The sequence below is a fragment of the Staurois parvus genome, unplaced genomic scaffold (genome assembly GCF_062004578.1).
Source record: "Staurois parvus isolate SC_StPar_1 unplaced genomic scaffold, SC_StPar_1.0 ptg000966l, whole genome shotgun sequence".
Lineage (NCBI taxonomy): Eukaryota > Metazoa > Chordata > Amphibia > Anura > Ranidae > Staurois > Staurois parvus.
In genome coordinates, this window is record NW_028318762.1 from 230036 (window position 1) to 374214 (window position 144179).

The 144179-nt window shown below is 45.9% G+C and overlaps 1 protein-coding gene across 1 annotated transcript; it reads right to left on the reverse strand.

Annotated features, from left to right (window-relative positions):
* Positions 1–17772: 17772 nt before the first annotated feature.
* On the reverse strand, positions 17773–107315 carry LOC149441601 (uncharacterized). The gene is made up of 7 exons (XM_089657137.1): positions 105661–107315; positions 104096–104379; positions 100952–102683; positions 50182–50352; positions 22616–22810; positions 18358–18440; positions 17773–18251 (listed from the first exon to the last, which is right to left on the reverse strand). Exons 1-6 carry the CDS (start codon positions 107313–107315, stop codon positions 18404–18406), a joined length of 4074 nt encoding a protein of 1357 aa, XP_089513263.1. The 3' UTR covers positions 17773–18251; positions 18358–18403.
* Positions 107316–144179: the final 36864 nt, after the last annotated feature.

Sequence of the window (144179 nt, forward strand, 5' to 3'; positions counted from 1 at the left end):
TATGTGTCCCTGAGTAACAATTCTGTGTCCCTGAGTAACAGTTCTGTGTCCCTCAGTAACAATTCTGTGTCTGTCCCTCAGTAACAATTCTGTGTCCCTCAGTAACAATTCTGTGTCTGTCCCTCAGTAACATTTCTGTGTCTGTCCCTGAGTAACAGTTCTGTGTCCCTGAGTAACAGTTCTGTGTCCCTGAGTAACAGTTCTGTGTCCCTCAGTAACAATTCTGTGTCCCTCAGTAACAATTCTGTGTCTGTCCCTGAGTAACAATTCTGTGTCCCTCAGTAACAATTCTGTGTCCCTCAGTAACATTTCTGTGTCTGTCCCTGAGTAACAATTCTGTGTCTGTCCCTGAGTAACAATTCTGTGTCTGTCCCTCAGTAACAATTCTGTGTCCCTCAGTAACAATTCTGTGTCCCTCAGTAACAATTCTGTGTCCCTCAGTAACAATTCTATGTCTGTCCCTGAGTAACAGTTCTGTGTCCCTGAGTAACAGTTCTGTGTCCCTGAGTAACAATTCTGTGTCTGTCCCTGAGTAACAGTTCTGTGTCCCTGAGTAACAATTCTGTGTCTGTCCCTCAGTAACAATTCTGTGTCCCTCAGTAACAATTCTGTGTCTGTCCCTGAGTAACAATTCTGTGTCCCTGAGTAACAATTCTGTGTCCCTCAGTAACAATTATGTGTCCCTGAGTAACAATTCTGTGTCCCTGAGTAACAATTCTGTGTCCCTGAGTAACAATTTTGTGTCCCTCAGTAACAATTCTGTGTCTGTCCCTGAGTAACAATTCTGTGTCCCTGAGTAAGAATTATGTGTCCCTCAGTAACAATTCTGTGTCTGTCCCTGAGTAACAATGCTGTGTCCCTGAGTAACAATGCTGTGTCCCTGAGTAACAATGCTGTGTCCCTCAGTAACAATTATGTGTCCCTCAGTAACAATTCTGTGTCTGTCCCTGAGTAACAGTTCTGTGTCCCTGAGTAACAGTTCTGTGTCCCTGAGTAACAATTCTGTGTCCCTGAGTAACAGTTCTGTGTCCCTCAGTAACAATTCTGTGTCTGTCCCTCAGTAACAATTCTGTGTCCCTCAGTAACAATTCTGTGTCCCTCAGTAACAGTTCTGTGTCCCTGAGTAACAGTTCTGTGTCCCTGAGTAACAATTCTGTGTCCCTCAGTAACAATTCTGTGTCTGTCCCTGAGTAACAGTTCTGTGTCCCTGAGTAACAGTTCTGTATCCCTGAGTAACAGTTCTGTGTCCCTCAGTAACAATTCTGTGTCTGTCCCTGAGTAACAATTCTGTGTCTGTCCCTCAGTAACAATTCTGTGTCCCTCAGTAACAATTCTGTGTCCCTCAGTAACAATTCTGTGTCTGTCCCTGAGTAACAGTTCTGTGTCCCTGAGTAACAGTTCTGTGTCCCTGAGTAACAATTCTGTGTCTGTCCCTCAGTAACAATTCTGTGTCCCTCAGTAACAATTCTGTGTCCCTCAGTAACAATTCTGTGTCTGTCCCTGAGTAACAATTCTGTGTCCCTGAGTAACAATTCTGTGTCCCTGAGTAACAATTATGTGTCCCTCAGTAACAATTCTGTGTCCCTGAGTAACAATTCTGTGTCCCTCAGTAACAATTATGTGTCTGTCCCCGAGTAACAATTATGTGTCTGTCCCCGAGTAACAATTCTGTGTCCCTGAGTAACAATTATGTGTCCCTGAGTAACAATTATGTGTCCCTCAGTAATTCTGTGTCCCCGAGTAACAATTCTGTGTCCCTGAGTAACAATTATGTGTCCCTGAGTAACAATTCTGTGTCCCTGAGTAACAGTTCTGTGTCCCTCAGTAACAATTCGGTGTCTGTCCCTCAGTAACAATTCTGTGTCCCTCAGTAACAATTCTGTGTCTGTCCCTCAGTAACAATTCTGTGTCTGTCCCTGAGTAACAGTTCTGTGTCCCTGAGTAACAGTTCTGTGTCCCTGAGTAACAGTTCTGTGTCCCTCAGTAACAATTCTGTGTCCCTCAGTAACAATTCTGTGTCTGTCCCTGAGTAACAATTCTGTGTCCCTCAGTAACAATTCTGTGTCCCTCAGTAACAATTCTGTGTCTGTCCCTGAGTAACAATTCTGTGTCTGTCCCTGAGTAACAATTCTGTGTCTGTCCCTGAGTAACAGTTCTGTGTCCCTCAGTAACAATTCTGTGTCCCTGAGTAACAATTCTGTGTCCCTCAGTAACAATTATGTGTCCCTCAGTAACAATTATGTGTCTGTCCCTGAGTAACAATTCTGTGTCCCTGAGTAACAATGCTGTGTCCCTGAGTAACAATGCTGTGTCCCTCAGTAACAATTATGTGTCCCTCAGTAACAATTATGTGTCTGTCCCTGAGTAACAGTTCTGTGTCCCTGAGTAACAGTTCTGTGTCTCTGAGTAACAGTTCTGTGTCCCTGAGTAACAATTCTGTGTCCCTCAGTAGCAATTCTGTGTCTGTCCCTGAGTAACAATTCTGTGTCTGTCCCTCAGTAACAATTCTGTGTCCCTCAGTAACAATTCTGTGTCCCTCAGTAACAATTCTGTGTCCCTCAGTAACAATTCTGTGTCTGTCCCTGAGTAACAGTTCTGTGTCCCTGAGTAACAGTTCTGTGTCCCTGAGTAACAATTCTGTGTCTGTCCCTGAGTAACAATTCTGTGTCTGTCCCTCAGTAACAATTCTGTGTCCCTCAGTAACAATTCTGTGTCTGTCCCTGAGTAACAATTATGTGTCGCTGAGTAACAATTATGTGTCCCTCAGTAACAATTCTGTGTCGCTGAGTAACAATTCTGTGTCCCTCAGTAACAATTCTGTGTCCCTCAGTAACAATTCTGTGTCTGTCCCCGAGTAACAATTCTGTGTCCCTGAGTAACAATTCTGTGTCCCTGACTAACAATTCTGTGTCCCTCAGTAATTCTGTGTCCCTGAGTAACAATTCTGTGTCCCTGAGTAACAATTATGTGTCCCTCAGTAACAATTCTGTGTCCCTCAGTAACAATTCTGTGTCCCTCAGTAACAATTCTGTGTCTGTCCCTGAGTAACAATTATGTGTCCCTGAGTAACAATTCTGTGTCCCTCAGTAACAATTCTGTGTCCCTGAGTAACAATTCTGTGTCCCTGAGTAACAGTTATGTGTCCCTCAGTAACAATGCTGTGTCTGTCCCTCAGTAACAATTCTGTGTCCCTGAGTAACAGTTCTGTGTCCCTGAGTAACAGTTCTGTGTCCCTCAGTAACAATTCTGTGTCCCTCAGTAACAATTCTGTGTCTGTCCCTGAGTAACAGTTCTGTGTCCTTGAGTAACAGTTCTGTGTCCCTGAGTAACAGTTCTGTGTCTCTCAGTAACAATTTTGTGTCCCTCAGTAACAATTCTGTGTCTGTCCCTGAGTAACAGTTCTGTGTCCCTGAGTAACAGTTCTGTGTCCCTGAGTAACAGTTCTGTGTCCCTCAGTAACAATTCTGTGTCTGTCCCTGAGTAACAATTCTGTGTCCCTCAGTAACAATCCTGTGTCTGTCCCTGAGTAACAGTTCTGTGTCCCTGAGTAACAGTTCTGTGTCCCTGAGTAACAGTTCTGTGTCCCTCAGTAACAATTCTGTGTCCCTCAGTAACAATTCTGTGTCCCTCAGTAACAATTCTGTCTGTCGCTGAGTAAGAATTCTGTGTCTGTCCCTGAGTAAGAATTCTGTGTCCCTCAGTAACAATTCTGTGTCCCTCAGTAACAATTCTGTGTCTGTCCCTGAGTAACAATTATGTGTCTGTCCCTGAGTAACGTTTCTGTGGCCCTAAGTAACGTTTCTGTGGCCCTAAGTAACGTTTCTGTGGCCCTAAGTAACGTTTCTTTGGCCCTAAGTAACGATTCTGTGGCCCTAAGTAACATTTCTGTGGCCCTAAGTAACGTTTCTGTGGCCCTAAGTAACGATTATGTGGCCCTAAGTAACGTTTCTGTGGCCCTAAGTAACGATTCTGTGGCCCTAAGTAACATTTCTGTGGCCCTAAGTAACGTTTCTGTGGCCCTAAGTAACGTTTCTGTGGCCCTAAGTAATGTTTCTCTGTCCCTAAGTAACGTTTCTCTGTCCCTTAGTAACGTTTCTGTGGCCCTAAGTAACGTTTCTCTGTCCCTAAGTAACGTTTCTCTGTCCCTAAGTAACGTTTCTGTGGCCCTAAGTAACGTTTCTGTGGCCCTAAGTAACATTTCTGTGTTCCTAAGTAACGTTTCTGTGGCCCTGAGTAACGTTTCTGTGGCCCTGAGTAACGTTTCTGTGGCCCTAAGTAACGTTTCTGTGTCCCTAAGTAACGTTTCTGTGGCCCTAACTCTGTCCCTAATACAGAGAGGTCTGCCACTCTTGAATGACTGGAGGCAAATGGAGAATTCTAAAATGGCCGCCATTTATAGCTCGACCATTACACAGTGCTGGCTGGCTGGCTGCTGATTGGCTAATGCGATCACATGTCATTAATGAATGCATTATGGGTCAGCGCGCCTTGTCTGCGCGCCTTCCCAGACATCCCCGCTCCGTCGCCGCACATGTCGCCGCCATTTTAGGAAAAAATTTTCCAATATTCGAAACAAATTCCACTTCGCCTACTTCGATTCGCTCATCTCTAGTTCCAACGCTCTTGAGGATCATCGCTTCAATCAAGCCCGTTTGCGTCGAGTCTGCGTCGGGTCTTGTTGTTTCAGGTACCCCGTGGAGCTTTATTCTCAGGGACAACTTCAGGAACTCTGGTCTAAGACCAACTCTTTGAGGTTTTGAGACTACACCCATCAAGCTGAAGAAGATCAAGAAGGGACACGAGGAGAATATGATAAAACAGGAGGGAATGTCATGGAAATTTTGTATTGTTGGTTGTCCTATAAATGTGTCATATATTCGTGTTATTCATATGTCTCTGGTGTGTATAATTAAAGCTCTGAAGGCTGCAATTGGGCCATGCCATGTACAATGTATGTATTACAGTACTCAGCTCGGTAATGGATGAGATGGCAGATCTGCGCTTATAGACCGGCGTGTATACCACCACGGCATTTGATGCGAATGCCACCAGCGGTAGGCCGCGGGCCTGTATCCACATATCAGCAGCATAGTACCATATGGACTCTGTACCGCAAGGCGCCAAGCAGTGTGAACTCCGCGTGTAGGCTCATGTATATCTTACAAACCATTACCAACCTGAACTGTATCTGGATGGATGTGTTTTAATAAAGATCGTATCGGGCCCATCCAGGTACAGACTGGCACTGTTTAATCTAGGGGATGCCTGTACAGAGAATTTACATATCACTAGGAGCTAGGACAGGAAGTATGCTCTCCATAGAGGGCTCATGGGGGAGGACCAGTGATAGATAAAAGGAGAGACTATGCTCCAATCGGAATGTACATCCTGTGTATAGGCACTCCCCATTGCATTGTTCTGTGGGAGGGGATTGACCTTATTCATGTGGGGGGCGTATGTGTTTGTAATAAAACCAAAGGCTGAGAATGAAAACTTGCTCTATGTGAATTCCAACAGCAACCTGTGAGTGTCGTGTGATCATTTCCAGGTATAGGGAGCTCCATTCCCCACATCTCAACAGAGCTAAAGCAGTTGGATGGGCAGGAATCGTGTAGTTTAGCTGCAGTCGTGGTAAGCGAGATTCGCACAGCTTTATGGGGGATTTCTGCGCATCCAACTGCGAGTACTCACGGTAAGGAGAAATTCGTTTAAAGGCGAATTTCCAAGACAACCCTTAGTGTGCACCAGATTGTATATAAGATTTGTGTCTGCCTGTGTGTGTGGAGTCTCCCTCTAGTGGTGGCCAGAGGTAGTGCAGGCTGTGAAAGTATATCCCGGCCATACTTATATATATTCAGATTAAGTCCCCTTTATTCCCTCTTACCCCAAGTCACGGCCACACATGCGTGCTTCGGTTAGCTAGTCGCTGTGGGTGTGTGCATGTGGGGTTGGATCCGTGACACCTCCTCAGGAGATTTTTTTTCCGACTATTAGTACAGTGGTCAACATCTTCTGCCCCACTTCCAGAATGAATGGACACCCAGCCTCAACCTAGATGTCTGTGTACAGGTGGTCATGGCTCCTCCCCTGTGTAGGAAGATTAGTTATTGGCCAGTCTGCCATCACTGCTGTCACATGTGTATGCTGCTCTAATGCCTGCAGAAAATGTCACCGGGCAGAAAACTGGCCCCGTGGGCACTGATTGGAAGACCATTTATAGACAAGAAGAGCATTATGGGCAGAAATGGGATAGCAGATTGGGTTTTAACCACTAGGGAACCACCCACAGTACATATACTGCAACAAGGTGGCCCCTGTGTGCAGGATATAAATGTGATTCACGCTCCCGCTGTTTTCGCGGGCCGGTGGTTCCCACGCACTTGCATTTAGCCCCTACGCTTACCCCCCCCCCTTCTCCCCCAGCAAGTGCAGCATCATTAGGTCCCTGTCACTTGATACATTGCACACATAACCACAGTATTGGCAGAATCAGGCCTGATCTCTGTTAGCACTTGTTAGCAAATTTTTTTGTAGCAGTTCAAGCAGTCCCTGACAGCCAGGAGCTCTTTTTCCCGTGAGTCGCACTAGGGACCTATACATTTAGTGGACAAAATGTCCAACCAAAGGTACTCTAGTGAAGAGGCCTACAAGATTCTGAGTATGTCAGGTGAGAGTGAAGGGGAAGACTCACTGACAGAATCGGGCTCAGAATGCGTACCTGTAGACAGCAGCGGCACCCTGACAGTTACAGTTGCAAGAAAAAGTATGTGAACCCCTTGGGATTAGGTGGAGTTTTGCATGAATTGGGCATAAAATGTGCTCTGAACGTCATCTAAGTCACAACAATAGAAGAACACAGTCTGCTGAACATAATACTACACAAACATTAAATGTTGCCATGGTTTCATTGCACATAACATGTAAACATTCACAGTGCAGGGAGGAAAAAGTATGTGAGGTCCTAGCTTAATGACTTCTCCCAGAGCTAATTGGAGCCAGGAGTGAGCCAACCTTGACTCCGATCAGTGTGATGATATTGGATGTGTTGCTGACACCTGTTTTGGGTTTACTGGTTTCAAGATGCACTGTCTGATGTGAACCATGCCTCGCAGAAAAGAGCTCTCAGAAGACCTACCATCAAGAATTGTTGACTTGCATGAAGCTGGAAAGGGTTACAAAAGTATCTCCTTGAGCCTTGATGTTCATGTGTCCACGGTAAGACAGACACCACGGAGGAAGCCATTGCTGTCCAAAAAGAAGATTGCAGCACGTTTGAAGTTTGCAAAAGAGCACCTGGATGTTCCACAGCACTACTGGCAGAATATACTGTGGACAGATGACACCAAGATTGAGTTGTTTGGGAAGAATACACAACACTCATCTTTCTCTTGGCAATGCCCCATAGATTCTCTATGGGGTTCAGGTCAGGAGAGTTTGCTGGCCAATCAAGCACAGTAATTCCACGGTCATTGAACCAGGTTTTGGTGCTTTTGGCAGTGTGGGCGGAGCCAAGTCCTGCTGGAAAATGAAGTCAGCATCCCCATAAAGCTCGTCTGCGGAAGGAAGCATGAAGTGCTCCAAAATCTCCTGGTAGACGGCTGCGTTGACCCTGGACTTAATGAAGCACAGTGGACCAACACCAGCAGATGACATGGCTCCCCAAATCAACACCGACTGTGGAAACTTCACACTGGACTTCAAGCATCTTGCAGTGTGTGCCTCTCCATTCTTCCTCCATACTCGGGGTCCTTGGGCCTCTCCATTCTTCCTCTATACTCGGGGTCCTTGGGCCTCTCCATTCTTCCTCCATATTCGGGGTCCTTGTGCCTCTCCATTCTTCCTCCATACTCGGGGTCCTTGTGCCTCTCCATTCTTCCTCCATACTCGGGGTCCTTGTGCCTCTCCATTCTTCCTCCATACTCGGGTTCCTTGGGCCTCTCCATTCTTCCTCCATACTCGGGGTCCTTGGGCCTCTCCATTCTTCCTCCATATTCGGGGTCCTTGGGCCTCTCCATTCTTCCTCCATACTCGGGGTCCTTGGGCCTCTCCATTCTTCCTCCATACTCGGGGTCCTTGGGCCTCTCCATTCTTCCTCCATACTCGGCTCCTTGTGCCTCTCCATTCTTCCTCCATACTCGGGGTCCTTGGGCCTCTCCATTCTACTGCAAAAGTTGCTCTCATCAGAAAAGAGGATTTTGGACCACCGAGCAACAGACCAGGTCTGTTTTTCTTTAGCCCAGGTAAGACGCTTCTGACGTTGTTTGTTGTTCAGGAGTGGCTTGACAAGAGGAATATGACATTTAAAGCCCATGTCCAGGATCCGTCTGTGTGTGGTGGCTCTTGATGCACTGACTCCAGCCTCAGTCCACTCCTTGTGAAAGTCCCCAACACTTTTGAATGGCCTTTTCCTGACCATCCTCTCCAGGCTGCGGTCATCCCTGCTGCTTGTGCACCTTTTTCTTCCACACTTTTCCCTTCCACATAACTTTCTATTAATGTGCTTTGATACAGCACTTTGGGAACATCCAACTTCTTCTGCAATGACCTTTTGAGGCTTTCCCTCCTTCTGGAGGGTGTCAGTGATGGTGTCAGGTCAGCAGTCTTTCCCATGATTGTGATTCCTACTGAACCAGACTGAGAGACCATTGAAAGGCTCAGGAACCCTTTGCAGGTGTTATGGCTGAATTATCTGATTAGAGTGGGACACTTTGAGCCGAGATTATTCCACCTTTTCACAATATTCTCATTTTCTGAGATTGTGGATTTGGGGTTTTCATGAGCTGTAAGCCATAATCATCACAATGATGACAAATCACGGCTTGAACTATCTTGCTTTGCATGGAATGAGTCTCATATATTAGTTTCACCTTTTAAGTTGCTGCACTGAAATAAATGAACTTTTGCACCATATTCTAATTTTTCAAGTTTCACCTGTAGATGGTTGTTTGGTGGTGTCTATTTTGTGGAGGAGGGATAAGAGTCTCCTGGTTGCGTCTGGAGCTTGGTGACCTGGGATGAATCCTACTTGGTCTGGGTTGATTAATTTAGGCAAGAGGGGAAGTAGTCTTTGAGCTATTATTTTGGCGTAAACTTTGATGTCTGTATTTAATAGCGAAATTGGTCTGTAGTTTTGGACTAGTTGGGGGTCTTTGCCTGGTTTTGGGATGGTTGTTATTATGGATTGTAGCATTTCTTCCGGAAATGCACCTGCTGAGGCAACATGGTTAAAAAGAGTAGTGAGATATGGAGCCAATGTTGGGGCAAAGGTTTTATAAAATTCATTGGTGAAGCTGTCATTGGCTGGGGATTTACTGAGAGGTAATGATTTAATATTGTCCTCTATTTCCTTCATGGAAATCGGATATTGACTTAAGCTGCATCAATGTGATATGAGGAAGGTTTGTTTTGTCTAAAAACATTTGTATGGAAGTAAGTGTTGGTTGAATCGTATTCGGATCATCCTTAATGTTGTATAATGTGTAGTAAGTTGTGAATGCATTAGCTATATCTTGCAGGTTTGTAAGAGCTGAGTGTGTTGTAGGGTGATGGATTATGGGAATTTTAGATTTAATACGCTTTTGTTTAATCGTTTTGGATAGGAGTGAGTTCGCCTTGTTAGCTAAGGAATAGAAACGTCCTTTTATTTTTTGTAGGTTAACCATTAGCCGCCCGGCCAATGGCCGCTTGGCGGCTTCAGAAGTGCTGCGGCATTCCGGGTGCACGCCATTTGGCGTCCTCCCGCACATGCGCAGTTTGCGGTAATGCAGAGCCTCGCAGCGGCGCGATCTGTCACCAGCCGTGTACCTCGGACACGGCCGATGACAGATCTGAGTACCGGCCCCTGTTGCTGGTACCATGTGACCTGCTGTGACCAATCACAGCAGGTCACATGACAGTTGTATACAATGGATGGCTTCATTCATGCCATCCATTGTATACTACTGCCTAGCTGTGAATGGTCACAGCTAATCACATGCACATGTCATGTGATTAGCTGTGACCAAATCACAGCTAAGCAGAAAAAAAAAAAAAGCTGAATGAATCGATGTCATTCAGGTAGATGCTTGCTTATAACAAAGTAATTCTTTGCTATAAGCAAATTGTGTAAAAAAAAAAAAAAATACTGATCACTTCCCCAAAGTAGTACAATGTTACTATGGTAACATTGTACTACTTTGGTCATAGTACAATATGAAAAAAAAATCTGAAAAAAAATTAAAAAAATGTAATAAAAAATTAAAAAAAAAAAAAATATATATATATTTTTTTTTTCATACTGTCACCAGTCAGTGTCCCTGATCACCGCCATGCCAGTTATATGATGACGCTGTACTGCACTGGTGACAGTATGTAAAAAAAAAATAGTGAAAATAATTTTTTACATTTTTTTATTTTCCGAAAAATTATGACCAAAAAAATACAACTTCAAAAAAACTCGCCATTCCTCTTATGAAGTATTTTGGACTGTCTACTCTGCAAAAAGGGGTCATTTGGGGGATATCTGTACTGTCCTGACATTTGGGGGATATCTGTACTGTCCTGACATTTGGGGGATATCTGTACTGTTCTGACATTTGGGGGATATCTGTACTGTTCTGACATTTGGGGGATATCTGTACCGTCCTGACATTTGGGGGATATCTGTACCGTCCTGACATTTGGGGGATATCTGTACCGTCCTGACATTTGGGGGATATCTGTACTGTTCTGACATTTGGGGGATATCTGTACCGTTCTGACATTTGGGGGATATCTGTACTGTTCTGACATTTGGGGGGATATCTGTACTGTTCTGACATTTGGGGGATATCTGTACTGTCCTGACATTTGGGGGATATCTGTCCTGTTCTGACATTCTTGGACCTCTAGAAATTAGATTGGCTGTCAGTACTTCAGGATTGATCAATATTCAGATCTATACCATAGTTTGTGAACTCTATAACTTTCCTACAAACTAAATAATACATCCTAATTTGGGTTATTTTCACCAAAGACATGTAGCAGAATACATCTCGGCCTAAATTTACGAAGAACAATTATTTATTTGTAAACTTTTATAACAGAAACAAAGAAAAATGTGTTTTTTTTCCAAATTTTTGGTCTTTTTTTGTTAATTTAGCAAAAAATAAAAACCCCAGCGGTGATTAAATACCACCAAAAGAAAGCTCTAGTTGTGTGAAGAAAATGATAAAATTTTAGTTTGGGTACAATGTTGTATGACCGCGCAATTGTCATTCAAAGTGTGAGAGCGCTGAAACGTGATAAATGGCCGGGGGGCAGGAAGGGGTAAAATTGCCCGGTATTGAAATGGTTAAGATCATAATCATGCAGTAGAAGTACGCAGAGTTTGTTTCTATCTGAGGCGAGGGATGTTGGTGTAGAGGGAGTGGGATTCTTTTTATTGGATTGTTCCTTCCGTTTTATGGATGTTAGGAGTTTGTCAGTTTGCTGTGATCTGGTCCTATTTATGTGTGAGATAAGTTGGATAAGAATACCTCTCATATGTGCTTTGTAAGTGGGCCATAGCGTAGTGATAGATATATCAGGAGTATCGTTACAGTCAAAAAAAACTTTGTGGGTTTCTGCTGGGCATTTTTGGTTGTCTGGATTCTTCAGCATCGTTGAGTTCAGTCTCCAAATGCGAGGGAATGGTGAGCGTTGATGGTCGTCTAGGGTTATGTTGATTGGAGCGTGGTCTGACCAGGTTATACTGCCGATCTTGGATGAGGTTGTATGTTGTAGAGTCCATTTATCTGGGAGAAAGAAATCAATTCTGGAGTAGGAGAGATGGGCAGGGGAGTAGTATGTGTAGTTTCTTTCTGTGCCGTGTGGACATCACCAAATATCATAGAGATCGTGGGTATGTAAGAAGCTGTTAAAGCCCTGTTTAGGGGGTCGTTTGCTCGAGGAAGAGTCCAGGATCGGGTTTCCGACGATGTTAAAATCTCCTCCGATAATGAGTCTACCTTGTTTTCGAGAGGAGATGGCAGAGTAAAGTTTCTTGTAGAATTTCATCTGTTTATTATTAGGGCCATATACATTGACTAGGGTATATGGGATCTCGTTAATTTTACATACTAGGATATGGAAACGACCATGAGGGTCCGCTGTGTCGGAGATGGTCTGGAGTTGTGTAGAATCTCTGATAGCTGTGAGGACGCCATTCTTTTTTTTGGAATTATTAGCCATAAATATGTGGGAGAATTGATATAAGATCAGCTTTGGAGTCTTGACAGACGAGAAATGTGTCTCCTGTAGGAAGAGAGAATCAGCCTGGGAAGAGCGAGACTCTCTCTGAAGCATTGATCTCTTAAACGGAGAGTTTAATCCACGAACGTTAGGAGATGTGAAATGAATCATCTTGGGGATCTTTCAGTTGGTTGGTGAGGTAGGTTAATTGTTTCTGGAGATGTTGATAGGCATTAGGGATGAGCGGTCTTGAGCACAAAATTCCCATAGGGATGATTGGGTGATGGTGGTTTGGTGGAGGTTTCGGAGAGTATGTTCCAATATGTCTTGCATGTTGCTGTATAAGAGATGTTCCAGGTTGAAGACTGGTGGTGGAGGAAGGTAAGGGGGAAAAGAGGGGAAAAAAAAACTTGCAAAAAATGCAAGCAAAATGGATAGCAGTGTATGCTATTTCAGAACGTGGGGGTGCAACTTGGCTGTGACCATAGTGAAGGTCTTGCCGAACGTGATCTTGGATCATGAGTGTAATTGAGGAAGGCCGTATGCCAGAACTAGGTAGGTTCAGGTACAGTGCCGGAGGCAATTCAGTTAAAAGGCTTGAGGGTGTACTGGGTGGGTCATTCCGCCTCCATTTGCTGGTTAGCATTAAAGGTGGAGCGTGCGGTTCCACAGGTATTATCTTCCAGGATTTTAACAAATCAATGCCCGCTTCTAGGGTTTTGATGGTGTAAATTCTGCCATGTTGTTTGATGGTTAGTTTTGTAGGGAAACCCCATTGGGAACTTATGCCGTGATTGCGGAGGGCCTTAGTTACGGTGACCAGCTTTTTGCGATTCATAAGCGTCGCTTTTGATAGATCAGCGTATAATCTGATGTTAGTATGGGATGGTGGAAGAGGTGGAGGGTTTCTGGCTGCAGACATAATTTTTTCCTTTACATGGAACAAATGGATGCGGGTCAGAACATCTCTCGGGATAGAAGCAGAGAGAAAGGATGGTTTGGGAATTCAATGTGCTCAATCCACAGCGAGTTCTAGGTCTGAGATAGACGGGAGTAGGTGTTTCACATACTGCTGGATATATGGGAGCAATGCCGCATTTGAGATATTTTCAGGTATGCCCCTTAGTTTAATATTGTTGCATCTGGAGCGATCCTCTAAATCTGCAAGTTTCAGATTTATTTGTTCGATATCAGCGGAGTGATCTGCATGTGCGTCAATCAGGTCATTATGGGCCGAGACTAATTCTCCCATTTTCGCTTCAATATGGCATATTCTATGATCTTGATGTTGAACCAGATTGGAGAGCTGGGATATGGATGCTGTCCTATCACTGTGTAACGTTTGGTGTAATGAAAGCAGCATGTTTTTCATGCATATTTCTGTTATGGGCTGATCAGATGCTGGGAATGACTCAATTACTGAGGGTTCCGCATTGATTTGAGGAGCTATTGGGGTAGATGGTGTAATATCAAAGGGGGAATCGCCCTCTAAACATGGTCTTGACTTTGCAGGACTGTGTGTGGTAGGAGATAGTGGGGGGGGATGACTCACCTGGATCCCCAGGGTATAAAGCTGCTCTCAGCCAAGAGTCTGGATGCTGGGCTGTGCTTTCTCCCTCACGGCCACTGTGTCTGCTTGTGATGGGACTGGCGCCATCTTGGGAGTCTGCTGAGCCGGCCGGGAAGAAACTAGTTAATTTCCCTGGTGATCCAGGGGTTTTGCGATGACGTGGCATAGCTCTTGAGGGTTGTACACCCTTCATCTACGTGGCTGTGCTGCTTTGGAGCCTCAGGGTCAGTGTGTGCCGCAGAGATGCTGGTGCTGGGACGGAGCGAGACTCAAGCCGCATCCATCTAGGAGCCGGCCGCGCATGCGCCCCCCAAAATTTATTTTATAGCACCAAAAATAAAACGCGCACAGGTGATCAAATACCACCAAAAGAAAGCTCTATTTGTGCGAAAAAAAAGGATGTAAATTTCATTTATGTATCGTATTGCATGACCGTGCAATTGTCCGTTAAACTTGCGCAGCGCTGCATAGCAAAAAATGGTGTAAATTCCATGATCTATACCATAGTTTGTAGACGCTATAACTTCACACAAACCAATCAATATATAGTTAAGATTTTTTTTTACCAAAAACATGGAGCAGAATACATTTTGGCCTAAATTTATAACTAACTTTGAGATTACTATATATGTTTTATAGCCGAAAGTAAAAAATATAGTTTTTCTTCAAAATTTTTGTTCGTTTTTTGTTTATAGCACAAAAAATAAAAAGCACACAGGTGATCAATTACCACCGAAATAAAGCTCTATTTGTGTGAAAAAAGAACGTACATTTTGTTTGGGTGCAGCATTGCATGACCGCGCAATTATCAGTTGAATTATTGCAGCGCCGAGTACCAAAAAAAGGCGTGGTCATTAAGGGGGGTAAATCCTCTGGAGGGGGAGGGGTTAATATTTTTTTATATTTCTGTAAATACATTTTTGGGTCTACGCGCTCCTATGATTTTTATGTGGAATAACCAGTTGCTCATACATAGAACCACTAGAGGACGCTGTCTCTCCTTGAGGTCTGTTCCTTCAGTAACTGGCCAATTCATCTTACAAATAATGGAGGATACAATCTTTTTTGTATATATATTTCTGTTTTTCATACTTAAACTTTTTTTGTATACATTTTTTATATGTACATTTAATTTTGATATATTTTGAGCAGAGAGTCACTAGATATACTGCTTTGTGTGATCATTGATCTCCTTCCTGGGGTCACATTAATGCACCGAGCTCTTCCGATGTCACTTCGCTTTACATGAGGAGTAATGACGTATCACACTATCCTCCAATCCCAGAGGAGGCCAATTATGGAGAACCACATTGGGCGGAGCTAGGGTGTGACGTCATCACGTGCAGGCATGTCAGCTGGTCCCGCGGCAGTACTTTTGGTATTGTACATCACATGTTCCTATTCACCCAAATATAAATGTAATATTTAATACAAAAGATTTGATCTCACTGCACTATGAGGCTCCTCCCTGTTTGCACTTTATACATCTGATTGGTGGTCGGCGCTGTTTGGCGTGGCCAAGGCGTGATTTCCTTGTGTGGGGACCATATCACCATATCCCATTGATGGGATCACGGAGCCACCTGGGGGTCTGATGGTGAGAGTGTTGGCCATCCTTGGATAGAGAAGACGCATCTGATCTCTGTAATCCCAGATCATTCCTGGTTGGTAAGAGGCCCTTTGGCTTGAGAAGCACTGTTTGCACCCGAACACTTTTACTCCAGAACTTTTGAGCACGAAGCACTTTCATTTCACATCAATATGAGGATAGGAGTTGCCTGTCTATAAAGTTTCAGTATTAATGTCCAGAACACTTATAGCTTCTAATACTCCAAGTAAAATAGTGACCATCTGCCAAGATATGGGATGAAGGCAATAACCCCCCACATGTACTGATCTCTGAAGACCTGGACTGAAAACACAAGAGGGAATTGGTTGCTTAAGGCCGTCTACAAGTCTGTATTTTCAGTCCATTTCCTGCACTGCACTCGGCTTTGTACATATGTTTGATATTGCCATTGATGTCCGGCATTTGTTGTACATGTAGCCAGAATGGAGAGAGAGAAGAACAGCGGCTGAAGCTACTCTCTGTAGTCGCTGCCCTGCGTTGCCCAACTGCCTAACAGCGGTCTCTGTGAGAGGAGGGAGCTGCTGAGCAGGAAGATTTCTATAGACGGAGTCACACAGATATACTGGAGATATTCAGCAGATCAGCACAGCAGGGCAGCAGTGACAGAGAGCAGCTGCAGCAGATTGGGAGTGCTCCAGTGTTAGTAAATCCCCCCCATTGGCTGGAGGTATGCAGCAGTACAGGTCACTGTTCTCGCCTTGATTTCAGTGCCCCCCCCCCAATAAATGGTGATGGATAATTGCTTCTTTGCACGTTTCTCAGGATCTACTAGCATCTGCTTCTGTCTTTTAGTTCACTAAAGATTTCCAGCTTGGTTCTAGGATTCCAGCTTTCCACAGTGGGATGCCTCCTTACTAGCTTTATCACACAGGATTGTTTTACCACCCCCCAAAACCTTCTACCTATCAGCAGCCACAGCAGGAGTTGCAGGACTCAGCAGAACGGTCAGAGTCACATGATGTTTCCAGAATATTTTGTACCATATTATCAGGCAGCACAGTGGCTAAGTGGTGAGCACTTCCAATCGGCAGCACTAGGGTCATCGGTTCAAACCCCAACCACAGCACCACCGGCCTGGAGTTTGCATGTTCTCCCTGTGCAGGTTTCCTCCCACACTCCAAAGACATGCTGGTAGGTAGATTGGCCCTAGTATGTGTATGGATGTGATTAGGGACCTTAGATTGTCCGCTGGTTGAGGACTGATGTGAATGTACAATATATACTGTATGGAAAGTGCTGTGTACATTGATGGCGCTATATAAGCACCTGTAATAATGAAATAAAATGTGTCATTGGTGTCTATCACTGGATTCTCTGCAAGAGCTGTCGGGTTGCTGCACTTTACAGTCAGTGCTGTTGTAGCCAAACAAATGGGGGAATAATGTTCCCAGTTCCCAATATCTTCTTAGCTGTTTCTGTCCTGATGAGAAATCTTCCTGTAGAAACATTCCTAACAATGAAATGTCATGTACAGGATGTACAGCACTGCGTACATTGGAGGCGCTGACTATATATGCCTGCCACAAAGAAGTCATGTTCATGTAGGACCACGCCCATAATCAATGAATGCCACACCCCTAAAGTACAGGCTCCACCTACATTGGCATTTTGGAAATGTTGGCAACTATGGGCCAGTATTCGACCCGACACCCAGACCGCTGCGGCTCATACATGAACATTGACTGTCACATCTTGCGGCTTGCTCTGCTCGCTCTCACAATTGCTCCGCCATGACAGTGCCAATTGGTCATTGCAATCTAACGTGTGTCACCATTCATGGGGCATAAGATCTCATGTGGACTGGAACTGCTGGAACTCTATGGCTTGTCCTGCTCTATCTTCTGATAGTTCTGCTATGACTGTGCTTGCTGGACATTGTAGTGCACCCTGCTGAGCGATCACTAGAGCTACAATTGGAACTTTAGGGGCATTGCGTGACCTAAGAGTCGCTACACCAATTGTCAGCTTCCATTTCTACAGCCGATTCCATGCTGAGCGATCGATGGAAATGCTGAAAAGGGGGACACTGCACCGGCTGGACTTTCATATGGACTCTGCTCCCTGTCGGCTTTAGTCTCCTTATCTGCAGATGGAACAATATCAGAGACAATTCTTATTGTAATCCTGGAAGATGACACTAGATGTGTTCCTTTATACATGGATTGCTTTGTTTTGTCTGTTACTTGTTGCAGCTCATAAACACGCTCTATAGCATAGCCTCAGCTGGCCTTATATAGCAGTTGTTGTTTTCCTGAGAGGTCATTTATTATATGGGGGGAGGGGAAGCCGGTACAGTAGGGGGTCACCCCACTGTCTAGGTGACCCACCCATTGGATGTGGCCACATCTGGATGTCTGAAGTAATGTGGGAAGACAACACTGTCTTGGGTTAATGGGGATACATGTGTTTTTTATTTCTGTGGTTTTATATTTGAAAATATATTTTTTTACACAAAAAATATATAAATTTTATTTTTATAACAAAAATATTCAGTATTTTTGCCACTTAGTCTCTGAAGGTAACCTCTGTCCTTGTGGTACGGACTCTCCTGTCCACCCATTGTTCCTTTATATGTTATGGAGAGCGCCCCCCACTGTCCTCCCCGCACTGTCACCGTGTGTTCAGTGTCTTCTACTTGTGTAGGAGGAATCTTCATGCCATGAACAGGAATTTCCCAGCATGCTGGTCTCACCAGTGGTGGCAGTTTTGGTGTGAAGATCCAAAAGTCACATTTTTATTTTGTAGTAATGAATACATTGAGGAGTAACAATACAATATACAATGGAGGAATGGGAGGAAGGACAGATCCCCGCTCAGATCATTCCGGAATAACGGTCAGCAGATATCAGACGATGGAACAACCTGTAAGTGAATGTGAAGGAAAATGATGAATAATCAGAGCCATGAACAGGAGAATCTGATATAATTCCATTCAGACATTCTCATCATATCAGGATCTGTGTATTACCTGCAGGGGGAGGGGGGGGGACTTCCCACAGACCATTCTCTAATCTTCATCTGTGTATAGATACAAACCATCCTCTATCCCATCTATGAAGAATAACATGAGAGTGTTAGAGGAGGAAATGTTGCTGTGATGATGGAAAAGGGGGAGCTGGTGCTGAGCTCTGGAAGAAATGATGGACATTTTATACACACTAATGGGAAGTATTCTTCTGTCTTCCTGGAAATGTGTGCGATGTGTAATGTACAAATCTGCAGCCGTACAATGTACATCAGTGGTCAAAACAATCGTCCTCCCCTTTGGAGATCTTGGGAATCACCGGGCCCCAATGAGTAATTACCGGCTGGGACCCGGTGATTGACAGCCGCGGCCACAAATGGTGGTGCTTGTAGGGCGCACACAGCTCATGCACGCCGCCTACCCAGAACTGCAAAATCATGTGTATATATATGTAATTTTTTGCACCCGTGTCGCCCTAAACCACTATTTCTGCTATGGGGAGGACGGGAAGCAGTTAAACAAAAATCTTTCCAATGACTTTAAGACACTTCTTAGCTGTAAAGTCATTTTCCTTTTCTGTGGTTTTCTTCCCTAGACAAATATGACATTTCCCGGCTCCTGTAGCCTCCTGGGATGTAACCCGTCACATATTCCAGGAGACTGCGGCAGCAGGGACATACAGCGGTGTATCATCAGGTGTCGGCTGCAAGAAAGAGAAGAGAAGGCGGCAACCCCAGACCTGGCAAGTGGCAGTGGGGCAGCCAATCAGAACAATGCTGGGCATGTATGGTCATTGTGGATACACCAGCACAGTAAGAGGGGGGGTTACACAAACATTTCCACGCGGTGGAAGAGGAGAATGGCAAAGTGTTTCTTTAACCACCTAAGCCCCCAGGCCTGTTCTCCATGAATCCCCTTGAATTTTGTATTCTTGGCAATGTGTTGGTTTGAAATATTCTATGTTTAGCATTTGCAGTCTTCCCAGCAATAGTACAGCATATGATGTGTTGTGTAAATAGATACCAAACTTGCCAAGATGAAATATTGTGCACATCTGGTAAATGGTGACAAAGTACCGTACCTAACATTGTCCATAGGGGGCGCTTTAATAGCCTTTACAGGTTACCAGTTTACAGTTAGGCAGGAGGTCTGGTGCCAGAATTATTGCTTTTTTATGGGAATTTTTTGTTCAATTTTATTGCTATGACAGGTGATGAATAACATCCCTTGTGATAGATGGGGCAGTGACAGGTCTTCTTTATGGAGATATATGGGGTCTATTAGACCCCTGACCCCTCCCCTGCCCTCTAAGGCACCTGATCATACACAGATTGATTTGATTGGCTGCCTTCCTGGCCGGTACCAGCCAGGTAAACACAGAATTAAACCCAGAAGTGACATAATCCTTGTAGCTTCTGGCTTCATTCATCACTGGGGGGGGGCAGGGGACACGGATGTCCCCCTCCCCCCACTCTGTATGCTGCCAACTCCTCCACGTACAGCAGGACAGCCTGGGAAAACAGGAGCGGGCTGAGGGCCAACAGAACAGCGGTGATAATAAATCATCAGGGCCATGGTGTATACTATTCCCCCTCCACTGCTTTGCAGTATATGTGGGAGCATTTGGGGGCGGTAAGAATTCACAGCTGAGCTGCACATTTGTACCATACCCCTAAACACATGAGTCCTAGGGCCCCTTTCACACGATCGGTCAGATTGGATCTGCTTGTCCGTTTTTCAGGTGGACCCTCCATTCACCTCTATGGAGTGGCAGATGTAGAGGGACTTGTGTCTGCTTACACCCGCTTACCTCCAATCTGGTCCGGTCAGCGAAAAAAGGAAAGGGGATCCGTCCTCCTCCATCAAATTGGAGGGCAGTCGGGTGTAATGACCAGCGGAGTCCATTTACACCCAACCGCCCATAGAGCAGAGCATGCTCTGTCTGTGTCTACCTGCTTGCCGAGCGACTGTATAACTGACGATGGTAAACATCTCGGGGGGGACCATCCCTGCCTGGACAACACAATGATTACTGCTGGTGGCCATACTAGCTGCTAGTAATAATCACATGTAAAATCCCACAGGCTGGAGTACACAAGCCATTCAACCATTGACTTGGGTACTGTCAAGGTCCCCCCTCTCAGTCCTGCGCTTCCCCCCTTCCTTCCCCATTACATGTCCCTGCGCCCGCACATAGCGCACACAAAGTGGTGTTCCAGGCGCCAGGGATCTGCCCCCTGCAGTGAGGTTTTGCACCTCTCCTCGGCCGGACACCGTGGAGTCTGCCACCCTGCTGTGCCTGCATGTGGATTCCCCATGTGCAGGCCACCTGGTTGTCTCTGCGTGCCCCCTCCCCTTGTCTCGGCACACACAGCAAGGCCCCGAGGTTCCCGCTGTCTGTGCCCACCAGAGACAAAGGCCATGCACAGGGAGTGAGGGGGCAGGGCTTGTTGCCCCGGAAACTCGACGCAGGGCTGGCCATTGCCGGGGTAACAAAGAAGCGTCCTGCTCCGGCTATAAAAGACCAGTGCAGGACCCAAGCAGTTAGTTCATCCCCTGCTCTGTACAGAGTGCTGTGAGAGGTCTGAGTTGTGGCCAGACCCCACAGCCATGACCCTGCCGTGAGTGTCCCTGCAAGCCGCCTGCCGTGAGTGTCCCTGCAAGCCGCCTGCCGTGAGTGTCCCTGCAAGCCGCCTGCCGTGAGTGTCCCTGCAAGCCGCCTGCCGTGAGTGTCCCTGCAAGCCGCCTGCCGTGAGTGTCCCTGCAAGCCGCCTGCCGTGAGTGTCCCTGCAAGCCATCTGCCGTGAGTGTCCCTGCAAGCCGCCTGCCATGAGTGTCCCTGGAAGATGCCTGCCATGACTGTCCCTGCAAACCGCCTGCCATGAGTGTCCCTGCAAGCCACCTGCTGCAGAGTATCCCTGGAAGATGCCTGCCATGAGTGTCCCTGCAAACCGCCTGCCATGAGTGTCCCTGCAAGCCGCCTGCCATGAGTGTCCCTGGAAGATGCCTGCCATGAGTGTCCCTGCAAGCCGCCTGCTGCAGAGTATCCCTGGAAGATGCCTGCCATGAGTGTCCTTGCAAGCCGCCTGCCATGAGTGTCTCTGGAAGATGCCTGCCATGAGTGTCCCTGCAAGCCGCCTGCTGCTGAGTATCCCTGGAAGATGCCTGCCACTGAGTGTCCCTGCAAGCCGCCTGCCATGAGTGTCCCTGCAAGCCGCCTGCTGCTGAGTATCCCTGGAAGATGCCTGCCACTGAGTGTCCCTGCAAGCCCCTCTGCTGTGTGCCCGGATTGCCCCTTGTCTGCCTGAACTGCCCTCTGCTATGCTCAGACTCTCTTTCCCACCACTGCTCCCTGCTGTGTGCCTGGATTATCTTTGCCTGAATTGCCCCCCCTGGTGTGTGACTGGATCACCCATTACCTGCCCGAACTGTCCCTCTGTTGTGTGCCCCGGTTTTAACCCTTGTCGCCCCAGTCAAGTGTCCCAAATCCCTCAATAAAAACCTTGTGTGCCCACTGGTCTCTGTGTGCATTCTGTCCCACCTACACCTCCGTCATAGGTACAATCAGCCTGCCCATACATGGTTCAAATCTTGGCTGGTCCCCGCTGAACTGGCTGAGATCTGAACCATCTGTGGCCAGCTTACATTTCACTGTCCTTCCTTCAATGATCATCATTATCACCATGATGATCATACAGTACAGTTGCTGGGGGCCCTGTACTTGTCCTTTGTGACTGCCATCAGGATGATCCTACAGTACAGTTGCTGGGGCTCCTGTGTGAGTGTGACTGCCATCATGATGATCATACAGTACAGTTGCTGGGGCTCCTGTACCTGTCCTGTGTGAGTGTGACCGCCATCATGATGATCATACAGTACAGTTGCTGGGGCTTCTGTACCTGTCCTGTGTGACTACCATCATGATGATCATACAGTACAGTTGCTGGGGGTCCTGTACCTGTCCTGTGTGACTGCCATCATGATGATCATACAGTACAGTTGCTGGGGCTCATGGACCCATCCTGTGTGACTGCCATCATCAGGCTTAGTGGGGTGTATTTACTAAAGCTGGATCCCTCAGAATCTCGTGCACGTCTGTGAGGGAACCAATCAGCTTACCACTTTTACTGCCAAAGCTTCATTGGACAAGCTGAGGGGAGAAGCTGATTGGCTGCCATGCACAGCTGCACCAGATTCTGAGGGAACCAGCTTTAGTAAATCCCCCCAGTATGTGTGTTCCCCCCAATAGAACAGATCTTACCGTCCATCCATAGTGAAGCCGGCATTCCGGAGGACCTGACAACGACAATCCACTTCTGAGTCCGAGATCTTCTCACCATCATCCTCATCCTCCTCATCCTCCAATGTCACCTCCAGTCTGGTCAGAGTTCGGTTTGTGGAGATCACGGAGCAGAGATCATCACAGCACGAGAATGTCACGCCACACCATAATATTCTGGTGGGAGAAGCAGGAAAGAGAGGTGAGATGTTCTCCAGTGACGGGCAGAAGTAGACACATTCCAATGGATAATCAGTGGGCGGGGCCTTAGAAGATGAAATGTTGGCCCATTTGAATAGATGATCTCATGGAATATTGGTTGGACCTCCCCTGTGAGATGGAGGGGAGTTGTCACCCACCTGAGAAGTCTTAGTGTGGATGGACACATTGCAGCGTACGTGGTGATGCACACATTGGAGGGGGAATGGCTCCATATAGATTCCCTGCGGCACATAGATGGGAACCGGCCACATAGGAAATAATGGGACTTCTACTTGACCTGCGTCTCCATGCAGCAAAATCCATGAGGATTGCTAGATGCCCTGACAAGCAATGATCATATTCCGCCATATCGAGGAATCAATTGGGCAATCCACCCTCGGGCGGAGCCAAGTGATGTCATTTCCTGCCTGGAACTTACACAGGAAGTGGTCCTGGTGAGCGATATTATCTCCTGTCCAATCGGGTGCTGGATAGGCGGACATATTATTGCTTGTCAGAGCATTTATTGTAAATAAAGAGACAATTGTTTTGAAGGACGTACTTCAGTATTGGTGACTGTCACGGTATAGGGGCCTGGCCAATTATTAATTCTTACTTAATCCTTTCATTAATGTCCCCAATTATTAATTCCTTCATTAATCCCTTGTGTTTAGAGGAAATACATCTTCCAATTAGTATTCTACTCCTGTGTGCCAAAGGCCCCTAGCTGTAATTACTGTGCCCCCTCCACAAAAGGTCCCAAATTCAATTAGCGTATTCTCCCCATTGTTATCCTGTTTAGAGCTACAAAATTCAATTATTGTGTTTCCTTGTCCATCCTGTTCAACCAGTCTTTTCCTCTGAATATAATATCCTCCCTAATGTCCTCCTGTTTATTATTATTATTATTATTATTACTACGAGTTTATATAGCGCCAAAGGGTTTGCTCAGCGCTGTACAATAGGGGGGACAATACATGGCACATTACAACAACAACAAACAATGTACGAGGGGTAAGAGGGCCCTACTCTTTCGAGCTTACAATCTAGGTGGGAGGGGGTAAAGGTACAGTAGGAAGTGGCTGAGGGGGATGAAGCGGTGGGAGGAATGAGGGAGGATGGCCGTTAGGTGAGGGTGGGGTAGGCTTCCCTGAAGAGATGGGTTTTGAGGGAGCGCCTGAATGTGAATAGGGAAGGCGACAGTCTGATGGATTGGGGCAGTGAGTTCCAGAGGATGGGGGAGGACCTGGAGAAGTCCTGCAGTCGTGCATGGGAGGAGGAGACCAGGGAGCAGGATAGAAGAAGGTCCTGTGAGGAGCGAAGGGTACGGGTAGGGTGGTACTTGGGGATCAGGTTGGTGAGGTAGTCAGGGGCAGTGTTGTGAACGGCTTTGTAGGTCAGGATTAGAAGTTTAAATTTGATGCGTTGGGCAATCGGGAGCCAGTGGAGGGAGAGGCAGAGGGGGGTGGCAGAGCTGGAGCGGGTGGTGAGGTGGATGAGTCTGGCAGCTGAGTTCAGGATGGTCTGGAGCGGGGAGAGCCTGCACTGGGGTAGGCCAGTGAGGAGGGAGTTGCAGTAGTCAAGGCGTGAGATGATGAGGGAGTGTACTAGAAGTTTGGTGGTGTCTGGGGTGAGGAAGGAGCGGATCTTGGCAATGTTGCGAAGATGGAGCCTGCATGTGTTTGTAAGTGATTTGACATGCGGTTGGAGGGAGAGGTTCGCGTCAAGAATGACGCCAAGGACTTTGGCTTGCGGGGCGGGAGTGATAGTGGTGTTGTTGGTGATGATGGATAGGATGGGGGGGGGGGTGTTGGCAGGGGGAAAGACGAGGAGCTCGGTTTTGGAGAGGTTGAGCTTGAGGAAATGTAGCGACATCCAGTCTGAGATGTCATTTAGGAGGTGAGTGATGCGGGCGGAGATAGTGGGGGTGAGGTGAGAGGTGGAGAGGTAGATTTGGGTGTCGTTTACAGCTACAGATTCAATTACTGTATGTCCTTTTCTGTCCATTCTCTCCATTGTCATCGAAAATGTCCCTAAACTCAATTAAGGCAGGCCCTCCACTGTTATCCTGCTAATGACCCCCCTCCACCTCTCTTCCTGCTCAGGGGGTTTAAGAGGTCAGTGCTGGTCTCTCCTGAGGAGCCATTCTGCTAGGCAGCCACGGAGAGATCCAGCTGGACTCTAGTGGCCCAGGCTCTGCCTGGGACCCCCCCAAGCCTGGGGGGGAGATTGTCTGTCCCTACATGAGACCCCCAAGCTAAGGGTAGACTGCTTGGCCCCACCTGAGACCCTCCAGTCGAGGGGGAACCGCCTGTTGCTCGAGACCCCTGCCCAGGGGTAGATTGCCGCCTGTTGACCAAGGCCCCTGCCCAGTGGCAGGTTGCCGCAGTTGCCCGAGACCCCTGCCCAGGGGTAGATTGCCGCCTGTTGCTCAAAGCCTCTGCCCAGTGGTAGGTTGCCGCCTGTTGCTCGAGACCCCTGCCCAGGGGTAGATTGCCACCTGTTGACCGAGGCCCCTGCCCAGTGGTAGGTTGCCGCCTGTTGCCCGAGACCCTGCCCAGGGGTAGATTGCCGCCTGTTGCTCGAAGCCTCTGCCCAGTGGTAGGTTGCCACCTGTTGCTCGAGACCCCTGCCCAGTGGTAGGTTGCCGCCTGAGGCCCCTGCCCAGTGGTAGGTTGCCGCCTGTTGCCCGAGACCTCTGCCCAGGGGTAGATTGCCACCTGTCACTCGAGGCCCCTGCCCAGTGGTAGGTTGCCGCCTGTTGCTCGAGACCCCTGCCCAGGGGTAGATTTCCGCCTGTTGCCTGAGGCCCCTGCCCAGTGGTAGGTTGCTGCCTGTTGCTCGAGACCCCTGCCCAGGGGTAGACTGCCACCTGTCACCCGAGGCCCCTGCCCAGTGGTAGGTTGCCGCCTGTTGCTCGAGACCCCTGCCCAGGGGTAGATGTCCGCCTGTTGCCCAAGGCCCCTGCCCAGTGGTAGGTTTCCGCCTTTTGCCTGAGACCCCAGCACCAGGGGTAGGTTGCTGCCTGTCGCCCGAGGCCCCTGCCCAGTGGTAGGTTGCTGCCTGTTGCCTGAGACCCCTACCCAGGGGTAGATTGCCACCTGTCACCTGAGACCCCTGCCCAGGGGTAGATTGCCTCCTGTTGCCCGAGGCCCCTGCCCAGTGGTAGGTTGCCACCTGTTGCCCGAGACCCCTGTCCAGGGGTGGATCACCTGCCTGTCGCCAGAGACTTCAGTGAGAGGGGAGATTGTTCGCCGGCTGCTGAAGACCCCAGTCCAGGGGTGGATCACCTACTTGTCGCAGGAGGCCTCAGCCTAGAGGGGAGATTGTTCGCCGGCTGCCTAAGACCCCAGTCCAGGGGTGGATTACCTACTTGTCGCAGGAGGCCTCAGCCTAGAGGGGAGATTGTTCGCCTGCTGCCGAAGACCACACAAGCCAGCCTGTCTGAGACCTCTCACCTGTCCCGGATCTCCAAGAGGTATCTGTGTCTTACTTTCTTATCCCGGGGGGACCAGACACCCTGTCAGATCCGTGGATACATGCTTTCCCCCATTTACCTGAACTGCTTCTGGGACGATCCCCTGTTTTACCCGAACTGTTCCTCTGATGACCCTTGCCCCTTGTGGTGTAGTGACTTTTGGGGGACTATTTATTAAAAATATGATTTCATTCCAACAGTAACAAGCCCAGCCGTCTGTTAAGGGTTAACCTTTCTTGGTGAGAATTCAAATGACCTTCTAGTGAAATCACACACACAATGAGTGGAAGAGACTTATTCCAGAGACAATATACTATTTGAATCTCTACAGGTGGTCAAACAAGTCCCAGGAAAGATAATGGTGGGATCTGATGTCGGTGACTCTAAGACTGGCAAAGTATGTTTTCTCAACAATTGCCATTGTCTGTTGAAAATGAGGAGATTTCACCTGCAAAAAGTTCATTATGAAGTCAAATACCACCTTTGGACTTCCAAACAGGGAGTCATCACACCTGACCAAAATAACAATGGTGAGAGGAGACTTGTAGATCTGAGAAGATTAAATAAAACCTTGGAGAATGTGATGAACCAACAGACTTCTCAAAGGAAGGTTACAAGGATAACTGGTTGTTTACCTTAATTCCTAAACAATGGACAGGTAAACAGAGGGTTTCCTGCTCAGGGAAACGTCATTGCTAAAACCAAAAGGTTGAACTTAGAACTTATATTTCTACCCACAAAGACATTAAAGAAGAGACACATTATTCACACTTTTTCAAACAAAAATATATTCAGCAGAGTTGGGGATTGCATACCACTAAATTAAGTATGAAATGGTGAAAAGTAAGATATTTTGTGAATTGGTATCAGTTGTATGTTTCCATCAGAAAGCAAATGTTTCACACAAGTTTGAACCTCAGGGAAATGAAAAACTGAATGCACATATATCTTTCTATGGTTCCTATCCAGAACATTAGAGGTAGAATCAAATATATCTGGATAAGACGTATATTTAATATCTAAAATTACCTTGGTGTCCAATCAAGGCACGAGTCATCATTAATACTCAAATTGTTTTGTGATCCCTGACTGCCCCCCAGTGGACAGGTGAGAGATATCTTAGGTACATACACTTCTCGACCGGCCAATCAAAAAGCCTGTTGGGAGGGTCTTTTAAAACAATGGTTTGGATGGTATAAAAAAGCCATGCACCTCATCTAAAAAAAAAAAAACTCATGCTAAAAAAACTCATACTAAGAAAATAAGAAAAACTAAAGAAAAACCAATCAACAATCGGAAGGAGATCTGAAAAGCTGAAGAAATCTGACGAGGCTGAAATCTATTTCATCTAAAAAACTTAAAGACCTTTTAATACTACTCAATCCTTTCAAACTTCTAAAACTTCTACTAAACTTCTAAACTTCTGAATTTCTACATCCTACACTTTTTCTCAACCCTACAACTCTCACTTGCTCCCTGCGGCCTTTCTTCTGCAGGAATTTCAATTGCCAGCTGAATCCACTGGGGAGGCGTCATAATCCAGGTTCTGGGTGTGGTAAGACTATTAAGAATTAATATTGTATTTTATATTTCCTCTCTTGCATTGGGGTGATAGTAATTGCATTGGGTGTTCATATATATAGAGAGAGATCCATATTATTACTGCTAAGAATTATTTGATATAATATTGAAATATACATATTGCATAATTAATTAATTTTTAATTGGTTAGAGTACGATTTATCAGGGAATATTTTCTTACATTTCTGTGGCCATGTTTTGGGAGAAATGATCTCTGAAGTACTATAAATTACCACTTATCACTAAATTTGATTTTAATCTTTATTATTATCTAGAAGAATTGTTTGGTGTATATATTGGTATATTATATTTTTGATCGTGTGTACCAGTATCCATTCATCACCAGTCTTTTGCGTTTTGTGTTAATATATATATAATTTTTGTACATAAATAAATCTATTTATTTATTATAAGGCAATTTTTGTGTGTATGGTACGAAATCATACTGGCTAAAAGGACTCAAGGTATATTAATAAGTGGTGATCAAAGTATTGGTTCATTAAATATTTGCCGTATTTTGACGGCTGGAGGAACTGCAATATTTTGTTTAAGGGAAAAGGACACCGCCCTTCATAAGTAGAATAAATTCTCACATAAACCACCACAGTGGGACTACCATCTGCTACAGAGACTCTTCCTTTGCCCTTTGTGCTGGACCACAAGTATCTTAGCCCCTCCTTGCTGTCATCCCCCTATTGGCCAGGACTCTTCCCTAGTTTGCGCACGGATCACCCTTCCTGCCATTTCCCCATTGAATGACTGTCATTTTGTTGTCTTAATAAAGCTTGGTGTGTTCTCCATCCTCTTGGTGTGTTCTCCATCCTCTTGGTGTGTTCTCCATCCTCTTGGTGTGTTCTCCATCCTCTTGGTGTGTTCTCCATCCTCTTGGTGTGTTCTCCATCCTCTTGGTGTGTTCTCCATCCTCTTGGTGTGTTCTCCATCCTCTTGGTGTGTTCTCCATCCTCTTGGTGTGTTCTCCATCCTCTTGGTGTGTTCTCTCCTGCCTACGCTCCCATCACAGTGACATTTGTGTTTTGTTTGAAGTTCTTTATCCAGCCAATCAGGAGGTAGAAGATCTGCCCTCCAGAGGATTCCTTCTCCTGACCAGGCCATTTTTTGCATTATGGCGCTGCATTACTTTAACTGACAATTGCACGATCATGCAACATTGCACCTAAATTAAATTTACGTCCTTTTTCCTCACTAATTGAGCTTTTTTCAGTGATATTTGATCGCCTGTGTGTTTTATTTATTTTTTGCACAATAAAAAAATGTCACAATGATGACAAATCACGGCTTGAACTATCTTGCTTTGCATGGAATGAGTCTCATATATTAGTTTCACCTTTTAAGTTGCTGCACTGAAATAAATGAACTTTTGTACCATATTCTCATTTTTCCAGTTTCACCTGTATATACTGGGATTTTTTTAAATTATTTTTATTAGCAATGGCAGCAATCAGCAACTTATAGCGGGTCTGCGGCGGGCATTCTGACACTGGGGGGGGGGACTAAATTGGTGTCACTGACATCCCCAGTGACATCAATACAGTGATCAGTGCTAATAAAAATGTCTGACACTGTACTAGTGACACTGGGCAACATCTGGGGACAATCAAAGGGTTAACTGTGTGCTGTGCAGAACCATCCAAAGCAGTGTGCACAAGCTGACAGGGAGGAGAACTGTTTTGTTTACAAACAGTTCTCCTCCCCACCGGAGATCCTCAGCATTCACCGGGCAAAACTATATATACAGTGAGCAACAAAAGTATTTGAACCCCCTGCGATTTTCCAAGTTCTCCCACTTCTCCATCATGGAGGGGTCTGACATTCACATTGTAGGTGCATTCCCACTCTGAGAGACAGAATTTAAAAAAAAATTCAGGAGATCACATTGTATGATTTGTAAAGAATGTATTTGTCTCGCACGGCTGAACAGAAGTATTTGAACACCTAAGAAACAGCAAGAATTCTGGCTCTCAAAGACCTGTTACTGAGCCTTTATAAAGTCCCCCTCTACTCCACTCATTCATCTCACTTAGTAGCACCTGTCTGAGCTCTTTAAAGACACCTGTCCACCCCACAGTCAATCACACGCCAACTACTACCATGGGCAAGACCAACAAGCTGTCAAAGGACACCAAATACAAAATTGTGGACCTCCACAAGGCTGGAAAGGGCTACGGGGCAATTGCCAAGCAGCTTGGTGAAAATAGATCAACTGGTGGATCAATTGTTAGAAAATTGTTACAGCCTTCTCCAGCTTTGTGAGCGTCAACTATTTTCAGTTTTCTAGACAACTGCTTAGAAGAACCCATGGTGCTGATTGTTGGGGCAAGGTCAGATGAGTCGGGCATTTAAAACCTTTGAGATTGACATCACCTGGTCTTCCCAGACAATGATTGAGAACAATCCATGACACTGGCAGGTCTCAGCTTGGCAAAGGGGGCCGTGCATGCTATAAATTCTGCAGGGGGCCCAAACTTTTGCAGACGCCATTATTTTGTTTTCTGTTATTTTGAAAGTGTAAATGATGGAAATAAAATCTAACTTTTGTTGACATATTATAAGAATGTCTAATCTGTAATTTGATGCCTTTTGGAGATTTTTCCATCTTTCCTTGGCTTCTTTATGCACATTAATACAAATTTTTAGCTGGGGTGCCCAAACTTTCCATCCCCACTGTATATATATATGCACATACACACATACAGTGCAGGAAATGCGTATTTGCTCCCCGGCTGATGGTGAATGTTCGCCCCTCACACAGAAATGATCGGTCTAACAATGGAATGTTCGCCCCTCACACAGAAATGATCAGTCTAACAATGGAATGTTCGCCCCTCACACAGAAACGATCGGTCTAACAATGGAATGTTCGCTCCTCACACAGAAACGATCGGTCTAACAATGGAATGTTCGCCCCTCACACAGAAATGATCGGTCTAACAATGGAATGTTCGCCCCTCACACAGAAATGATCGGTCTAACAATGGAATGTTCGGTGTAACACTGAGAGACAGAATACAACAACAAATTCAGCAGAAATGCGTCTAACAAATGATGACGGATCTGCATGTTCATGAGGGAAAGAAGGATTTGATCCCCTATCATTCAGCAGGATTTCTGGCTCCCAGGTGTCTCTCATACAGGTAACAAGCTGAGATTAGAAGCAGTCTCTTAAAGGGAGTGCTGCTAATCTCATTGTGTTACCTATATAAAAGACACCTGTCCACAGGAGCAATCAAACCATCAGATTCCAAACTCTCCACCATGGCAAAGACCAAAGAGCTGTCCAAGGAGGTCAGGGACAAGATGGTAGACCTACACAAGGCTGGACTGGGCTACCAAACTATGGCCAAGCAGCTTGGTGAGAAGGTGACAACAGTTGGTGCAATCATTCACAAATGGAAGAAACACAAAACAAGTGTCAGTCTCCCTAGGTCTGGTGCACCATGCAAGATCTCACCTCGTGGAGTGTCAATGATCATGAGAACAGTGAGGAATCATCCCAGAACTACACGTGAGGATCTTGTCAATGATCTCCAGGCAGCTGGGACCACAGTCACCAAGAAAACAATTGGTAACACACTACGCCAACAAGGACTGAAATCCTGCAGTGCCGCAAGGTCCCTCTGCTCAAGAAAGCCCATGTCCAGGCCCGTCTGAAGTCTGCCACTGAACATCTGAATGATGCCGAGGAGGACTGGTGGGAAGTGTTGTGGTCAGAGGAGACCAAGATCCAGCTCTTTGGCATCAACTCAACTCGCCGTGTTTGGAGGAGGAGGAATGCTGCCTATGACCCCATAACACCATCCCAACTGTGAAACATGGTGGTGGAAACATTCTGCTTTGGGGGTGTTTTTCTGCTAAGGGGACAGGACAACTGCACCGCATCAAAGGGACGATGGACGGGGCAATGTACCATCAAATCTTGGGTGAGAACCTTCTTCCCTCAGCCAGGGCATTGAAAATGGGTGGTGGATGGGTGTTCCAGCATGACAATGACTCAAAACACACGGCCAAGGCAACAAAGGAGCGGCTCAAGAAGAAGCACATTAAGGTCCTGGAGTGGCCTAGCCAGTCTCCAGACCTTCATCCGATGGAAAATCTGGAGGGAGCTGAAAATCGAGCTGCCAAACGTCAGCCACCAAACCTTAATGACTTGGAGAGGATCTGCCAAGAGGAGTGGGCCAAAATCCCTCCTGAGATGTGTGCGAACCTGGGGGCCAACTCCAGGAAACGTCTGACCTCTGTGATTGCCAACAAGGGATTGGCCACCAAGTACTAAGTCATGTTTTGTGAAGGGGATCAAATCCTTCTTTCCCTCATGAACATGCAGATCAGTTATCATTTGTTAGACGCATTTCTGCTGAATTTGTTGTTGTATTCTGTCTCTCAGTGTTACAATACATCTATCATTCAATTTTTAGACCGATCATTTCTGTGTGAGGGGCGAACATTCAGCATCAGCCGGGGAGCAAATATGCATTTCCTTCACTGTATGCTATTTTCTTTTTTTTTTGTATGCAGCCTGTGGGATGAATGAAAAAGAGAAGAAATCTCTGCCAGAAAAAGTGTGTGGTATGCCCACCATTAAAATATACCACCCTGGAGGAGTGCGCATGCGCGGCCGGCGGGACGGACATGGAGAACTAGAGCTCTGTCTGCCCGTCGAGTGACAAGGAAGTTCACCCACGGGTCCCGGCCGGCACAGCACAGCACCTAGAGAGGTACATACCTCCACAGTGACACCCCCCAGATCCGATCCGGCTCGGTAAACAGCTGGCGGTCAACACGATAGGCATAAGGAGCCGTAGCTCCGTCTCCTCTGTAGGCCGCACAAGGGCCCGCCCACCTCTCACTGGACCGCATCTCAGCCTGACTACTGACATAAACGGGTCAGGGGGGGCTCCACTCTGCCGGGCAACACCTCCTGACAGATAGAAACATGGTGAAAGGGACACCCCGCCATCAGGCTCTGCCGCAACAGAAGCCCATAAAGGAGGCACTAGCAAAAGCCTCATCCAAAATGGCCACAGCTGCATTACAAAGCAACAAGCAGACTACAGGATCCTATGCAGTTCTGAGGGTCGCACTGCCCAGCCATCCCAGCGCATCTGAGGGTGAGTCCGATGTTGATCCAGACACACACACCCAGAAACCTGACCTTACACCCCCCGATCTCCTGGCACGTTTTGAGAAGATGCTGCATAAAGCCCTGAAACAAACCTCTGACCGTATCACTTCTACGCTGTCCAAAGAAATCCGCAAACTGGGACAACGCACGGCGGACCTAGAACAAAAAGTAGATGATCTTGACGCCTCACTTCAGACGCATGCTGATGATCTTGATCTCCTGCGTGACGAAGTTGCTGGCGCGCCACAAGGACTTCAAAAATTGGGCAAGGCGCCCAAACTTGCGTATCCGTGGTCTTCCAGAATCGATCGTCGATGTCTACTGTAACAGCGCTGTTCCAGGAGCTTGCCCCAGCCATTCCTATTGACCAATTAGAAATGGACAGGGTCCATAGGGCATTAGCCCCACAGCGCCCCGATGGCCCACCACGTGATATCGTAACCAAGCTCCACTTTTTTCGTACTAAAGAAAAACTCCTGCAGGCAGCCCGCAACGCGGAATCCCTACAATTCCAAGGCCACACCTACCAATTGTTCCAAGATCTTTGCCCAACAACAATCGCTAAATGTAGGGCTATGAAACCCCATCTGCAAGTGCTTCAGCATCATGCGATACCATATAAATGGAGCTTCCCCTTCGCAGTGCGTTTCCGATATCAGACCCGGGACTACTCTTGCAAAACCCCCGAAGATCTCCTTGACACCCTGCGGAACCTTCAGCTACACTCCCCTTCGAGCCAGTCAGAGGGTACCAAACGCAGATCTACATCCTGCTCGCCACGGAAATCCTATCCTCCACACCCAGCTGATGGTCAACTCATTGTCCACAAATGTGGATGCTTCTCATCACCAGGCCCACCTCCACAAGACACCATGGACTGAACCACGTCCTTCACCTCTTTTCATATCACACACTTTGAACTAGCCATCACTTGCTCACAGCTCCCCGAACCACCCTGACCTTAGGTGGCCCCCGGGGACCGCTTCTTAGGCCTAGCATGGCCCCACACCACCTCTCCCTGGTATCCTTCCCTATTCATATTCCCTCACTCTTCCCCTCATATGGCTCCATGACTTCACCCAGTTTCTTATACACTCAGACTATCTTACATAGTGCCTACTAGTCTTGCACATAGCTAGCAACACTTTATCATCTGATGCATCATACACCTTCTTTATGGGCCCATTAAATATTCTCACCCTGAACGTTCAGGACCTCAACACACCACAGAAGCGCAACAAAGCCTTCCGCTACTTTGCATCACTTAGAGCCCATGTAGTCTGCCTACAAGAAAAGCACTACACCCCTAACTCCACCCCCAAGTTTTTTGGCCCCCGTTACCCGCAGGTCTACAGAGCCTCAGCCGCAGCAAAGTGCAGAGGAGTACTCATCGCCTTCCATCGCACAACACCCTTTACATTATGTAATGAAGTCAAGGATCCTGTAAGGAACCACCTGGCGGCACCCCTAGCAGCCCACTGGTCAGGTTTCCCCAGACCGCGGAGTCTAAGTCCCGGTTCACTTGTTCACCAGGGCCCCTGATAGTGGGGATGGACTTGGAGTGATCCGAGACCAGGTCGCGGCTCCTGAGTACACCCACCAGTGGTAGAGGAGCTCGCCAGAGGTTCCTGCAGGGTGAGAGCCTGATGTGAAGAGGCAGGAATACCTTGACAAGGTGGGTGGATGGATGAGCAAATGCGTGGTCAGACGAGCCGAGTCGGTAGCCGTGGGATCTGTGCAGTACAAAGCAGTGGGCAGAGAATGGTCGGGTCACACGCCAGGTCAGCAACAAAAGATCAGATCCACAAGGGGGCATGCAGGAGAGAGGTCAGGCAAGCCAGGGGTCAGGGCAGGAGAAATCAGCAAGATCAGAAAGATCCGGGTCAGTAACAACCAAATAACACAGGTACATGAGCAGGAATGCAGAAAAGACCATACGGCAACCAGTGACAGTACAGGGTGCCCTGTGCTGTCATTGGTGCCAGGAGCGCACCCGCGGTCCCGAGTGCGCATGTTCCGTCGCCACGGCCGGCCAGGACCTAGTGCCCGCACACCAGTGCGAGTCGGCACACTGCGCCTGCGCCGAGCCCAAGCCGCGGCGGTTCCTGACAGATCCTGAGGGTCGTTACCTCCTGTTAACAGGTCAACTCCTAGACGTGGACGTTACCATAGCTACATATTACGCTCCAAATCAAGGTCCCTTACCATTCCTCTCCCACCTACTATCGGTTATAGACCACCATACGCGAGGTACTTTGTTTGTCTGCGGAGACTCTAACTGCACTTTATATCCCTTTCTTGACAAATCCCCCCAACCTTCCCCCCTCCCTACCCCCAAACAAACCTTCCAAGCCGTGTTACAACTTCACTCCATGATTGATACCTGGAGGGAACTTAATCCAACTAAGCGTCAATACACCTTTTATTCACACCCTCATAAGTCCTTCTCCAGGATAGATCACATTTTCATAACCGCCGGCTCCTCCTTCCGGCTCCTGGCTTCTGAAATACTTCCAATTCCCTGGTCAGACCATAGCGCCGTATTCACTTCCATGGCCTCCCTAGCCCCATGCCCTTCTGACCCCTCCTGGATCATTAATGACAACTTACTAGCGAATCCAACTCACTGTCTAGAAATTGAGGCTGCTCTCAAAGATTATTTATCTCTAAACCAAACACCCGATTTTTCTCCTCTCCTCCGCTGGGAAGCACATAAACCGGTCCTACGGGGATTCTGCATTAGTAAAGCGTCCTATTTAAATAAAGCGAAACGACTAAGACGTCTCTCCCTCGAGTGAACATACAACCAGTCCCATCAAGCCTTCCAAGCAACCCCTACACCAGCCAACCGTGAAGCTCTTGAGCGAGCTCGATTAGCTATTGATCTATTTCTCACGGACCAGGCGGAGCTCTCACTTCGTAGATCCTGACACAAATATTATACAAAAGCAAATAAACCCAGTACCTTTCTAGCTCTTTCGCTTTGTAGGCTTGATCAGACAAGTAGATCCATTCGAATACGCACTTCCTCTGGCAACCTCACTAGTAACCCGGAACGCATCCTACAAACCTTTCACAAGCACCTTTCACGACTCTACTCTACCTCCACACCCTTCGACCCCACCCAGGCCGATGCTCTCCTGGCCCCCATCTCCTTCCCGACACTCTCCGAGCACCAATTAGCAGCTTTAGAACAACCCATCGCCCCAATCGAAACCTTAAATGCATTTAAAAATCTAAAGCTTCGTAAATGCCCAGGACCAAATGGTTTTTCCGCCACGTATTACAAAACATTTGCCCACCTTCTAACGCCTATCCTTACCAATGCTTTTAATTCCATACTATCGGGCCATACCTTTAACTCAGAATCAGTACAAGCTACCATCTCAATGATCCCAAAGCCTAACTCGGATGATACGCAATGGTCCAATTACAAGCTGATCTCCCTCCTCAATATTGATATTAAACTGCTTGCCAAAATCCTTTCCACGCACCTCAATATGTGTATAGGTTCCATAATCCATAATGATCAGCTGGGATTCATTCCAACTCGACAGGCTGGAGATAACGTTAGATGCACAACTCTTCTGGCGCATATAACTAAATCCCATAACATTCCTACCGGTTTCCTGTCCCTGGACATCAGGAAGGCATTTGATACAGTTTCATGGCCATATCTACACTACATTCTGAGCCGCTGGGGCTTTGGCCCACATTTTTTGACCTGGGTTTTCTCATTATATCGAGAGCCATCGGCCAGCATTAGATACCTGGGGCATAGGTCTGCTCACTTTCCAATCTCCTGGGGTACAAGGCAAGGTTGCCCTCTGTCCCCCTTACTCTTTGCTTTGGCCATAGAACCGCTTGCCCTCCTAATCAGAGCTAATCCGGATGTCCGGGGGCTTGAGATAGGTGGCTCTCACCATAAATTATGCCTCTTTGCAGATGACGTTCTGCTCTTTCTCACTTCCCCCTTGACTTCCTCACCTCCCCTCCTCCGGCTTCTTGAGAGGTTTGGATCATTCTCTGGCCTTATAATTAACCCTCACAAATCCACGGCACTGAACATTTCCCTTCCCACTATGGAGCTGGCACACTTGAAGCAGATACTTCCATTTCCTTGGTCTCAGAATCATATTCCTTTCCTGGGAATCAAACTGACCCCTAATATATCAGATCTTTATGCAGCTAATTACACTCCTATGCTAATGCATCTCACCACTCTTATGACTAAGTGGTCCTCCTTACCACTCGCATGGCTTGGCAGAATAGCAGTCATAAAGATGTCCATACTTCCAAATATTTTATATCTATTCAGAGTTCTCCCAATCCCTGTACCTCCCCACTATCTTGTGTATTACAGCGCCGCATTTCATCTTATGTATGGGGCACTATCCGCCCCCACTTACCCCGCTCCACCCTCTTCCGCTCCAAACTCAACGGAGGTCTTCCCAATATTGGTAAATATTATCAGGCAGCGCACGTGGCTCAATTACCAAAATATCATGCGACTCATGAAATACCTCAATGGGTCATTCTTGAATCTACAGATTGTGACCCCCTTTCCATGGCTAACTTACTTTGGCTTAGACCAAGTGATTGCCGCACGATAACAATCCCGATCACATCTGACTTTTTTTTAATTTTGGGACAAACTTAAGAATCGCTACTCTCTCCAATCATTACATAACCCCTTACTCTCACATCTCCAGAATCCAGCTTTTCCCCCGGCTTGGTCGTCGCTGCTCTCATTCAAATTATGGACCTCAGCTAACCTACTCCACACTCATCACTTCCTACAGAGGACCAAATTTAAATCCTTTGCTTCACTACAGGAGGCGTATAGCCTCCCAGCCTCCGAAATTTTTAGATATTTACAACTACAACACTTTTACGGCCCCTACACTAAAATACCCAACCAAACTAGCACCATGTCTCCCTTCGAACGAGCTTTCTATAAAGATCACCATATGCACGGCCTCATTTCATACCTATATTCCCTCATTGCAAATTCGGCCTCAACATCCTCCCCTTCATATACCCACAAATGGGATTCAGACCTGAATAGGCAATTAGATCAATCTGACTGGACCACATATGGGCCAATACAAAGTCATCTTCACAGAATGTTGTAGCCTTAGAAACCAACTATAAAGTTCTGACCCGCTGGTACATGGTTCCAGCAAGAATCAGAAAATATACCCCTAACTACTCCCCCAACTGCTTCAGAGGCTGTGTAGACCCGAGAACATACTATCATATCTGATGGGATTGTCCGGTAGCCAAAACTTTTTGGACGGATGTTTTCACTATGATATCCAGACTTAGTGCAAATGCGCTCCAACCCACCCCAATAACGGCTCTTCTCAATCTGCGCCCTCCCAATGTTACTTCGTCACAATTCAAACTCATCATGCAAGTTACCACAGCAGCCAAGCAGGTCATAGCAAAATCTTGGAAAACCCCCGCCTTAAGCATTGCTGCTGTTAAAACTAGAGCAAACGCAAGCTATGATACACGCAAAGATTGAAGCCACAATTCTTGATACAATCCCTAAGTTCTTGAATGTCTGGACTCCCTGGGTCGAGAGTTTTCTTCTGGAAAATTTTGACGAATCCCTCCTTCTTCCCTGATATTCATATAAAATATTTTTTGCGCAGTACTGGTACCAATTCTAACTGATCTCACAAATTACTTATATTCCTTCTCACTAGTCATGGAGTCATCCCTGCCTCCCCCTTCCCTTCCCTTCCCTCCCTTGGTCTCCCCCTAACTCCTCACATAGCTCTGGAGAGTCTTTATCCCCATTGAACAATTTTTTTTTTTTTGGCATATTTTTACCTCTTGCTAAAATATCTTCTGTATACCTAGAACCATAAGCTTTGCTGCACTGTTTGTTTGACGCTTTCTCTCCCCCTTTGTTCAAAGACATTTCTACTGTGTATATTTTCCCCTATATTTCACAAGTCAATACAATGTCTAATGCCAATTGTTAATGTCTTTACCTCTTTGTTTCAAAACCAATAAAATGTTCAAACAAGAAAATATACCACCCTGCATCCACCCACTTCTAATGGTGGGCACACATTAGGTCGCACGGTGCCACATGCGCCAGTTCCAAGATTGTACAAATGTCTAAATAGTGGTACATTTGAATAAAAATTGTCCACATATAAGTGGTACCCCATATGAAGAAATGATAACACCAAGTCCCAAACTATCTTGGCACTACTCCCCATGTAGTCTGGGCATCCAGGGGGCTCCATGTGACTATCTTTTCCCGAAAATCTGAAACTTATAAGTATAGCCTGTTGTCCTCTCACAGGTCTTCTACATCTTGACCCCATATCTGGCACGCTTGCCGGGGAGAAATTGTTTGAATGCAAGGCGGCCAGAAAAATTAATGAGGGTCTCATCAATGCAGATGTTTTGCTGGGGAGTATAGACATCTGCAAATTTTTGGTTAAGGTGATTTGCGAGGGGCTGAATTTTATGGGGCCGGTCAAATTCAGGGTCACCCCGAGGATGACTGAGTGTGTTGTCATTGAAATGCATAAAACACATTATACTCTCATATCTATGCCTGGCCATGGCAGCAGAGAACACGGCATATGATGAATCGGGTCTGCGGACCAATACAACCACAATTCGTTATTTTTAGTTATGCCCATGTTGAGGGTTAGGCCTCAAAAAAATTTTAATTCAGAAATTGTAATGGGTTTCCATGTGAATGGTCTGACAAGGTTTGAATTTGGGTTGGCAACGATACATTTTTGCGCATATAAATTGCTTTGATCCACAATCAATGCATACAGATTTTCCGTGAAAAACAGCTACAAAAAATCAAGGGGAGAAGTTAAATTTGCTGTTTCCACCTGAATTCCGGGTTGGGCAGTGAATGGGGGAAGTACGAGTGCTGCATAATTTGTGGGCTTCCAATTGGAATTTGCAAGCATGTCTAGACGGATACTAGGGGCTCTACGGGCCTGTGTGCAAATTCTTGGTGGTTGCGGGACAGTATTTGTGCTCGCCACCTCACCAGCTTGTACTGCACTTATGGGACTCGCCATGTCACCAAGTGATACTGCAGTACTGGTATGTGAAAGACCAGGATGTACTAAACCGCATGTGCTCACCAGTTCACCAAAAGGTAGTGTGGCACTAGTACTGGCACTCTGCTGCATATGAGAGTCGTCAAAATTTACCGGAAAGTGCTAACAGAGATCAGGCCTGATTCTGCAAACACTGCGGGTTTGTGTGCAATGTACCAAGTGACAGGGACCTACTGACACTGCACTTGCTGTGGAAGAAGGGGGGGGGGGGTAAGCGTAGGGGCTAAATGCAGGTGCTGACAGGTGCCAGGGCTGATCCTGCTAACGCTACATTTTTGGGGGATACTATACTAATGTGAACGCTGGTATAGTGCTGATCTGATCAAAGATATTGATCCATTCAGACACTATACTAGCAATGGAGGTTTATTGTGTATGAGCGTTTTCCTGGCAATCAAGGGGTTAAATGTGATTACTGGTGTACTGGCGGGCAATCTGACGCTATCTGGGAGGGGCGTGAAAACTGCGGGAGTGCAAATCACGTATATATATATGTGATTTTGCGCACCCGTGCCGCCCAGTAGCAGTATTTCTACTATAGGGTGGTCAGGAAGCGATTACAGAAGCAGTTTGTGTTATGGTCGCTGCGTTACTTTTTTTTTTTTTTTTTTTTTTAAAGAATATTTATTGGGTTTTAACAAGTTGAAACATGAACAAAATGGTGAGGCAAATTATGACATTAATGTTACATCATTTTTAAGCAAAGATCTAATTGTACGGCAAGTGAAATAAAATAAAATGACCTTAGCCTGATGGTAGCAGTTAGGAAGGGGCATTGATATAAAACTAAGGTATCGAGTTGGCATTGATGAGTAACAAAGAAAGTAGTATGTTGAAATGGTAGATCAGAAGGTTGTGTGTACATAAGGTAAGAGTAATAGCCAGTGGGAATGATGCGTTCCAGACTTGATCTAATGTTGTGATTTATCAGTAAATGCTGTTGTATAGTTAAGATGTACGTAGATGTCATCTGTTACCCACCAAAAATATGTCCAAAAGAAGGTGAAAAAGAATTGTGTGAGAGTTTGGGAGTTGAGAGTAGGGGAGAAAGAGAAAGGGGAAGTAAAATAGGAAAAGGGGGAGAATATGAGCAGATAAGGTAATCAGCGTAGTTGAGATTACGGGAGATTGGTGATAATATGGTGTAACAGCTGGAGTCAAGGAACATAAAAAAATAGGGAGAATTTTACCCGGGGGCCTAGGTAGAATGAGGAGAGATAGAAGGCTGAGGGGGAAAAAGAACATGGAGAAGAAAAGTCCGTGATTAATATTTAGTAACTGGTAACCAGCGATTAGCTATCACCAATCAGTAACTACTGGTTGCACCATGCGTAATGGGGGAAAATGTCAACCTCCAATTGGTTGATGTGGGTCTGTGTTGTGGTGATAATGTCAAACGTGTATATAAGGCCTAGGTCAAGAGAATAAAGAAGTAGAAGGTCAAGATAGAAGTGAGATGAGGATGGAGAGGGAGTATAAGAGAGAAGAAGAGAAAATCAGCAACAGTAGAAAATTACACATGACCAACTGAGTAGTTGAAACTGTAGTCAGCTAGTCAGCTGGATAAAAGGTCCGAATCCACCAGCTTCGTTGGGGGATTGCATTGGATGAGTTAGAAGGTTGGAATTCTGAGTAAAGAAGGCCTGCTCCTGTACAGAAAAGGATCCTGTAATATAGGAGTTCCATTTTCGGAAATAGTGGGATTCTTTTGAAGTGGCCGGGGAGGTAATTAGGTTGAGTCTGTCCAGCCGTAGAAGGGAGTTGAGCTCTTGCTTGATGTCCGTCATAGTTGGAGGGCAGTTGGAGACCCATTTTCGGAGAATGACCCGTCTTGCTATCAGGAGGCATGTGGATATCCAAAATTTGTTATTTCTGAAGGAGGACATTTCTGAGGAAAAGAGACCAATGACTGGCTGTTCCATAAAGCCGAAAAGTAGCGGAAGAGGGTGAATGGGTAGTCGGAATGTGGTGATAACGAATATGAAATTGACCACTTGCTTCCATAATGTGGAAATAGCAGGGCAGAGCCAGAATCTATGTTGTATTGATGGTTTTTGAATTTTGTATAAAGGGCAGGCGGACAGTGCCGGGTCAGTTTTGGAGTATAGACAGGGCATGTAGGCACGATGTAGAATCTTCAACTGTTGTTCACGCCAGAATTCATTGTTATTGAAGGCACATGTGGAATTGAAGCCTGATAATAATTGGTCTGCTGTGAATGTGTTATTGAAATCTGTGACCCAGGATTTCACAGCATTGGATGTCTCAAAAGGTTTGGCATATAGAAAGTTCAGCAGTCTATATATGTTTGAAATGTTGTATTTTCGAGAGTTTACCAAGACATCAATAAATGTCGACTGAAATCTAGTAGATTTAGTGGGTGCAATGGAGTTGACAAAGTTCCTTGCTTGAAGCAAGTAAAAGAAATGATGTGCTAGAAGGCCGTAGGTTTGTAGGACACTGTTAAGAGGTTTTCGGGAACTCGTAGAGGTGTTGTATAATTGTTGTACCAAAGTTAGGTTTTGAACTCGCAAAGTTTCATAAGCATCATAGGATTCTGGAGGAGGAAAGGAAGGGTTATGGTGAATAGGAAAAAAGAGAGCCACAGAGAGACCCCTAGTTTACGCCTGACTTCCCTCCATGCAATAAGGGTGTCACGGATGAGGAGATTATGTTTTAGGTGGGGTGGTAGTGACATTGGAGTGCAGTAAGGATGAAAGATCATAGGGATATACTAGGGCAGATTCCAGGTGGTAATTAGAATAATTAGAAGATTGGGTGATCCAGTTGAGGCCTATACAGAGCAGGCATGAGAGATTATAAATTCTAACATTCGGGAGGTTTGAGCCTCCCTCGCTTCATGGTAGGAATAGTTTAGCAAGTGCTATGCGGGGACATTTGCCTTTCCATAAAAATGTTGATATTGCCTGATTCAGCCACGTCATGTCACTGTGTTTAAGGAGAAGAGGTATGGTTTGTAGCGGGTAGAGAAGTTTCGAGAAGCTTACCATCTTAAAAAGATGAGATCTGCCCAGGAGGGAAAGCGTTAAGTCTTTGCACATTTCTAATTCTCCAAAAATTTTGTCGATCGTGGGTTTATAGTTTAGCGTATATAAAGATGAAGCTAGTTTCCCTATCTTTATGCCTAAATAGGTTATATATTTAGTAGCAATTTTAAACGTTGAGTTTTGCACCCAGTCCGGGAGGTGGGAGTGGAATAATGGAAGCACTTCACTTTTAGAGAAATTTATGCGGAGCCCTGAGCAAAGGCGGAAGAAAGAGAAAATATGTTGAATATACGGTAGGTCGAGGGATGGGTTTGAGGTAAAAATTAAAATGTCATCTGCAAACAAGACAAGCATCAACTCCTGTTGCCCGATCTTGATGCCATGGAGGTCAGAGTGGAATAGGAGAAAGCGTGCTAATGATTCTAGGGCCAAGTTAAAAAGTAAAGGGGACAAAGGGCAACCCTGTCTAGTGCCCTTGTGGAGTTGAATGGGGTTGGATATGTGACCTTCTGCCATAACTCGGGCTGTTGGGGATGAATACATGGTTTGGATCAGATGCATAAAAGGGCCTTCAAATCCAAAATTCCTTAATGCTAAAAAAAGCCAATCAAAATTCACGTTGTTAAAAGCCTTTTCGGCGTCTAATGAGATTATTGAAGTGTGCCATTAGAGGCTTGACTCAGGGAGGATATTACCTTCCAAATATTTGATGTCGCTGAATGTCCCTGCACAAAACCCGCTTGGGAAGGATGAATAAGAGTTGGCAGAATGTTTGCTAGGCGAAAAGCGATAATTTTTGACAGTAGTTCTGCGTCGAGGTTCAGCAGGGATATTGGATGATCCGATCCAGGTTCCGTCGGGTTTTTATCTTTTTTGGCAATCAATTTAATGTAGGCTTGGAATCTGGAGGGAAGGTAGTCTCCTCCTGCCTGAATGGCTTGAAACACCGATTGTAAGGTAGGGGAAAGGGTTTCGGCCATGAGTTTGTAAAATTTGGCTGTATAGCCATCAGGGCCCGGGGCTTTACCATTTGTGAGTGATTTAATAGCTATAGATACATCCGCGTGAGTAATGGGGGTGTTTAAGGCCTGGAGTGAGGTTGGGTCTAACCGTGGCAACGAGATATGTTCTAGGAAAGAGGTGGCTTTAGTAGTGTCTATAGGATCTGAGCCATATAAAGTTTGGTAAAAGTTTTCTAAAATGGAAATAATGTCTAGAGGATCGCTTTTTAATGTTCCCTGTGCATCTCTCGGAGATGCAAAAAGAGTGGGTGTGTATGGTTTTTACATAACAGCTTGCCCGGTTTGTTGCCGAATTTATAAAATTGCAGGTCGGTATGTGATTGATGTATTGCCTCTTGGGCAGCTGCCCATGTATCAAAGTAATGTTTGGCCTCTCACCATGCTTTCCTATTTCCGTGGGAATTTAAATTTGCAAGGTCCTTCTGTGCTTGTCTTAGGTGAAGGCTTGCTACTGTGTAGTTTCGGAGAAGGTTTTTCTTGTAGTTGGAAGTGAACGCTATGATTCTGCCCCCTAGGACCGCCTTGCAGTCTCCCAGAAGAGATTAGGGTTTGTTTGGTGTTATGCATTTGTTTTCAGAACTCACCCCAGGTAATAGTTGTCATGGAGCTGGTCCTTCCTTCCCCATCCTCCAGGTTTGCCAGCTGCCACCTCCCACCCCTCACCCTTCTGTCCCATCCATGCTGGGACTTCTAGTCCTCTTTTCCCTGACACAGGCAGCCCTCAGCAGCCCGTCACCCCCCTGGCTTGCAGCCTGGCCTCCTGCTGAAGGAATCCACAAACAGGCCATCTCCTCCCTTCCCCCTCATGCACAAATTCCTGGGCTCCCTGGACAGGTCTGGAGACCTGAGAGACAGGGCCCGTTGCCATGGTAACCCGACAGGAAGTATCCGGTTACCAGCTCTATACTTAAGGGTGAGCAGAAAACCCCCCATTGTGTTCTCCTGGCTGTGTGTGTGAGGGAAGGCTGCACTGAGGGCCAGCTTCTCTCATACGAAAATCCCCCGTCCTCCTCATCATCTCCCGGACTGTCTGTGCTGCCTGGAATCCCTGCACTGTGGAGGGATCTTCTGCTGTCCCCGTGAATCTGCCTGGCTGGATCTATCCCCTGCCTGGACTTAACCCCTTTCTCTCCATGAACCTGCCTGGACTTAACCCCTTTCTCTCCATGAACCTGCCTGGACTTAACCCCTTTCTCTCCATGAACCTGCCTGGACTTAACCCCTTTCTCTCCATGAACCTGCCTGGGCTTAACCCCTTTCTCTCCATGAACCTGCCTGGACTTAACCCCTTTCTCTCCATGAACCTGCCTGGACTTAACCCCTTGCTCTCAGTGAACCTGCCTGGACTTAACCCTTCTCTGTCTGGAGCCTCCTGTGTGGATTACCCCTGTGGATTACCTTACCCCTGTTGTTCCATATTGCCTTCCAGAGAACTGTACTGTGTTGTTGTGTCTGGTGTGGATCTGTGGACTAAAGGAAGTGTTGTCTGTGCCCCAAAAACCTCCCCAATAAGAGCACGTTGGGTTCTGTGCAATCTGTCTCTGTGTGCTCTCTGGTTCTCTTGACAATAGTTAATACCCGGAGCAAGTCCTGATTGTTTGCGAGGAAAGATGGGAAACGCCAGGTGCGTGAGGATTGGTTGTTTTGCGTGTGTAGTATGGATATGGAAATCGGGGAGTGGTCGGAGATTGCTATATCATGTACAGTGGAATCCTTGATGTTTTGTAAAAGCATGTTGTTTACGAAGAAGTAATCAATTCTGGATAGGGAATGGTGTACAGGAGAGAAGAAGGTGAATCCTCTTCCTTCTGGGTGTGTTAGCCGCCAAACATCCATGAGTTGTAGTGCCTCTGTGAAGTTGTTCAATAGTGTGTGTGTTGATGGGGGGGTGGAGCTAGGTGGGCAATTCAGAATAAAAGGTTTTAGTTTGTCTTCCTGCATGTTCATACATTGATTAAAGTCCCCTCCCAACAACAATGAAAGGTGCATGAAATTCAACAATTTCGAGGACAGATCTTGGAAGAATGGTTTAGGCGAGGAGTTCGGTGCGTAGATATTAACTAATACCAAAGGGGAGGAGTCCAATTTGATGTGAGCAGCGACATATCATCCCTCCTCATCCGTGGTTGTTGTTATAATGTCGAGTGTAAGCCGCTTATGTATGAGTATGATCACTCCTGCTTTACCAGAAGGTGTCGATGACGATGGCACTTGCCCCACACATAATATTTTTATGCGCGTAAAATCCGTTTGGTGTAAGTGGGTTTCTTGGAGGAACACAATGTCTGTTTTCATATGCTTGAGGGGGCGAAGAATTGCCATACGTTTATGGGGCGATCTTAAACCTTTAACGTTCCATGAAATCACACGAATCATGGATATGTTGATGCGGGGGTTTTTAGAGAAGAATTGGTACCTTTCTGAAGTGAGCTTAGCATTATGTTCCCTATTTTCTCGGTGCTGTATGGGAAGATAAGGCGATGGGGGGGTCTCTGGGTAAGAGGGAGAAAAAGGGAAAAGAGAGAAAGGAGGGAAGGGAAATACACAAATAACAGGGTGACCCAACAGGGGTCTATTGTAAAAGTAAAAATAACAATAAACTGCATAGTCATCCTGAACTTCACATTATTCCACATGTTGTCTCCTAATCTTAGCCTGTGTTACCGAATATGATTGGTTGTAGATCTTGTACCGAGGGACTGCATTATCAGGTACGAGGAAAGGAAAGGAAGGCCTCCAACAGTGGTATGGGCCACCAGGAAAAGAGGGATCGAATCACCCCATTATCAACGGTAGTGCAGTAGCCAAAAGTGCAATAAGACACAGCATAAACAATGTGATTTCATCAGTTTAAATGAGAGCGAGAGAGAGCCCAAGAACCAGCTCATAATTATGTGAATGAGATGGGTCTCAACTGTCAGGGTGGTCTTTGCTTTGCTGCTGAAGAGTTGACGCGTTGACGCTTTGGAGGTTCCTTTCGTGGACTGCGCTGATTTCGTGGGTCACGTGAGCCGGAGTCTCGTGTTGACTGTTGTAATTGCTGGGGGCCCATGATCTCAGGTAAATTATTTTGTAGGAAGAGATGGGCTTCTTCTGCATGTGTGAATGATTTGGGTTCCCCTGAAGGTGTAGTGAAGTGTAGAATTTGACCCCTTTCTGAAATCGTGTAGCACAAATTTGTTGGAACGACTTGCGTTTGTGGGAGACTTCTTGCGAGTGGTCAGCAAAGAGTAAAAGCTTATGGCCGTCCAGTTGTAGGGAACGTGAGTTGCGACACGAATTAAGAATGGCTACCCGGACAGTGTAGTTAAGATATTTGACGATTGTAGATTGCGGCGTGCGTCTATCATTTGAGGGTGCTCCTAATAGGTGCGCCTTTTCGACCTGGTAAGGTGACGTGAGTCCCAGTGCTGCGGGTATGCGTTTAGAGCAGATATCTGACAACAGGCCTGAGTTGTATGATTCTGGAAGGCCTACGACATGGAGGTTGCTCCTGCGAGAGCGATTTTCTAGGTCATCCAATTTATCTAGGATGGTCTGTTGTACACATTTGGATTGTGTAGAGTTCGCCTGCATAGCTTGAAACTCGTCCTCAAAGTCTGAAAGATGGTGTTCAGCATCGGTTATGCATTTGGCGTTTTCTCCCAGATCTCTTCTGAGCTGCTCTATACCCTGGGATACTGCTTTGTCTACAGCCTGAGCAATGGTGGGTAGCAGCAAAGAAGCAACAGCCTGTGCAATTTTTTCATATTGTTCTGTGGGACTACTAGTCCCAGCATGCCCTGTCAGAAGAGTGTGGGGTGGCTGTGCCTCTCTCCTACTTGATCCTGGTCCTGGGTCTGGCACCTGCTGTGTCTCCATATTGTCAGATGGTAGATTCAGACCGTAGCTGCTGTGCTGTTCAGCAGTTATTATGGGGCTGCTCTCTGCAGTGTGGTTGATGGCAGCCATCTTGGCTGCACAGATGGGAGACCTGTCCCTCCATGCAGGAGCCGCGGGATCCTGGCCAGGTGTCGCCAGTCGTAGGTACCGCTCCATAGCGGATCAGGAGCGGGGGATACGGAGGGGGCACTCCCGTGCCGTTGTGGTATATCCTCCGGAGCAGGAGGCTGATTTTATATACCAAAAGTTCCGGAGCCGTGGGATACCCTCCCTAGCTCATGTGGCGCCGGAACCGGAAGTGTCCACTGCGTTACTTTAACTGACAATTGCGCAGTCCTGCAACGCTGAACCAAAATGAAATTTACATCCTTTTTTTCCCACAAATTGGGATTTCTTTCTTTGGCATTTGATCGCCTGTGCGGTTTTTATTTTTTGCGCCATAAAAAAAAAAGACCGGCAAGTTTGCAAAAAAACAATATTTGGACTTTTTGCTATAAAACATGTCGAGTAAAAAAAAATTTAAAAATCAAATTTCGTCATAAATTTAGGCCAAAATATATTCTGCTCCGTGTCTTTGCTAAAATAATTGGTGTAAATTACTTGGTTTATGTGAAAGTTACAGCGTCTACAAATGGCGGGATAGATACTGGATTTTTTTTATACTAATAATAGTGGCGATCAGCGACTTATGGCGGCGATCAGCGACTTATGGTGGGACGGCAGTGGACATTCTGACACTGGGGAGGGAACTGACTTGGGGTCACAGACATCCCCAGTGACACCAATAGTGATCAGTGCAAAAAAAAAAACCACTGACACTGTACTAATGGCACTGGGGTGATTTTTTTTCTCTTTTTATCAAGCACTTGTGAAAAACTAGGTTTGTGTTTTTACTTAGTTTTTGACAATTGCTTGGTAAATTATTATTATTAAGGATTTTTTTTAATCACGCAGTTTCCATTTTATTTGTTTTTCTCTTTTGAGTAGAGTTACTATGCACCCCATACTCATTCACATGAGGTTTTTGGGATCTGGGAGCCCCCTTTGAAGGCAGTTTGCAGATTCCTATAGGCCCCCCACCTGCAGACCCCCACAACCATTGGGCAAGAGTTGTGGGGAAGAAGCCCTTGTTCCCATCAACATGAGGACAAGCTGCTTTGGGAGGAAGTCCCCCTGCCCAAAAGCACCCTCCCCCAGTTGAGGTCATGTGGCCTGGTATGGTTTGGGGGGTGCTCACTCTTCCCCCTTCAGTGAGACCCTGCAGGGATCTGAAGCCGAGCAGAGTCACTCATCCCTACTAGTCAGTACACATCTGATGTTCTAAGTTCTACAAACAAGAAACATTTGTCTGGTAGATGGATAGATCTGGACGTGTTTTATTGGATAAGAAATGTCATCACTCCGTCTCTATGGGCCAAATAAACTTCATTGTGTTTTATATCATCCAAACAACAATCCACCTCGACAGACATAAAGTCTGATCTCTGATGGTCAGTGGAGGGTGGAATGGAGGAAAGGCAATAACAGCCAGTGACCTGAAGGACTATGATGGCGTCTCCCAGTGTAACCTGCCAAGAAGTCTGTCTTTGTATAACTGTCATCTAGGGAACGTGTCTGGATCCCTCACAAAGGATTTATCCCAAAATCCAGCAGAATATGAGATCATTTATAGTAGAATTCCCCCCTCATCTCCTAGATCTCGGAGTCCCTCACATAGAAGATATATATCAGAGTCCTGCAGAATATGAGATCATTTATAGTAGAATTCCCCCCTCATCTCCTGGATCTCGGAGTCCCTCACATAGAAGATATATATCAGAGTCCTGCAGAATATGAGATCATTTATAGTAGAATTCCCCCCTCATCTCCTGGATCTCGGAGTCCCTCACATAGAAGATATATATCAGAGTCCTGCAGAATATGAGATCATTTATAGTAGAATTCTCCCCTCATCTCCTGGATCTCGGAGTCCCTCACATGGAAGATATATATCAGAGTCCTGCAGAATATGAGATCATTTATAGTAGAATTCTCCCCTCATCTCCTGGATCTCGGAGTCCCTCACATAGAAGATATATATCAGAGTCCTGCAGAATATGAGATCATTTATAGTAGAATTCTCACCTCAGCTTCTGCAGAGTACAGCCAGGATGTCGGAGTCCCTCACACAGACGTCTCATTCCAGAGTCTTGGAGATCATTAAGTGATAAATTCAGTCTGGTGAGGGATCGGTTAGTGATGAGAATGGAGTGGAGATCATCACAGCAGGAGGAAGTCAGACCACATCTCACCAACCTGCAGAGACAAATACAGACACATGAGAGTATATTAGGGAAAGAACCAACAACTCTTAGGGTATACTCCAAAAGAAAAACAAACGAAACCAGCGCTCCAATCTTCATGCAAACAAAGGAATTGTAGAATGCCAACCGAAGAGGTGCTGCCCTTCTGAGATCAGGAAATCTGACCACTAATGAATAAAAACAAACAAGGGTGCACTCTCATCGTGCATTACCGTGGCATAACATGTAATTTATTAAATAAAAAGGATGTATACTCACAAACCAACGTGATAATGAGCAGTATAGGTGGTCCACAAAAACAGTCGCAATGCAAATGTGTCTAATGATGCGGATCATTGCTTTGTGAGTATACATCCTTTTTATTTAATAAATTACATGTTATGCCACGGTAATGCACGATGAGAGTGCGCCCTTGTTTGTTTTTATTCAACTCTTAGGGTATGGTCATCATAAAACTCATAGAAAAGAAAGAAGGAAGAAGATAATGGGGTCCCATCATCAAGGTGAGAAAAGTCAGTAAATCCCCTTCTGATGACCCATGGAAGGGGGAGGGGTGTAAATCTCTCCAGCAGTCCATTCACTCTGTAGGAAGCTTGTCTCTGGAGTAGAATGTCTCCCATATCATTCAGAGATCACACAGAGAAATGATGAGCAGATACTGAACAGGAGCAGACAAGGCCTGACATAGGGGGACTCAGGGGGACTTGGTCAGTGTTGTCTTAACATTAATGTAACAACTAATCCGGGTCACGGCACCAATGTTGTCCTAAATTATGAAGACAACTATAGCAATCCATAAAACAGAGCGGATGAAGATATTTGCAACAGATAGTTCATATCAAACATGGAGATCCAGCCCTTCTCCGGAGGACCAGGGTGCATTTATATATGTACTTTTCCTGCAGCAACTAATAGTTGTATTCCAGAGAGATGCATTTATTCAGATAAAGATATTTGTTACAGATGACAGAAATCCGGCTGAATATTTGTAAATATTACAATGAACAACACCCCTCAGAGTCCCATGTAAGAGCCTTCATATCAAGCATAGAGATCCTACACCGTCCATCATATGTCCGATCTGTAATATGCACCGAGGTCACTTCCATGCATGCAATAATGGGAGTTATGATCTATACCTGTCCTCCCATATTAATGACAGGAAGAAGCTCCTCTCCCAGCGGAGGTACAGACGAGGCAGATGACAGGCAATCATTAGAACCCTTCAGAGAACCTTCCTGTGTCCTGTCATCTGTGTCTCTTAACCAAAAAGAAGCTTCCTTATTATACACATTTTTCCCATTCAGTACAATGGCAAGTACTCTGATTGGCCACTTTTAGTAGCATGTTTGATCTCATGTGTCTAGACCTAGAACAGCTGTATGCATAGATTTTAATTACAAGGTTAAATAGATACTACTTGTCTTGTTTATGGCAAATCTGCTCTCCCCACCATAAACAAGCACACCATGAATATGTAAGACCTTTCCCAATCTATTTGCAGATAACCTGCTCTGAAACTTCCCCCGACTCTCCACATATGTACCCAAACACAGGTTACCCCAACACAACAAGGGAAAGTCATTACCGCGTGCATATATTAACATAGTAAGGAGTCCTTGACTATCCTTTTGGTGTGTAAAGTATGCACTTCGTCTGGCCCACTATGAATGCCAACCTCACATCCATGAATGTATATACAGTACATTTCCTCATATTATATATATATAGTTATATCTATGATACACACATTTTATATGCCTACAACATGTAGGCAGTAAGTCTCATTTCTCAGGAATGACTCTCATTTCTCTGTAAGCGGATGCACTTTATATGGCACCTCTCAGCCATTTGCAGTTTCTGTTCTTCCCGTAACTATACTGAGAAGAGTAGAATGTTTCATTGGTTATCCTGATTTAGAAACACCTGTTGTGTTTCTGTAGATCTCCTCTTGTTTTGTATTAAACTTTTAGAAATACTTCTTTTACACTTCTGTGTGGAGAGCTTTATTTCCCCGGATCCGGTGGTAAGAGATAAACGAGGACAGGTTGGGCTACAGACAGACAGAAATTGATTGTATCCCCTCGTGAATCACCTTATGATGTCTATACTCCCCAACAAAACTTCTGCCTGGATGAGTTCCTCGTTAATTTTTCTGGCCGCCTTGCATTCAAACAGTATCTCCCCAGCAAGTGTACCAGATCTGGGGTCAATATGTAGAAGACCTGTGAGATGGCAACAGGCTATACATGTCATTTTCAGATTCACAGGGGGAAAAGATAGTCATGTGGAGCCCCCCAGATGCCCAGACTATATGGGGATCAGTGGCAAGATAGTTTGGGACTTGGTGTCCAGGCAGCAGGCAGGGACATAGTCCAAAAAAAGTCCTGGGTCATTACAGGCAGCAGACAGAGATATGGTCAGCACAGCCAAAGTACTGGTTCAGGTAGGAAGTAGGAACATGGTCCATAAAAAGTCCTGGGTCCATACAGGCAGCAGGCAGAGATATGGACAGCACAGTATGGGTCCAGGCAGCAGGAAGGAACATCAGGCTTAAGGCCTCTGCAAGGTAAGACCCGGCCACAGGAGTAGAGGCTTTATCCCACCCAATCATTTTGAAGCCTCAGGACTAACAGACTAGTAAAAATGAAGGGCAAGAGGCTCCATAAATTTAACGTATCACTGAACTTACACTATCTGCCAACTAACCAAAAACCAAACATCAAAAAGAAAAGAGATTCACAAAGAAAGCGGTTACATTATGAACAGAAAGTGATACCAGACATTACTTAAAACAGTATGCTTCATTAAAAAATTGCATGTGTAGACATTTTAGGTAAATACCTCAGTTAGCCATCACCGCAAGATGAGACAATACAACAAAGTATGACCTAAAACCAATTAAAACCAGATGTCATGACCGGTCATATATGAAAGGAGTGCTATAAATGTAATGACATATGGTCTATTACATATGCAGCACTGACACATAGGTTACACCACCATGTAGGGGATGTGTTCAAAAATTGTACCATATGGCTTAACAAAGAAATGCAATGCTAAAAATATCAAATATAGGTACCAGTATAAGATGGATTCAAGAACCCAGTGCTTAACCTAAACTACTGTTCTGCTTCGCATTATTGAACTGTTGTATAACACTAGTCAGACAGTCTAACAATAGTTCAGAAGTCAAGAAACGTGAGACATCAGATCTGTATGTATTCTTTGTTCTGAATAACTTTGTAAAACTACAACATAAGCACAAACAAAACATATGTGTCAGTACATTAAACATTATACAACAGCTTCATCACATCAGTGAGTGTAGTCACGGACAATTCCACCATAAGTCCAGGAATAGCTTGGAGCTCACTGTATGGTGCTTGTTGGATCCAGAAGCAGTCACCAAATGGAGGACAGGAAGTTCCAGGTTAAAGGTTACTGTATGTGAAAATGACCACTTCCTGTCAAGTCCTGATATAACTAGGCATAATAACTAACTCTGACCACTAGATGGCAGCAACATCACATAACATTGCAGTATATTACATGTATTATTTTCAACAATATGGGCAGAACACTCCCTGCCTGGCATAATTTATTATGACACTACCTATGTAACAACTGCTATGCAGAAAAAACACACAAACAGGAAAATGGAATCCTAGCTAATCTGAGACTAAAACTATAATGTCAGTTATAGATCTAAGATAAATTCTTGTGGTCCCATTTTTTATAATCTTGACGTCCACCTTTCTAACTTTGCCATCTCTGCTTGGTAGTGCATTTACAACAAGTCCTATGGGCCACTCATTCCTGTTCTCTTGGCTGTCCTTCAACAGAAGGACATTACCCACTTTTACATTTGGGCGATCCTTAGTCCATTTCCTACGGTTCTGAAAAGTTGATAGATACTCCCTCCTCCATCTTTTCCAAAAGGTGTCTGCCAAGCATTGCACTTGCTTCCATTGCTTTGCATGAACTTGCGTTGTACTTATGTTTCCAGGTGGAGCAGACAAAGAGTTCCCCTTTTGAGTCAACAACATTACTGGGGTAAGGACCATAGGTGCATCTGGGTCTGAGGATACAGGGACTAAAGGCCTGCCATTCACAATAGCTGTAACCTCAGTCATAAAGGTGCTTAAAGTCTGATGGGTCAAGCGAGCAGGTTTAGTTTGTAGCAACATAGCATCCAAGATTCGCCTGGCTATACCTATAAGTCTTTCCCAGACCCCACCCCTGTGTGAGGAGTGTGGAGGATTAAAGACCCATGTACCTCCTCTGTCTTGGAGAAAGTCTTGCAACTGAGTCGCTGGCACAAATGTTAAGTTCCTTGCAAGCTCCCACAAAGTTTGTTCCTCTGTCAGAATGGAGCAGTTTTACTGGGCCACGAAATTGAGAAGAATCTCCTCAAGGCATTAATAAAGCTCGATGTTGACATGGCTTCAGTTAGCTCTATGTGTGCAGCTCGGGTGGACAAACAAGTGAAAAGGACTGCCCATCGTTTGCTGTCTGCACTGCCTCCTCTAGTACGATGGGTTAAAACTGACCACGGACCAAACACATCTAAGCCCACATTGGTGAAAGGTGGTTGAGCAATTACTCTGTCCTCTGGTAGTTCTGCCATCTTTTGACTTTGTAATCTCCCTCGCAGCTTGCGACAGATGACACATTTGTGTATTACTGCTGATATCAAGTGTTTGCTACCAAGAATCCAGAAACCTGCGGATCTGATTGCACCCTCTGTGATGTGGCGCCCTTGATGAACTACTTGTTCATGATAGTACCTAACAAGCTGTGTAGCAATGTGATGATCATGAGGTATAATGATAGGCTGTTTCTCTCCCTCTGGAAGTTCGGCAAGAGACAAACGTCCACCCACTCTCAACAACCCATTCTTGTCTACGAAGGGGCTGAGCTTCCTAAGATGGCTTTGTTTTGGGAATGTCTTTTGTTTTGTGATGCAGTCAATTTCCTTCTGGAAATGTTCGTTTTGAACAGAAGAAATTATAACAGACTTTGCCTGAGAAAGTTCTTCTAGATTGACCTGTTCATGGAAACATTCCCACCTTCTGACCCGATCGCTATTGGTTTCCCTCTGGAAGGTCTTAGCGACGTGGATGAGTCTGGCTGGGGTTTTAACTAATATCTTCCAGCAAGAAAATCTCTCAAAGCAATGTGAATGAAGTGCTTCAGAAGCTTTGGTACTGAAACTTGTAATTTCCGATCTGATTTCAGAGTCAGCTTCGGGCTCTATGAGTGGATAAACGTTAGCAGTGTCTATATCCTCACAGTGTGGTTGGTGCAGAAAGGATGGGCCTGAGAACCATATAGAGTCCTGCAGGCATGCTGCTTGAGTAGGTCTAGTGGCAAAATCTGCGGGGTTTTGCTCTGCAGATACATAGAACCACTGATCTGGGTGTGTAGATTGCCGGATTCTATTCACTCTGTTGGAGACATACAGATAGAACCTCCTTGTGGTGTTGCAAATGTACCCCAGGACAGTCTTGCTATCAGTGAAGAATTTCACAGCATCAAAGTCAGTGTCTAGTTCATAAATGATTAGCTCAGACATTTCGACTGCAAGTACAGCAGCACACAACTCTAAACGAGGAATTGCGTGGGCGGGTTTAGGGCTTAATTTGGACTTTCCTATAACAAATCCAACATGGCACACATTTTCTGCAATTACCTTCAAGTAAGCCACTGCACCTATCGCTATGGTGGTGTCAGGGCAGGAACGCTGGAATGGGCAGGCAGGCCCATGGTACGGTCACGCTGCGACTGACGACTGCCACTACCCACAGACCAGAGTCCCTCAGGGCGCTGAGTCTAAGCCCCAGGCTACCCTTCACCAGGGCCCCTGATGGTGGGGATGGACTTGACCTAGCCTGAGACCAGGTCGTGGCCCCCAAGTGACCCCAGCTGCGATAACGACTGCCGCCAATGGCGTACAGCTGGTGGGAGCTAGATGGGAACACGTGTAGAGTAGTCAGACAGGCCGGGTCAATAACAATGGAGCAGACAGTACTAGACGGTAGGCAAAGAATACTCAGGTCACGGGCCGGGTTCAGCAACGGGAGGTCAGGTAAAGGGTTAACGCAGAGAGTAGTCTTGTCCAAGCCGAGTCGGTTACCAGGAGAGCAATGGGAACAACACAAGAGCTTGCAACAGGGCAACATACAGGACACAAGTGCAGAGCACACTTGCAGACAGCAGATTTAAATGTGCTCAACCACACCCTTCTGAGGAGGAGCCGCAGAAGCCTGAAGGCATAAAGGTTCCCACCATGCTTTGCAGAAAACCAAGATGGATGCCAGCTCATGGAGATGCACAAGCTCTGAAGAAAGGTAGGACCTTGACAGGTGGATGCGTCTGAGAAAATGTACAGTTCTTTCCTGCGAGCTGTTGATAGAGATATGGAAACATAACAGCTGTCTATCTTTAGGTGCTCCAACGCTTGCAAGGATTCTGTCCATTGAACCCACTCACATAGTCTCTCTTCTGGAAGCAATGTATCCCATTCACTTTTCCCAGATGACAGTTCCCGAACTAAGGCCTTACCTTTTATTGTCACAGGTGACACAAACCCTAGGGGATCATAGAGGCTATTTACGGTGGATAGAATTCCTCTACGTGTAAAGGGCTTTTCCTCTGAAGAAACTCGGAAAACAAAACTATCTGTTTCTAGATCCCAGCTCAGGCCTAGGCTTCTCTGCAGAAGAAGGGTATCCATACCTAGGCAAAGATCTTTAAGGTCCTTGGCACTGTCTGCTACAGAGAAGGCTTCCATTACTCTTTGGCTGTTGGAAGCAATGTTATGAAGACGCAGATTGGATTCTGCCAGCATTTGCTTTGCTTTACTGAGGATGGAAATTGCATCTTCAGGCGTGCTAGCAGAAGCGAGTCCATCATCCACAAAGAAATGCCTCAATACAAAGTGTTTGGCTTCTTGTCCATAGAACTCCACATTTTTCTGGGCAGCCTTTTGCATGCAGTATATAGCGACAGCAGGAGAGGGCCTGTTGCCAAATACGTGCACTTTCATTCTGTACTCAACAACTTCCTTGTCTATGTTATTGTCTTCATACCAGAGAAAAGGTAGAAAGTCTCTATGGTCTTCTCTGACAAGAAAGCAATAAAACATTTGTTGCACCTCTGCTGTGAAAGCAATGGCTTCTTTTCTGCCGCGCTCCTGTGTGTTTACTATTACAATAAAAGAATAATGTAAATTAATAATAAAAAACAAGTACAGTGGATAAATGATTATAAATAATATAAACACTTGTATGTGGTACTGCCTGTACCATCTTAGATAAATAACATATATTGTGCTAATAGTATTAGTGAATATATAAAGTGATGTATAAACATATATGAACACGTGCTCATAAACAGTCCTCTTTTAGTATAAATTGCTTATAGTGCAATGCCGCTCCCATAATCCAGTGTGAAGTATAAGGATGCCAAGGGAATCATTGCATATGTTGATACATTGTACCCTCAAGTGACATCCCGTTGCAAAAATAATGTTTATTCAGAGAAGAGAAAAAATGATTGCCATATATTGTAAATATAAAATTAAAAATAGATAGATTAATAAATAATATGTTAAGATATTTAGAAAAATTCTTTAAAAAAAAAATATATATATATATATTAAAGCACCTGTAAAAATTCTGATTATAATGTCTTGACGGACGCAAGACAAATAAAAGAATATATATAGCCCAGACTAAAAAAATATCATATAAGAAAGATCAAAAAACCATGGCAAAAAGTGGTCATATGTAAAAACGAATGTTACGAATAACAAATGAGTACAATACAAAGAATTAAAATAAACGGAAATAAAAAATAAAACACAAATATCTAAAATATCACAAATGTGGAAAAATATCCAAATAGATATAAAGTATAAACAGATATAAAAAACAGGAAAAGGTATATTAGACGCTAAAAGCCATAATCCCTGCTAACTATTGTCAATAAAGCAGTTTACATCTATTTCCACATTAAGTCCAGCTGGGTGCAGAGTACCTAATTCGTAAATAAGTCTGGTCTCCAATTGGGAGACCGCTCTAGTCGTTTGGGTGCCCCTCCAATGTGGGGTTATCATGTCAATACCAGCAAATCTAAGAGCAGTTGGATCTGTATTATGATGCTGCCTATAGTGTAGAGATAAAGAGTGTTCCTTATAGCCTCTCTTGATATTATAGACATGTTCTCGCAGGCGGTCTCTTAACCTCCTAGTGGTACGGCCCACATATTGTTTGGAGCAGGGGCATTCGAGTAGATATACTACGTACCTGCTATTACAACAAATACATTAATCAATATTGTAAGACTTTCCTGTATGATGTGATCAATATGTAGTAACCTTCTTTTTCCTTTCATCATTACATCTGCAAGCAATGTACTTATTACAAGGGAAGAAACCATTAAGGTTAAAAAGCATAAGGGATTTGGTGGGCTAACCACGTTAGGTGATATCTTGTCCCTACGTGTTGTGGATTTGCGGAAGATGACTTCAGGTCTGTCCGGTAGTATTTCTGATAACACCGGATCTGCTTTTAAAATACCCCAGTTTTTTTGGATGATGAGGTGTATAGCTCTATGTTGAACAGAAAAGGTAGTTCTAAAAGGACATACCATGTTCTTAATTGGTCTGGTGTTATTATCCAGTAATTCTTCTCTGTCCATATTTGCCACCAACTTAAGAGTATTATCTAGGACCTCATTATCATAGCCCTTTTCAAGGAATCTATCCTTGAGTATTGAGGCTTGTAGATGGGAACGATCCAAATCAGCGCAGTTTTTCCTAAGTCTAAGGAACTGATCTTTAGGTATGTTAGCTAGCCAAATAGGGTGATGGCAGCTGTCTACTGGGATATAGCGGTTTCAATCAGTTGATTTGAAATAGGACTTAGTGGTAATTCTTCCATTACAATTCATTAACGTGAAGTCAAGGAACTTAATTTCTGTAGTACTATAGTTATAAGACAGGTTCATATTAATGCTATTATTGTTTAATGTACCAAAGAAGTTAATTAACCCCTCCCCCTCCTGAGGATTTACCCCCCTTAATGACCACACCTTTTTTTTGCTACTCGGCGCTGCACTAATTCAACTGATAATTGCGCGGTCATGCAATGCTGCACCCAAACAAAATTTATGTCCTTTTTTTCACACAAATAAAGCTTTCTTTCGGTGGTATTTGATCACCTGTGCACTTTTTATTTTTCACGCTATAAACAAAAAAAGACCAAAAATTTTGAAGAAAAACAATGTTTTTTACTTTCAGTTATAAAAAATATATAGTAAACTCAAAGTTGGTTATAAATTTAGGCCAAAATGTATTCTGCTCCATGTTTTTGGTAAAAAAAATCCCAATAAGTGTATATTGATTGCTTTGTGTGAAGTTATAGCGTCTACAAACTATGGGATAGATACTGCAACTTACACAATTTTTTTGCTATACAGCGCTGCGCTAGTTTAACAGACAATTGCGCGGTCATGCAATACGGTACATAAATTAAATGTATGTCCTCTTTTTTAACACAAATAGAGCTTTCTTTTGGTGGTATTTGATCACCTGTGCACTTTTGGTGCTATAACCAGAAAAAGTTTTGAAGAAAAAATTTTTTTTGAAAAAAACAATATTTTCTCATTTCAGTCATAAAAATATCCCAAAAAAACTAAAATTTTGTCCTAAATTTAGGGCAAAATGTATTCTGCTCCATGTTTTTGGTTAAAAAATTCCCAATAAGTGTATATTGATTGCTTTTTGTGAAAGTTAAAATGTCTACAAACTATGGTATAGATAATAGAAAGTAAAAGCTGTAAATTCCGACTGCCCCTCACATTTCTTGAGGTGCTAAAATACCAGGACAGTACAAACACCCCCAAATACCAGGACAGTACAAACACCCCCAAATACCAGGACAGTACAAACACTCCCAAATGACCCCTTTTCAGAAATTAGACACCCTAAGCTATCTGCTGAGAGGCATATTGAGTCCATGGAAGATTAATTTTTTTTCCACAAGTTTCTGGAAAATGACAAAACATTTTTTTTTTTGCACAAAGTTGTCATTTAAATTATATATTTCTCGCACAAGCCATGGGTATATGTGGAATTACACCCCAAAATACATTCTGCTACTTCTCCTGAGTATGGGGATACCACATGTGTGAGACTTTTTGGGAGCCTAGCCACATACAGGAGCCTGAAATCCAATGACCACTTTGAAAGCCTGAAGGTGCGTAACTTCCTCATTTAACTTCCTCACTACCTATCACAGTTTCAAAGGCCCAAACATGCCAGGATAGCACCCCCCCCCCCCCCCAAATGACCCCTTTCTGGAAAGTAGACACCCCAAGGAATTTAAGAAGAGGCATTGCGAGTATTTTGCAGATCTCATTTTTTCTCACAATGTTTTGAAATATAAAAAAAAATAGAAAAAATATGTTTTTGTTTTTTTTCTTCATTTTCCAAAAACTTGTGGCAACAAATGAGATCTGCAAAATGCTTACCGTGCTTATTAGCAAATTCCTTGGGGTGTCTACTTTCCAAAAAGGGGTCATTTGGGGGGGGGGGGGGGGTTGGTGCTATCCTGGCATTTCAGGGCCTCCGAAACTGTGATAGGTAGTCAGGAAGTGTAATGAGGAAATAAAGCCCTTTAAAAGCCTGAAGGTGCTTATTGGATTTTGGGGTCCTGTACTTGGCTAGACTGCCAAAATGTCTCTCACATGTGGTACCCCCATACTCAGGAGAGGGAGAAAGATGTATTTTGGGGAGTAATTCCACATATACCCATGGCTTGTGTGAGCAATAAATCATTTAAGTGACAATTTTGTGTAAAAAAAAATAAATATATTTTTTTGTCATTTTCCAAAAACGAGTGGTAAAAAAATAAATTCTTCTATTGATTCAACATTCCTCTCTGCAAATAGTTTGGGGTGTCTACTTTCCAAAAAGGGGTCATTTTGGGGGGTGGGGGCATTTTATGCCCAGCATTAGAAGTTTATGCCACACATCACTCACTCTTCTAACCACCTGAAGACCAAGCCTTTTCTGACACTTTTTGTTCACATGAAAAATATTCATATTTTTTGCTAGGAAATTAATTTAAACCCCAAACATTATATATTTTTTTAAAGGAGACACCCTAGTGAATAAAATGGTGGGTACTACAATTTTTTATGGCACATAGTACTCATGCAGCGATTTTTCAAATGCAAGTTTAAAAAAAAAACACACTTTTTTTACTTTTAATGCACAAAAACACAATATATTGGCCAATTATTTTGTAAAATATAAAAGATAATGGTATGCCGAGTAAATAGATACCAAACATGACATGCTTTAAAACTGCGCATGCCCCATGCAATGGCGACAAACTGCATACATTTTTAATATCCATAGGCAACATTTTAAATGCCTTTTCAAGCTACCATTTTAGATTTACAGAGGAGGTCTGGTGTTAGAATTACTGCCCTTGATCTGACGTTCACGGCGATACCTCACATGCATGGTGCAACTGCTGTTTACATACCGGCACAGGGTCAAGGCTTGTTCACACAGGTGTGCGTGCATGGGAGGGGCAAGTTTTTTTTTTTTTAGTTATTTTGATTTTTTTTTATTATTTTTACATTGTACTTTTCATTTTTTTGCTTTGATCACTTTTATTGCTATAACAGGGAATGCAAATATCTCCTATAACTTCAATGGGCATTGTCATATATTCTTTTTTGAGAAATCTTGGGTCTATCAGACTCTGGATCTCTCCTCTGCCCTTACATTATCTAATCTCACCAAGATTGGTGATCAGATGCTTTCCCAATTTACAAATGGCGCTGTTTATATCCTGCAAAACTGAAGTGATGAAATGCTTGTAGCTTCCGATTTATTAGATTATAGAGATGATTGGCACCATTCCGGTCTCCAATCAGCTCTATGTTCAGCTGGCAGAAACACCGGCTGCATTCTCAGGTTCCCCCGATGGCACAGGACTGCCAGAGAAGGCCGTGGAAGGCAGCGGGGGAGGGGGGCATCATCTCCCACTGCTTGTAAAAGCAATCTTGCAGCTAATTAGCCACTAGGATTGCTTTTACATGAAAGCCGATCACCGGCTGAAAAAAAGATACCAGGATGATGCAGCTGCAGCTGTAGGCATCATCCTGGTATAACCATTCAAATCCAGTGATGTACCAGTACGTCGCTGGTCCTTGTTGGATATATATGATATGTTCTTTTATTTTTGTATGCAGCCTGTGGACTGAATGAAAAAAAGAGAAGAAATCTCTGCCATAAAAAGTGTGTGGTATGCCCACCATTAGATCATACCGCCCTGCATCCACCCACTTCTAATGGTGGGCACACATTAGGTCACACGGTGCCACAAGTGCCAGTTCCAAGATTGTACAAATGTCTAAATAGTGGCACGCTTGAATAAAAATTGTCCACGTATAAGTGGTACCCCATATGGAGAAATGATGACACCAAGTCCCAAACTATCTTGCCACCACTCCCCATGTAGTCTGGGCATCCGGGGGGCTCCACGTGACTATCTTTTCCCTCGTAAATCCAAAAATTATATGTATAGCCTGTTGTCCTCTCACAGGTCTTCTACATCTTGACCAGAAAAATTAATGAGGGACTCATCAACGCAGATGTTTTGCTGGGGAGTATAGACATCTGCAAATTTTTTGTTTAGGTGATTTGCGAGGGGCTGAATTTTGTGGAGCCGGTCAAATTCAGGGTCACCCCGAGGATGACTGAGTGTGTTGTCACTGAAATGCATAAAACACATTATACTCTCATATCTATGCCTGGCCATGGCAGCAGAGAACACAGGTATATGATGGATCGGGTCTGCGGACCAATACAACCGCAATTCATTTCTTGTAGTAATGCCCATGTTGAGGGTTTGGCCCAAAAAATTCAGTAAATTCAGAAACCGTAATGAGTTTCCATGCGAATGGTCTGGCAAGGATTGAATTTGGGTTGGCGGCAATAAATTGTTGTGCATATAAACTGCTTTGATCCACAATCAACACATGCAGATATTCCGTAAAAACAGCTCCAAAAATCAAGGAGGTATGTGAAAGACCAGGATGTACTAGACCGCTGGTGCTCGCCAGTTCACCAAAAGGTAGCGCGGCACTAGTACTGGCACTCTGCTGCATATGAGAGTCATCAAAATTTACCGACAAGTGCTAACAGAGATCAGGCCTGATTCTGCCAACACTGCGGTTTTGTGTGCAATATATCAAGTGACAGTGACCTACTGACACTGCACTTGCTGGGGGAGAAGGGGGGGGGTAAGCGTAGGGGCTAAACGCAGGTGTTGGCAGGTGCCGGGGCTGATCTCGCTAATGCTGCGTTTTTGGGGACGCTATACTAATGTGAATGCTGGTATAGTGCTGATCTGATCAAAGATATTGACCCTTTCAGACACTATACTAGCAATGGAGGTTTATTGTACATGGGCGTGCTCCTGGCAATCAAGGGGTTAAATGTGATGACTGGTGTACTGACGGGCAATCTGATGCTATCTGGGAGGGGAGTGAAAACCACAGGAGTGTGAATCACGTGTATATATATGTGTGATTTTGTGCACCCATGCTGCTCTGTAGCAGTATTCCGGCTGTAGGGCGGTCAGGAAGCGGTTACAGAAGTGGCTTGTGTTACGGCGCTGCGTTACTTTAACTGACAATTGCGCGGTCATGCAACACTGCACCCAAATTCAATTTACATCCTTTTTTTCCCACAAATTGAGGTTTCTTTGAAGGTATTTGATCGCCTGTGCGATTGTTTTATTTTTTACGCTATAAAAAAAAAGGCTGACAATTTTGAGAAAAAAAAACAACATTTTGGATTTTTGCTATAAAACATGTCCAGTAAAAAAAATGAAAAATAAAATTTCATCATAAATTTTGTCCAAAATGCATTCTGCGACATATCTCTGCTAAAAAAACCCAATACGTGTAAATTAATTGGTTTACGTGAAAGTTATAGCATCTACAAATGGCGGGAAAGATACGGGGATTTTACATTTTTTTTATACTAATAATGGCGGTGATCAGCAACTTATGGCGACGATCAGTGACTTATGGCGGCGATCAGCGACTTATGGCGGGACTGTGGGACTGCGGTGGACATTCTGACACTGGGGGGAATGGACATCCCCAGTGACACCAATACAGTGATCAGTGCAAAAAAAAAAATATTGACACTGTACTAATGGCACTGGGGAGGAAGGGGTTCACTTTTTTATTCAATGAAAGGGTTAACTGTGTGAAGAGGGTGTTCTACTAGGGGGAGGGGTGTGTACTGCACGGAGACACACTGATCCGGAGAGATAAACTCTTCTGTCTGGATCAGCATGTCAGGAGCTGACAGGGAACTGACAGAAAGCAGAGCTGTATGTAAACAATGCAGCCCTGCTCTCTCTCAGTGTTTGCCACTAAAAGCCGGGAAACAGCCGGTAATGACCGTCCGTGACCCGGCGACTGTAATCCGTGGCCGTAATTGGCTGCACAGGTACGGCGCCCCCTACCTGTTTTGCAACAGCACATTTTAAAACGTGCTTTTACGCAGCCGTGCTGCCCTGCCACTGTATTTCTACAGTGGCTGGTCGGCAAGTAGTTAAAGACTGTTCATTTCCATTCCATAGTAGGAGGACGTCATCAGTGTAACGCTTGCATAACATCAGCTCGGGCCAGTCCCTGGCATAGATAATGTCCTCTTACCGGTAGGACATAAAGAGGTTTGCCAGGCTGGGGGCAAATTTTGCCCCCATAGCCATACCCTTAGTCTGTAGAAAATACTTGTCATCAAACCACATATAGCAAAATTAAGTAGGTCTAGTATAAAATCAATATGTGGTGGGGACAATGAGCTCTCATTTTTAACCACTAGCCTACAGGGCACTTCTACCCCCTTCCTGCCTACAGGGCACTTCTACCCGCTCCATGCCTACCGGGCACTTCTACCCCCTCCCTGCCCACCGGGCACTTCTACCCCCTTCCTGCCTACAGGACACTTCTACCCCCTTCCTGCCTACAGGGCACTTCTACCCCCTTCCTGCCTACCGGGCACTTCTACCCCCTTCCTGCCTACCGGGCACTTCTACCCCCTCCCTGCCTACCGGGCACTTCTACCCCCTTCCTGCCCACAGGACACTTCTACCCCCTTCCTGCCTACAGGGCACTTCTACCCCCTTCCTGCCTACCGGGCACTTCTACCCCCTTCCTGCCTACAGGACACTTCTACCCCCTTCCTGCCTACCGGGCACTTCTACCCCCTTCCTGCCTACCGGGCACTTCTACCCCCTTCCTGCCTACAGGACACTTCTACCCCCTTCCTGCCTACCGGGCACTTCTACCCCCTTCCTGCCTACTGGACACTTCTACCCCCTTCCTGCCTACAGGGAACTTCTACCCCCTTCCTGCCTACAGGGCACTTCTACCCCCTTCCTGCCTAAAGGGCACTTCTACCCCCTTCCTGCCTACAGGACACTTCTACCCCTTCCTGCCCATCGGGCACTTCTACCCCCTTCCTGCCTACCGGGCACTTCTACCCCTTCTTGCCTACCGGGCACTTCTACCCCTTCTTGCCTACCGGACACTTCTACCCCCTTCCTGCCTACAGGACACTTCTACCCCCGTCCTGCCCCCCGGGCACTTCTACCCCCTTCCTGCCTAAAGGGCACTTCTACCCCCTTCCTGCCTACAGGACACTTCTACCCCTTCCTGCCCATCGGGCACTTCTACCCCCTTCCTGCCTACCGGGCACTTCTACCCCTTCTTGCCTACCGGGCACTTCTACCCCTTCTTGCCTACCGGACACTTCTACCCCCTTCCTGCCTACAGGGCACTTCTACCCCCTTCCTGCCCCCCGGGCACTTCTACCCCCTTCCTGCCTACAGGACACTTCTACCCCCTTCCTGCCTACCGGGCACTTCTACCCCCTTCCTGCCTACCAGGCACTTCTACCCCCTTCCTGCCTACCAGGCACTTCTACCCCCTTCCTGCCTACAGGACACTTCTACCCCCTTCCTGTCCAGGCTAATTTTCAGCTTTCAGCGCTGTCACACTTTGAATGACAATTGCGCGGTCATGCAACACTGTACCCGTATGAAATTTTTATCATTGTTTTGAGACAGATAGAGCTTTCTTTTGGTGGTATTTAATCACCTCAGGGATTTTTATTTTTTCTTAAACAAGCCAAAAACCACTGAAAAGTTTGAAAAAAAAGTTTTTTTTCTTAGTTTTTGTTATACAATTTTGTAAATAAGAGATTTTTCTCCTTCACTGATGTGCGCTAATGTGGCTGCAGTGATGGGCACTGATAGGCTGCACTGATGGACACTGATGGGCACTGATGAGGCACTGCTAGGTTGCACTGATGGGCATTGACAGGCATCACTGATGGGCACTGAAAGGCAGCACTGATACATGACACTGATAGGCGGCACTGATACATGACACTTATAGGCAGCACTGATAGGCAGCAGTGACTGGCACTGATAGGCGGCACTGACTGGCACTGATATGTGGCACTGACTGGCACTGATAGGTGGCACTGATAGGTGGCACTGATTGGCATTGATAGGTGGCACTGACTGGCACTGATGGGTGACATTGAAAGGCAGCTCAGATGGGCACTGATATGTGGCATTGATGGGCACTGGTATGCAATGATATGTGGCATTGATGTGGCACTGATGAGCACTGGCACATGGCACTGATGGGCACTGGCACGTGGCACTGATGAGCACTGACAGGTGGCACTTCTGGGGCCACACTGATCATCAGTGCCCTGATGATCAGTGTACATGTCCCCTTCGCGGAAAGCCGATTACCGGCTCTCCTCTCCTCTCGAGCTGTCATTGTGATAGCTCGAGAGGAGAGAAATGCCAATAACCGGCATTTCCGTGTTTACATGTGATCAGCTGTGATTGGATACAGCTGATCACATGACCGAGCCGACATCTTCGGCTCTTTCCGTGATCCACTGTGTCTGAGGGACACAGCACAGCGGCGATCGCCGCGCTGCGCGCTCGCTGAGCCGTGCATGCGCAGTGAGAATGGTAGGATGTCATATGACGTCCTATCAGAACGAGAGAACCGCCTTGCATCCGTCATTGTACTATAGGGCGGGTGGGAGGCGGTTAAGATAGAAATCCGCTGCTCTCATTCCTTCATTGTGGTCGATGTTACTATACAATGCTGCTACATGGGCGGTAACGAGGAATATGGTGGGTGTGGTAACAATATCTTTAACAACATTCAGAACTTGTTTTGTATCCCTCAGATATGATGGCGTATGTGTTACAAGAGGTTGTAAAACATGATCTATATATGCATCGATCCTAGAACATAATGAATTTATCCCGCTGAGAATGGGTCTGCAGGGAGGCTTGACGGGGTCCTTATGTATTTTTAGTAGGATATACAGTGGGGCAAAAAAGTATTTAGTCACCACCAATGGTGCAAGTTCTCCCACTTACAAAGATGAGAGAGGCCTGTAATTGGCATCATAGGGAGACCTCAACTATGAGAGACAAAATGAGAAAACAAATCCAGACAATCTCATTGGCTGATCTGGAAAGAATTTATTTGCAAATTATGGTGGAAAATAAGAATTTGGTGAATATGAAAAGTTCATGTCAATACTTTGTTATCTATCCTTTGTTGGCAATGACAGAGGTCAGACGTTTCCTGGAAGTCTTCACAAGGTTGGCACACACTGTTGCTGGTATGTTGGCCCATCCTCCATGCAGATCTCCTCTAGAGCAGTGATGTTTTGGGGCTGTCGCTGGGCAACAAGGACTTTCAACTCCCTCCAAAGGTTTTCTATGGAGTTGAGATCTGGAGACTGGCTAGGCCACTCCAGGACCTTGAAATGCTTCTTACGAAGCCACTCCTTCGTTGCCTGGGCGGTATGTTTGGGATCATTGTCATGTTGGAAGACCCAGCCACGTTTCATCTTCAATGCCCTTGCTGATGGAAGGAGGTTTGCACTCAAAATCTCACGATACATGGCCCCATTCATTCTGTCCTGTACATGGATCAGTCATCCTGGTCCCTTTGCAGAGAAACAGCCCCAAAGCATGATGTTGCCACCCCCATGCTTCACAGTAGGTATGGTGTTCTTTGGATGCAACTCAGCATTCTCTCTCCTCCAAACACGACGAGTTGTGTTTCTACCAAACAGTTCTATTTTGGTTTCATCTGACCATATGACATTCTCCCAATCCTCTTCTGGATCATCCAAATGCTCTCTAGCAAACCTCAGACGGGCCCCGGACATGTACTGGCTTAAGCAGGGGGACACGTCTGGCACTGCAGGATCTGAGTCCCTGGCGGCGTAGTGTGTTACTGATGGTAGCCTTTGTTACGTTGGTCCCAGCTCTCTGCAGGTCATTCACTAGGTCCCCCCGTGTGGTCCTGGGATTTTTGCTCACCGTTCTTGTGATCATTTTGACCCCACGGGGTGAGATCTTGCGTGGAGCCCCAGATCGAGGGAGATTATCAGTGGTCTTGCATGTCTCCCATTTTGTAATTATTGCTCCCACAGTTGATTTGTTCACACCAAGCTGCTTGCCTATTGCAGATTCAGTCTTCCCAGCCTGGTGCAGGTCTACAATTTTGTTTCTGGTGTCCTTCGACAGCTCTTTGGTCTTCACCATAGTGGAGTTTGGAGTGTGACTGTTTGAGGTTGTGGACAGGTGTCTTTTATACTGATAACAAGTTCAAACAGGTGCCATTGATACAGGTAATGAGTGCAGGACAGAGGAGCCTCTTAAAGAAGAAGGTCCAGGTCTGTGAGAGCCAGAAATCTTGCTTGTTTGTAGGCGACCAAATACTTATTTCCACTATAATTTGCAGATAAATTCTTTCCAGATCAGCCAATGAGATTGTCTGGATTTGTTTTCTCATTTTGTCTCTCATAGTTGAGGTCTCCCTATGATGCCAATTACAGGCCTCTCTCATCTTTGTAAGTGGGAGAACTTGCACCATTGGTGGTGACTAAATACTTTTTTGCCCCACTGTATGAAACAGGTAACCTTGTTGCTTTAGGGCATTAAAAAAAACCTTTTTTTGTTAATGATATTCTTCTCATAACCAGTTTTAATGATTGTTTTAAGGGACTGTTTGTAACTAAACACAGGATTTTTAGGTAATAGTGAGTATGTAGAGGTATCACCCAAAACGTTATAGACTTCTTCCATGTAATCCTTTTTATTAAGTATGACCACACCTCCACCCTTGTCAGCAGGTCTGACTACAAGATCCTTCTTCTCAAGGAGAGATTTAACAGCGCTGTTAATAAGCGGATCGGAGTAGGCCCTTTTGATATGAAGGTTATTTAAATCTTTCAAAGCCTGTTCCTTAAAAAGTCCTACAGAAGAATTAGTCTGTGGAGGGGGGTTAAACAAAGAGACGTTACTCAGATTGGAATAATTGTTAGTGATATCTCGTGTGATGGGATTATTAAGGAAATGTCTCTTAACGGATAGTTTCTGTATATCGATATTGTCTTGGAACTTGTTCATCTGTTTAGTGGGGGCATATTTGAGGCCCTTGTCTAATAATTTGAGTTCACCTGCAGTAAGATAAGGGTTGCCAAGATTAAAAATACATTTTCCTATTAAAATCTCCTTCTTTTCATGACATCTATTGATTCTCCTTCCCCCTCTCTTGTCTCTATGTTGTTGCTCCTTTTCCTTATTTTTCCTTTCCCTAAAACATGATTCTGGATTATTACTACCATTGTTAAGTTGGTTGTTATGAGTGACATTGGCCCTCGGTGTAGAGGGAGGGGCATAGTTAACATGAGGAGTTCTCCATTGGGGATGATTAGAATTATAGTGGTCCCTCCGTGGGGTCTATAGGAATTATGTTGTACTCTTGGAGTATGAGGGGAACGATAATTGGTGTTAGGTTGATAATTCCCGGTAAAGCCAGCATGGGTATGTCTCCCTTGCTGATTGGAACTATAGGAGTTTATTTGATAAGGTGTGTTATAATGATGTGATGGAATTGGACCCCTGTGTACATTATCCTCATAGGGGTGCCATCTTGAATCCCCAGAACCTATGTTGGCATCTGATAACTCCAACAATGGTTCAAATCTATTTCTAGTGGGTAAATTATAACCAGTATTAGTATATGGCCTAACTTTCCCCTTTGGGGGTACACGTTTAGGGGGAGGAGTTTTGATGTCAGAGACAAATACATCTGATTAAGATCTTGTTGAGGATTATCAGCAGTTTTCTGCCATTTAAAAACATGCTGGACTTGATAATCATTTGAGTCCCTGTTGTATTTTTTCCTCTTTTTGATCTTTTGTTCAGCCTCTACACTCTCCAAATGTTTTTTAAGTTTGTCTGACTCTACCATGTATTCGTCGTTCACTTTGTAAGAGGCAAGCTTATCCGCACGAGATTGATCTCAGTGTGTAAATATGAGAGCTTCTTTTTCTTTCTGACAATCAGACTTCAATAAATCAATTCCAACAGTATTAAAATATTGATACCATTCTGTAAGAGTGGAATTATCCTCAGTGTCGGGGGAGACATCCCACCGTAATGCTCTAGGGACCATTTGTTCCTTAAGGTATCTTTCGAGGAAACAGATGTCCCATAATGTTTTAATCTCGGTGGTGGAAATGAACAGTCTTTAATTAACTTCTTTGGTACATTATACAATAATAGCATTAATATGAACCTGTCTTATAACTATAGTACTACAGAAATTAAGTTCCTTGACTTCACGTTAATGAATTGTAATGGAAGAATTACCACTAAGTCCTATTTCAAATCAACTGATTGAAACCGCTATATCCCAGTAGACAGCTGCCATCACCCTATTTGGCTAGCTAACATACCTAAAGATCAGTTCCTTAGACTTAGGAGAAACTGCGCTGATTTGGATCGTTCCCATCTACAAGCCTCAATACTCAAGGATAGATTCCTTGAAAAGGGCTATGATAATGAGTAGAGATGAGCGAATCGAATCAGGCGAAGTGGAATTCGTTTCGAATTTCAGGAAAAATTTGATTCGCGGCAAATCCGAATTTTTGCCGACTTCGGATGGTCGAATCAAATTTTTCCTGATCGGCCGTTTTCATCCCTTCTACAGCCGGCAAAAATGTCCCTGCAGAGAGCTCCGCTATTTCTGACAGCTGTCTGACAGTTCTTTCACATTTCCAGCGGTTGAAACATTGTATGTATTTGTTTCCATTTAGGATACAGATGTTTTTATTAGGAAACAAATAGATACAATGTTTCAATCGCTGTAAATGTGAAAGAACTGTCAGAGAACTGTCAGAAATAGAGGAACTCTGCAGAAACACTTTTTGCTTTACTGGAATTATTCTTATTTTCATTCTTCTTATTATTATTTTCATTCTTCTTTTCATTCTTTTCATTCTTCTTTTCATTCTTCTTATTTTCATTCTTCTTTTCATTCTTTCCATTCTTCTTTTCATTCTTCTTCTTCTTTTCATTCTTCTTTTCATTTTTCTTGTCATTCTTTTCATTCTTCTTGTCATTCTTTTCATTCTTCTTTTCATTCTTCTTGTCATTCTTCTTATTTTCATTCTTTTCATTCTTCTTCTTATTTTCATTCTTCTTTTCATTCTTCTTTTCATTCTTCTTCTTTTCATTCTTCTTCTTTTCATTCTTCTTTTCATTCTTCTTATTTTCATTCTTCTTTTCATTCTTTTCATTCTTCTTTTCATTCTTTATTCTTTTCATTCTTTTCATTCTTCTTTTCATTCTTCTTCTTATTTTCATTCTTCTTTTCATTTTTTTCATTCTTCTTTTCATTCTTCTTCTTTTCATTATTCTTCTTTTCATTATTCTTCTTCTTTTCATTCTTCTTTTCATTATTCTTTTCATTCTTCTTTTCATTCTTCTTCTTATTTTCATTCTTCTTTTCATTCTTTTCATTCTTTTCATTCTTCTTATTTTCATTCTTCTTTTCATTCTTCTTTTCATTCTTTTCATTCTTCATTCTTCTTTTCATTCTTTTCATTCTTCTTATTTTCATTCTTTTCATTCTTCTTCTTCTTCTTCTCATTCTTTTCATTCTTCTTCTTCTCATTCTTTTCATTCTTCTTTTCATTCTTCTTCTTCTTCTCATTCTTTTCATTCTTCTTCTTCTTCTCCTTCTTCTTCTTTGGCCCCGTGACTGCCCAAATGAGTGAAGTGTGCGGTGATTCTAAGATCGACGGCACTCATCTGCATGTCATACTGACTGACAGTATTATTTCTCTTCCCCAGCAGACTCCAAGGACATTTAAATTAAAGGTACAGTGTTCTGCACTAATATAAAGGCTCTCTGAAGCCTACAAACCCTTTTTATAAGTAAAATTTGCGGCAAATAAATTTGAATCGAATCAAATTTTTTCGGAAAATTCGGCGAATCAGGCGAATCAAATTTTTGAAAAATTCGCTCATCTCTAATAATGAGGTCCTAAATAATACTCTTAAGTTGGTGGCAAATATGGACAGAGAAGAATTACTGGATAATAACACCAGACCAATTAAGAACATGGTATGTCCTTTTAGAACTACCTTTTCTGTTCAACATAGAGCTATACACCTCATCATCCAAAAAAACTTGTGGTGGTTTATGTAAGGATATATTCTACTTATGAAGGGCGTGTCCCTTTCCCTTAGATGAAATATTACAGTGCCTCCAGCCATTAAAATACGGCAAATATTTAGTAAACCAATAATTTGGACACCTTGATAATTTGATCACCACTTATTATTATACCTTGAATTCTTTTAGCCAGTATGATTTCGTACCATACACACAAAATTTGCCTTATAATAGATAAATATAAAAATTTATTTATGTACAAAAATTATATATATATTAACACAAAACGCAAAAGACTGGTGATAAATGAATATTGATACACACAATCAAAGATATACCCTATCAATGTAATACACAATACTAAGGTTTCAAACTAATGAAATCAATATCACAATTTCTAAATGATCTGATTATTAATTAAATTTATTAATAATTAATAATTTCGAGTGTCTCAAAGGTTATATTCTCACAAACCGTGGCCATAGGATTGAAAGAAGATATTCTCTGATAAAATATACTCTAATTATTAATATTCAATAAATTATGAAATATGAAAAAAATTTATAATATGACACCAAACAATTTTAACAGTAAAACAGGATCTCTCTACATATATATAACTACCCAATATAGTTGTGATACACTAAGGTAATTCTATGATTCTACACAACAGAGAAGATAGGCAATGCAAAATTAAATTAATAGTCTCACCACACCCAGAATTCAGACTATGAAACTCTCCCGTGGATCAGCTGGCAATGGAACGCCTTTAGAAATGATATTATAGGGCAAGTGATAGATGTTTAGTATGGGAGAATGTAGGAAGTTAGGAATACAGAGGTTTAGCAATTTAGTAAAGTTTGGAAGTTTGAAAGGATGGAAGAGGGGTTATAGAGAGGTCTCTTCAGATGTCTTCAGATTTTCTTCCAATGAGGTCTTTCTTCAGTCAGGTTTTTCTTTTGATGACCTTTTTTTCTTAAAGGTATAAGGGCTTTTATACCAACTAATCCATTGTTCTAAGATACCTTCCCACCAGGCTTCTTGATTGGCTAGTTGAGAAATGTGTGTACATAAGCTATTTCTCACCTGCCCGCCAGGTGGCGGTCATGTATCATAGAACAATTTGAGTATTTGAGATGACTCACCTCGGGTGGAATTTAAGGTAATTTCAGGAATTAAATATACGTCTTTTTCCAGATATATAAGTGATCATACCTATATTATTCTAAATAGGGACCATGGAATATATATGTATATTCAGTTATTCCTTCTTGAAATACCATCTTGTCTGTTTCCTGATGAGACATACAACTGAGGCTAACTTACAATATATCTTACTTTTCATCATCTCAATACTCAAGTTAGTGATATATAATTCCCATTGCTGAATATTTGGTGGTGTGTGAAACTTATTCTTTATAACATCTCTAGATACTATGCTTTTGTAGTAATATTTTTGTGGTTAGATACATTCAATTTTTAGTCTTAAATGTCCTGAATTTAACTTCTGTTTCAGAATCAAACATTCCCATAGGTAATAAAAGATTCTCTGTTTGCCTGGCTCTTGTATTGGAGTCAGAGTAAATAACCATTAATACTTTCAACCTTGGTGGACAATAGTATATTGTGATAGTTCGACAGGTTTGTTGTTTCATTACACTTTGCAAAGTTCCGTGTGAGCTCTCAGACAATCAGTTTGGTTCCTCTATTGTCATGTCCAGACCTTGTATATGTTTACCTGCCATCGAAGTCTAAATAATGGTGTTTGACCACCTGTAGAAATTCGAATAGTATATTGTCTCTAGGAGGAAAAGAAAAATCCCTTCACCCATCGTTTACATTTCTCTAGCTGGATGGTCATTCGACTTTTCAACCAAGACAAATTAACCCTTAACGTCCGGCTATGCGGACTTGCTGTTATATAGGATTATGCCTTGATAAAATCATGTTTTTGAGATGTAAATTCAAAAGACCCACAACAAACTGGGGTATTTTAAAAGCAGATCCGGTGTTATCAGAAATACTACCGGACAGACCTGAAGTCATCTTCCGCAAATCCACAACACGTAGGGACAAGATATCACCTAACGTGGTTAGCCCACCAAATCCCTTATGCTTTTTAACCTTAATGGTTTCTTCCCTTGTAATAAGTACATTGCTTGCAGATGTAATGATGAAAGGAAAAAGAAGGTTACTACATATTGATCACATCATACAGGAAAGTCTTACAATATTGATTAATGTATTTGTTGTAATAGCAGGTACGTAGTATATCTACTCGAATGCCCCTGCTCCAAACAATATGTGGGCCGTACCACTAGGAGGTTAAGAGACCGCCTGCGAGAACATGTCTATAATATCAAGAGAGGCTATAAGGAACACTCTTTATCTCTACACTATAGGCAGCATCATAATACAGATCCAACTGCTCTTAGATTTGCTGGTATTGACATGATAACCCCACATTGGAGGGGCACCCAAACGACTAGAGCGGTCTCCCAATTGGAGACCAGACTTATTTACGAATTAGGTATATATATATATATATTCTTTTATTTGCCTTGCGTCCGTCAAGACATTATAATCATAATTTTTACTGCTGCTTTAATATAGATATAATTTTTTTTTTGTTTTTAAAGAATTTTTCTAAATATCTTAACATATTATTTATTAATCTATCTATTTTTAATTTTATATTTACAATATATGGCAATCATTTTTTCTCTTCTCTGAATAAACATTATTCACTTGAGGGTACAATGTATCAACATATGCAATGATTCCCTTGGCATCCTTATACTTCATTTTCCTGGCAGCTTCTACTTATGCCCACTTTTATCCTTCTACTTGGAATATTAGTGACAAATAACATTGATTCCGTTATGATGAACGCAACTGGCTTATTACAATCTTTTTGCCCATTTCGTTCCTGCATCTATGATTACTATTCCTTCCAAAATCCATGGCACATACTGTGTTTTTTGGCTATGGCAAAATGGAGCCAATGTAAATGTGCACGCGCCGTTTTGCCTATAAATATACTGTATTAATGTTATGGCGTCATTAATCTCCGCCTCTGAAGATGTGCGTTCGCACGAAACACGTTAGGAGGAGCCAGGACGTTGTGACATCACGCCACCAGAGCCACGTGGAGGCCCGGCGGCCATCTTACTTTCTGGACAATTAATTTATGCTGTATACCTGATGCTGTTTGATTTTAACTACTGAGGAATTTGCAAATTAATTGACTTAATAAATTATATTTACGTACTACACTCTGGGCACTCTTTATGGTCTCCCTTGAGGAGCTATTTATTTATAGAGCTCGCTTGATCCAGCCATCCTAAGTATCCAGAGAAGGGAGTTCCTGTAAGCAGGCATCTACACGCAGGAATCTACACCCATCCATCCCTTAAAAGGGAACTCTGGCCAGCTGAATCCCTTTACCTTCCATGAGCTCCTGACAACACCACCCACCTAGAGGGAGGATTTTCCTTGACCAAGACCAGATCCACATCCTTAACCCGACAGGAAGTACCAGCTCTATACTTAAGGGTGAGCAGGAAACCCCTCCTGTGTTCTCCTGGCTGTGTGTGTGAGGGAAGGCTGTGCTGAGGGCCATCTCCTCTCATCCGACCATCCCCCATCCTCCTCCTCATCTCCTGGACTGTCTGTGCTGCCTGGAATCCCTGCCCTGTGGAGGAACCTTCTGCTGTCCCCGGGAATATTTCTGGCTGGATCTATCCCCTGCCTGGACTTAACCCCTTGCTCTCTGTGAACCTGCCTGGACTTAACCCTTCCCTGCCTGGAGCCTCCTGTGTGGATTAACCCTGTGGATTACCATACCCCTGTTGTTCCATATTGCCTTCCAGAGAACTGTACTGTGTTGCTGTGTCTGGTGTGGACCTATGGACTAAAGAAACTGTTGTCTGTGCCTCAAAAACCTCCCCAATAAAAGCACGTTGGGTTCTGTGCAATCTGTCTCTGTGTGCTCTCTGGTTCTCTTGACAACTGGTTGGCAGCGGCGGGACAAGAGCACTCGAGATGGCAGATGAGAGTCTGCATACAATTGAAGCGGTGGCCCCGGAATATCAACACTGGATGGTAACCAGCTTACAAGATAAGGCCAGAACTTTGGGCCTCAACTACAAGGGACTTAACAAGGATCAACTGGTCTGGATGCTGGAGGAAGCCAGCCAACAGCAACGGGAAGATGCGGGCACAGACAGGAGCCAAGCGGTCCTGAGAGGAGATGGACTGGAGCTTCAAAGCACAAGCGGCAAGAGCCCTTGGGTCATCTGGTATGAGGAAGAGATGGCCATTCTGGGGGAGGATGCCACCCTAGAGAGAAAGCTGGCGGCCATGGAAAAGGCTCAAAAAAGACAAACAGAGTGGGAAGCTGCAAAATACCAAGCAGCTGCTCCTGTGGCTGTCCTGTGGAGGCCCAGAGAATATGCAGGAAGGACTTTAAGCCCTACCAAGAGCACACCGGAGATGTGGATGGGTTCTTCCAGGACTTTGAATACCAGTGCGAACTACTGGAGGTCCCACCCACAAACTGGACTCGCCATGTGGTAGGGCTGCTTGACGGAGGGGCTGCTGAAGCCTACCGAATGATGTACCCCCTCAAGAGACGAGACTATGAGGAGATAAAAAGGGCCGTACTGGACTACTATGCGGTCTCATCGGAGTCATACCGGGCCCAGTTCCGAACTACCTCCCACCTCCCAGAGGCCTCCTTCAAAATGTTTGCACACAAGTTGTCAGTAGCCTGCCGCCGGTGGCTGGAAGGGGAGAAGGCAACCTCCCCTGAGCAGATCATCCAGGCCATCCTGAAGGAACAATTCCTTTTCAAGTGCCCCCCGAGCTCTGACAGTGGGTGCGTGAGCGGAAACCTGCCACCATGGAAGAAGTTGCAGCCTTAGCGGATGAGGCTCTCCTCATTAACCCGCAATGGAAGAAGCCTGCGGCCGAGGCACCCCAAGCGGCCAGGATGCCCCATCCTACACCAGTGCCCTACACACCTCCCCATCGCCGGATGGCCCCACAAACAGTGCCAGCGCTACGGCCCTTACTACCACCTGTCAACATCCCACCTTTCCTCAGAGCTTGTGTTGCTCCATGTGCTGGCACCCATCTTAGGTTTCTGTTTTGTGTCCTGTATGTTACATTGCAGCAAGCTCTTGTTCAGCTCTTGTGACTTTCCTGGAAACCAACTCGGCTTGACAAGACTATTCTTTGCCTTATCCCATTACCTGACCTCCCATTGCTGAACCCGGCCCGTGACCTGAGTATTCTTGCCTACCATCTTGTACTGTCTGTTCCGCTGTTATCGACCCAGCTTGTCCGACCACGCTATACGTCTTCCCATCTGGCCCCACCAGCTATACGCCATTGGCGGCAGCTGGGGTTACTCAGGGGCCGAGGTGGGTTGGAACAATGAGGCTCTGATGGCTGCATTCTCTCATGGTCTCTCAGATGTGTTGAAGGACGAGATTGCAGCCAAAGAACTGCCTGTGGAGTTAGAGGCACTCATTTCCTTCCTAATCCTGATTGACACCAGGCTCAGGGAGAGGTCTTCATTTAAGGAGCGTCTGCGGAGGCCTTTCAACCGATTGGCGCCTATGTTTTTTGTCCCACCCGTGCCTCCCTCTCCTCCCACGCCTCCTGGGGATGTCTTGTCTGGTGGTGAGCCCATGCAGCCAGGGTTTGCTCGCCTTTCTGAGGGGGCCTCTCGGCGTCGGGAGGGTCACTGCCTGTACTGTGGTCTCAGTGGGCATTTTCGGCAGTCCTGTCCGGTCCGTTCGGGAAAACGCTCGCACCTGCGATCCTGTCGGTGGGCAGATCTTGAGTGGAGTTTCCTCATCCCCGGTTTCCCATAAAGATAAACTGCTAATCACCATTGTCCTCTCTTGGGCGAGAGGCTCGGTGACGGCCCAGGCGTTGGTAGACTCTGGTGCTGGTAGGTTGTTTATGGACAGTTCGTTTGCTGCCCAGTACTCCATTCCTCTGCAGCCTCGAGTTGCTCCATTGGTCCTCGAGGCGATAGATGGCAGGCCCCTGCAACCGTCGCAGGTTACCCACGAGACCCTACCGGTTGAAGTAGCTGTTGGGTGTTCACAGAGAATTGGCCTGTTTCCAGGTAATTTCTTCCCCGCACTACTCCGTGGTTTTGGGATATCCCAGGCTCCAGAAGCACAATCCGACCTTTAATTGGCGGTCGGCCGAGATCCTCTCGTGGTCTCCACAGTGTGGGGCTGATTGCATCCGTGGACCTGCTAAAGTGTTGTGTGCCTCCTCGGACTCTGTGTTGCCCACTGACTATGGGGAGTACCTGGACATGTTTGACAAGGTGCGCGCCGGTGCTCTGCCTCCTCAACGTCCATACGATTGTGCCATAACCTTACAACCCGGTGCCACTCCTCCGCATGGCAGGGTGTATCCTCTTTCGGTTGCAGAGAATCAGGTCATAGAGGAGTACGTTGTGGATGCGCTTTTCCGGGGGCACATTTGCAAGTCTACTTCCCAGCAGGAGCTGGCTTTTTCTTCGTGAAAAAGAAGGGCGGTGAGTTGAGACCTTGCATTGATTTTAGGGGCCTCAATCGAATCGCGATTAAAAATGCTTATCCCATTCGGTTGATTACCGAGTTGTTTGACCGTCTCAAGGGAGCAACAGTCTTTACTAAACTTGACCTTAGGGCTGCGTACAACCTCGTACGGATCAAGGAGGGCGACGAGTGGAAGACCGCTTTCAACACCAGAACCGGCCACTATGAATCCCTGGTTATGCCCTTCGGGTTGTGTAACGCGCCCGCGGTCTTTCAGGAATTCATTAATGATGTCATTTGTGACTTGTTCAACTATTACCGGAAGTTTATCAGGAACTTCTCCACGCTGGCCAAGCCTCTCTCAGATCTGACCAAGAAGGGCAGTAATCCTTACGAGTGGTCACCCGAGGCCATCTTAGCTTTCGAAGCTCTGAAATCCGCCTTCGCTTTGGCTCCGATACTGTCTCATCCCAATCCTGGGTTGCCTTTTGTCCTCGAGGTTGATGCTTCTGAGACGGGAGTAGGAGCCCTCTTGTCTCAGCGTTGGTCACCTGATGGACCCCTACTTCCCTGTGGGTTCTACTCCAGGAAGCTTTCTTCCGCAGAATGCAACTACCAGATTGGAGACAGGGAGTTGTTGGCCATTATTCAGGCTCTCAAGGAGTGAAGGCACCTGCTCGAGGGTTCTGTGGTTCCGGTTCTCATTCTCACTGACCACAAGAACCTGACGTATCTCTCGGAAGCAAAGAGGTTGAAGCCCGTCAGGCCAGATGGGCTCTGTTCTTGTCGCGTTTTAACTATGTGGTCTCCTATTTGCCTGGCTCCAAGAATGTCAGGGCTGATGCCTTGTCGCGGCAATACTCTGAGCTGTTCAGGGAGGACTCTGAGCCGACCTCGGTCATACCTCCGGACCAGATCCTGGCTGCCATTCATACCAACCTGACTTCTCCCCTTGGGGAGCAGATTTTGGAGGCTCAAACTGATGCACCCCCTGAGAGACCGGCTGGAAGAGGTTTCCTACCTGAGGGATTGCGTACCCGCTTGCTGCGTACCTACCATAATTCCAAGACTGCCGGTCATCCGGGGAGGAACCAGTTGTCCTGGGTCATTTCTCGGTTATTCTGGTGGCCATCTCTCCTTTCCGACATCGCCTCATATGTAGTGGCATGTTCGGTCTGTGCCCAGAATAAATCTCCTCGGCATCTTCCATTGGGTCTTCTGCAACCCATTCCCAATGGGGAGCGTCCCTGGTCACACCTGGGCATGGATTTTATTGTGGACCTTCCTGCGTCTCAAGGCCATACGGTCATTCTTATGGTCATTGATCGTTTTTCCAAGATGTGCCATTGTGTTCCGTTCAAGAAATTGCCGACTGCGCAAGAACTGGCTACGGTTTTTGCCAGGGAGACCTTTCACTTGCATGGGTTGCCAAAGGTGATTGTCTCGGACCGTGGGAGTCAGTTTGTGTCCAGGTTTTGGTGCGCCTTCTGCTCCCAGTTGGGTATCAAGCTCTCCTTCTCTTCGGCCTACCACCCGCAGTCCAATGGGGCTGCGGAGCGTTCCAACCAGGCCCTGGAACAATTCCTTCGCTGCTATATCTCAGTCCATCAAGACAATTGGGTCGATCTCCTGCCATGGGCAGAGTTTGCGAGGAACTCGGCTGTCAACTCCTCCTCCGGGATGTCTCCCTTCATGGCCAACTATGGGTTCCAACCCGTTGTATTGCCTGAGTCATTCTCGCCACAGAACATTCCGGGTGTGGATAACAATCTGGCTGCCCTGCATTCCTCGTGGGGGCAGATCCAGAAGCAGTGCCAGAAGCTCCAGGCTGATCTTAGACGGTTGCCCACTCATTCATACAAGGTCAGAGATCGGGTGTAGTTGTCCACTTGCAAACCCAATCTTCGGGTGCCCGCACCCAAACTGGCTCCCCAATTTGGGGTTCCTTTCCGCATCCTCTACAGAGTGAACCCGGTTGCCTATGCCCTTGCTCTTCCTCCTGGGATGCGTATCTCCAATGTCTTCCACGTATCCCTGTTGAAGTTGGTCTGTAATCGCTTTACTGCCTCCCCGCCTCGGCCTCGTCCTGTCCGGGTTGACGGTCATAAGGAGTATGAGGTGAGCCGGATCCTGGACTCTCGGTTGGGTGCAGTTCCTGGTCCATTGGCGTGTTTATGGTCCCAAGGAGCGTATCTGGGTTCCTTCCGTGGATGTTCATGCTCCTGCCCTCCTCCGCGCTTTTCATGCCCACTTTCCTCAGAAGCCTTATGTTGAGCCACGGAGGGGGAGGGGCCCTTGAGGAAGAGGTACTGTCAAGGTCCTACCTTTCCTCAGAGCTTGTGTTGCTCCATGTGCTGGCATCCATCTTAGGTTTCTGCAATGCATGGTGGGAGCCTTTATGCTTTCAGGCCTCTGCGGCTCCTGCTCCAGAATGATGTGGCTGATCACATTTAAGCCTGCTGTCTGCAGTTGCTCTTTGCATTCGTGTCCTCCATCGTACATTGCAGCAAGCTCTCGTTCAGCTCTCGTGACTTTCCTGGAAACCGACTCGGCTTGACAAGACTATTCTTTGCCTTATTCCATTACCTGACTTCCCGTTGCTGAACCCGGCCCGTGACCTGAGTATTCTTGCCTACTGTCTTGTACTGTCTGTTCTGCTGTTATCAACCCGGCCTGTCTGACCATGCTATATGTCTTCCCATCTGGCCCCACCAGCTATACGCCATTGGCGGCAGCTGTTTCTGCAGCTGGGGTTACTCAGGGGCCGCGACCTGGTCTCAGGCTGTGTCAAGTCCATCCCCACCATTAGGGGCCCTGGTGAAAGGCAGCCTGGGGCTTAGACTCCGCACCCTGAGGGACTCCGGTCTGTGGGCGGTGGCTGTCGTCAGTCGGTGTGTGACCTTACCATAAGGCCTGCCTGCCCATTCCACCACTCCTGCCCTGACACCACCTCGTTCAGCCACCTCACAAAGGGGCCCCAGATCGGCCTTAGATAGGCGGTGCTTTGGCTGTGGACAGATTGGTCACTACCAGGCCAGCAGCCCCGCCAAAAAACAGACTATCGGGCCTAGCTTGCCCCAGCCAGTGAATTCTGTGGATCTGTACCAAGCTCCCGAGGACTTGCCACCACCCCCTTCAGACTGGGATCTCACTCCCACGGACAAGGACTCCCCCCCAGGAGTCTTTGGCCTACAGCCGGTGGGGGCCCCTACCCAGAGCCTCCAAGGAAAGCACTTGCAAGAGGTCACTGTGGATGGACAAAAAGCGGTGGGCTTCCGAGACTCAGGGGCCTACCTCACCATTGTGGACCCCCGAGGGGTGCACCCTGACGCTGTACAGCCTGGCCCTGGGATAGTGATTCAACTAGCAGGGGGCACCAAACGCTTCATCCCTCTTGCTACTGTCAATCTGGACTATGGCTTGGGGCCTAAAACGCTGCAACGTGGGTGTAATGGGAGGACTGCCTGCAGATGTGCTTCTTGGGAATGATGTGGGCGATCTTCAATGCCACTTTGTGGGAGCCGTCCCACAAAGTCAGGCCTGCCGGGAAACCACTGAGAGGAAGGAGTCACCCCAGCATGTGGATGGACCTCCGCTGCCCGCGGTGAGTGACTCAACTCTGACTGCTGACAATACTGGGGTGACATGGGACCGGGACAAGTTTCAAGGGGACTTAGCCACCGACCCTACTCTGACAAGCTTCTGGGCCCGAGCAGGGCTGACTGGTCTGGGGACCGGTGAAAAGAAAATGGGTTGCTGTACCGAGTGGTGGAGTCAACGCCGAAGGGGGGCCCCAGACCGTGGCTAAACAGCTGATAGTTCCCCAACAATTCCGGACCCAACTGCTACACCCTGCTCATGATATTCCCATGGCTGGGCATCAGGGAAAGCTACAGACCGAAAGGAGGTTGGCCCAGGCCTTCTATTGACCTGGGATGTCCCAATCGGTAGCTCGCTACTGCCGTACCTGTGATATCTGTCAGCGACATGGAAGAACAGGTGGCCTGCGGGCCCCCCTACAGCCCCTACCCATTATTGAGGAGCCATTCCAACGAGTAGCTATTGACATTCTAGGTCCCTTAGCTTTCCACAACAAATCTGGAAAGCGGTACATCCTGACCATCGTGGACTATACTACTCGTTATCCCGAAGCAGTCGCCCTGTCCAGCATCACAGCTCCCAAAGTTGCAGAAGCCATGGTTACCGTTTTCACCCGAGTGGGCTTCCCTGCTGAAATCCTGTCAGATCAGGGGACTCAGTTCATGTCAGGCCTTGTTCAGTCCCTCTGGCAGACCTGTGGAGTGCGGGCCATCCGGACAAGCCCCTATCACCCCCAGACCAATGGACTTTGTGAACGCTTCAACGGGACCCTGAAGGCCATGCTACGGGCCTTTGTAGACCTAGAGCCAGACTGGAAAAGATATCTGCCCCACCTCCTCTTTGCCTACCGGGAGGTGCCCCAAGAATCTACCGGATTCTCCCCCTTTGAACTGCTGAATGGGCGGAAAATCCGTGGCCCCCTGAACCTACTAAAGTAATACTGGTCAACTACCAGGTACTGGGGTCCCTGTGGTGCCCTATGTCTTGGAACTGCGTGAAAAGATGGGACAACTAGCCGGCCTAGCAGCTGACCATCTCCAAGCAGCCCAGATCCGGCAAAAGACATGGTATGACCGCAAGGCACGCACCCGGGAGTTTACTGAAAACCAACAGGTCCTCATGATTGTCCCAAATCCCCAGAACAAATTGCAAACCACATGGGAGGGACCCTTCCATGTCATTAGGAAAGTGAATGACACCAACTATATTCTTGGACTAGATGATCGGGGGAAATGGCAGAAAACGGTGCATGTCAATATGATCAAGGAGTACCATGACCGAAACCCCCTTGTTATGGTCGTCTGCCCAATACCCTCTGAGGAGGAAGAGGCCGTACCAGACCTCTTGGAAGCAGCACGCCATCCAACTGATGTGCACCAGATGCCCCTGAGTCTGCAGCTGAGCCCGGGGCAAAAGAGGGCCATGAATGCTGTCCTCGGCCAGTGCAGTTCCGCTTTTTTGAAACGGCCTGAAAAAACCACAATCACCACTCACCATGTGGAGACCCTGGGAACCCGGCCCCTCCAACATGCCCCATATCGTGTCCCCGAAGCCATTAAGAAAATTATGAGACAGGAACATTATGAGACAAGAATCCCATGATGGAGCTTCAAACATGCTCCCTGACACCTGAGAGAAACCAGAAGATCCTAGGATTCACCCAGAAGATCATTGAGCTGCTGACGGGAGAGGTTCCTATAAGGTGTCAGGGTGTCACTGTCTATTTCTCCATGGAGGAGTATATAGAAGGACACAAGGATCTCTACAAGGACGTCATGATGGAGGACCGGCCGCCCCTCACATCACCGGATGGATCCAGTAATGGGAACCCACCAGAGAGATGTCCCTGTCCTCTGTATTCCCGGGACTCCACACAGGAAGTCCAGTTGTAAGCCATGTATCGGGGTAGGCTCCCCAGGATACAGTGAAGTCACGAACGAGGAAAGCAACCCCAACACCAGCTTTTGTCACAACAGAATTTTACTTAGATGTGGCAAATAAACACAACCCCAAATGCTGGAATATACAATATATTTACATACACCCAGCCCAAAGGCTGAAACCCTTGTGCTGCACAGCATGGTGCCTTCTGATGGATGGAGGTAGAAAGTGTAGTAATTTACCTACTGGGGGGCACAACTAAGCTGCCACACCTTACCTGTTATTACCCTACAGAGCAGGAATCAGTGTATGGGGTGTATGGTATGGGCTAGCCTGCGGTGCAGCACAACAGCTTACAATCTTACACAAATCTACAGTATTCTCCCTCCCATAACTGGTCCTGTAGCACGTGCCTGAGTATTCCTTCTGAGCAAAACACCAGTCTGGCTTGAGTTTGTAGGATTTTATCAGCTCTCCAATGTGAAATGTCACTTTAAGTTGTGGAGTTCTTCCAATGATCAGCAATAACACTTGTGACCTGACACAAACAGAGACCCCAACTAAGTAACTATAGGCCTGGACTCAGTCTTATAGGCACCAACACTGAATGGAGGTGCGTGCACAATTCTTACCGACCCGGGTCTGTATTACAGCCGCTGGTGACTCTGAACAGAACAAATGTCTCTCCAATAAACATGCGATGTCATCAGCAATGTATGTTTCTTTGCTCCTCTGTTTCTTTGCTGCCTCTTCCTGGCAGCAAATCTTCCCCTCTTTGGACAGGATTAGCGTCTTGAACACCATCAGCTTCACTCAATGGGATTTCTGATTATGGAGGGCAGTCTTCACAGCTGGATGGCAACAGATTCTCCGATCACACAGCCCCCCTTTTCTCTCTCAAGCATGGCTGCTCTCTCTCCTTTTCCTGTTCACTCTCCAAGTGTCAAACCCCACCCCTTCATGAATATATAAATCTCTATGCAGTCTGAGGCTGTGTTAGAACAAAACAGTGACATCTTGTGGCTAAACTGCAGAAAGTCAGTCAGAACATTTTTAATTTACTTCAATCAGTGTTCAAACAATGAAAGCTGTTTCCCCATCTCACATGCCACCCCACTAGAGGTTGTCGTCCTCGGCAACCCTCCCCATACAAACTCATTCTGGGCATAACGCTGTGGGGGCACACCAGCACTGGGCCTTGTTGACCTTCGTAGCGCGACAGGCTCAGAAGCACTGGGGATGTCAGGCACATTTAATGGGGGAGGAGCTGCTGACTGCTCAACACTTTCCCTTGATGGCAAACTTGCTAAGGTTGGAGCCTCTGAGGATACCGTGGCAGGGACAACCCACCATTCCTCCCCCTCCTCTAAGGGGATTTCCTCAGTACTCTGAGCAGGAGGAGCCATCCCCTCCACGCACACTGGTTCATCAAAATTAGAACGCCTCAACATGTTATGATGCAAGTTTCATGAGGGCCCCTCAGTCCCTATTGGCTTTACCTCATAGACCAGGATGGCAGGGTCTACCCTCCTCTTCACTGTTTATGGGACCGCCTCCCACCGCCCATCCAACTTTCCAGAGGGCCGCTTGGCTTTGTCTATCACTCGATCACCCAGGGCATACCCTTCCTTCTGCACTGGTCTTGGATTGGGCTGTACCACTTGTTTAAGATGCTCCCCCACAACCTTGTGGATCGCTCTCAGCCGGCGGCGGTGCTCTTGCACCCATGCAGTAGTATTTCTTGGTGGTGGCTCCATCAGATTGGGCATGTGGAGATCTTCAATCACCTGTCCAGCCCTCCCAAACATGAGCATATGTGGGGAGTATCCGGTGGTACTGTGTACCCTTTTATTATAGGCCCACATGAGTTCAGGTAGGTATTCGGGCCACTGAGCCTTTTGGCGGTCCTCCAGAGTCCGCAGCATCTGGAGCAAGGTGCGGTTGAACCGCTCGCACATCCCATTTGCCTGGGGGTGATATGGGGTGGTGTGGGAACGTTCGATCCCATACAGTTGGTACAACTCATTCATTGGAGTACCCTGAAAACATGCCCCCTGGTCCGAATGTATTCTCTGTGGACACCCGAACAGCTGTATAAAGTGTTTGCAGACCGCTTCAGCAGCCGACTCTGCCGTCTGGTCTCTGGTGGGTACAGCCACCGCATACTTTGTGAAATGATCCGTCATGACTAGACAGTACGAGTGTCCCGAGGTAGAGTGCCCAATCTGTACATAATCGATCATAAGGAGCTCTAGGGGTGCTGATGTCTGGATGGCCTGGACAGGAGCCCGCTGTTCAGTACTCTTACTCAGCCCGCAAGGCCGACACTTAAGGCATGCCTCGGCCACCATATCTGCCAAATCGGGACAGTACATGAGCCGTTGGAGCCACTTGAGCGTTTTATCGCTCCCAAAATGGGCACCTCTCTCATGGGCTTCCCAGGCAGCCTCCGGTCCCAATGACATGGAGATGACAATTTGTCACCGGTACTGCCACTTTGACTGCAAGTATATGGTCCAACACAGGAGACCCTGGGTAACAGTCAGCTTATCCCACTGCCTCAGCAACTTTTGGCCCTCGAGAGTCAGACGAGCCCGCTCTTCTGACCGAGGCCAGATCTTGGTCCGGACCCATTCTTTCACTTTTCACAGGTCCGGGCAGCTATCCTGGACCCTCTCCCAATCGGTCAACGTCTTTACCAGCACCATTGGCATCCCGGAAGCCATTCCACTTGAATGTGCCACGTCCTGGAACATGGGTAATCGACCAAGGTCAGGAGTTTCAGTGTCCTCTAGCTCCTCATCGGCACTCTGAGCCGACAACCCTACAGGGACTCGGGATAGTGCGTCAGCATTGCCGTTCTCCCTACCTAACCAGAACTTGATGCGGTATTGGTACTTAGAGAGGCGAGCCAACCACCTCTGCTCAAGTGCACAGAGTTTGGCATTTTCGAGATGTGCTAACGGGTTGTTGTCAGTCATCACGAACACCTCTGCACCGGTCAGGTACTCCGCAAACTTTTCGGTCATGGCCCACACCAGTGCACAGCAGTGAGCGCTAATCCTGATAGCGGCTAAGCACTCTAAGCAACCAATCCAACCAATGACGCATGGATATATTTACTGAGATACTATCTAATTGGAAATAAGTTCAACATATTGGCGCTATCGCGCCTTTTTTACATATATTTTACATAGACCCACACCGGATTGTTTTTATATGGGTGTAATTTACACCATTGTTGAACTTGACTTCATTTGACATTTACTTGTCAATTATAGGGCATTTCCGCCCTTCCACCCTGTGTCTTCGAGCTCCATTAAAATGGAAGACGGAGCCACGCGCATGCGCCTTGGGTTTTGCGCATTGGCGCACACGCTACTGCGCATGCGTCATTATGCCTATATATATGCGCCCATTCGCGTCAACACGTCAATGGTTCCATACCTCTGAAGATGTGCGTGCGCACGTAACGCGTAAGGAGGAGCCTGGACGTCGAGACGCTACGCCGCCGGAGCCACGTGGAGGCCCGGCGGCCACTATTCAAAGTGCCAGGGTTAGTTGTCTTGCTGACACATCTGTATGATACCTGCCTGCTTTGAATCGGATATCATTGTTTTGAATAAAGCTGCCTTTTATGACCTACTTCACTATGGGTGTCCTTCCCTAAAACTCCCTTGAGGAGCTTTTGCTTGCAGAACCTGGGTCTTGGAATTCTACATCTAATCGTGAGAAGGAAGACCTGTTGCTGCATTTACGGAGGAGGGATCCACCATTCCTGTAACCGGACCAGCTTTACTTCCCTCTGGACTGATGATCCACGAGCTTTAATGCACACTGCGTTTATGTGTCTTACTTCTGGTGAGTGCGTTTTCCAGCCATTTCCACACGGATCACCAATTCTGAATTTACATCTGACACTGGATACGTTCATTTGACTAAGACTTTTAGTGGACTATTTTTCTGTCATATTGTCATTTTTTTCAGCGCTGCACTATTTTTATGTTATTGCTTTTAAGTTTGATTGGTTGCTTAGAGTGCTTAGCCGCTATCAGGATTAGCGCTCACTGCTGTTGTTTTCCCAGTCATCGATTGGTTGGCTCGGTCGTCTTCCTCTTCCCAGGTCACCTCTGACACCTACAGCCAACGGTCGGTGGGTACGTCAGACACAACCGTTAGTTGGCATGGCCCGGGAGCAAGCCCACTGAAATCACATGTCCTCTACCTGCCCCTGTCCTTTGCTGTTCCCTCACCAAGCGAAGTATCGCATGCTGTGGGCTCAGCCCCACTGTACAGTGAGGAAGAGCTAACAGAGGGCGGTCAGGAACGGGGGGAGACATCGGCCTTTTCAGCAGCCAGGCGAACAAGTACTGGTGAGGAGAGTGGCTCGGTAGCCGGTCTAGAGACAGGTCTGTCTCCTGACCCAGACGCAGCCGAGGGGGCTAGTAGTGAGGCGGAGACCGTACTTGATGATGAGGAGGTTGATCGCACTTGGCTGCCTCGTCGTCATCAGGCAATTTCTTCCGCATCATCAGGAGAAGAGGGTGCCAGCTTGGCAGCGAGCGAAACAGTCGGTGGGTTGCCCAGGAGGCAGCAGGGTCGCATCAGTGTCAGTGGAGCCAAACGTCCACGGAGTAGAGCACCAGCTCCACTGCAGCCTACCACCACGGCCAGTAGTGGTGCCGGTGCGCACGGAGGAAGTAGCAGTCAGCCAGTGAGGAGTAGCGGGGGCAAAGTTTCCTACTTGGTGGTGTGGCAATTTTTCGTCAAGCCGCCCGAGGAAGTAAACGTAGCCGTATGTCGACTATGTGGCCAGAAATGCAAGCGTGGCCAGGGGGCCCATGTTGGGACTACAGCGTTGCGTCAGCATATGCAGCGTCACCATTTGGTGGCCTGGGAAAACCGTGATAAAGATACGGCGGTTCTGCCTGCCCCAGCCCCCGCTCCATCACCCGCTCCGTTACTTGCTCCGTCACCCGACGTCGTCAATCACCCTCTATCAGCCAGTCAAGGCTCCAACACCTCTGCTGAGGGGAGTTGTCGCTCGTTGGCATCTTCCGCTTGTTCAGATGCTCCTTCTCCTGCTACTCCTCTTCTCGGATTCCGTCAACAGTCTTTCTTGGAATCCGTTTCCAAGAGACAACAGTTTGCGAGCACGCACCCGACGGTGCAAAAGCTGAACGTCCTCCTGTCCAAGTTGCTGGTGCTGCAGTCCCTCCCTTTCCAACTGGTGGACTCAGCACCTTTCCGAGAAATGATGGCTTGTGCCGCGCTGCGGTGGAGAGTGCCAAGCCGTCATTTCTTTGCCCAAAAGGCAGTGCCAGCCCTGCATTCACATGTAGAAGAGATGGTGGGCCAGTCTTTGAGCATGTCGGTCTCTGCCAAAGTGCACGGCAGCGCCGACGTGTGGAGCTGTAACTACGGTCAGGGACAGTACATGTCATTTACGGCCCACTGGGTGAACGTGGTGCCGGCACAGCCGCACCAGCAACTTGGACAGGTCACGACGCTTTTGCCTCCACGTTTGCACGTCCTTGGTCCAGCAAACATGTCCGCCTCTACCACCTCTTCTTCCGCCGTGTCCTCAGCCGCCACCCCCGTGCCAAGTCCCATTACCCGACCGGCATATCACATGTGCAGGGCACAACGGTGTCACGCTGTGCTGCACCTGGTATGCCTTGGCGAACGTAGTCACACAGGGGAGGAACTTCTGAGTGTAATGAACAGAGAAATCGACAGATGGCTGTCTCCGCGCAAACTGAAAATCGGAACCATGTTGACCGACAACGGAAAGAACATGGTGTCTGCTCTGCGTCAAGGAAGGTTGTGCCATGCGCCATGCATGGCTCACGTGTTCAATCTGGTTGTCAAGCGGTTCCTAAAATCCACCATCCCACTGCAAGACATCCTTAAAATGTCACGTAAACTTTGCATGCATTTCAGCCATTCCTACACCGCAAAGAACACCCTCATTGAGCTGCAGCGGCAGAACGGAATTCCACAGCATCGCCTGATCTGCGACGTTGCAACAAGGTGGAATTCAACCCTACACATGTTAGACCGCCTTTACGAGCAGCGAAAGGCCATCACCGATTTCCTGATGTTACAAGCGGATAAAAGGTACTCCCCTGTGTAACTTAGATGTCAGCCATTGGCAGCTCATGCGTGACACCTGCCGCTTGCTCAGGCCCTTTGAGGAGGCCACGCTATTCGTGAGTCGGCAGGACTATGGGATGAACGACGTCATTCCTCTGTTGCACGTCCTGGAACAAATGCTGTTAACAATGGCTGGTCAGGGTGCGGTAGACGTGGCGCACAGATCTCAACGCCACATGACCCCTGTGGGGGCAGGACAGGAAGAAGAGGAGGAGGTAGAGGAGGACATTTGTGCTCAGGAATTATTGAGTGAAATGGGTGGTTTTTCCACTCAGCGGACAGGAGTGGAGGAGCAGGAGCATCTGGTAGAGGAGGAGGAGGAGGAGACAGAGGACCCAGACGCACCGTGGCAGTATGCTGTGGAGATGGAGGCAGGGAGTCCCTCGCATTCCTTGGCACAAATGGCCCATAGCATGCTCGGTTGCTTGCGTAGCGACAGCCGAATAATAACCATCAGACAGAGGGATGACTTTTGGCTGTCCACCTTGTTGGACCCTCGCTACCGGTCCAAAATGGTGGCCTTTTTCACACCTGCTGAGAGGGAGGCCAAAATTACGTACTATAAAAACCACCTATGTAGTCAGTTGGTCTCTGCCTTTGTGCGCCAACGTCCATCCTCAGACACTGTGGGCCCTGTGCGCTCGCGTTCCGCTGGCATGGCAGCAGGGGAGGGGTGGGGTGGTAGGAGCAGTGGCAGCTCCACCAGCAGCGGCTGCCTCAGTCTGCAGTCGATGATGAGTAGCTTTCTTCACCAGCGCAGTGAGGAAACTACTAACCAGCCGCAGCAGCAGCAGCAGCATCAGGTGGACCTGGAGCAGGAGCTCAAACAACAGGCTTGGGCCTACTTGGACAGCACCCTGCAAACCAAGGTAGACAATCCCCTTGACTACTGGGCAACGAAACTTGACCTTTGGCCCCAACTAGCTGAATTTGCCCTTGAAAGGCTGTCATGCCCGGCCAGTAGCGTGGCATCGGAGCGCGTGTTTAGTGCGGCAGGAGGTATTGTAACTCCGCGGAGGACACGACTGTCCACCCAAAGTGTGGAGAGACTCACGTTTGTGAAAATGAATCAGGCGTGGATTAGTCTGGATTTCAAACCACCAGTTCCTGACACAACTGACTAAATCCGCCATGAATCATGCCTCAAACATGTGCCACTTTCAGGTCTCCTCACACTGCTGGTGTGTTGAATTTTTTGACATAGGGTGCTGGCAGATTACGGGCCTCCTATAGCTGCTGCCAGGCCCCTAATCTGCCATGGGCCCCTATATACCGCCTCCTCATGCTGCTGCTAGGTCCAGAGTCTCTCATGGGTCCCTGTACGGCCTCCCATTGCTGCTGTCTCCATCGCCACACTCTGCCATGTGCCACTTTCAGGTCTCCTCACACTGCTGGTGTGTTGAATTTTTTGACATAGGGTGCTGGCAGATTACGGGCCTCCTATAGCTGCTGCCAGGCCCCTAATCTGCCATAGGCCCCTATATACCGCCTCCTCATGCTGCTGCCAGGTCCAGAGTCTCTCATGGGTCCCTGTACGGCCTCCCATTGCTGCTGTCTCCATCGCCACACTCTGCCATGTGCCACATTCAGGTCTCTTCACACTGCTGTTGTGTTGAATTTTTTGACATAGGGTGCTGGCAGATTACGGGCCTCCCATTGCTGCTGCCAGGCCCCTAATCTGCCATGGGCCCCTGTACCGCCTCTTCATGCTGCTGCCAGGTCCAGAGTGTCTCATGGGTCCCTGTACGGCCTCCCATTGCTGCTGCCAGGAGGCAGCAGGGTCGCAGCAGTGTCAGTGGAGGCAAACGGCCACGGAGTAGAGCACCAGCTCCACTGCAGCCTACCACCACGGCCAGTAGTGGTGCCGGTGCGCACGGAGGAAGTAGCAGTCAGCCAGTGAGGAGTAGCGGAGGCAAAGTTTCCTACTCTGCGGTGTGGCAATTTTTCGTCAAGCCGCCCAAGGAAGTAAACGTAGCCGTATGTCGACTATGTGGCCAGAAAGTCAAGCGTGGCCAGGGGGCCCATGTTGGGACTACAGCGTTGCATCAGCATATGCAGCGTCGCCATTCGGTGGCCTGGGAAAACCGTGATAAAGATACGGCGGTTCTGCCTGCCCCAGCCCAGGGTTCCATTTTGTCATAGGGTGCTGGCAGATTACGGGCCTCCCATAGGTGCCGCCAGGCCCCAAATCGGCCATGGGCCCCCGTACCGCCTGGTCACGCTGCTGCTGAGCCCACAGTGTGACCTGGGTCCCTGTACGGCCTCCCATTGCTTCCACTCTGCCATGTGCCACTTTGAGGTCTCCTCACACTCCTGCAGTTTTCCATTTTGTCATAGGTTGCTGGCAGATTAGCGGCCTTCCATAGGTGCCGCCAGGCCCCATATCGGCCATGGGCCCCCGTACCTCCTGGTCACGCTGCTGCTGGTCCCACAGTGTGACCTGGGTCCCTGTACGGCCTCCCATTGCTTCCACTCTGCCATGTGCCACTTTGAAATCTCCTCACACTCCTGCGGTTGTCCATTTTGTCATAGGTTGCTGGCAGATTAGCGGCCTCCCATAGGTGCCGCCAGGCCCCATATCGGCCATGGGCCCCCGTACCGCCTGGTCACGCTGCTGCTGGGCCCACAGTGTGACCTGGGTCCCTGTACGGCCTCCCATTGCTTCCACTCTGCCATGTGCCACTTTCAGGTCTCCTCACACTCCTGCTGGGTTCCATTTTGTCATATGTTGCTGTATGGCCTCCCATTGCTGCTGCCTCCACCGCCACACTGTGGCTCCACACTCTGGTTTTGGCCCCGTGACTGGCCAAATGAGTGAAGTGTGCAGTGATTCTAAGATCGACGGCACTCATCTGCATGTCATACTGACTGACAGTATTATTTCTCTTCCCCAGCAGACTCCAAGGGCATTTAAATTAAAGGTACAGTGTTCTGCACTAATATAAAGGCTCTCTGAAGCCTAGAAACACCCTTTTTGAAGTTAAATTCACAGCGAATTTATTCGACTCGAATCGAATATTGTCCACGAATTTGCCGAATCAGTCGAATCAAATTTTTCATTTCTTCGCTCATCTCTATCAATAACCTTCCATAGGTACCTGTAGCAGCCTAGACATTGGTAGATTAATATGCAGAAGCATATTATGAATGTCCAGACACCAAATATGACATATCTTTTTGTGATGAAATAAAAGATATTGCTTTCTACTCTTGTGTAGACTCCACATAGGGGTGTAAGGTGTCAGGTAACTCGTATTAAAATGACCTATCTGAATATGCTTTGTTTTATTGTACCTTGTTCCTGCCGGGATTTATGAATTTGTATGAAAAAGTGAGTTAAGTGGGATGTACGTTTCACAGCGACTCTGAGATAAGGTTTCATATCAAGTGAAGGAGTTATAGTTCTACAACCCAGCCAGATGAAAGGGTGTATCAGACATCCTGGAACCATCTAATTGGGGTTACAACCATGTATCAGACTCGGCAAATATAATTCTCTCTGCCTCCAGTCCCCTTGCAGGAATGGGGTCTGTGTGTGTGCTGAGTTCACGAGTGCACAGGGCACAGCTAATGGGCTTCATGGTTGTAACACCCAACATTTCCCTCCCACATGGCTGCCTTCCCTCCGGCTCTACACTCTCATGCTGGTCCTGATGTCATTGGTGGCTATGACCGATCTTTGAAGTCACACTCTAGATATAACGTTCGATGTCCCTGATATATATATATATATATATATATATATGTACTGTATATACAGGATCTCCGGACTACCTACACAAGAGGTTCCATTCATCAACACATTCTGGGGGTCTGTGCTGTATATTGGAAGATAGGAAAAGGGGGAATGAAGAGGGAACCGTCCGGCCGAGTTTCTCACCATTTCACGAGATCGACCTTTGGACAGATTTGTGATTTATTATCTCCACACAGCCTCGTCCTTTATACTGGATTTAATGGAGAGATTGGAGATTGGATGGTGTGTGTGCCCTAGAAATCATTGTCGGGGCGATTTATAGAAGGGCCCTGTGAATGGCTCAATATTTACACAAAAGTCACAAATCATCTCAGTGATGTGTGGAATCTGTGTGAATGTTGCCTTTTATAGGGTGAATGTGACATTCCCTAACATTCGATCAGAAGAGGAAATCGTCCCAATTACATTCAACCTGAAGAGTTAGAGAAGATTTTATCTCCAGTCATAAGAAGAGAGTGAATCCGGAAAATACTGCATTATGGCCACTAGATGGAGCTGATGGTCAGAAGACAAATATTAAGTGTACTGAATTGTCTACTACAGAGATCGATCTCCTATACGGGACATACAATGTACAGAGATCGATCTCCTATACAGGACATACAATGTACAGAGATTGATCTCCTATACAGGACATACAACGTACAGAGATCGATCTCCTATACAGAACATACAATATACAGAGAGCGATCTCCTATACGGGACATACAATGTACAGAGATCGATCTCCTATACAGGACATACAATGTACAGAGATCGATCTCCTATACAGAACATACAATATACAGAGAGCGATCTCCTATACAGAACATACAATGTACAGAGATCGATTTCCTATACAGGACATACAATGTACAGAGATCGATCTCCTATACAGGACATACAATGTACAGAGATCGATCTCCTATACAGGACATACAATGTACAGAGATCGATCTCCTATACAGGACATACAATGTACAGAGATCGATCTCCTATACAGGACGTACAATGTACAGAGATCGATCTCCTATACAGGACATACAATGTACAGAGATCGATCTCCTATACAGGACATACAATGTACAGAGATCGATCTCCTATACAGAACATGCAATGTACAGAGATCGATCTCCTATACAGGACATACAATGTACAGAGATCAAACTCCTATACAGGACATACAATGTACAGAGATCGATCTCCTATACAGGACATACAATGTACAGAGATCGATCTCCTATACAGGACATACAATGTACAGAGATCGATCTCCTATACCGGGTGTTGGCAACCCGCGGCTTTTTTTCACCTTTGCTGCGGCTCCGGAGCACACTGCCCACCAGGTGACAGGCAATAGGGTTGCCGTAGCTCAGTGGTCGGCAAGCCGCGGCTCTTTACATATTTAATCCGGCCCGCGGAGCGTGGCAAACATTGGCTGACAGGATGTAGGCGGGGCAGCGTGACAAACTCCTCTCCTCTCACAGTCCGCCCTGAAGACCGGAACGGCGAGAGGAACGCGCGGAGCAAAGGTAAGTGAATTGACACAGGGGGGACTTGGCTTACTACTTGGGGGGGAATAGTACTATGGGGGATGAATTACTATATGGGGGATGAATTACTATATGGGGGATGAATTACTATGGGGGATGAATTACTATATGGGGGATGAATTACTATGTGGGGGATGAGATACTATGGGGGATGAATTACTATATGGGGGATGAATTACTATGTGGGATGAATTACTGTGGGGGATGAATTACTATGTGGGGGATGAATTACTATGTGGGGGATGAATTACTATATGGGGGATGAATTACTATATGGGGGATGAATTACTATATGGGGGATGAATTACAATGGGGGATGAATTACTATGAGGGATGAATTACTATATGGGGGATGAATTACTATATGGGGGATGAATTACTATGTGGGGGATGAATTACTATGTGGGGGATGAATTACTATGGGGGATGAATTAATATGGGGGATGAATTACTATATGAGGGATGAATTACTATATGGGGGATGAATTACTATATGGGGGATGAATTACTATATGGGGGATGCATTACTATATGGGGGATGAATTACTATGGAGGATGAATTACTATATGGGGGATGAATTACTATATGGGAGATGAATTACTATATGGGGGATGTATTTTCAGTTTTAAAAATGTGGCTCTCAAAATAAATTTCAATCGTGGTTTTGGCGAGATTTGGCTCAGTTGAAAAAAAAGGTTGCCCACCACTGACCTAAGGCTATGATTGTGATTATGACGATACACTGTGGCCCTGATTAACCCTTTGCTTACTGGGCCCTTAAACCCCCTTCATGACCAGAGCGCTTTTTGCAATATATGCAGTGTCGGATTTGTTTTAAATGTTGCAATGGTTTTGCGGCTCCCAGTCTTTTTTTCCCTCTCGGAAACGGGTCCAAGTGGCTATTTATGTCTTAAAGGTTGCAGACCCCTGCCCTATACAGAACATACAATGTACAGAGATCGATCTCCTATACAGAACATACAATGTACAGAGATCGATCTCCTATACAGGACATACAATGTACAGAGATCGATCTCCTATACAGAACATACAATGTACAGAGATCGATCTCCTATACAGAACATACAATGTACAGAGATCGATCTCCTATACAGGACATACAATGTACAGAGATCGATCTCCTATACAGGACATACAATGTACAGAGATCGATCTCCTATACAGGACATACAATGTACAGAGATCGATCTCCTATACAGGACATACAATGTACAGAGATCGATCTCCTATACGGGACATACAACGTACAGAGATCGATCTCCTGTACAGGACACACAATGTACAGAGATCGATCTCCTATACAGGACATACAATGCACAGAGATCGATCTCCTATACAGGACACACAATGTACAGAGATCGATCTCCTATACAGGACACACAATGTACAGAGATCGATCTCCTATACAGGACACACAATGTACAGAGATCGATCTCCTATACAGGACACACAATGTACAGAGATCGATCTCCTCTACAGGACACACAATGTACAGAGATCGATCTCCGATCTCTGTACATTGTGTGTCCTGTATAGGAGATCAATCTCTGTGCATTGTATGTCCTGTATAGGAGATCGATCTCTGTACATTGTATGTCCTGTATAGGAGATCGATCTCTGTACATTGTGTGTCCTGTATAGATCTCCTATACAGGACATACAATGCACAGAGATTGATCTCCTATACAGGACACACAATGTACAGAGATCGATCTCCTATACAGGACACACAATGTACAGAGATCGATCTCCTATACAGGACACACAATGTACAGAGATCGATCTCCTATACAGGACACACAATGTACAGAGATCGATCTCCTATACAGGACACACAATGTACAGAGATCGATCTCCTATACAGGACATACAATGCACAGAGATCGATCTCCTGGATTCGGTATGGCGGTCTCCTCTGCAGTATGGGATCTATGACACTGCCAGTGGGGAGCTCAGGAATCTCCATACACGGAGCTCAGCTCTTCCACACATTATTCGCTCTTCTGGTCGAATGTTCTTAGGACGATGTTCTCTTAGGATGGAATGTCAGGGAATGTTACATTCACCCTGTGAAAGGCCACAGATGGAAGCTGACATCTCACACATTACAAACATTGCCGAGAATTTTGGTGACTTCGGCACAAATTGTAAATCCTTCACACAAAGACTATCTTTGTATCCTCCAGATCCTCTGCTACAAGTACATGTAGAGTTTTGGGGGATGGGGTACATGTGGGTGGCATGTGATCATGTATGTGATGAATGGTATAATTGGGGGAGGGGCAGGGAAAGGGTTAATCCAATGTAAACGGTGGAATTCTCCCAGAAGTCCTGTATCAGGTGATATCTGTGGATCGGCCATTTAGCTCTGGTTCTCACTCTCCTGACATGAAAGTCACAGCGACTTCCAGCTCCACTTTGCTCTCCAACTTCCCGGTGACCAGGGGCCACTTCAGGGCCACTTTACTGAGAAGAAGCCTTCCCAAGTGACTTTGATGGGTCAGGGTTGTTGTTGTTTAACCCTCACCTCTCCTCCCTGGTCATGCCGAATAACTTCCTCCCAAGCACATTCCATTCACAGCTGAGCATAGCAGACACGCGTGTTCTCACTTGTATGTTTGGCGTGTTTTCAAGAATAAACACGCATGGCCTTCACCTGAATGGGATGCCCTGCGTGCAATAAATGCCCCAAAGTCACTCTAGAACATTTCAGTCATGGGGTGTGGCATGTTTTTTCAAAATGCGAGTGTCCAATCCAAACGCACACGTTCCTGCGTTACAAATGGCGGTGTGTATAAGTGGGCGGGGCAGCGACCGTCGGCTGGAAGCCAATAGAATCAGCGAGGGAGAATGTCACCAGCACACCGAGGATCACCAATACGGCTCCAAACGTTTAATTGATCCATCACATAGTTCCAGCAAGGAGACATTTCCGAGTCACGCAGGACCCCTTCATCAGGGACAGAGACTGGAGAAAACCATCCACCAATCAGAGAGAAGGAAAATGGCCCCACCCCATGATGTCATGTTCCCTCCAAAAATACATTCCAATCAATGTAACCAGAAACATTATAACCGCCTCCCCCCGCCGTATGTCCGATATACTGCTACAGGGTGACACGGGGGTGCAAAATAATGTATGTATACACAGGACTTTGGAGTTCTGAGTACGGGAGGGGACACGTGAGCCACACACACGCCCTACACACGCAGCCATTCATGGCCATGGACGTCAATCACCAGGTCCCAGCAGGTGATTATTCGCCCCCTAGTAATACCCCCACCCCTAGTAACACACACCCTGCCCCCCTAGTAACACACCCCACCCCCTATTAACACACACACCGCCCCCTAGTAACACCCCCACCCCTAGTAACACACACCCCTCCCCCTAGTAACACCCCCTACCCCTAGTAACACACACCCCACCCCCTAGAACAACTCCCACCCTTAGAAACATTCCCCCACCCATTAGTAACATCCCCCAACCAAAAGTAACACACACCCCACCCCCTAGCAACACACACCCCACCCCCTAGCAACACACACCCCACCCCCTAGAACAACCCCCACCCCCTAGTAACACACATCCCGCCCCCTAGTAACATACACCCAGCACACAGTTAACCCTTTGATCACCCCTCATGTTAACCCCTTCCTCCCCAGTGCCGTTAGTAAAGTGTCGGGGCTTTTTTTTAGCACTGATGACTGTACTGGTGTCACTGGGGATGTCAGTGACACCAAGTCAGTTCCCTCCCCCCCTAGTGTCAGAATGTCTGCCGCAGTCCTACTATAAGTCACTGATCGACACCATTACTAGTAAAAAATAACATCCCATTATCTATCCCGCCATTTGTAAATGCTATAACTTTCACATAAACCAATTAATTTACACGTATCAGGATTTCTCAGCGAAGACACGGAGCGGGAGACACGGAGCGGGGGACACGGAGCGGGGGACATTTTAGTGTAATTTTATGACAAAATTTGATTTTTTTTTTTTACTTTTTGTACTGGACATGTTTAATAGGAAAAAGTAAAAAATATTTTTTTCCTCAAAATTTTCATTTTTCTTTTGCTTATAGTACAAATAAGAACTGCACAGGGGATCAAATACCACCGAAAGAAAGCTCTATTCGTGGGGAAAAAAAAGGACGGAAATTTCATCTGGGTGCAGCGCTGCACAACCGTGCAATTGTCAATTTTTTTATACATTCTTATGCAATTAAGAGAGAACCCCATAAAATCTGTGTGTTTTCATTTCACCTGCGACTTTACATGTCACCAGAATGTCGCTGGAAAGATCCCACCAGTGTGACCCAGGCAGAGGACTGAGGAAAGAATGAGTTCCCAGGACTTCTAACACGTGTGGTAGATGGAGAACATGTCTGATAATCCCCGTTATACTGTATGCAGGTTCCTGCCCATTCTCTACATTCAGTTAGGATATCCTCACACTCACTTACCTGACCTCCTGACACCTGTGTAGGAATGGAGACAGCATTTTCTGGCACTCCGGATCCACAGGGAGCCATTCAAAAGATAAAGACTGAAAAGTTTCTCTCTTCAAAGCCTTCAAGCAATATCTCAGCTCCTTGGAATAATTACTGTTCTTCAAGAAGTGATCAGTATATGAGCCCCACAACCTCAGACGTGAACAACCAGACATGACGCTCCTAATGAAGTCCTCATCCTGAGTCTCATACAGACAGAAGATGGTCAGAGTATAGAGATCCCGATCAATGTCCTTCATGGCCCATTTTATCATGGCAGGTCTGGCTCGGAGTGAGATGTTGATTCCTGTGATCTCTGAGAATGTCTTCACCTGATCTTCATTTAGGAGACCAAACAGGAATTGTGCAGCTAATGATAAATGTGAGTAACGTGAACTGAAGCCACGGAGTGATTCCCCTTTACAGATCTCCGGGAGGAAAGTACCTTCCATAGACCCAGACCCATCATCCAGCCCATAATACAGAGCAGCAAGGAACTCCTGTACACTCAGGTGGATGAAGCTGTAGCAGGTCTGGGTGCGGATGTCCCAATGAAAGATGTTCTCATTCAGAAATACAGACTCCACCTCAGACAGAGAAAGTCCATGTCTTTCTAGATCTTTCTTCTCAAATAAGATTTGTTGCTGCAGAACTCCCTGATTGGCCAGAGCACACAGCTTCTTCAGACAGGTTTGTTTCCTGCGTACAGACTGCTCCTTGCTGTGATGGGTTATTAGAACCTCCAGGTAGAGAAGGTAAATTGAAGTTGTCGTTTTACACTGAATTACACCCAAATCTTTTTCTATTTCTTGTTTCATTACAGTGCAGACAATCCAGCATGTGATGGGGACGGCACACATGGTGTACAGAACTTCATTGTCTTTTATTATACTGAGAACCTTGTCTGCATCTTCCTTATTTCCAAAGAATTGACGGACATATTCCTCTCGATCGTTCCTTGTAAACCCCTGGATTTCCACATTGCGGTAATCATCAATGAATGTGTTAAGTTTCTCCATGGCCAGTGACCTCGTGGTGATGATCAGAGAAGAATGTGGGAGAACCTGTCTCCTGAGCAATCTTTGGAGAATTATTTCTTTGTGGTTTTCTTTTAAAACGTCATGACAAACCTCAGATTTCTCCTCCAGAGTCAAACTCAGCTCATCAAACCCATCAACTACAAAGAGAAGTTTTCTTTGACTTTCAGGATCCTCTAGAAGAGACACCAGGTCATATGAACTCTCTGGTCCGCAGGCTCTGGATAAAAGTCCCGCAAGGCTTATGTTTCCAGGGATGGTGTTGATTTCTCTACAGCTCAGATAAAACAGAAAGTCAAACTTGTCTTGGTAGAGATTCCCAGAGGCCCAGTCCAGGATGATCTTCTTGGAGGTCATTGTTTTACCAATCCCAGCAGGTCCTTCTAACACCACAATCTTAGGGATACAACCAACTTCATCAGGGTCAAAGAGGGCCTGGATTGTGGTTGGGGAGGATCCATCAGAAGGTCTTTTCTCCATGGTCTGTAGATGTCTTATGCCTGAACTCCTTAGTTCTTGTTCTTTTCCCTTTTTATTCTGGGGTCCTTTTCTCATTGGTAACTTGATGTATCTTTCCTGTAGATGAACATCTTTCCCCCTACAGGAATTATATTCTTTAATCTTCTGGAATTCCTCTTTCATAGACACTTTGTGTTCCTTTCTGAAGTCTTTATGAGAGAAAAGAAAATATTTTATTCCTCATACACACATGAGATAGGGTTCCATTCTTCAGGTTTATAGTTAGAATATAATATTTCTAGCTCTGTTGTATAAATACTAACAGAAGATATCTCATGAAATACTGGAGGATTGTGGAAGCATCCAATCTATGGACACACCAGCCAGAGCAGAGGTGTAATTATAACCTTCAGGACCCCTGTGCAAGAAACCATGAAGAGTCTCTCTGACCACTGGGGCCCTTTCCATTGGTCTCAGGATCCTTTCTACTGGTCCATGTGCCCTTTCCTATGGTTCTGGGCCCTTCCCACTAACTCCCATCATGGGGCTTTTTATAAGCTCCAGTTCACACTGCTGCCACTTATGTGACGTATGACACACAGGCCCTGATTTACTAAGACGTGAGTCTACTATCAGACTCTGAACTTTCAGGCAGACTAAGTTAAATCAATGAAGACCTGTCAGTCTCTGAGTGGCGTCTAGCAATCTCATTGACGAACGTGTACTTTGCTTTTAGTAAATGTGGAATCCTGTCTGGCACATTTTTAGGTGCAATACCGGATATGTTCACTAGATGGCACACAAGCATGGGCTTTGTACCATTGGCGTTTTCCTGTTAGCAAAAGAGAATACTTAGATTGTAACATAATTAGTACACCTATATTATTTTTTATTTTATTTTATTTTTTTTTTTCTGTTTCTCCAAAATGATCAGACAACTAATGCATTTACTAATGAATGTCATACATTCTATTTTCAAATGTTAAACATTTTCACACTTATATCTCAAATAATTTGGAATGTCTAGTTCTAAGTTCCCAATATAATTCCATATCTTCCTTCTCTGTAATCATGTAACTATTCTATGTTACAGTCATAGTGCAGCGCTATAAATGCATGTGATCAATAATGAATGCATGGAAAATCCAAAAAGTGCAAAGAATTGCAATAATGATGTAAAATGGTAAATGGTGCTAAAATAAGTTCCTCTAATCATTCCTGAATAATGGAATGTCCTTGGTGTGAGAGTACCAACTCAGAGAGTGCCTATTAATGGCACGTGTGGTATATCCGTGACGGACAGTAGTGCATGAATTTGTGAAAGATAATCCACCCTTGGGACTGGTCTACACTCACCAGAACAAAAGTATTAATGGGCATGGGTTATATACATGGATAATGAATAAAGCGAGCGCTCAGAAAAACCAGCTGCTGGAACACTTCAAGGGATCACTAAACCTCATAATAGAGACAATATATACATATAGTGCAGCGCTGAAAATGTAATAAAATGAAATGTATAAAATATATATATAAAAGTCTTTCTCATGATAATATCGTCAAATATGTGCAGGTCTTCTCCTCATTAGGTGACTGGAAAATAACAAGATTGCGCACTCACCGACCGCACATTTAAAATGCGCCTGTGTATGATATATTCCAAAAGACCAGCCAGGTATACAGCTCCAGAGACCACACGGATCCTCCCTCTCCAACACTCTCGTCCGCCTTGGGTGTAGCAATATCTCCAGATCCAAAGGTAGAAAGACAGAGATCCCCCTTTTTTTGGTTCCAGACACCCCAAGAATGGAAGATGTGTATCTGCACTCTCCAACAGGAGAGTCAAAGAAAAAGGGGAACGCCAATAGTGTGGTACTATCAAAAACTTTATTGGAGCAATAATGCCTGGGTCATATGCACACATATATCCACACACCATAAGCCAATAACGGACAGGTAGGTATGAAAGGAAAATAGTAGTACTAACCCGGCAATGGCATAAAAACAAAGACCACCAGACCTCCTCTTGGTCTCAGTGGTCTGGAAGTCACACTTGCTACTTGGCTCCTCCTGAGGCCTTTCGTGCAAAAAGCACTTCTTCAGAGGATGGACGCCACTAGCAGTGTGACAGCCAGACTTCCATTTAAAAGCTGTTCGCGCATGCGCGAAAATCCCGCTCTATCGTGAAAAGCGGTACTGCGCATGCGCGAATAGCGGCCATCTTGCCGTGGATCGCGGCTGTGCAGTATCAAACTGCGCATGCGCCACCCAATCGCCGCCATATTGCCATGGATCATAGGCAGCAAGGAATAGCTGCTGCTGAAGATTAACCCATTAAAAAACGAACAAGCAACCACATACTAAGGTGCTCTTTTATTCTATAGATGGATACAGATACCTGCCCACCCCGAAGGAAAGCATTGGAAATGCCCGACCTGGAGTAATTAATCCAAGTGAGAAATATATATATATATATATAGAGAAATGCACAAAATAAGTGCCGCAAGAGCCCTCTCAAAAAAATCACTAACACCATGGCAAAGGGGCTTATGTATCATCATACAGAGATAAAAATGATGATAAACTGAACTCTGAAAATTAAGTACATATAAAACTTCTAAACGCCCCAAAATCATTCAGTAAAGCGGTCACATTCTAAAGGGGCTTAATAGATAATAGTCAAAATTCTAGATCACAACGTCTTATACTATGGACTAATACGTAAAGATCAAGTGATCCAATGTAAACCTAATCACAATAATTCCGACTTTCTATATAGTTCGGAACCATAACTCAAACACCTTGAATGGGGCTATTAAAACGAACTAAAACAAATCAATAAAATTACGATAAAAACACAGCGCTATACTACGTAACAAAGTCTTCATGTCCTAGCTATTGGCAATGAAACAGTTTATGTCTACCTCCACATTATGTCCATGAGGGTAAAGGGTGCGTAATTCGTAGACCCAGCGAGTCTCGGCCTGCGAGACTGTTCTGGTCTTGTGAAGTCCCCTCCAATGTGGTGATACCATTTCTATACCCACAAACCTTAAAGAAGTAGGATCACTATTATGGAACTGTCTGAAGTGATTAGATAGCGAATGATCCCTATAACCTTTTCTAATGTTGGCTACATGCTCCCGCAGACGGTCCCTTAGGCGTCTAGTTGTCCGCCCCACATACTGCTTATTGCAGGGACAACTGAGGAGGTAGACAACGTACTTGCTGTTACACGTTATACACTGCTTGATAGTGTAGGACCTCCCTGTTGATGTTGAAGTAAACATATCTATTTTCCTCTTACGAGATTTGTCACATCTGCATATGATACATTTGTTGCATGGATAGAATCCCTTTAAATCCCCAAAGAAAGAGATTTTTGAAGGGGGATTTACAACATTAGGAGCAATACGGTTTCTCATAGCCGGAGCCCTCCTAAACATAATTTCAGGCTTGTTGGGTAATATTTGTGAAAGGACAGGGTCCATTCTCAAAATATCCCAATTCTTCCTTATAAGTTTTCCCACCTGTTTATATTGTATTGAAAAAGTTGTTACAAAGGGACACACCTTTTCATTTTTCTTATGTGGTTTATGTGAAAGCATCCCACTCCTATCCAGGTCAGCAACTTTTGTCAAGGACTCCTCAAGTTCGGGTTCTTTATATCCTTTTTCAAGGAATCTATTCTTAAGGATATTTGCTTGGGACCAATAGGTCTCAAGATCTGTGCAGTTACGTCTTATCCGAGTGAATTGGCCTTTCGGGATGTTTCTCAGCCAATTTGGATGGTGACAGCTACTTACAGGAATATAGCTGTTACGGTCGGATCCCTTAAAGAAGGACTCAGTAACTATCCTCCCATTATTTTTCTTAAGCGTAAGGTCCAAAAAGTTTATCTGGTGTTGACTATAAGTATATGTCAAATGAATATTGAGGGTGTTATTGTTCAACATTGTAAAGAAGTTATTGAGGGCACTTTCCTCTCCATTCCAGAGGAGGAGGATGTCATCAATGTACCGCTTGTATAATACCAGCTCCGGCCAATCTCTGGCATAGATGACATCCTCCTCCCATCTGGACATGAAGAGGTTGGCTAGGCTAGGGGCAAACTTCGCCCCCATCGCTACACCCTTGACCTGTAGATAATAAGATTGATTATACCAAAAATAATTATGACACATAGAAAAATGCAGCAGGTCCAGAATGAAGCCCCTCTGTATTCCCGATAAACGACTGCAATTGGTTAAATAGAAGTCGGTAGCTTCCATGCCATCTGTGTGATTGATGCTGGTATATAAGGAACTGACATCAGCTGTAACCAGAAACATATCTGGTGATATACGTATTGTGTCAACTTCATTAAGGACCTGCTTGGTGTCTCTAAGGTATGAGGGAGTTTCAGTAACTAATGGTTGCAGGTGGAAATCAATGTACTCCCCAATCCTGGAAAGTAATGATCCTATCCCACTGATTATTGGTCGACCTGGAGGATGTACCGGGTCTTTATGTACTTTTGGGAGGATATACAATATGGGAAGTTTTGGAGCCACAGGGCACAGAAAAGCCTTCTCCTTCTTATTTATAATTCCATCCACAAAACCTTTCTGGATAATGGCTAGAAGAGACTTCTTATAGCCACTGAGAGGATCGCTAGGGAGTGGTCTATAGGTGGAGTCATCTGACAACAACTTGCTGACCTCACCCATATAATCAGCCTTCTTCCAAACCACCACTCCACCACCCTTGTCAGCTGGCCTGATCACGAGATCTTTCTTCTCCAAAAGAGTTTTTATGGCCAGCCTATCACTGGAATTATCATACGCCCGTTTTACAGGCATATTATCTAAATCCTTCAGGACTTTCTCCTTGAAAACGTTCAAATAGGAATGCGATTGTGGAGGGGGGTTGAAAGTGGATGCATTCTTTAAATTAGAATGAACCACGCCCAAAGAAGGCTGGTTCACTAAACTTGGTCTATTAAAAAAGTATTTTTTGAGGGAAATTTGTCTAATAAATTTATGTACATCCACATAAGTATTAAATTTATTCATCTGTGTAGCAGGGGTATATTTTAACCCTTTATCCAGTAGGTTAAGCTCCTCCTTAGTCAGCTCAACGTCACTCAGGTTATAAATACCCTGACCTTTTATACCCGTCTCTTTTTTGGAGTATCCTCTCGTTCTCCTTCCTCCTCTCTTTCCCCTTCTATGTCTCTCCTTTTTCGTGGTTGACCTGTCCCTAAAAAAGACTGTTTAGTTTGATTTTGTTGTTGGGAGGGGTTTTGATGTGTCGGAGGTTTGGTACTACCCTGGTTATTACCTGATCTGTTATGGTCCTGACGTTTAGGGTAATAAGGCCGGTTCTGATTATAGTTATAATAATCATTTGGATGATGGTTCTGATTATTATTAAACCCATATTCCCGAGGAGGGTAAGAGTGAGCTCCCCCATTATGGTAATATTCCCTAGAGCTCTGTGAGGGATAATAGTAATATGGATCACCCCTAGGTCTCTGTGGGGTCCTAGGAGGGAGTGGGTGTTGGTAATAATTATTGTCCCTTAGGGCATTATTGTTCCTATATATCCCATCCCTAGTCAAATGTATGGGGATATTAGGATAGTACTCTCTGGATCCTATATTTGGATCCTGGAGGGGACCACCTCGGTTATCATAAGGGCCCTGTCTCCCTGAATTGGGGCCCTTCTTCCTCTTTTTATTCCTATTTTGATTTCCTTTTGTATTATGATTTGGATCCTGGATCTGAGGCCCAGAATCCTGCTCAGGGGGGAGTGTGTCTTTGATTTTCTGCCAATCGAAAACCACCTGATTGGAATAATCGTTAAAGTCCCTAAGGAACTTCTTCTTTTTCTTACTTTGTTGTTCCTTCTCTACTCCTTCTAGATGTAATTTTAGCTTATCAGATTCGATTTTATATCTGTCATTATCCTTAAGGGATACTAATTTCTCCCTAATAAGGTTAATTTCCCTATCCAGACGTGTTAGTTTCTTCCTCTTCCTGGTTACCAAAAACTTTAGGAGGTCCAATCCTGCATTGTTAAAGAATTGGTACCATTCTAATAAATTGGTCTTATCCTCTGTGTCTGGACGTACATCCCACCTTAAGGATCTCGGGACCATTTGTTCTTTCAGATATTTATCCAGAAAGGAAATATCCCACAAGGTTTTTATCTCTGCTGTGGTGACATTCTTTAATTGGACGAATAAACCTCTCAGGTCCTCCGTCTCTTGATTTGAGGTATATATATCTTCTGAGATGTCTATTCGGGATAATCTAAAGTCAAAGATATCTCCCATTTCTAGTGATGAATGCTTAAACACAATGTTGTCTTTATCAAAAAGAGAGAGAGAGCCGCTTCAAGCTAAAGATGTGATGTTAACTGAGAATGGATAATGAATAAAGCGAGCGCTCAGAAAAACCAGCTGCTGGAACACTTCAAGGGATCACTAAACCTCATAATGAAGACAATATAAACATATAGTGCAGCGCTGAAAAAGTGATAAATTGAAATGTATAAAATATATATATAAAAGTCTTTCTCATGATAATATAGTCGAATATGTGCAGGTCTTCTCCTCATTAGGTGACTGGAAAATAACAAGATTGCGCACTCACCGACCGCACATTTAAAATGCGCCTGTGTATGATATATTCCAAAAGACCAGCCAGGTATACAGCTCCAGAGACCACACGGATCCTCCCTCTCCAACACTCTCGTCCGCCTTGGGTGTAGCAATATCTCCAGATCCAGAGGTAGAAAGACAAAGATCCCCCTTTTTTTGGTTCCAGACACCCCAAGAATGGAAGATGTATATCTGCACTCTCCAACAGGAGAGTCAAAGAAAAAGGGGAACGCCAATAGTGTGGTACTATCAAAAACTTTATTGGAGCAATAATGCCTGGGTCATATGCACACATATATCCATACACCATAAGCCAATAACGGACAGGTAGGTATGAAAGGAAAATAGTAGTACTAACCCGGCAATGGCATAAAAACGAAGACCACCAGACCTCCTCTTGGTCTCAGTGGTCTGGAAGTCACACTTGCTACTTGGCTCCTCCTGAGGCCTTTCGTGCAAAAAGCACTTCTTCAGAGGATGGACGCCACTAGCAGTGTGACAGCCAGACTTCCATTTAAAAGCTGTTCGCGCATGCGCGAAAATCCCGCTCTATCGTGAAAAGCGGTACTGCGCATGCGCGAACAGCGGCCATCTTGCCGTGGATCGCGGCTGTGCAGTATCAAACTGCGCATGCGCCACCCGATCGCCGCCATATTGCCATGGATCATAGGCAGCAAGGAAATAGCTGCTGAAGATTAACCCATTAAAGAAACGGACAAGCAACCACATACTCAGGTGCTCTTTTATTCTATAGATGAATACAGATACCTGCCCACCCTGAAGGGAAGCATTAAAGATACCCGACCTGGAGTAATTAATCCGAGTGAGGAATATATATATATATATATATATATATATAGGGGAGTTGGAGTTGGAGTTGGAGATTTGGTCAGGATCAGTGGTGTCCTCAGTGCTGAGTAATACGCTCCTCAATGTTACTTGACCATTGCATCTATTCTCAATGTTATCCATCCTCTGCGTTTACTCTCATCAACGTCACCCAATCACTGCATCTACACTCCTCAGCGTTACCGTCCACTGTGTCTACACTCCTCACTGTTACCGTCCACTGCGTCTACACTCCTCAATGTTACCGTCCACTGCGTCTACGCTCCTCAATGTTACCGTCCACTGCGTCTACACTCCTCAATGTTACCGTCCACTGCGTCTACGCTCCTCAATGTTACCGTCCACTGCGTCTACTCTCCTCAATGTTACCGTCCACTGCATCTACACTCCTCAGCGTTACCGTCCACTGCATCTACACTCCTCAGCGTTACCGTCCACTGCATCTACACTCCTCAGCGTTACCGTCCACTGTGTCTACACTCCTCACTGTTACCGTCCACTGCGTCTACACTCCTCAATGTTACCGTCCACTGCGTCTACACTCCTCAATGTTACCGTCCACTGCGTCTACGCTCCTCAATGTTACCGTCCACTGCGTCTACACTCCTCAATGTTACCGTCCACTGCGTCTACACTCCTCAATGTTACCGTCCACTGTGTCTACACTCCTCAATGTTACCGTCCACTGCGTCTACACTCGTCAATGTTACCGTCCACTGCGTCTACACTCCTCAATGTTACCGTCCACTGCGTCTACGCTCCTCAATGTTACCGTCCACTGCATCTACGCTCCTCAATGTTACCGTCCACTGCGTCTACACTCCTCAATGTTACCGTCCACTGCGTCTACGGTCCTCAATGTTACCGTCCACTGCGTCTACACTCCAATGTTACCGTCCACTGCGTCTACACTCCTCAATGTTACCGTCCACTGCGTCTACGCTCCTCAATGTTACCGTCCCCTGCCTCTACGCTCCTCAATGTTACCGTCCACTGTGTCTACACTCCTCAATGTTACCGTCCCCTGCCTCTACGCCCCTCAATGTTACCGTCCACTGCGTCTACGCTCCTCAATGTTACTGTCCACTGCGTCTACGCTCCTCAATGTTGCCGTCCACTGCGTCTACACTCCTCAATGTTACCGTCCACTGTGTCTACACTCCTCAATGTTACCGTCCACTGTGTCTACACTCCTCAATGTTACCGTCCACTGCGTCTACGCTCCTCAATGTTACCGTCCCCTGCCTCTATGCTCCTCAATGTTACCGTCCACTGCGTCTACGCTCCTCAATGTTACCGTCCACTGCGTCTACACTCCTCAATGTTACCGTCCACTGCCTCTATGCTCCTCAATGTTACCGTCCACTGCGTCTACGCTCCTCAATGTTACCGTCCACTGCGTCTACACTCCTCAATGTTACCGTGCACTGCGTCTACGCTCCTCAATGTTACCGTCCACTGCGTCTACGCTCCTCAATGTTACCATCCACTGCGTCTACGCTCCTCAATGTTATTCGATCACTGTGTCTACGTTACTCAATGTTATTCGATCACTGCGTATACGCCCCTCAACGTTGCCCAATCAATGGTGTCCTCAATGCTGAGAAATGCAGGCAGATACCTATCCATCATGCCATACCATCAGGGAGGTGTGTGATTGGTCCAAAATTTATTCTGCAGGACAACCACCCCAAACATACAGCCAATGTCATTAGGAACTATCTTCAGTGTAAAGAAGAACAAGGAGTCCCGGAGGTGATGGTTTGGCCCCCACAGAGCCCTGATCTCAACATCATGGAGTCTGTCTGGAATGACATGAGGAGACAGAAGGACTGGAGGCGGCCGACATCCACAGAAGATCTGGGCTTAGTCCTCCAAGATGTACATCGAACAACCTACCTGCTGAGATCCTTCACTGGGTGCAAGTCTACCTAGAAGAAGGCAAAGGGGGGGGGGGGGAAATCACACCAAATATCAATTGGATTTGGATTTCATTTACTTTCCATTTTGTTAATAAAAAATAAACTATTAACCCTTCGATTTTTGAAAGAATTCTTCATTTACAGCATATTTCCCTACCTGCCTTTTGCAGAGTACTGTAGATATCTCTGTGTGTATTCTCCGTGTTACATATACAGTCTGCTGGTTTTTGTGGTGTAGCGTGTACCTGTAATCAGGGAAAAGAACACGTTTGAAGGTTGGGAAAGGCCATAAAATGTTTTGATTAATTTTTTTTGCTTGTAAAACCATGTATGTGTGAATGTTATAATTGCTTTTATATGTTTGTGTTGTAATATGATTTGCTGGGGCGACGTTGCGTTGATTTTATTGCTCTTCCCATCTGGAAAAGCTGGAACATTTGGTTACATAGTTAGTCTGGCTGAAAAACAACAAAAGTCCATCCAGTTCAACCATTAAAAAAAAAAAAAAGTCATACTCCTACACCCACAGTTGATCCAGAGGAAGGCAAAACACCAAGCAAAGCACAATCCAATCTGCTCCTGCAGGGGAAACATTCCTTCCTGATCCCCCGAGAGGCAATCGGATATTCCCGGGATCACCTTTCCCTATAAATGTTATATCCAGTTATATTCTGTGTATCCAAGAAAGAATCCAGGACTTTCCTACAGCAATCCACTGAGCTGGCCACAAGCAACTCTGGAGGGAGTCTATTCCACATTCTCACAGCTCTTACTGTGAAGAAACCTTTCCATGTTTGGAGGGTAAATTTCTTTTCCTCCAGACGTAAAGAGTGCCCTCTACCAATGATGGGGCACAATTCCTCCCAATGACACCAATGATTGGTCACAATTCCTCCCAATGACACCAACAATGGAACACAATTCCTCCCAATGACACCAACAATTATTATTATTATTATTACTACGAGTTTATATAGCGCCAAAGGGTTTGCTCAGCGCTGTACAATAGAGGGGACAATACATGGCACAGTACAACAACAACAAACAACGTACGAGGGGTAAGAGGGCCCTACTCTTACGAGCTTACAATCTAGGAGATTGGAACACAATTCCTCCCAATGACACCAACAATGGAACACAATTCCAACCAATGATGGGGCACAGTTCCTCCCAATGACACCAACAATGTGGCCCTATTACTCCAATGATGGGGCACAATTCCTACCAAAGACACCAAGTATAGGGCACAATTCGTCTCACTGACTTCAAACATGGGGCATTGTTTACCCCAAATGATGAGGAACATTTTCTACTCCCGATGGCCACAGTTCGGCCCCCCTAAAGTCTGAAGTATAGTAAACTGGCAATTTAGAAAGTTTGGAGACCCCTGCTCCAGTTCAACCATTAAAAAAAAAAAATGTTATCCTACACCCACAGTGGATCTAGAGGAAGGCAAAAATCCCAGCAAAGCACGATCCAATTTGCTCCTGCAGGGGAAAAATTCCTTCCTGATCCCCCGAGAGGCAATCGGATATTCCCGGGATCACCTTTCCCTATAAATGTTATATCCAGTTATATTCTGTGTATCCAAGAAAGGATCCAGGACTTTCCTACAGCAATCCACTGAGCTGGCCACACCCACCTCTGGAGGGAGTCTATTCCACATTCTCACAGCTCTCACTGTGAAGAAACCTTTCTGTGTTTGGAGACTGCTCCTGCAGGGAAACAATTCCTTCCTGATCCCCCGAGAGGCAATCGAATATTCCCTGGATCAACTTTCCCTATAAATGTTATATCCACTTCAGGGGCGGACTGACAACTCATGGGGCCCCCGGGCAATAGGGGATCATGGGGCCCCTGTGTCCTTGCCCACACTCAAAAGAGCCTATAAAAAAAAGGTACCAGGGGCATTTCATGGGGCCCCCTACTGACCCTGGGCCCTCGGGCAGTGCCCGAGTGCTAGAATGGTCAGTCCGTCCCTGATCCAGTCATATTCTGTGTATCCAAGAAAGAATCCAGGACTTTCCTACAGCAATCCACTGAGCTGGCCACAACCAACTCTGGAGGGAGTCTATTCCACATTCTCACAGCTCTTACTGTGAAGAAACCTTTCCGTGTTTGGAGATGACATTTAAAAAAAAATTGTATCTTTATTGATTCATGGAAAGTTTATTTTCGAAGACATTTTTATTTTATCTCCACGTGTCGGCTGAGTCCCCCTTCTCTCTTCCACTCTCAGAAAAGGGATAATTCATCCGGAAACGTCACCAAATTGTAAAGGAACAAGGCGGCTTCGTGAAAATGCGAGTGTTTTATTCTCCGTTTTACAAACGCCATTCTCCCTCTGATGGAAAAAATCATCACCTCTGTTTGTGCGGCATTGTGGAGGGACGTGCCGAGCGGTGAGAGGGCCTTATCTCCCCTCTGCAGTGATCGCCGGCCATTGTTCCCATTCAATAATGCCGATTCCTCTAATCATCGTTTTCCAAGACTCCACACTTTTCCCTCCACGTCGATTTATGTTCCAAACAGCTTAATTATTGTTATTATTTTTGATTACAAGGCTTTGGGAAAGGCGAATCCTTGAAAAGGTAGCGTGGAAAGCAGAGCGCCACACGCATTTCATTGACATCGGAGCCGGCCGCCGTGGCCCCTGCCAAATATTTGCTGACATTTTTCGTCTACAAGCTGTTAATGCGTAAAAAGTCCTTTATGGGCAATCGCAGTTGCTGGCAGCTTCGTGGAGTGTCAGCGCTGGAACAGCCAAGTTCCTCTCGGTTTGGGGAAGTTATGCAGAGGTGCGTGTCGTTGATGTGGAAGTAAATGACTAAAAACTGTTGTGGTGGACTGAATTCACCATTTTTTGTGGAGTAAGCCTGAAAAATAGCTATAAGTATTATAGCGCAGCCCCTAGGGCAGGGGTGTCAAACCGGTGGCCCTCCAGCTGTTGCAAAACTACAAGTCCCATCATGCCTCTGCCTTTGGGAGTCGTGCTTGTAACTTCCCAGGTCTGTACGCCCGCTGTGCCCATATGATCTGCATGTATAATACATGAAGGGGGGATATGATCTCCATGTATAATACATAAGGGGGGATATGATCTCCCTGTATAATACATAAGGGGGGGATATGATCTCCATGTATAATACATAAGGGGGGGATATGATCTCCATGTATAATACATAAGGGAGGGATATGATCTCCATGTATAATACATAAGGGGGGGATATGATCTCCATGTATAATACATAAGGGGGGATATGATCTGCATGTATAATACATGAAGGGGGGATATGATCTCCATGTATAATACATAAGGGGGGATATGATCTCCATGTATAATACATAAGGGGGGATATGATCTCCATGTATAATACATAAGGCGGGATATGATCTCCATGTATAATACATAAGGGGGATATGATCTCCATGTATAATACATAAGGGGGGGATATGATCTCCATGTATAATACATAAGGGGGGGATATGATCTCCATGTATAATACATAAGGGGGGATATGATCTCCATGTATAATACATAAGGGGGGATATGATCTCCATGTATAATACATAAGGGGGGATATGATCTCCATGTATAATACATAAGGGGGATATGATCACCATGTATAATACATAAGGGGGGGTATGATCTCCATGTATAATACATAAGGGGGGATATGATCTCCATGTATAATACATAAGGGGGGATATGATCTCCCTGTATAATACATAAGGGGGGAATATGATCTCCATGTATAATACATAAGGGGGATATGATCTCCATGTATAATACATAAGGGGGGGATATGATCTCCATGTATAATACATAAGGGGGGATATGATCTCCATGTATAATACATAAGGCGGGATATGATCTCCATGTATAATACATAAGGGGGGGATACGATCTCCATGTATAATACATAAGGGGGGATATGATCTCCATGTATAATACATAAGGGGGGGATACGATCTCCATGTATAATACATAAGGGGGGATATGATCTCCATGTATAATACATAAGGGGGGATATGATCTCCATGTATAATACATAAGGGGGGATATGATCTCCATGTATAATACATAAGGGGGGATATGATCTCCCTGTATAATACATAAGGGGGGATATGATCTCCATGTATAATACATAAGGGGGATATGATCTCCATGTATAATACATAAGGGGGGATATGATCTCCATGTATAATACATAAGGGGGATATGATCTCCATGTATAATACATAAGGGGGGATATGATCTCCATGTATAATACATAAGGGGGGATATGATCTCCATGTATAATACATAAGGGGGATATGATCTCCATGTATAATACATAAGGGGGGGATATGATCTCCATGTATAATACATAAGGAGGGATATGATCTCCATGTATAATACATAAGGGGGGATATGATCTCCATGTATAATACATAAGGAGGGATATGATCTCCATGTATAATACATAAGGGGGGATATGATCTCCATGTATAATACATAAGGGGGGATATGATCTCCATGTATAATACATAAGGAGGGATATGATCTCCATGTATAATACATAAGGGGGGATATGATCTCCATGTATAATACATAAGGGGGGGATATGATCTCCATGTATAATACATAAGGGGGGATATGATCTCCCTGTATAATACATAAGGGGGGGATATGATCTCCATGTATAATACATAAGGGGGATATGATCTCCATGTATAATACATAAGGGGGGATATGATCTCCATGTATAATACATAAGGGGGGATATGATCTCCATGTATAATACATGAAGGGGTATATGATCTCCATGTATAATACATAAGGGGGGGATATGATCTCCATGTATAATACATAAGGGGGGATATGATCACCATGTATAATACATAAGGGGGATATGATCTCCATGTATAATACATAAGGGGGGGATATGATCTCCATGTATAATACATAAGGGGGGGATATGATCTCCATGTATAATACATAAGGGGGGATATGATCTCCATGTATAATACATAAGGGGGATATGATCTCCATGTACAATACATAAGGGGGGGATATGATCTCCATGTATAATACATAAGGGGGGGATATGATCTCCATCTATAATACAAAAGGGGGGATATGATCTCTATGTATAATACATCAGTGGTTCATATAGTGAACTCGGTGTAGTTATTCCCCCCTGAGGTCATCACAGAGGACAAGGGGGCGCTCTCTATGTCTGGAGGAAAAGAAATGTCATCTCCAAACACGGAAAGGTTTCTTCTCAGTAAGAGCTGAGAATGTGGAATAGACTCCCTCCAGAGGTGGGTGTGGCCAGCTCAGTGGATTGCTGTAGGAAAGTCCTGGATCCTTTCTTGGATACACAGAATATAACTGGATATAACATTTATAGGAAAAATTGATCCAGGGAATTTGTTGGTTCAGGAAGGAGTTTTATCCCTGCAGGAGCAGATTGGGTCGTGCTTTGCTGGGGTTTTTTGCCTTCCTCTGGATCAGCTGTGGGCGTAGGGTTATATTTTTTTTTTGCTTATGGTTGAACTGGATGGACTTTTGTCTTTTTTCAGCCACACTAACTATGTAGCTGAATTAAAGAGAGATGTCACCAAAGCCTTTACAAAAAGAGTAGCTACTTTGGAAAGAAATCTTTGCTGCCACCCCTATGAACTGCATAATCCATGTGTGGACCACCCATTGTGAACCTGTCAATGGGAACAGAGCAGACAAATGGACCCTTAAGGTGTTCTAACTAAAGCCCCCGTCCAAGCCCTGTAGTAGGAAGTCCGGTACTTCACTCACCGTGGAGGAGAGGAGAGAAACTTTATTTGCTGCAACTAAGGGTTCAAACCTTCCCAGACTTACTTGTAGGATGGATTTATTTAGGCCGTTCTCACCCTTTAACAAGGTCTGGATGTCTTTTTGGATATTTGTTCTAGGTGGTGTGTCCAACATCCCGGCCATGAGGTTTAAGGGTCTCAGATCTCAGATTGAGGTTGTTACATATTCCAGAGGAAGAGGGATCAGAAAAGACAGCTTTATGTTCCACAAGAGGGGAAACCAAGGCCTCCTCAGCCAGTATGGTAAACATGTCTGTTACTCAGTCAACCCAGTGACCCCCCCCCCCCCCCCCCGGCATCATCTTGTGCAGAACTGGAGGTATGAGGCAAAATGGAAGGAACACATAGACCATCTGGAAGTTCCATTCCTGAACCAATGTGTCTTCAGCCAGAGCTTGTTGTTCATAGAAACTGGGGAAGTCTGTTATTGAAGGTTGTCGCCACTGGGGCCACGTCCGCCCCCTCCCCCCATAGTCTAAAAATTGGTTCCAGTTACCGATTGTGAAGGACTGCCTGACACCCTGACTGGGTATTTCTGCCAAAGTATAGCTTCCTCCTCTCTAGAACTAGAATATAGAAGTTCCTGCCCAAAACTCCCTAATTACCAGACAGGACCAATAAATTAGGTTAGGACTGTAGATAGCAAATTTATCTCAAGATTCAGACAGAACTAATGTTGGAGTAAAACAAGGACTGATTTATTGCCACAGCATTTATACACAAAAACCTTCCCCCTAGACAGGTAGGACCCACATTACAAGTCCCAGGAGAAAATGATGTTACATAAACAAGTAATCAAACACAAGAAAACAATGGATTCCTTCCCGGCACCTAGCAGTCTGGACTCTGGAAGTGATTGAATAAAGTGAGAGAATATCACCTAAAACTAATTACAGCAAATAGTAGATGCCAGGAAACACGTAACAGAAAATAAAGTTCCTAACCCCACATACAGTTGCAAGAAAAAGTATGTGAACCCCTTGGGATTACGTGGAGTTTTGCATGAATTGGGCATAAAATGTGCTCTGAATGTCATCTAAGTCACAACAACAGAAGAACACAGTCTGCTGAACATAATACTACACAAACATTAGATGTTGCCATGGTTTAATTGCACATAACATGTAAACATTCACAGTGCAGGGAGGAAAAAGTATGTGAGGCCCTAGCTTAATGACTTCTCCCAGAGCTAATTGGAGCCAGGAGTGAGCCAACCTTGACTCCAATCAGTGTGATGATATTGGATGTGTTGCTGACACCTGTTTTGGGTTTACTGGTTTCAAGAAGCACTGTCTGATGTGAACCATGCCTCGCAGAAAAGAGCTCTCAGAAGACCTACGATCAAGAATTGTTGACTTGCATGAAGCTGGAAAGGGTTACAAAAGTATCTCCAAAAGCCTTGATGTTCATGTGTCCACGGTAAGACAGACTGTCTACAAATGGAGAAAGTTTAGCACTGTTGCTACTCTCCCTAGGCGTGGTCGTCCTGTAAAAATGACTGCAAGAGCCCAGCGCAGAATGCTGCATGAGGTAAAGAAGAATCCCAGAGTGTCAGCTAAAGACCTACAGAAATCTCTGGCACATGCTAACATTTTTGTTGACACATCTACAATAAGGAAAACATTAAACAAGAATGGAGTACATGGGAGGACACCACGGAGGAAGCCATTGCTGTCCAAAAAGAAGATTGCAGCACGTTTGAAGTTTGCAAAAGAGCACCTGGATGTTCCACAGCACTACTGGCAAAATATACTGTGGACAGATGAAACCAAGATTGAGTTGTTTGGGAAGAACACACAACACTGTGTGGAGAAAAAAAGGCCCAGGACACCAACATCAAAACCTCATCCCCACTGTGAAACATGGCGGAGGGAGCATCATGGTTTGGGGCTGCTTTGCTGCCTCAGGGCCTGGACGGATTGTTGTCATTGATGGGAAAATGAATTCCAGAGTTTATCAAGACATTTTGCAGGAAAACGTACGACCATCTGTCCGCCAACTGAAGCACCGCAGAGGATGGGTGATGCAACAGGACAATGACCCAAAGCATACAAGTAATTCAACAAAACAATGGCTGCAACAGCACAGAATACGCCTTCTGGAGTGGCCCAGTCAGAGTCCTGACCTCAACCCCATTGAAATGCTGTGGCATGACCTTAAGAGAGCGATTCACACCAGACATCCCAAGAATATTGCTACACTGAAACAGTTTTGTGAAGAGGAGTGGTCCAAAATGACTCCAGATCATTGTGCAGGTCTGATCTGCAACTACAGGAAACGTTTGGTTGAGGTTATTGCTGCCAAAGGAGGGTCAACCAGTTATTAAGTCCAAAGGTTCACATACTTTTTCCTCCCTGCACTGTGAATGTTTACATGTTATGTGCCATTAAACCATGGCAACATCTAATGTTTGTGTAGTATTATGTTCAGCAGACTGTGTTCTTCTATTGTTGTGACTTAGATGACGTTCAGAGCACATTTTATGCCCAATTCATGCAAAACTCCACGTAATCCCAAGGGGTTCACATACTTTTTCTTTCAACTGTATGCTGGAATTCACCCCCTGCACAGTATGCCAAGGGGTCCCAGAAACAGTCCCTCCAGCTCTAATGGCATGGAAATTGTAGTTGGTATAATTCATGGCCAGGGAAGTGCCCAGGGAAGTGAGGTTACTTGTAACCGCAAGGAGGGTGATCTTGGGTCCATAGTCGGTGGGAAGGAGGTTGGCCCCCAGGCCCTTCCAGGAGCCTATGTTCCAGTGGTTTCCTTGACTCCGATGATTCAGAGACCGTTTATGTTGGTCCTAGAATCTGCGACCCAATCTGTCCACTGCACCCATGAAGGTGATGGGCTGTTATGTCCTGGAAGTTATGTTCCACCCTGTTTCGCCACATAATGTCATCGCTGTTTTATTGTCTGAGAGAATCTGACATGGAGGCAGGACAAGGACTCTGGGGTCGTTGGTTCAAATCACAACCACGGCACCAAGTGTCTGGAGTTTGTTTGTTCTCCCTGTGCCTGACTGGGTTTCCTCTGGGTGCTCCAGTTTCCTCCCACACTCCAAAGACATGCTGGTAGGTGAACTGGCTCCTGTCTAAATTGGCCCTAGTATGTGTATGTATGTGAGTTAGAGACCCTAGATTGTACATCCATTGAGGGCTAGAGACCGATGTGAATGTATAATATATGTAAAGCGCTATATACCATATTGTTCGCTCCATAAGGAGGAAAACAAGAAAACAAATATTCTGAACCAGTGGACTGCAGACACAGTACAGGGGATGACCAGAGACTGCAGACATAGTACAGGGGATGACCAGAGACTGCAGACATAGTACATGGGATGACCAGAGACTGCAGACACAGTACAGGAGATGATCAGAGACTGCGGACAGTACAGGGATGACCAGAGACTGCAGACATAGTACAGGAGATGACCAGAGACTGCAGACATAGTACAGGAAATGATCAGAGACTGCGGACATAGTACAGGAGATGACCAGAGACTGCAGACATAGTACAGGAGATGACCAGAGACTGCAGACATAGTACAGGAGATGACCAGAGACTGCGGACATAGTACAGGAGATGGTTAGAGACTGCGGACACAGTACAGGAGATGACCAGAGACTGCAGACATAGTACAGGAGATGACCAGAGACTGCAGACATAGTACAGGAGATGACCAGAGACTGCGGACACAGTACAGGAGATGGTCAGAGACTGCGGACACAGTACAGGGGATGACCAGAGACTGCAGACATAGTACAGGAGATGACCAGAGACTGCGGACACAGTACAGGAGATGACCAGAGACTGCGGACACAGTACAGGAGATGACCAGAGACTGCGGACACAGTACAGGAGATGAGCAGAGACTGCGGACATAGTACAGGAGATGACCAGAGACTGCGGACACAGTACAGGAGATGACCAGAGACTGCGGACATAGTACAGGAGATGACGAGAGACTTCGGACACAGTACAGGAGATGACCAGAGACTGCGGACACAGTACAGGAGATGACCAGAGACTGCGGACACAGTACAGGAGATGACCAGAGACTGCGGACATAGTACAGGAGATGACCAGAGACTGCGGACACAGTACAGGAGATGACCAGAGACTGCGGACATAGTACAGGAGATGACCAGAGACTGCGGACACAGTACAGGAGATGACCAGAGACTGCGGACACAGTACAGGGGATGACCAGAGACTGAGGACACAGTACAGGAGATGACCAGAGACTGCGGACACAGTACAGGAGATGACCAGAGACTGAGGACACAGTACAGGAGATGACCAGAGACTGCGGACACAGTACAGGAGATGACCAGAGACTGCGGACACAGTACAGGGGATGACCAGAGACTGCAAACCTTTGGGTGGGGGGGGATTTGCCAGCTACCCGCTCCCACTTCCATGGAGTTGTCCTCCCTCCCTCCCCGTAGTCTTCAGGAACATGTGACAGGTCCCTGAAAACTACGGGGCCATTCACAAAGCGCAGCACTTCTCGCACATTTGTAGTGGGTACCTGGCTGTGAAGCCGCAAGCTGTCACAGCTGGGTGTCCACACTGAAGATGCCGGTGCCGGGGAGAGAAGACGGCCAGTGAAGGCAGGTCACTGCTGGATTGGGGAGCAGGTAGGACAGAGGAACAGGTAGGACGGAGGAGCAGGTAGGACGGAGGAGCAGGTAGGACGGAGGAGCAGGTAGGACGGAGGAGCAGGTAGGACAGAGGAGCAGGTAGGACAGGAACAGGTAGGACAGGAACAGGTAGGACAGAGGAACAGGTTAGACCGAGGAGTAGGTAGGACAGAGGAACAGGTAGGACCGAGGAGCAGGTAGGACCGAGGAGCAGGTAGGATCGAGGAGCAGGTTCTTCTGCAGAGAAGAGCTGAGCGGCCGGCCCGGTATTCTAACATGGCGGTGGTGCCGGGTAATACCGGGCTGGCCGCTCCATATCTGCTCCATAAGGCGCAGACATTTCCCCCATTTTTCGGTAAGTACCTGTGATAACATATCGGCCCTCCACTACCACACAAGGCGCAGACATTTCCCCCCATTTTTGGGTAAGTACCTGTGATAACATATCGGCCCTCCACTACCACACAAGGCGCAGACATTTTCCCCCATTTTTCGGTAAGTACCTGTGATAACATATCGGCCCTCCACTACCACACAAGGCGCAGACATTTCCCCCCATTTTTCGGTAAGTACCTGTGATAACATATCGGCCCTCCACTACCACACAAGGCGCAGACATTTCCCCCCATTTTTCGGTAAGTACCTGTGATAACATATCGGCCCTCCACTACCACACAAGGCGCAGACATTTCCCCCCATTTTTCGGTAAGTACCTGTGATAACATATCGGCCCTCCACTACCACACAAGGCGCAGACATTTCCCCCCATTTTTCGGTAAGTACCTGTGATAACATATCGGCCCTCCACTACCACACAAGGCGCAGACATTTCCCCCCATTTTTCGGTAAGTACCTGTGATAACATATCGGCCCTCCACTACCACACAAGGCGCAGACATTTCCCCCATTTTTCGGTAAGTACCTGTGATAACATATCGGCCCTCCACTACCACACAAGGCGCAGACATTTCCCCCCATTTTTCGGTAAGTACCTGTGATAACATATTGGCCCTCCACTACCACACAAGGCGCACAAACAGCACAGGGAATAGAACCAACACAGACGTAGTTAAGACCACGAAAACATTTGAAAATGTGAAATGCCTTTAAATTTGAAACTTTTACTGAAATATCCAGTTTAAGTTCTCAAATACAAAATACCTGCAGAAAAGCTGAAATATATTTTTTGTCAAAATATCAAATTATTTATGAGTTCCATTTTAGGCCAATCTGGTGCTTTGAACATCATACAATTTCTGGGGCATTAACATTAATTCTTCTAAAGGGCATTACAAGTGGAATTGCTTTAAAATTCTTTTTGTATATTTATTTCCGCATTAGGCGCTTCCATGGGTAATGGAATATGAAAAGAATATGAATCCCATAAATCAGATTTCAGACCTTTCCACCGTTCTCTTTTATTTACCGGCTTACTTTTGGCAGTTCTGTGATCAGATAAAAGGCCCCGTGGTAAAATAAGAATGATGAAAGTTCAGAAGCTTAAACGGGGAAATGTGCAAATATTCCGAGCCCGCCCCCCGCGTCCCGCGTCATGTGCAATATTAAAACATGAATTTGGATTGTTTTCTGCTTGAAACTGTCGGGACCTTATAGTTCACTTTCTTTAATGACTGCCAATAAATTGTTCTCCGACATTTTAGGTTGAATTATTGACAGTCGGAAGCCATGATAACTGCTGGAAGTTTCCTGTACTAAATGCAACAAACCGACTTCAAAAGCTGCAACACAGAAAAGGCTTAAAGGGACGTCAAAGGAAGCTAAAGATAGAACATTCTTCCTGACAGTATGTGGTATTGAGCGTTCTATGAGTGCCGCTCAATGTGAACGATCCTTTTGTATTCCTCTGCATTCCCTTTGGGATTTTTATACTTTTACAGTTATGGTCGGAGGTTATTTCATTTACGTTTAAAAGGAAGGTCATCTAGCCTAAAATTAAATCTTTATATCCCTAGAGGGGTCACCGGCAGGAGGAAAGAGGTCCTGATTCCTCTATATAGATCCTATCACTAGAGGGGTCACCGGCAGGAGGAAGGAGGTCCTGATTCCTCTATATAGAACTTTATATCACTAGAGGGGTCACCAGCAGGAAGAAGGAGGTCCTGATTCCTCTATATAAATCTTTATATCAGTAGAGGGGTCACCGGCAGGAGGAAGGAGGTCCTGATTCCTCTATATAGAGCTTTATATCACTAGAGGGGTCACCAGCAGGAAGAAGGAGGTCCTGATTCCTCTATATGGATCTTTATATCACTAGAGGGGTCACCGGAAGGAGGTCCTGATTCCTCTATATGGATCTTTATATCTGTAGAGGGGTCACCGGCAGGAGGAAGGTGGTCCCGATTCCTCTACATGGATCCTATCACTAGAGGGGTCACCGGCGGAAGGAAGGAGGTCCCGATTCCTCTATATAGATCTTTATATCACTAGAGGGGTCACCGGCGGAAGGAAGGAGGTCCCGATTCCTCTATATAGATCTTTATATCATTAGAGGGGTCACCGGCAGGAGGAAGGAGGTCCTGATTCCTCTATATAGATCCTATCACTAGAGGGGTCACCGGCAGGAGGAAGGAGGTCCTGATTCCTCTATATAGATCCTATCACTAGAGGGGTCACCGGCAGGAGGAAGGAGGTCCTGATTCCTCTATATAGATCCTATCACTAGAGGGGTCACCGGCAGGAAGAAGGAGGTCCCGATTCCTCTATATACAGTCATGGCCGAAATTGTTGGCACCCTTGATATTTTTCCTGAAAATCAAGTATTTCACACAAAAAAGGTATTGCATTAACACATGTTTTGCTATACACATGTTTATTCCCTTTGTATGTATTGGAACAAATATAAAACAGAGGCAGAAAAGCAAATATGACATAATGTCACACAAAACCCCAAAAATGGGCTGGACAAAAGTATTGGCACCCTTAACTTAATATTTGGTTGCACACCCTTTGGAAAACATAACTGAAATCAGTCGCTTCCTATAACCATCAATAAGCTTCTGACACCTCTCACCCGGAATTTTGGACCACTCTTCCTTTGCAAACAGCTCCAGGTCTCTCTTATTGGAAGGACACCTTTTCCCAACAGCAATTTTAAGATCTCTCCACAGGTGTTCAATGGGATTTAGATCTGGGCTCATTGCTGGCCACTTCAGAACTCTCCAGCGCTTCTTTGCCATCCATTTCTGAGTGCTTTTTGACGTATGTTTGGGGTCATTGTCCTGCTGGAAGACCCAGGATCTTGGACGCAAACCCAGCTTTCTGACACTGGGCCCTACAGTGCGACCCAAAATCCTTTGGTAATCCTCAGATTTCATGATGCCTTGCACACAGTCAAGGCACCCAGTGCCAGAGGCAGCAAAACAACCCCAAAACATCATTGAACCTCCACCATATTTTACCGTAGGTACTGTGTTTTGTTCTTTGTAGGCCTCATTCCGTTTTCGGTAAACAGTAGAATGATGTGCTTTACCGAAAAGCTCTATCTTGGTCTCATCTGTCCACAAGACGTTTTCCCAGAAGGCTTTTGGCTTACTCAAGTACATTTTGGCAAACTGTAGTCTTGCTTTTTTATGTCTCTGTGTCAGCAGTGGGGTCCTCCTGGGTCTCCTGCCATAGCGTTTCATTTCATTTAAATGTCGACGGATAGTTCGCGCTGACACTGATGCTCCCTGAGCCTGCAGGACAGCTTGAATGTCTTTGGAACATGTTTGGGGCTGCTTATCCACCATCCGGACTATTCTGCGTTGCAATCTTTCATCAATTTTCCTCATCCGTCCACGACCAGGGAGATTAGCTACAGTGCCATGGGTTGCAAACTTCTTGATAATGTTGCGCACTGTGGACAAAGGCAAATCTAGTTCTCTGGAGATGGACTTGTAACCTTGAGATTGTTGATATTTTGCCACAATTTTGGTTCTCAGGTCCTCAGACAGTTCTCGTCTCCTCTTTCTGTTGTCCATGCTTAGTGTGGCACAGACAGACACACAATGCAAAGGTTAAGTGAACGTCTCTCCTTTTTATCTGCTTTCAGGTGTGATTTCTATATTGCCCACACCTGTTACTTGCCCCAGGTGAGTTTACAGGAGCATCACATGCTTGTAACATTCTTATTTATCCGCAGTTGTGAAAGGGTGCCAATACTTTTGTCCAGCCCATTTTTGGAGGTTTGTGTGACATTATGTCGAATTTGCTTTCTTTCCTCCCTTTTTTTGTTTTGTCCCAATACACACAAAGGGAATAAACATGTGTATAGCAAAACATGTGTTAATGCAATACGTTTCGTGAGAAATACATGATTTCCTGGAGAAATATCAAGGGTGCCAACAATTTCGGCCATGACTGTAGATCTTTATATCACTAAAGGGGTCACCGGCAGGAGGAAGGAGGTCCCGATTCCTCTATATAGATCCTATCACTAGAGGGGTCACCGGCAGGAGGAAGGAGGTCCTGATTCCTCTATATAGATCTTTATATCACTAGAGGGGTCACCGGCAGGAGGAAGGAGGTCCTGATTCCTCTATATAGATCTTTATATCACTAGAGGAGTCACTGGCAAGAAGAAGGTCCTGATTCCTGAAAGTTATAGCGTGTACAAATGCAGGTATTATTTAATTTTAATTTTACTAGTAATGGCGGCGATCAGCGACTTATAGCGGGACATTTTGACACTGGGGGGAGCTGACTTGGTGCCACTGACATCCCCAGTGACACCAATACAGTGATCAGTGCTAATAAAAAGCCAGACACTGTACTAATGGCACTGGGGAGGAAGGGGTTAACATCTGGGGCGATCAAAGGGTTACCTGTGTGCTATGTGTGTTTTACTATGGGGGCGGGGGGGGGGGTTGTGCTTCACTGTAAGCACACTGCTCTCCATAACTGTTCTATGCACAGCCATGCAAAGTAGTGTACAGGAGCTGACAGGGGAGAAACCTGTTTTGTTTACTAACAGTTCTCCCCCCTCCCCCCGTCAGAGATGCTCGGCAGTCACCTGGCCCTGGCGAGTAATCACCGGCCGGGACCTGGTGATTGACAGCCGCAGCCGTGAATGGCAGCGCGGGTCTCGCATGTGCCCCCTATGCAAAATCATGTATATATACGTGATTTTGTGCACCCGTGCCGCCCTGTAGCAGTACTTCTGCTATAGGGCAGATGGGAAGCGGTTGATTGCCCGCAATAGATGTGTTTATATGCAGCTGCCAGCTGGGAACCCTGCTAATGACTCACCGGTTGTTAACCCCTTCGCGCCGGCGCCTCCCGACCCTTTGAGGGTTTCAGAAACTGGGAGGCGGGGTGGGGTTTAAGGTAATGTGACCGCCGTCACATGATCGGGAAAGGTCTCGATCGAAAGAGGAGATCGGGCCCTTTCCGTGAGTACTGGAAATGTGTGCTGGGAGCTGGCAGGGCGTGCGCTCTCAGCACATATGTCTTTTTTTAATAGAACGCAAATGTGTGGCCGCTCGGCGTCTAGGCCCAGAAGCTGAGAGGTCACACATTTGCGTTCGGCCAGCGTGAATAGGTTAAGGATGCAGTGGTCACCCGCTCCTTAATGACTATGTCGTTTACTGGTTGTGAAGGATGCTGGCAGCCGCCCGCTCCTTGACAACCAACTAAATTCACTGAAAACACAATACACAGAATGCAAAATGCATAAGAATGAAAAAGAAAACACGCATCACCAAAACCGGATAGGAAAAAGGCATCAACCGCAGTCTGCATAGATGGGAACCGAACCTTAACATAAATCCTCGAATTGACTTTGGGCGCGCTCACTGTACTCTGTATATCAAATTCTGCCTTTAGACATTCATGTCACAGACCATTCCTCTCCTGCCGGGCCCTGCAGCTGTTCCTCACAGCCAAGAATGACATTTAAATATCGAAAACCTTACAAATTCAATCTCTGTTTTATATATGTAAATATCACAGGTTGTTCTTTATCCTTGACATTATGGCACTGCCTCTGAGGGTGCTGGGATAGGCATCAGGGGCTTGGACATTGGGAACAAGACGAATGCTGCCATTAGGAGTCGAATACTGGCTGTTTACTCTGTAATCTGATTGTACAATCTCTTATAAGTTTGTGAAAGCTCTGTAATATGACGACAAACTCTGACCATGCATTCAATTAGTATCAATCAGCAGGCCCTCGAACTACGTAGTTGATGGTAGATCTAAAGGAAATTGTACAATCATATTGTAAAGTGGATGGTTAGCTTAACCACTTCAAGTCCGGACACTTTCCCCCCCTTCCAGTCTGGACACTTTCCCCCCCTTCCAGTCCGGACACTTTCCCCTCCTTCCAGTCCGAACACTTTCCCCCCCTTCCAGTCCGAACACTTTCCCCCCCTTCCAGTCCGGACACTTTCACCCCCTTCCGGTCCAGACACTTTCACCCTCTTCCGGTCCAGACACTTTCACCCCCTTCCAGTCCGGACACTTTCCCCCCCTTCCAGTCCGAACACTTTCACCCCCTTCCGGTCCAGACACTTTCACCCCCTTCCGGTCCAGACACTTTCACCCCCTTCCGGTCCGAACACTTTCACCCCCTTCCGGTCCGGACACTTTCACCCCCTTCCGGTCCGAACACTTTCACCCCCTTCCGGTCCGAACACTTTCACCCCCTTCCGGTCCGAACACTTTCACCCCCTTCCGGTCCGGACTCTCCCCCCCTTCCAGTCCGGACACTTTCACCCCCTTCCAGTCCGGACATTTTCACCCCCTTCCAGTCCGGACACTTTCACCCCCTTCCAGTCCGGACACTTTCACCCCCTTCCAGTCCGGACATTTTCACCCCCTTCCAGTCTGGACACTTTCCCCCCCTTCCAGTCCGGACACTTTCACCCCCTTCCTATCCGGACACTTTCACCCTCTTCCAGTCCGGACACTCTCCCCCCCTTCCAGTCCGGACACTCTCCCCCCCTTCCAGTCCGGACACTTTCACCCCCTTCCAGTCCGGACACTTTCCCCCCCTTCCAGTCCGGACACTTTTACCCCCCTTCCAGTCCGGACACTTTTACCCCCTTCAGATGTGACATCTTGTTTACTACTGTTCATGTAGTCACTGATTGCCCAATCAGGGATCCCATGAATCCGGACTTCATACAGAGACGTACAGCGATCAGTGTTCGGATCATCGGATCACGGTGCCGCGTGCTCCCAGGGAGCACACGCATGCTAAAATGGTGAGCACCATTTATGAATGGCAACCCGCCCCTGCACTGCTCCCGTCCGGCCATTTATATACATGGGCCGGACGGGAAGTGGTTATAGGGGGACCTCATGCAGGTCTGCAAGTACAAGTAGCTTGTAGACAGGTGCAGGCGTTCTTCCAACCTGTAGGTGGCACTGTGCCATTATTACAGGTGGAGAGGAGATTGTCTAGGGCACGGGCGTCAAACTGGCGGCCCTCCAACTGTTGCCAAACTACAAGTCCCATAAAGCATTGCAAGATTGACAGTTATAAGCTTGACTCCCAAAGGCAGAAGCATGATGGGACTTGTAGTTTTGCAACAGCTGGAGGGTCACCAGTTTGACACCCGTGCTCTAGAGAGTCCTTATGGACTCCCATCCACCATCTGATTAGATGCTGAAGTTTCAGGCGACCATATTGATGAGGGACCTGATAAATAGTGTCTCCTACACCATGTGGGGGCACCTGGAGCAGGTCAGGGATAGAGATTAGCGCAGGGAAAGGTTATTGGTGAGAGTACATAGCATAGGAAAAGCTTGTGTGTGGAGTACTGCCTGGTATCTGGAATAAGAGTGTGAAGTTTCTTCATCCAGTAGATACAATGCCGCCTTGGTGCATATTTTGCCACCCTTCCAGCGGAAGCCTTCCTCCGTAAACTCATCTGATAAGACAAATAACCCAGTGGGAATACGATTCCAGTGCAGCTCAGCTTACAGTGCAGGGCCAGTCTCAGTGTTGGGATGACTAGCTTCTGCATACAGTATGTGCAGGAGCGACGTCACCCTGCGCCAGCCAATGAAGAGGTCCAAAGATCGCCACTCAGAAGAAGATGCCGACGCCAGCAAGGGACCATTGCACCCCTTAGTTCTGCCTTAATTTAAAATAATACAGTGCACCAAAAAACAGTGTGTGGTTTCTCTTTTCTCTTAGTTTGGATACCTTGTCTGAGGCCCCGCCTATAAGCTGTTGCTTAGATACTTACCAGCCCATGGAGTGCTGTGCTGTCTTTGTACAAACTGTTGTCTTCAGTCTGTGCCACCATCTTGGATTCAGGAGCCAGCTGAGACCCTGGCTATAAGCTGTTTACTGGGTACTTACCAGCCCATGGAGTCCTGTGGTGTCTTCGTACAAACTAATGTCTTCAGTCCATTCCACCATTTGGATTCAGAAGCCAGCTGAGGCCCCACCTACAAGCTGCTGACTGGATACTTATCATCCCATGTAGTCCTATGCTGTCTTCGTACAAACCAATGTCTTCAGTCCATTCCACCATTTGGATTCAGAAGCCAGCTGAGGCCCAACCTACTAGTTGTTGACTGGATACTTATCAGCCCATGGAGTCATGTAGTGTCTTCGTACAAACTAATGTCTTCAGTCCATTCCACCATTTGGATTCAGAAGCCAGCTGAGGCCCCACCTACAAGCTGCTGACTGGATACTTATCATCCCATGTAGTCCTATGCTGTCTTCGTACAAACCAATGTCTTCAGTCCATTCCACCATCTTGGATTTAGAAGCCAGCTGAGGCCCAACCTACTAGTTGTTGACTGGATACTTATCAGCCCATGGAGTCATGTAGTGTCTTCGTACAAACTAATGTCTTCAGTCCATTCCACCATCTTGGATTTAGAAGCCAGCTGAGGCCCCACCTACAAGCTGCTGACTGGATACTTATCAGCTCATGTAGTCCTGTGGTGTCTTCGTACAAACCAATGTCTTCAGTCCATTCCACCATTTGGACTCAGAAGCCAGCTGAGGCCCCACCTACAAGCTGCTGACTGGATACTTATCAGCCCATGGAGTCCTGTGATGTCTTCGTACAAACCAATGTCTTCAATCCATTCCACCATCTTGGATTCAGAAGCCAGCTGAGGCCCCACCTACAAGCTGCTGACTGGATACTTATCAGCCCATGGAGTCCTGTGGTGTCTTCGCACAAACCAATGTCTTCAGTCCATTCCACCATTTGGATTCAGAAGCCAGCTGAGGCCCCACCCACAAGTTGCTGACTGGATACTTATCAGCCCATGGAGTCCTGTGATGTCTTCGTACAAACCAATGTCTTCAGTCCATTCCACCATCTTGGATTCAGAAGCCAGTCTTCAGCCTGTGCCAACATCCTGGAATCTGGAGCCAGCTGCGACTTCCTGACCAGTCAACGCCAGCCCCCCACTGCAAATGCACAAGATGTTCAGACTGGAAGAAAGTGTCCTGAAGCCTCTTGGGATGTGTGACAGAAAGGGAAGTGGACCCAGATGAAGAATAAGGAAGTGGAAGCAAGTCCATTATAAAAAAAAAAGAAGAGTACTTGCTACCCAAAAAGAAAAAGAAAATAAACTTTACAACTGTGTTTAAGGGAGGGCCCACATATTGCATTCTATAACAGGAGAGTGAAGGTCCGCTTAGGCTAGGTTCACACCTATTGCGTGTCGGAATGCATGCAAAATCAGGCGCTTTCCTGACATGCACAGAAACTCATTGCCATCTATGCAGTGATACCATTGTTAATGGCACCCCCATGCATCTGCTAACGCGTATGTCTTTGCCCGTGCCAGACTGCAATGCATCTTTGAGGAAAGGGTCAGGGACTTCTTTTCCATGTTTTTCGCATGCAGGGCAAATGAAACGGCTGCTCTACATGCAATGAGTTGGAACATGCGTGTGCTTGGTCACCCCTGTATAGTGTGAATCTGGCCTTAGGGATTAGAACTGCTGTAGACCTAACTATTAATGCAGAGGTTTTGCACTTCTGCCTCTGCACCCCGCAAGTCTCTTTGTCGTTCTGTTTTTAGGACAATGATGTGTTATAGAGAAACAGAATAGAAAGTACAGTTAGGTCCATATATATATTTGGACACAGGCAGAATTTTTGTTTTTTCAGGTATTTACCAAAACCTATTCCAGCTCTAGTTCTATAATGGATATGGGCGGAGAGTGCGCACTCTCGGGTGTAATTTGAGGGTATGTACTTCCAAATTGGAGGAAGGGTTTAGGAATTACAGCTCTTAAAAGTAGCCATCCCCTCTTTTTCAAGGGACCAAAAGTAATTGGACAATTGAATCAAAAGCTGTTTCCTGGCCAGGTGTGGGCTACTCCTTCATTATTTCTTCATCAATTAAGCAGGTAAAAGGTCTGGAGTTGATTCTAAGTGCGGGATTTGCATTTGGAATCTATTGCTGTGAACCTCCATCATGCGTTCAAAGGAGCTGTCCATGCAAGTGACACCGGCCATTGTAAGGCTTCAAAGATGAAACAAATCCATCAGAGAGATCGCAGCAACATTAGGAGCAGCCAAATCAACAGTTTGGTACATTCTGAGGAAGGAAGAATGCAGTGGCGAGCTCAGCAACATAAAAAGGCATGGAGGTCCACGGAAGACAACAATGATGGATGATCGCAGGATCCTCTCTATGGTAAGGAAAAACCCATTCACAACATCCAGACAAGTGAGGGACACTCTCCAGGAGGTGGGCAGATCATTGTCAAAGTCTACAATCAAGAGGAGACTTCACGAGAGCAAATACACAGGGTTCACCACAAGGTGCAAATACAGTGGGTTCACCACAAGGTGCAAATACAGAGGGTTCACCACAAGCTGCAAATACAGAGGGTTCACCACAAGGTGCAAATACAGTGGGGTCACCACAAGGTGCAAATACAGAGGGGTCACCACAAGGTGCAAATACAGAGGGTTCACCACAAGGTGCAAATACAGAGGGTTCACCACAAGGTGCAAATACAGAGGGTTCACCACAAGGTGCAAATACAGAGGGTTCACCACAAGGTGCAAATACAGTGGGTTTACCACAAGGTGCAAATACAGAGGGTTCCCCACAAGGTGCAAATACAGTGGGTTCACCACGAGGCGCAAATACAGAGGGTTCTCCACGAGGTGTAAATACAGAGGGGTCACCATGAGGTGCAGATACAGAGGGTTCTCCACGAGGTGTAAATACAGAGGGGTCACCATGAGGTGCAGATACAGAGGGTTCTCCACAAGTTGCAAACCATTCATAAGCCTGAAGAATAGAAAGCCAGATTAGACTTTGCCAAAAAACATCCAACAAAGCCAGACCAGTTCTGGAAAAGCAATCTTTGGACAGATGAAACTAAGATGAATCCCTAGCAGAATGTAGCACACGTCATGTGTAAACCATGGTGGAGGTGGTGTGATGGCATGGGCATGGCTACTCTTAAGAGCTGTAATTTCTAAACCCTTCCTCCAATCTGGATGTACAGTACATACCCTCAAATTACACCTGAGAGTGCGCACTGTCCGCCCATATCCATTATATAATTATAGCTTCAATATGTTTTGGTCAGTACACAAAAAATCTAAAATTGTGCCTTTGTCCAAATATATATGGACCTAACTGTAACTGACGGTGTGCAGTTTTGGATGTTTTCTGACATATGGTCGCTCTAATACTGAGCAGGGACAGGGACCAGGAGCCTATCCCTCATGACCCCTTTCAGACCACACTGTAGTTACTCTCATCCCTTCCTGATCACAGACCCTCATTACGTATCTCCCTGCAAAGAATGAAGGGACTAAAGCAATACCCAGGGCTTGGTGGCATGACTAGTCACTGAACAAGAGTTAAACCCAAGTCTTATGGCAAAGCACATTAATCACAAGGAAACGTTAAATTGCTGTGAGAGAAGAAAAGGAAGATCTACTCTGAATGCCTCCTTCTAGGCCTTCCGCTGTCACTTCTACTGAACATATATGGACCACAATTTACTCATGAATATTTCATTGTCCTTGAAGCCTTTCTCTGTCATGTCTTCTGCTTAACCATAGTATAAACTCACAAGCTGCGGACAAAATAACAGAAACACCACCTGAAAAATACTTTTTAAAGGACAGTTTTTAAAAAAAATATAGATAAGAGAAGACAAGATAAATTCATTGTAGTCATACAATCTGAATACCACAACTGGGGGAAGGCAAAATGAAGGTTTCTTCAGAAGTCTGAAGGAGGTAGTTACTGCAACGGACGGGTAATGAGGCCCTAAACATCGAGAATCCATTCCAATAAATGCTGGCTACACCTTCCCTCTTCTACCCCTCCTCCCCTCCTTACCAGCATCATCCACCACCCATCCCCTTCTTATTTTTTTAAATTGTTTTCTCTCTCTTTATGTTCTTCTGCCAGCTGTCGTTGGGGCGCTTTAAAAAGTGTTGGTGCGCTTACCAACATTTAAAAAAAAACCGCATGCAGTATAAATCCAGTGAAAATGCTGTAGTGGTGCAGTGAAGATGTGGTGCAGGTGCTCCTGCCTCCAGTAACTCAGTCTCTGCTAGCAGTGTGAACAATGGGCCGTACCCAGGGGTGTGTTTACCACAAGGCATTTTTCAGGGGGGCAGCACTGCCCCTTGGAAGAAGGGACGGAAAAAAGGACACACGCTGCATGGGGACCTGGTGGGTTCCGAGAGATGCTGTGGGTTTCATGACGGTGTATGCAGAGCCCAACTCTTGTTCCTGGGCATGTCCGGAGCTGTGAAGGTGAGTGTCTTTCTCTCTCTCGCCATGGGGGATGGTGGCTGGTGTATGGGGGGCAGTGGTAGGTTTGGGTGGAGGGCAGGGGTTCTCTTGGTCAATGTCAGGCTCTTTCTGCGGGGGGCGCCAATTTTTGTGTTGCCTAGGGCAGCACAAAACCTAAATACACCACTGGCCATACCCTCTCATCAGTCCCTGTGGTGTGGCTGTGCACTCTTGATGTAGAAAGGGGGCCCCCCTCAGTCTCTCCACAGACTGCCCCTGGAGATTCAACGATGGGAAGTAGAGGGTGAGAGGATGATCTGACCTCCCTATTTTTTCTTATCCTTGTTTTGAGTCAGGGTTAGGATTTCAACACTTGCACATCAACCCAAATACAATCAATCCAAACACTACATGACCGTCACGAGCAAGGCCTGTGTAACTGTATTGCCGGGCCTCAAGGTGTTTCCTCAAATAAATACAAAAAATTAGCACTCACTTCCTCTACCAAAACCCCAATAAGTTACTTAACATTCCTTCCCCTGAAGTACAAAAATAATAATAATAATAGTAAGCAAACTTAAATAAATAAAAAAATATATAAAGTCCCATACACCTAAAGTCCAAAGTAAAGTCCAAAAGTCCAAAAAATCTTTACAAGTGATTTCCCAATAAATCTTTCTCCCCGGATCAGATTGGTGGTATACTCCAGAGAATCTTCAAATACCTCAAAGAAAAAAATCTCAACATAGTATATTACCCCAAATAATAGAATAAAGTGCCACACGTGTCACATGCAGATACGAAAAAGGTGCCACAGCAATCGTGAGATTTCAGGACTAATAATTCTATTAGTAACTCCACTGCACACAATATAGAAAGTGCATAATTACCCCAAACATAGATACACTCAGCATAGAATCCATAGTATAGATGAGAATGCCTCCAAACATAGTTCTACCATCTTCTCCAACCTTTTCCCATAGACCTCATAAACAGACCAGGGATCAGTGTGTGTATTAAAAAATAAACATATTTTATTGTAGCAACTTATATTGAAATTTGATGAAAACAGCTTCCATGTAGTGAGATAGTCCAAAAAAAGACCCCACTCCTTAGCAGTAACTCTTTTTAAATCCCCTTATCACTCAGAAGGAGAGCCAGGCAGACGTGGAAGTCTCCAGGGTTGGAACAACCGCGTGTTCCAGAACCCAAAATGGCCACCACGGCACTTCCGGAAAAGCATCAATACGTCACCACGTCACGTGCCCCGGACGCGTTTCGTCACATCCGGACTTTTTCAACAGGGATACGGACGTGTGTCCTCACTCGCTTTAAATATAAGGCTGTGATCCCCACCTTGGTGCACTGCCGGTACGACCCTCGGAAAGCCAATATGGTTGCTTTGCTAAACCTGCATGGTGCAAAATCTGGTGTAGCTTTGCCGTTTCCTAAAATGGTTCTAAAGGCTAGACATTTTTACCTTATTGCATTCCATTCATTAAAGCGATTCTAAAGGTTCTTTTTTTTTTGGTAAAATAACAAACATGTCTATACTTACCTGCTGTGTGCAATGTTTTTGCACAGAGCAGCCTGGATCCTCCTCTTCTCTGGTCCCCCGCAGGCTCTCCTGGCTCCTACTGTCTGTCAGGTGCCCCCACAGCAAGCAGCTTGCTATGGGGGCACCCTCTGCTCCCCACATGGAAGAAAAATACATTTTAAATATATTTAAAAAATATTATTCCCAAATATATGGACATATATTTGAAATACTCAATTTTGGCCGCATTAAATATATATATATATATATATATATATTAAAAAAAATAATTCTATATATATATATATTTATATATATATATATATATATATATATATACACACATACATATACACTGTATGTTGAAATGCGTTTTTATATATTAGAAAATATATGGAAAATATTATTAAAAATAAATTTTCAAATTTACTGTATGTCTTTAGAATTATATTTAATCTACATTTTTGGAATGCATTTACACATATATTTCAAAATATATGTTAAAATTACTTTTTTATGTTAAAAAAAAATCTGAAGAATATATTTTAAAAAATATTTTTCATTTATTCTGTAATATATAAAAAACGCATTTCAACATACAGTGTGTGTATATATATATATAATACGGCCAAAATTGTAGTATTTCAAATATGTCAATATATTTGGGAAGAATATTTTTAAAATATACATGACACATGGAGCCAAGGCTTGGCCCCACTCCCTCTCTCTCCACATTGGTTGACTGGCTTTAATTGACAGCAATGGCTCCCTCTTTCAATCTCAGCCAATGAGAAGGCAGGGACCCAGGACAGCCGAGGCTGTCATTCACATCACTGGATCTTGATGGGGCTCGGGTAAGTATTGAGGGGGCTGGGGGAGCTGCTGCACACAGAAGGTTTTTTACCTTCATGCATAGAATGCACCTTCAGCCTTTACAACCACTTTAAAGCGGAGCTCCACCCATAAGGGGAAGTTCCGCTTTAAGGACTGCTCCCGCGCTCCCCATTAAGGATTGGCACCTTTGGGCGGCGGGGGGGAGCGGGTACCTGAATTTGACAGGTACCCGCTCCCACTTCCGGTCCGATCAGGTGTCCTCCCTCCCTCCCTCCCTGTAGTCTTTTGGGACAAGTGACAGGTCCCAGAAAACTACAGGACCATTCATGAAGTGCAGCGCTACTCGCACATGCGCAATGGGTACCTGGCTGTGAAGCCGCAAGCTGCCACAGCCGGGTGCCCACACTGAAGATGCCGGCTTCCTGGAATACAGGATGGCCGGTGAAACGAGCTGCGGGGGCCACACCACGGGACCGAGGGACAGGTAAGTGGCGGTTTTTGTAGCTGCTGACTTTTATTTTTTGACAGGTGAGTGGAACTCCGCTTTAAGGTAAAAAATGTCCCACTAGTTCCATCACCCCCTCACCGCCTCCTTCCCCCACCGCCCCCACCCCCTCACACCTCACCGCCCCCTTCCCCCTCACCGCCCTTTGTACTTAACTGAGTCCTATCTCGTTCTGCAGTGGTGATCTCCTCTCTTCCTGTTCTCACAAGCTGAGAGACAGCAGTGGCATTGATTGGCTCCTGCTGCTGTCAATCAACACCTGTGAGGAGGTAGCAGGAGGAGGGACCGAGCCACGCTGTGTATGTCTGCAGACGCATGCAGCGCAGCTCATAAGTGAGCCCACAGGTGTGCTGCCATAGAAAACGGCTTCCTATAGAGGCACACAGAGAAGAGGAGGAGCCCAGAGGTTCCAGGCTGCTCTATTCAATACCATTGCATAGAGCAGGTAAGTATACCATGTTTGCTGTTTTATTACAAAAAAAATACCTTTTACAGCTGCCTCAAGTCCAGGACATGACATTTATTCTCTCAGAATGCTGAAGTTCAGGTAGCCTACAGACAATACAAGTCCTTTCTCCCCATGTTTGACGTTTTTGGGGGGTATGGCTCCCACAGAATAGGTCCTCTTTCAAAGCAACAGACATGGTTGCAATCATCAGCCCTCCCAGATGTGTTATATAGAAAGAAACTATTCTTCAACTGTTTTCATTTTCCCCCAATATTCAGGTTTTCCGGCTTTACTGTCCATCTGCGTCTTTGCGGATTGGTCTCGGATATCAGCAGCATTGGGTGACAGATTAGTGAAATTCATGCTTTGCTGAGACTGGGTCACAGAAGTGCTGATTCAGTTCTACGCTCATTTTGGATGCTGCACATTTGTAACATGGAACAATTATCCTGCAGCCTGTCTATTTGTGTCAGAGAACTCAAGATTTGTTCCTGCTCTCCTCCTTTCCCGATCTGCCATTAGCACATACAGTCAGGGGCGGACTGACCATTTGGAAACTCGGGCACTGCCCGAGGGCCCGGGGTCAGTAGGGGGCCCCATGAGATGCCCTGGTACCTTTTTCATAGGCTTTTTTGAGTTTGGGCAATGACACAGGGGCCCCATGATCCCCTATTGCCCGGGGGCCCCATGAGTTGTCAGTCCGCCCCTGCATACAGTCCCACGTTTTGAGAATGTTCCCCTCCATACATTAGATCACCAGTTTGGTAATGGTTGCACCTACAAGTAGGGCATTTGTGGAGGCAGATTTCTGTGTAGGGTATCAGAGGCTTGTCATCTGAGCATGCCTGAGTACATAGAGCAGATTCACTAAAGGCAAATAGGCTGTGCACTTTGCAAGGAGATGTGCCCAGAGCTTAGTAAATGAGGGAAAACTCTGTTGTTGATTTTTCTTGCATGTGATTGGGTATTCTTTCCAAAGTGAAACTTCACCACAATGACTCAGCTCTGGGGAAAATTGCCTTGTAAAGTGAACAGAATTTGAGTTTAATAAATCAATCTCTATAATGTTATATAGGAAAGAAAACACTCCTCTCCTGTAGATACTGTCCACTGTCACACCTCCACACTCCTCTCCTGTACATACCGATCACTGTCATACCCTCCACACTCCTCTCCTGTACATACCGATCACGGTCATACCTCCACACTCCTCTCCTGTACATACTGATCACTGTCATACCCTCCACACTTCTCTCCTGTATATACTGATCACTGTCACACCTCCACACTTCTCTCCTGTACATACCGATCACTGTCATACCTCCACACTCCTCTCCTGTACATACCGATCACTGTCACACTTCCACACTCCTCTCCTGTACATACCGATCACTGTCATACCTCCACACTTCTCTCCTGTACATACCGATCACTGTCATACCCTCCACACTTCTCTCCTGTACATACCAATCACTGTCACACCTCCACACTTCTCTCCTGTACATACTGATCACTGTCATACCCTCCACACTTCTCTCCTGTACATACTGATCACTGTCATACCTTCCACACTCCTCTCCTGTACACACCGATCACTGTCATACCTTCCACACTTCTCTCCTGTACATACCGATCACTGTCACACCTCCACACTCCTCTCCTGTATATACTGATCACTGTCATACCCCCCACACTCCTCTCCTGTACATACCGATCACTGTCATACCTCCATACTCCTCTCCTGTACATACCGATCACTGTCATACCCCCCACACTCCTCTCCTGTACATACCGATCACTGTCACACCTCCACACTTCTCTCCTGTACATACCGATCACTGTCATACCTCCCACACTCCTCTCCTGTACATACCGATCACTGTCATACCTCCCACACTCCTCTCCTGTACATACCGATCATTGTCATACCTCCCACACTCCTCTCCTGTACATACCGATCACTGTCATACCCCCCACACTCCTCTCCTGTACATACCGATCACTGTCATACCCCCCACACTCCTCTCCTGTACATACCGATCAATGTCATACCCCCCACACTCCTCTCCTGTACATACCGATCACTGTCACACCTCCACACTTCTCTCCTGTACATACCGATCACTGTCATACCTCCCACACTCCTCTCCTGTACATACCGATCACTGTCATACCTCCACACTTCTCTCCTGTACATACCCATCACTGTCATACCCCCCACACTCCTCTCCTGTACATACCGATCACTGTCACACCTCCACACTCCTCTCCTGTACATATCGATCACTGTCACACCTCCACACTTCTCTCCTGTATATACCGATCACTGTCACACCTCCACACTTCTCTCCTGTATATACCGATCACTGTCATACCTGCACACTCCTCTACTGTACATACTGATCACTGTCACACCTCCACACTTCTCTCCTGTATATACCGATCACTGTCATACCTTCACACTCCTCTACTGTACATACTGATCACTGTCATACCTCCACACTTCTCTCCTGTATATACTGATCACTGTCACACCTCCACACTCCTCTCCTGTACATACCAATCACTGTCACACCTCTACACTTCTCTCCTGTATATACTGATCACTGTCATACCCTCCACACTCCTCTCCTGTACATACCGATCACTGTCATACCTCCACACTTCTCTCCTGTACATACCGATCACTGTCATACCCTCCACACTTCTCTCCTGTACATACCAATCACTGTCACACCTCCACACTTCTCTCCTGTACATACCGATCACTGTCATACCCTCTACACTTCTCTCCTGTACATACTGATCACTGTCACACCTCCACACTCCTCTCCTGTATATACTGATCACTGTCATACCCCCCACACTCCTCTCCTGTACATACCGATCACTGTCATACCTCCATACTCCTCTCCTGTACATACCGATCACTGTCATACCCCCCACACTCCTCTCCTGTACATACCGATCACTTTCACACCTCCACACTTCTCTCCTGTACATACCGATCACTGTCATACCTTCCACACTCCTCTCCTGTACACACCGATCACTGTCATACCTTCCACACTTCTCTCCTGTACATACCGATCACTGTCACACCTCCACACTCCTCTCCTGTATATACTGATCACTGTCATACCCCCCACACTCCTCTCCTGTACATACCGATCACTGTCATACCTCCATACTCCTCTCCTGTACATACCGATCACTGTCATACCCCCCACACTCCTCTCCTGTACATACCGATCACTGTCACACCTCCACACTTCTCTCCTGTACATACCGATCACTGTCATACCTCCCACACTCCTCTCCTGTACATACCGATCACTGTCATACCCCCCACACTCCTCTCCTGTACATACCGATCACTGTCATACCTCTGCACTCCTCTCCTGTACATACCGATCACTGTCATACCCCCCACACTCCTCTCCTGTACATACCGATCACTGTCACACCTCCACACTTCTCTCCTGTACATACCGATCACTGTCATACCTCCCACACTCCTCTCCTGTACATACCGATCACTGTCATACCCCCCACACTCCTCTCCTGTACATACCGATCACTGTCACACCTCCACACTCCTCTCCTGTACATATCGATCACTGTCACACCTCCACACTTCTCTCCTGTATATACTGATCACTGTCACACCTCCACACTTCTCTCCTGTATATACCGATCACTGTCATACCTTCACACTCCTCTACTGTACATACCGATCACTGTCACACCTCTACACTTCTCTCCTGTATATACTGATCACTGTCACACCTCTACACTTCTCTCCTGTATATACTGATCACTGTCACACCTCCACACTTTTCTCCTGTATATACCGATCACTGTCACACCTCCACACTTCTCTCCTGTATATACCGATCACTGTCATACCTCCACACTCCTCTACTGTACATACTGATCACTGTCACACCTCCACACTTCTCTCCTGTACATACTGATCACTGTCACACCCTCCACACTCCTCTCCTGTACATACCGATCACTGTCACACCTCCACACTCCTCTCCTGTACATACCGATCACTGTCACACCTCCACACTTCTCTCCTGTACATACCGATCACTGTCACACCTCCACACTTCTCTCCTATACATACCGATCACTGTCACACCTCCACACTCCTCTCCTGTACATACCGATCACTGTCATACCTCCACACTCCTCTCCTGTACATACCAATCACTGTCACACCTCTACACTTCTCTCCTGTATATACTGATCACTGTCATACCCTCCACACTCCTCTCCTGTACATACCGATCACTGTCATACATCCACACTTCTCTCCTGTACATACCGATCACTGTCATACCCTCCACACTTCTCTCCTGTACATACCAATCACTGTCACACCTCCACACTTCTCTCCTGTACATACCGATCACTGTCATACCCTCCACACTTCTCTCCTGTACATACCGATCACTGTCATACCTCCACACTCCTCTCCTGTACATACCGATCACTGTCATACCTTCACACTCCTCTCCTGTACATACCAATCACTGTCATATCCTCCACACTCCTCTCCTGTACATACCCATCACTGTCATACCTCCGTACTCCTCTCCTGTACATACCCATCACTGCCACACCTCCACACTCCTCTCCTGTACATACCGATCACTGTCATACCTCCACACTCCTCTCCTGTACATACCAATCACTGTCATACCCCCCACACTCCTCTCCTGTACATACCGATCACTGTCATACCTCCACACTCCTCTCCTGTACATACCGATCACTGTCACACCCTCCACACTCCTCTCCTGTACATACCGATCACTGTCACACCTCCACACTTCTCTCCTGTGTATACTGATCACTGTCACACCTCCACACTCCTCTCCTGTACATACCGATCACTGTCACACCTCCACACTCCTCTCCTGTACGTACCGATCACTGTCATACCCCCCACACTCCTCTACTGTACGTACTGATCACTGTCATACCTCCACACTCCTCTCCTGTACATACCGATCACTGTCACACCTCCACACTCCTCTCCTGTACATACCGATCACTGTCACACCTCCACACTCCTCTCCTGTACATACCGATCACTGTCACACCTCCACACTCCTCTCCTGTACATACCGATCACTGTCATACCCTCCACACTCCTCTCCTGTACATACCGATCACTGTCATACCCTCCACACTCCTCTCCTGTACATACCGATCACTGTCATACCTCCACACTCCTCTCCTGTACATACCGATCACTGTCATACCCTCCACACTCCTCTCCTGTACATACCGATCACTGTCATACCCTCCACACTCCTCTCCTGTACATACCGATCACTGTCATACCTCCACACTCCTCTCCTGTACATACCGATCACTGTCATACCTCCACACTCCTCTCCTGTACATACCGATCACTGTCATACCTCCACACTCCTCTCCTGTACATACCGATCACTGTCACACCTCCACACTCCTCTCCTGTACATACCGATCACTGTCATACCCTCCACACTCCTCTCCTGTACATACCGATCACTGTCATACCTCCACACTCCTCTCCTGTACATACCGATCACTGTCATACCTCCACACTCCTCTCCTGTACATACCGATCACTGTCATACCCTCCACACTCCTCTCCTGTACATACCGATCACTGTCATACCTCCACACTCCTCTCCTGTACATACCGATCACTGTCATACCTCCACACTCCTCTCCTGTACATATCGATCACTGTCACACCTCCACACTTCT

Coding starts and splice junctions, on each gene's coding strand:
- LOC149441601 (XM_089657137.1), bottom strand. CDS start 107,315: ATGCCTGTAAAACGGGCGTATGATAATTCCAGTGATAGGCTGGCCATA. Junction 22,811..50,181: donor TGTACTCTGCAGAAGCTGAG/GTGAGAATTCTA, acceptor TTCTCCCACCAG/AATATTATGGTGTGGCGTGA. Junction 18,441..22,615: donor GGCTTCACTATGGATGGACG/GTAAGATCTGTT, acceptor TATTCTTCATAG/ATGGGATAGAGGATGGTTTG.